At 43.8% G+C, this 130,568-nt stretch overlaps 2 protein-coding genes across 2 annotated transcripts; one reads left to right on the forward strand and one right to left on the reverse strand.

Moving 5' to 3' along the window:
- The first annotated feature begins 1,364 nt into the window (after positions 1 to 1,364).
- On the forward strand, positions 1,365 to 102,455 carry LOC124286548 (centrosomal protein of 290 kDa-like). The gene is given in 63 exon segments (XM_046722917.1): positions 1,365 to 1,434; positions 3,608 to 3,730; positions 14,513 to 14,654; positions 16,459 to 16,514; positions 17,794 to 17,952; positions 18,208 to 18,261; positions 19,269 to 19,421; positions 20,180 to 20,293; positions 20,667 to 20,735; positions 21,262 to 21,351; positions 29,297 to 29,419; positions 29,703 to 29,820; positions 30,642 to 30,748; positions 37,389 to 37,460; positions 44,275 to 44,342; positions 45,186 to 45,378; positions 45,858 to 45,931; positions 46,291 to 46,438; positions 46,792 to 46,957; positions 47,447 to 47,511; positions 47,945 to 48,259; positions 49,017 to 49,142; positions 49,341 to 49,433; positions 49,682 to 49,831; positions 50,345 to 50,425; positions 52,434 to 52,607; positions 53,522 to 53,633; positions 53,998 to 54,194; positions 54,471 to 54,531; positions 59,931 to 60,028; positions 60,505 to 60,637; positions 61,788 to 61,921; positions 61,962 to 61,997; positions 61,999 to 62,070; positions 62,072 to 62,173; positions 68,741 to 68,935; positions 69,630 to 69,710; positions 69,853 to 69,881; positions 69,883 to 69,958; positions 71,707 to 71,841; positions 72,549 to 72,779; positions 73,743 to 73,964; positions 81,033 to 81,203; positions 81,353 to 81,431; positions 81,434 to 81,475; positions 81,478 to 81,557; positions 82,085 to 82,222; positions 84,926 to 85,045; positions 85,716 to 85,820; positions 87,116 to 87,244; positions 87,417 to 87,556; positions 94,840 to 94,984; positions 95,544 to 95,669; positions 96,194 to 96,337; positions 96,584 to 96,694; positions 96,840 to 97,004; positions 97,370 to 97,492; positions 97,777 to 97,998; positions 98,923 to 99,015; positions 99,347 to 99,429; positions 100,467 to 100,554; positions 101,100 to 101,225; positions 101,484 to 102,455. Coding segments are annotated over 62 exon segments (7,509 nt in total). The 5' UTR covers positions 1,365 to 1,434; positions 3,608 to 3,637; the 3' UTR covers positions 101,646 to 102,455.
- A 558-nt stretch (positions 102,456 to 103,013) lies between these two features.
- On the reverse strand, positions 103,014 to 114,345 carry LOC124286547 (T-complex protein 1 subunit beta-like). The gene is made up of 15 exons (XM_046722916.1): positions 114,191 to 114,345; positions 112,764 to 112,832; positions 112,084 to 112,252; positions 111,289 to 111,365; positions 110,680 to 110,792; positions 109,779 to 109,905; positions 109,398 to 109,473; positions 108,717 to 108,817; positions 107,735 to 107,862; positions 106,478 to 106,581; positions 106,067 to 106,174; positions 105,473 to 105,613; positions 104,543 to 104,646; positions 103,965 to 104,064; positions 103,014 to 103,509 (listed from the first exon to the last, which is right to left on the reverse strand). Exons 1-15 carry the CDS (start codon positions 114,191 to 114,193, stop codon positions 103,337 to 103,339), a joined length of 1,593 nt encoding a protein of 530 aa, XP_046578872.1. The 5' UTR covers positions 114,194 to 114,345; the 3' UTR covers positions 103,014 to 103,336.
- Positions 114,346 to 130,568: the final 16,223 nt, after the last annotated feature.

A 130,568-nucleotide genomic window follows, 5' to 3' on the forward strand; every position in this document is an offset into this window, starting at 1 on the left:
CAAGTCTATTTAAACGAATCGATAAACCAGTCTAAACCAAATAAAAGATAACAAGTACCTAGACAAAAAGTAATGAAAAGTAACTGCAAGCGGATTATTAATTACAATTTTCAATGCACATACGATGCTACGATTTTATTTTACTTCATTTTGTCTATTTCATTCTGTCTCTTTTGTCTAGTTCCTGCGTGTTCTAGGGTGTTATATGTGTACTGGTGAAGTATTCACAAAAGCAAAGCTTTGCTTGTTTACCAAACCAGATTCTTTCATGAATAAAAATATGTTTCAACCACATAAGGTTAAATTGTTTCTTTTATATAAAACGTCATGATATTGAAACCATGTTTGGAAATACAACTCTCTCATGAAGCAAATATTAGACTAATGTAATCGGTTCATCCATACTTTACGCTAACAAAGGGGCGGTGGGGTAGCCCCACATGGGTACAATTTGTGAAGCCCATTCTGGTATCCCCCGCCGTGATATTGCTGGAATATTACTAAAAACGGCGTAAAACCATAATCAGTCACTTACGCTAACAAAACGCTTTGAAAGCCTTTAGCCTTCAAGTTGTTGAAATATGCTAGACATTTTTAGGACATATTTGATGTTGACTGCCTGACTGGGTTTGGTTTTACGCCGCTTTTAGCAATATTCCAGCAATATCACGGCGGGGGACACCAGAAATGGGCTTCACACATTGTACCCATGTGGGGATTCGAACCTGGGTCTTCGGCGTGACGAGCCAACGCTTTAACCACTAGGCTACCCCACCGCCCCTATTTGATGTTGAACCTTTTATCACCCACTTTGTGTTGAGATATACTAAATATTCCTGCATTTGAGAGATCTTCATTTAGCCATTGCGCCTGTTGATCAATCCATTTTGAAGAAAATAACACTGTTTAAACCACATTTTAAAAGTTGTCAAGCTGTTTACAACCCTTAAAGACAGAATCAACAGCCTGCCCATTGGCACTCAGCAATATGTAATGGTGACAGAAGCCAAATACTACATCTATCAAAGGGTTAATTATTTATTTGTTTAATTTGAATTAATAATCAGTTTCAGTAATAAAGGTGGAGGGTTTAATTTTATTCTTACTTATTTACGTTTCATTATTCTGTAAAACATCTGAGGCAATCATCCAGGTATAATAGGTTAGCCTGTACGTCTTTTGTTCTAATACGTCTCATTATCTGGGTTTTAATTATATTTGTTCAAACTACATCATGTATTGGTTATGGCATGTCAACTTTGAATTATAAGCATAAATAACTCTTTCTGACAGCGTTTTCGCTGGGTTAGCGTCCCGTTTCCATGGATGAGCGCGCTGCTAATTCTACTTCCTGTTTGAATATGCGCGCACCTAATTGTACTGTGGCAGAAATATGGCGGACATTCCAAAGTTGGTTATTATGTGATTCGTAATGTAAGTACTTATTGTTTATTCGTAACATCATTGTTTATCTTGGCATTTTCAGCGAAGTAAAGACTGTGTGTGTATGTGTTATTTTTCATTTCCACTTAAGTTGGAATACGACAGATAATCTCGATTGCGCTGATAGAAATTGAGCATTCGTGATTGGACATGTCAAACATTTGTTATTGTTTACACGCATCGATATTGCTGCTTGTTTTGTTTGTAGATGTATCAGTCGACACGTTTTAATTAACGGTATTAGGAAGGAGATTTTGCTGTTGTTTTGACAGATATTCTCTAATCGTTTATCATGGTCTGGTTATGTTGATAACGCTTCTCAAAACCGTATGATTCACAGTAAAAACTCATTTTATCGTCATTCAAAGAAATGTGGTCCAAACTTATCCATATCATCACGGAACATCAAGAGACTAAATATACTATTTCCTGGACTCGAACCCTAAACGCAATATAACATGTTTTTATTATCATTTGAAATCTGATTATAAAGCCGATTAAAACCTACTACATGTGTTGGCATAAAAAACACGGCAATTCCAACTGATTATTGGTAAATGTTTTGGTCAATTAACCACATGGACGATTGTCAATGAATGTACACTTTAACATGAATGTCACATGTCTATCTTTATTCAGACATCTACATTTCCACCAAGGTTTCTTGCTTATCGTTACTTGCCACATCCAGGTGCTTCCAAGTTACAGTTAATGTAGAAAAATTTAAAACTAACAATACCAGGTGTTTCACAGGTGGCTAGTTGGTGAAATTACCACAATTAGTCCTTTTGAATTTGCTGAAGTTAGATATCGTTATGAAGGTAAACTACAAATGATATACAGTTAGGTCACACTGTGAGGAAGTAAGAACATTGTAATTCATATTATATGCTGTATACATTTTTTTACCCATGAAGATCAGGGTTAGAACTGATCTTCAGCAACCCATGCTTGTCGTAAGAGATGACTAACGAGATCGGATGGTCAGGCTTGCTGACTTGGTTGACACATGTCATCGTATCCTAATTGGGTAGATCGATGCTCATGTTGTTGATCACTGGATTGTCTGGTCCAGACTCGATTATTTACAGATTGCCACCATATAGCTGGAATGTTGCTGAGTGTGGCGTAAAACCTAACTCACTCACTCACTTATACATTTTTGAAACCCCAACATCATCATAGTGTTGCATTGTGTGGTTTACAAAGCCAGCTGACCACCAGGCACCCTGATGATTAAACAAGTTTGTTTTGATTGTTGAGGTCTCATTAACATTATTCCTGTAAGTGTAATGAGGTTAAATGAGTCAATGCTGTATGTACTACCATGCTCACACAACTTATATATCTGTGGAGATCTGGGTTAGAATTGGTCATCAGGAACACATGCTTGACACAAGAAACAACTGACAGGATCGGGTGGTCAGGCTCGCTGCTTTGGTTGACACATGTCAGTATTGCTGGGTGTGGCTTAAAACAAGAAACAAACAATCACACAACTTATGTATCCTGCAGAAAGTTGTAATTGTCATCACTGATGCAGGACTGAGTATCAAATGTAACATCAACTCAGACTTTTTGGGAGCACTTAAGGAATCAATCCTGTGAAAATACTGAATGTTATATTTCAACTCACTTAAACAATCAGAGACGTAATGTGTACGCGAGACGGTCTATCGTATACTAACTGAAGAGCATTACTCTAATTAATTCAATCGCTGTGGAGCCAACTCGATTGGGTGCGAACACTACGCGAGGTGATTAAAGCGTCCCGTAAAATCCCCAAGCGTGGTGGTTACTTGACAGTCATGAATAAACAGGTTTCTCGAGAAAGCAGAAACACCACGCCCAGGGTCGGTTGTTTACATATGCAAATTACATAAAACAATTCGTCGCATTTGAAAAAGTGATTTATTTCAGTGGAATGTCATGGCTAATTTTAGAATGTTAAAGTATTCATCTTTGCAGTAAGTTCTGGAACATTCTGAAACCAATATGACCCTACCGCCATTGCAGCTTGCTAAAACATGTAAGCCATGGGTGGGGGAGGAATGTTTTGTTGTTAGTAAATATTTTTAATATTGTGCGTTCATTTAACACAGTTTGCACAGTTTACAAGAGTGCTAGGTACTTGAAATTGTTAAATTTACAATTTTGTTGCCAGATACCGTCTGAATAAGCATCAACAATCATCATGCCTCCCTTATCGTGGGATCGCATCATGGCGGCAGATGCCTCCAAGCTGTCAGAAGATGATGCTGATGCCTTCTACGAGATGTTAAGTGAGGTGAGTGGGACAAACATGCAGCACATTCAGGGGAAGTACGCAGCACATTCAGGGGAAGTACGCAGCACATTCAGGGGAAGTACGCAGCACATTCAGGGAAGTACGCAGCACATTCAGGGGAAGTACGCAGCACATTCAGGTGAAATACGCAGCACATTCAGGGGAAGTACGCAGCACATTCAGGTGAAATACGCAGCCAATTCAGGTGAAATACGCAGCACATTCAGGGGAAGTACACAACACATATAGGTGAAATACGCAGCACATTCAGGGGAAATATACAGCCTATTCATGGGAAATAAGCAGCACATTCAGGGGAAGTACGCAGCACATTCAGGTGAAATACACAGCACATTCAGGGGAAGTACGCAGCACATTCAGGTGAAATACGCAGCACCTTCAGGGGAAGTATGCAGCACATTCAGGGGAAGTACGCAGCACATTCAGGTGAAATACGCAGCACATTCAGGGGAAGTACGCAGCAAATTCAGGTGAAATACGCAGCACATTCAGGGGAAGTATGTAGCACATTCAGGGGAAGTATGCAGCACATTCAGGGGAAATATGCAGCACATTCAGGGAAAGTATGCAGCTTATTCAGGGGAAGTATGCAGTACATTCAGGGGAAGTATGCAGCACATTCAGGGGAAGTATGCAGCATTCAGGGGAATTCAGCACATTCAGGGGAAGTATGCAGCACATTCAGGGAAATATGCAGCACATTCAGGGAAAGTATGCAGCACATTCAGGGGAAATAATATTCAGGGCAGCACATTCAGGGAAGTATACAGCACATTCAGAAGTATGCAGCATTCAGGGGAAGCATGCAGCATTCAGGGGAAGTATGCAGCACATTCAGGGAAAGTATGCAGCACATTCAGGGGGGCACATTCAGTATATGCAGCACATTCAGGGGAAAGTATACAGCACATTCAGGGAAGTATGCAGCTTATTCAGGGGAAGTATGCAGCTTATTCAGGGGAAGTATGCAGCACATTCAGGGGAAGTATGCAGCACATTCAGGGAAGTATGCAGCACATTCAGGGGAAGTATGCAGCACATTCAGGGAAGTATGCAGCACATTCAGGGGAAGTATGCAGCACATTCAGGGGAAGTATGCAGCACATTCAGGGGAAGTATGCAGCACATTCAGGGGAAGTATGCAGCACATTCAGGGGAAATATGCAGCACATATCAGGCAGCACATTCAGGGGAAGTATGCAGCTTATCCAGGGAAGTATGCAGCACATTCAGGGGAAGTAGCACATGCAGCACATTCAGGGGAAATATGCAGCACATTCAGGGGAAGTATGCAGCACATTCAGGGGAAGTATGCAGCACATTCAGGGAAATATGCAGCACATTCAGGGAAGTATGCAGCACATTCAGGGGAAGTATGCAGCACATTCAGGGGAAGTATGCAGCACATTCAGGGGAAGTATGCAGCACATTCAGGGGAAGTATGTATGCAGCACATTCATGGGAAGTATGCAGCACATTCAGGGAAGTATGCAGCACATTCATTCAGGGGAAGTATGCAGCAAATCAGGTGAAATGGCACATTCAGGGGAAGTATGCAGCACATTCAGGAAGCATTGTAAGTATGCATATTCAGGGGTAATATGCAGCACATCCAGGGGAAGTATACAGAACATCCAGGGAAGTATGTAGCACATTCAGGGGAAGAAATGTAGCACATTTGGGGGAAATGTGCAGCACATTCAGGGGTAATATGCAGCACATTCAGGGGAAGTATGCAGCACATTCAGGGGAAGTATGCAGCACATTCAGGGAAAGTATACAGCACATTCAGGGGAAGTATGCAGCACATTCAGGGGAAGTATGCAGCACATTCAGGGAAAGTATACAGCACAATCAGGGGAAGTATGCAGCTTATTCAGGGGAAGTATGCAGCACATTCAGGGGAAGTATGCAGCACATTCAGGGGAAGTATGCAGCACATTCAGGGAAAGTATACAGCACATTCAGGGGAAGTATGCAGCACATTCAGGGGAAGTATGCAGCTTATTCAGGGGAAGTATGCAGCACATTCAGGGGAAGTATGCAGCTTATTCAGGGGAAGTATGCAGCACATTCAGGGGAAGTATGCAGCTCATTCAGGGGTAATATGCAGCACATCCAGGGGAAGTATACAGAACATCCAGGGAAGTATGTAGCACATTCAGGGGAAGAAATGTAGCACATTTGGGGGAAATACTGTATTTCCTCTAATAAGTGCCATGTCTCTAATAAGCGCCAGGGTCAAAGCAGCTCACTAACAATTACGGTAATTACACCCAGTAAACGCAAAAGCGCCGGTCCTCTAGTAAGAGTCGGGTTGGGAACTCTGTTGAAAAAATAAGTTCCTGGGCGCTTATTAGAGAAAATATGGTATGCAGGGCATTCAAAGGAGATATGCAGCCCATTTAGTGGAAATGTGCATTTATGATAATTTGATCTTTGATGAAAGTTAAGATGAAATGACATTTCTGTTGTCCTGCAATAATGTTCCCAGCCTGTAAAATATATGCTAGTCTCATGGCCTGAGACTAATAAATTGTGTTTAGGACAAGGAAAGCTTAAATGAAACAGTTCTCTTTGCTTAAATTTTGCTACATTTAGACTACACTGACTTTGAAAAATGGGAGTCATGGTGACTCACTGTATTTATTTTTAGCAGTCATTTTCAATATTTGGGAGTCATGAAAATTTATACAAACCTGTAGAGGTTATGAATTCTCTGAAGAAAGTCCTCCTTGGGATACATATAAGCATTAAAATGTCCATTTCAAATCCTACGACAGTTGTAACTATATTTTTCAATAAAATATTTACAAAACAAAAAACTCGTTTTGTCTTGTGAGACCACCCTTACAGGGCCCCACCGGACACCCTACAGCCAAGAGCAGGTAACTCTCGCCATCTACCTCATACCTCACTTTTCATGCTGAACGTTTCAGACAGAATGAGGGGAGGCGGGTGGCCGTACCCCAAGGAGGACTTTCCTCAAAGAATTCATAACCTCTACAGGTTTGTATAATTCTTTTTCAGAAGAAGTCCTCCTTGGGGTACATATAAGCATAAGACAGACTCCCAAAGACCCGATAAATCTACAACCGATACGGAAATAGAAAAAAACTTACCAAGCCACCTGACCGCTGATGTCAATCAGGCGGGGGCGTGGCCAGGGCAGGAAATAGAGAGCCCAAGCTAATACGTCAATTGGCTCAAATCAATTATGACATAAAACCCCACCCCCAACCATTACAATGGAAAGGAATGTATGGGGACATGCCGAAACCACCCCCAACCTGAATAGCCCAAACCAGAGAAGCGTGGCGAGAGGTATAAGGGAAGGAAAGCGTAAAAAACGCTTAAAAGCCAATAACCCAGGAGTCGAGCTAATAAGTACTGCAAACTAATGCTCGAATGCACCCCTCCGGTTTGGAAGAAGAAGTCTGAGTGAACGAGTACAAACGCCATGCATTGTACGAGTGAAAAGCAGGATAAAACACCCCCACCAAATGCTTTCGGCATGAGGAGGGTAAGTGTAAACCACCATCACCCAAAGTGCTGATTAACACAGACTCCCAAATACTGAAGTCTCAGGAAGAGGGAAAAAACTGTTAGCGTACAAAAATCCCCTGAATAGCAGAAAGCGTAGCCGAACATGTGTTGGCTCACTATTACACTAACCTGGTCACGTGACATGCGGCTCGAAGAGAGGCATACCAAACAATGACCCGTAGGGGTTTGTACCCAATTCTGTCGCAAGACGGGTTGATAGCATATGACTTGTTATAGCGTTCAAAACCAGCCCCGTCCTCTCTTGCCTTTAAGTGAAGAGGACGTAAGGGACGTATGTACACCCAAACCTGACCCAACCCGAAAGGGTGGTAAGGCTATACGATGTAGTGACATGAACCATATTGACATTGAACACAGAACCGATACCAATGACCAGTTACTAACTTGGTCAGGGTGGCAGGACACACTCCACTGGAGAGAACCGAAAGACCGAACAGAGCACATGATCCTCAGAATGTGTGTCAAGTCGGTAATGGAGAATGAAGGCGTTCTGTAGGCTCCAAAGAGCGACAGAACCGATCTCTTCATTGAGCAGTGCCGCTGTGTATTGCCAACAAAGCGGCATCTGCCCTACCCAGTCTGCCTTCAACCCCTCAGGGGAAGGTAAACCTTAGCATTGTAACTGAACAATTACGGAAACAAGCCAACGAGATAAAGTCCGCTTGCTAGCAGACTCCCCAGTCTTCCCGCCACCAAACAGAACACATGGGTACCCGTACGGATCCCTTTCATTTGTTCGTTTGTTATAGTCACTCCAACGGGTGAGCAATCGAAAGATCGGTCCCCGGTGTGGAAGGCTGAGTAAGGGGTGGAAGTTCGATATGAGCAGTCACGTGGAAGGCAATATCAAACTGAGAGTGGTAGGTATCCGGGAGGCGAATACGGACATGATCAGTATAAAATACTGTCAGTGTCGGGTCAGTGGGAATCGCATGGATGTACCCGACCCTTCTACCAGAGCTCACCACCACAAGTAAAGCCGTCTTCCATGTCAACAAGTGAAGTGAGAGAGACAATATAGTTGAAAAGTCAGGGCCAGACAGCCAATTGAGAATAATTGGCAATTTCAAGGTGGGCTGGTCGCCGCCGAGGCGATCAAACCCAGTTCATGCCAGCTACAAAGTGCTGTACGAGAGGGTGCTGCTTAAGCAGAGCACCATCGAACGAGGTGTGAAACGTGGAAATAGCCATGGAGTATCCGGGAATGGTGGAGGTCATAAGGCTCTCAACCAAAACGAGGTTATAGTAACTCCAATATCCAAATTAAATTTGCAGAATAGGGATTATGAAATCCCCCTATCTGCACACCAGCGTGCCCCACCTATCAACACACTGAACGGGTGTCGAATCCCGCATCGAAGCCAGAATTGTGTCTGCATCGGCTGCAGGAATTCCACGTATCTGGGGGTTAGACCTGACAGAGGCCAAGCCACCCAGTGAATCTGAGGATTCGGGTGTGGCGCCCCGTTCAGAGTGAGAATGTCTGGCAAAAAGGTAATTCGAATCCTGGCGTGTGGGATCGAACACCAACCTGACTGCTGTTAATTCCAGCACATTAATGTGCAGGTTGTGACTTCGTCGTCAAGAGACCGGGAGGGATGTATCTGGCTGGACTAAGAGCGACGGTGTTTCCAGGGGAGCCCCTCGGAGAGACGCCTGACGTCTGTCCAACTGACTGCGTGAGAAAAACTAAAGGTAAATCTTGAAATCAGGGTGCAACGGAACAATGAGGTACGCGACCTCGAGGTCGATTGATGCACGCCAATCCCCTGTCTCGACAGATGAGATCACCGAGACCGCGTTGTCTCCATCTTGAAGGACAGTACCTCTATTAACTTGTTCAGCTCTCAGATGAGCATGGGTCTGAACATTCCGTTCTTAATGGCAACAAGGAAATAAATGGAGTCAAACCCCACATTTTCCTGACCATTGGAAACCACCTCGATAGTTGCCTTGCCCAGCAGAGACTGGATCTCGGCATGGAGTATTTTCCCCGGAAGCCGACACTGGCGTGTGTCACACTTCTACCGGGGTTTGTGGCAGAATACAGTAAACCCCTGCAGTCGGCAACATAACGTTTGCCGGTGCTTGACAGACTTCAGTATTCCTCGAAACAGTCCCGGGGCACCATAGGCCCATAACCGCACTCATCATTTGGCTGGCACAGCTACAATGCAGTCCCTAGCCAGATGAGAGTTGACCTCCGTCAGATGCTGCCCAGAGTCGCCGATGAAAAATCACCGGCACTCTTTCCCCTTTCCACCAGCTCCCTCAGCAGAGCTGAGAGATGCGCCAAGTGGAGCATACAGGGTTGAGCTGTTAAGGGGAAAGAACGGCAGACTGACGGTAGAGTGTGAGGCCTTGTCCCAGATGCCCTGCTGAAAGCAGGCTTCCCTCTGGGAGGCGAACTCCAACGGTTCGGGTATTACGTGGACAATACCTGGGGCAACACAGCCGCGATTCTATCTTGCACTTGCCTCAGGGACGAACCTACTCAGTTGTTAAGTTCAAAGTATCGAAAAGAGCCGAAGCTCAAATCGACTTGTCCACAGTACGAGTCTGAACCCCGGTTCCGAGGCACATAGGAGAAGCCTGATAAATCAAGGTATCCCAAGCACTCAGATAGACCTCGGAGCGTCGAGGTGACCGACACACCAGGCACACTCGATAGGTTCTTGGTCAAGGCGTCGAAAGACATCAGCCCCGAGACCTGAACTACCGGCGCCAGGAATCTGCGCCCTACCAGTGCCGAAGTCTGGGTCGGTGCTACTCACGGGGTTCAGAGCTTCCGCAGAGCCGAAGCTCGGCGGTTCTAGACCAGAACCCGATCCCGAAACACCTGGGAGTAGCCTGACAATGCAGGGTTCTCCTGGTGTACGAGGGTAGACCTCGGTGCGTGAAGGTGATCGGTAACTCTGTCACACTCAACAAGACCTGAGCTACCGGCACCGGGGATCTGCTCTGTACCGGGGCCGAAGCCCAGGTCGGTGCTAGTCCAACCCCCGGTCCCGAGACACATGGGAGTAGCCTGGCAATGCAGGGTTCCCCTAGGGTACATGGGTAGACCTCGGAACATCGAGGTGATAAGCAGCTTGGTACCTCCGTCACACTCAACAGCCTCCTGATCTGGGCATCGATAGACATCAGGCGGACACCTGAGCTACCAGCGCCCAGGATCTGCGCCGTACCGGGGCCGAAGTCCGGGTCGGTGCTAGTCTCCAGGTTCAAAGAGTTATAACCCCGGTCCCGAGACACATGGGTGTAGCCTGGCAATGCAGGGTTCCCCTAGGGTACACGGGTAGACCTCGGAACATCGAGGTGATAAGCAGCTTGGTACCTCCGTCACACTCAACAGCCTCCTGATCTGGGCATCGATAGACATCAGGCCGAAACCTGAGCTACCAGCGCCCAGGATCTGCGCCGTACCGGGGCCGAAGTCCGGGTCGGTGCTAGTCCCCAGGTTCAAAGAGTCCGACCCCGGCCCGAGACACATGGGTGTAGCCTAGCAATGCAGGGTTACCCTGGTGTACATGAGTAGACCTTGGAGCGTCGAGGTGATCGGCAGCTCGGTAGCTCCGTCACAGTCGGCAGCCTGCTGGCCTGAGCGTTGATAGACATCAGGCGGACCTGAGCTACCGGCGCCAGGGATCTGCGCCGTACCGGGGCCAAAGCCCAGGTCGGTGCTAGTCCCCAGGTTCAGAGCATCCCCGGAGCTGAAGCTCGGGTCCGATCGTCCCCGGGAGGTCGGACCCTTACGGGAGCCGGAACTCAGGTCGGGACCTCCCCCAAATGATGGGCCTATGTAATCTCTACCCGTAGACCGGGTACCAATCTCCTCTTGGAGTCTGGAAACCACGTCTGAGATAAGAGCGTGCACCGACGATCTCCGCTGCTGCTAAAGTAAGAAATCAATCGTAGTGTAGCAACATTGTTTGTGGGGGAGGAGTAGGCGGGGGATGATAAAGGGATTTCCTTAGAAACCTTTCATCAAAAATTATCCCCGGCCTGAAGCAGAAACATAAAATCTGCGTGCCTGAAAGAATGCGCATGAGGCGCAGAAACCCAGGCAAAAAAAAACAACCTCGGCCACTATGAGCCACGTTTGTGTGTAAACGTATGAAATGTGTATATGTGTAGCATAACACAACATAACGTAACGGAAATATTGACGCAAGGGCGCTTATTATGAACATCCTCAATCGTCGTGAGCGTCCTCGGGTAAACACCAGAGGCACACCTTATGACCATCCTGTGGCGGTAGTGTGCACGGCACAATGCACAGGGCTTAAACTGCAACAAGCAGAACCACGCCAGTGTTACTAGCAGGAACTGTGAAGCAGCAAACATATAAACACAAGTAAATAGCAATAAATAAAACGCACAGGCGATATTTAAATGCTACAAGCTACAGCCATTCAAATACTAAACATACAATGCAAAGCAGAAAAAAGGCTAGCCACACCTGCATGTACATACCAGTGGGAAAATTTGAGTGATACGAAACGAACACTATCAAAATTACTCAACAACGACTTACCACAAATTCGCTGAAAAGAGAGAGAATTTAGGCAAGCCTACCATATAATATGCAAACATAATATATGAACTCCCTACTACAAGCTACCAAGAACATGTAGCAAAGAAAACACGATCGCGAGGTCCGCCATTTTGCCTGCCACAAGGCTGGAAAACAGAGAACCCACGGCAAAGTTACAACAAAAGATGAATGAGAATATCAAAATATGAAGTCCATCTAACGCCCGTGCGTAAAGAAAGGAACCATACATACAGATTGAGACTCTTTTACACTCATCGCATCTGTAGGAGAGCAAACTCGAAACGAACACCACGCACGTCTATTCAACAGAACGACAGCATGAAAAGTGAGGTACGAGGTAGACGGCGAGAGTTACCTGCTCTTGGCTGTAGGGTATCCGGTGGGGCCCTGTAGGGGTGGTCTCACAAGACAAAACAAGTTTTTTGTTTTGTAAATATTTTATTGAAAAATAGAGTTACAACCGTTGTAGGATTTGAAATGGACATTTTAATGCTTATATGTTACCCAAGGAGGACTTCTTCTGAAAAAGAATTTTGTGGTACTTTGTGTTATTCAAAAAGCAAGAGATTTGCAAAGATTTTGTTGTTTTGTGTTGTATTGTCATTTATATGATTAGTTATAAATAGTACCCTTGACTCTTAAAATCAGTATCAAAATGGTATGTTTCGTATATAAGCCGACCCCTCACGATGGGGTTGTTATCACGGCCAACTCAGACCACAGACAACTGGCAGTTACTGATAATTATAACTTTGGTTCGCATCACACACAAAAATCACAATCATATTGCGTTTACTCACGCCTCGAAATGAAGTGTAGTTGACAGAAAATGGGTTTATATATATATTTTGTTTCACTAAATATCATATTTATTGTAGCTGCACGATCACATGTCAACAAACTGGCACCTCATTCCATGCGTGTACAACTTCTGCTTACCATGTTCGTGAGGGTACCTTTTCGCTCCAACCGCGATAGCTCCAATTTCACATTATTCTTAACAATCACGAACTGCTTACTGCCTCGTCATCCATGGCCACTAGTTTACAGTAATATCAGTGAAAACATGTGTGAAATGGCGTGCTTATTTCACCTCATTCCATGCGCGTACAACTGCCCCTTATCATATTTGTGAGGGTCCATATAACCTTAGTGTTGATTATACATATGTTACATTTATAGAGTAAAACCTGTAATTAAAATTACACAATGCTAGGATATATTTCTGTCGGTAAAATAATAGTTTTAGATGTTATATTTTACCGATCACTGTGTCAGAATTCAACCCGTTATTTTATTGGATATGTTTTAACAAGATCGCCAGGAAGCATGTTGACAGCTGATTGCTATTTCCGGCTCTATATACGAGACAAATACAGTCAGTAATCTTAATCCCTGCATATAATACAATGCCTAGCAAAAACAAATTAGAACTTAAAAGGTAAATAATCTTGTCTGGTGATGTTTAATTGCAAATTTGAGGTCGATACGATGTCATTTTCTTACTGGTCACCCCCCAAAAATTGACAAAAGTGTTACCCGTACATAAGCCGACCCCCTTCTACAGGTTGCTTTTCGGTCTTCAAAATTCAGCTTATCTACGGCAATATATATGGTATAATTTTCACTGTTTAATTCAATCATGAAAAAAATCCAGTATAAATGTAAATGGGTTCGTTTTATTTTTTGCCCGAATGCACATATCACAGGTCTTGATTTTATTGACGCTGTTTTACAGTTGGTTTTAGTGCTCGATTTATTTGCATCATCATTAGAAACGTAATGAGATTTGGTTCTTTCGCTTTCATTAATGAAAAACGAGTCAAGCGACCTCTGTTACTGAGCAGGACTGGCCATGCTTACATGACCAAAACATGGTCTAAACATAGCGAATGACGTATCTCAACTGCTATTGGCTGTTTAAATAAAGCAACCACGTACTCAAATGCTATTGGCTGGTATCTTTACCGCATTGCAACATAGCTCTATTTTAAACCTCTCGGCGTTCCTGTACTTTCTGTTAATAACACGAGCATTATCAACAGTTTGCAATAACTATTTTTGTTAACTTATTAAATCGATTTCATTGAACTGAATTCTGAGGGTCACTCATAAAACTTGCGTCAAACTTGACTCGTATGATAATATTTTGAGAGTCTTTCAGAAAATTGTTGCTTCACATACGCAGGAATCACGCATCATGTAAAAACCTTGTACAATGTGTGAAGCCCATTTCTGGTGTCCCCTCTGTGATATTGCTGGAATATTGCTAAAAGAGTTGTAAAACCAAACTCACTCACTCACCCACTCACTCATGCTGTTAATCACCAGATTGTCTGGTACAGACTTGATTATTTACAGACTGACTCCATATATCTGGAATATTGCTGAGTGTGAGTTAAACAACAACAAATCAGTTATATCATGTAGGTCTGGGTTAGTTTAGTCTTCAGAATTATAAATATGAGGATTGTTGGTGTATTTAGTCTTTGCCTCTTATTACCTAGCATCACAAAAGGGTCAGTTCTTTCCCTTTCATCATACGCCAGTTGTGTTGCAATGGTCAGTTTCCCCAGAAGTTGTGTCAACAAGGCTGTATGTGATGATGATGATGATGATGATGATGTTGTTACCAGGGGGATGCTGGTGGGGAGACGGATGGGGGGAAGCTGCAGCAGCTGTTCAAGGTGACGAAGGCGGTGATGGTTAACCGCAACCAGCAGTGTGAGGAGATGATCGAGGAGATGGAGAAGGACACGAAATCTGCCAAGAAGAAAGGTGAATACTCAAATAGACTCTCTTGCAGATCCAGGTCAGAATAGTTGCCCTGGGCCTAGATTTTCGAAGCTCTCTTATCGCTAAGATAGTCGTAAGTGCCATACATTAACATTAACTTACGAGTATCTTAGAAAATCTAGGCCCAGAAACTCAAGCTTGTCGTAAAGGGCAACTGATCGGGTGGTCAGTCCCACTGACTTTGTTATACATGCATTGTGTAGAGAAATGCTCATAATGTCGATCCCTGGGTAGCCAGGTCCAGACAAATATTTACCTACCACCTTCACATAGTGGTAATAATGCTGATTGTAGTGTTAAACAACAAATAAACACTGAATAGTGCTGGAAAGTGACCAATGAATGTCAAACTGATTATCTTTCTGCTGTCATGTCTAATTGATAACAATGAATCAGTCAGTTTGATCTTGAATATCAAAATGATTATCTTTCTGCTGTCATCTCTAATTGATAAAAAAACAGAAGTTTGTTGATTTTGTTATTGTGTAAATGTGAGAGTTTTATTCTTTTAGGCATAGTGGCAATAGATTTCACCAGCTAGTTTTCATTATGAAGTTGATGTTCTTAATGCACACAAATTATCTCAGTACACTGGGCTCTGTCTCTTTGTATAGGTGGGTTATAGTGTCTTGATTAATTTTGGCTTGATGTGGACAGAACAGGCCCCGATTTCTCGAAACAAACTTAAGTCTGAGTTTTGACTAAAGTTACAGTTTTCACTCAAATTTGCGAAAAAGCAGGAAAATGCGTTTCTCACAATAAACTGAAATGGATAAAAAACTGAAACTTAGTACTAAGTTAGTAGACAATTTGAGTTAGATAGATAGGTTACATGAGTTGTTGTGGTTTTAGAATTGCGACTGAGTTAGAAACTCAGCTGTTTCAAATAGTCAACTCAATTTGAAATTTGAGTAAAATCCTAAATTAAAGACACAATATCACACCACACTTTTCTAAAAATAGATAATGCATTTCTCTCAATATTACTAACTATCCGCCCTCAGGGAAGCTGCCATTTAATTTATTCCAAACAAAATTTTGTATTTAGATTACAATATTAAATTAAAAAGTTCAAATGAATTAATGCAACATTGCATTAAATCGACTCTTGCGCCCTCTACCAGCCTAACATTATTTCAAGCAAACCCCATAGAGTTATGTCCCTTGGAGAGCTCTTTATGAATATCCTACGCACAAATTGTGAATGAAACCAGTTCTGCAAACGAGAACACCACATGCGACAGTTTTCGATGTACGGAGCAATTGTTTACATTTTTGTCAAGCTCTGTGAACCAAAACGAATTCCTTTTAAGGTAATAAAGTATTGTCTATGTCTATGTCTATGTCTATGTCTATGTCTATGTCTATGTCTATGTCTATATGGCAAGTGTTGTTTTAATTATCAATTTCAGGCAAGTCGTAAGGGATAATAAGTTTTTTATTGCATCAATAGGAAGCTAAAGTGAGTGCTTATGCCCCAATATAAATAATATAGGCCAAAATACTGTCGAAAATGTGTGACATTGTGCCTTTAAGGTATTGGAGTTAGCATTAAGTGATGGTATTGGAGTTAGCAATCACCTTAGCATTAAGATGTCTTTGTACAACAGCACCCTGGTTGATAATAAGCATCATACCCCAACAGCATGGATCATTGCTAATGATAGTGACTACTAGATCAGTCAGTTGGTCAAAATTTGTTGTGTAACTGGAGTATTGATGGATGTGGTGCTGGACAACAACAAAGAAACAAGACTAATATTGCTTCTAAATGTTTCCTTTCCAGAGCAAGAGCTGGCCAACGAACAGGACAAATTGAAGAAGGAGATCAATGACTTGAAGGTTTGCTGTTATTGTCAGTGATGTAGGGCTGTCCCAACAGGGGTCTCATTTATAAATAGACATAACCTTGTTACAGTAGGTGTTCAGCAACCTATACTGGCCTTCAGAGGCGTTGGTGGATTGGGTGGTTAGGGTCAGTGACTTGTAATTATTCAGTTGCTGGGGACCAACCTATACTGGCCTTCAGAGGCGTTGGTGGATTGGGTGGTTAGGGTCAGTGACTTGTAATTATTCAGTTGCTGGGGACCAACCTATACTGGCCTTCAGAGGCAGTCAGGATCAGGTGGATTGGTTGTCAGGTTCAGTGACTTGTCATTATTCAGTTGCTGGGGACCAACCTATACTGGCCTTCAGAGGCAGTCAGGTGGATTGGTTGTCAGGTTCAGTGACTTGTCATTATTCAGTTGCTGGGTTCAGGTGGATTGGTTGTGACTTGTCATTATTCAGTTGCTGGGGACCAACCTATACTGGCCTTCAGAGGCAGTCAGGTGGATTGGTTGTCAGGTTCAGTGACTTGTCATTATTCAGTTGCTGGGGACCAACCTATACTGGCCTTCAGAGGCAGTCAGGTGGATTGGTTGTCAGGTTCAGTGACTTGTCATTATTCAGTTGCTGGGGACCAACCTATACTGGCCTTCAGAGGCAGTCAGGTGGATTGGGTGGTTAGGGTCAGTGACTTGTCAAGAGGCATGATTTTCTGCACTGGCTGGATCTGTTCAGTATTGTATTCCAGTGGTGATGTTTGATCAGAGTAGGTCGTCAGTAACCTCTGCTTGATGCTAGAACCATCTTACCTCAGGGAGCCATGATGGTTGACTAGCTGGTTGTGGGTCACTATATCCTGATGGTGTGAATCGGTGCTCATGCTTTCAGTCACTGGTTTGAGTGATCGAGACCTTATTATCTATATCGTGCTACTATATGGCTGCACAAAGATACCCATGAAGGTCCGGGTTAGAGTGAACCTTCAGTAACCCATGCTTGTCATAAGAGGCGACTAACGGGATCAGGTGGTCAGGCTCGCTGGCTTGGTTGACACATTTCATCGGTTCCCAATTGCGCAGATCGATGCTCATGCTGTTGATCACTGGATTGTCTGGTCCAGACTCGATTATTTACAGACTGCCACCATATAGCTGGAATATTGCTGAGTGTGGCGTAAAACTAAACTCACTCACTCACTCACTGCACAAGGATGAATCTAGCATCAAGCACACTTGCTCTCTCATTAACACACTCACTCACTCTCACTCACTCACACACTACATTTTTGTTGTAGAAATTTGGTGGGGATGGTGGCGGCGGTGGAGGGACGACCCGTGACACACGGTACCTACGTGATGAGATCCGTGAGCTGGAGGAACACAACCAGCAGATGAAGGAGGAGCTCAAGGATCTCCAGAGAGATCTCACCAATGAAAAACGTGCAGCAGAGAAGGTTTGTCTCATCGTCTTACTCAAAGTAAAGTCAGTAGTTTCAGAATTCTAATGTAACTGAATATTATTGATATTCTGTCATAAAATTGTAGCTTACTTCTTGTAACAAGCCAAATTTTGAGGAAGAAGATCCAAATGATAGCATTCTCCACAGCAGCAGCAGGATCATTTGTAAACGTTTATACCAGTAAACGATTACCGTGTTCCTTTGTTGAACTTGAAGATGTATGTTACGATTGCTGTTGTTTCTCCACAGTATAGTGAACGGATCAGCGAGGTGGAGAAGGAACTCAAGGAACTGCGAGATGAGGTAGGTTATCATTAGGGCATCGAAGGAAGATTCAGAGATAAGCTTGTCATGAGGGCATCGAAGGAAGATTCTGGGATAAGCTTGTTGTCATGAGGGCATCGAAGGAAGATTCTGTGATAAGCTTGTTGTCACGAGGGCATCGAAGGAAGATTCAGAGATAAGCTTGTCATGAGGGCATCGAAGGAAGATTCTGGGATAAGCTTGTTTTCACGAGGGCATCCAGGGAAGATTCTGGGATAAGCTTGTTGTCACGAGGGTATGCAAGGAAGATTCTGGGATAAGCTTCTTGTCATGAGGGCATCGAAGGAAGATATAGGATAAGTTGTTGTCACAAGGGCATCAAAGGAAGATTTAGGATAATCTTGTAGTCTTATCAGTTAAATGGTGTCATGAAAACAAGACAATGGTGTATGTGTTCTATTTTGGCGTTGACCACCCCCTTACACTACACAAAATTACACTGCCACAGGAACTCATCCCGTTGCATATGTTCAACATGGTAACATCACAATTTGTCTGCTACATCAACTGGACATGAGGTGCTCCAGTCGTCTGACACCACAATTAGATATGCAGAGTCGTGTCCCTTAGACTGTCCAGAATCTTGTGATCACTGGTGCAAGTCTTATATTGATGTTGATCTTGATTATTGGATGGTCAGCACTGTAAACATGCTTGTGGATTTCACCCAAGTGGTAGATCCTGAAGACCTCCATGGTGGTTGTGTCATCAATGTGATAAAAGTGGCATTTGGAAAGCTGTAGTCCTGGTGAAGACAGAGTTGACTAAATAATAACATCTGTATTCTTTCCATGCAACGTTTCTGTAAGGTGCTTGGACATTTATCAAGCATGGGTTGAAAAGTCAAATGGGCCCGAGTAGAAGTTAATGTCAATGGTGTTCAATACGACCTGATTAGGTCTTCTCTCATTACATGATGATCAAAAAGCAGAGTGTAAGTACAAAACTGTGTGTACCTGTACTCACTGAGATTGTTCGCTCTACAGAATGACCAGATGCGGCAGGACATCAGCGACTACAAGATGCAGATGCAGTCCCAGAGAGAGAACCTGGTGTCTCGGCGCGTGGACGACCTGGAGTTCCGAGAGAAGCTCCAGAGAAAGAACCACGAACTGGCTGAGGCAATGGAGGAGCTCCAGGTAATCGCAAAAACTTCATAAGGCATGCATAGATACTGACAATGTCAATCACCGGATGATCTGGTTGGGACTTGAAGATTTAATTTAATTAATATTGTAGTGTGATTTGTTATTTGTGATATTAGTACTGTGCTAAAGAACTAAGAAAAATTACCATGTTGTATTATTGTCCCCCGCCGCAACGCGGAACAGGGGCCTATGTATTCAGCGGCATCCATACGTACATCCCGATTCTTGTTAACAGCGATATCTCATGAACTGTTGTACCCAATGTCTTCAAATTTGGTGACAGTCTACATTGAGGGATTACCCAGACACCAGTCGTTTTAGTGTTACCTTGATCTTATTTTCACTTTGACCACTTTTCAAACTTATGTAAGCGCGATATCTCATTAAACATTGCACCCAATGTCTTCAATTATGTCTACAGCCTACATTGGGTGATAATGCAGATACCAGTCATTTCAGGCATCTTGTATGTGACCAAAAAATAAAAAGTAGTAAATATAGATATTCCATTCTTTATTGGCGTGGGACATTGCCATATCAGTGGCAAACACTTGTTCAAAGATGGGTTGTCACCATACGAGAGATATAGTGTCTGTCATTGAAATAAGGTCCTAGGTGTCCTTGAAGTTGCAACTTGATTCTAAGGGCTTCGCAGTCTGAAAGCTTTGATCATCACCATTTCTATCCTGTGTTTCAATTCAAGACAAATAATTATCATCATCATCATCATCATTGTATTTGTGCTGCAGAATCTGACAGATGCCAATGACGCCCTGGAGAAGCGATGCGGGGACCTTCAGCACCAGATGGAGGATGCCATCACACAGATGGACAGGACCACGGAGGACTACCTCAAACTCAAGGTCAGTCTGTAGTTTGTGTTCACATTTCATCTGGAACAAGTGCACTAGTCATTAAGGAAAACATATGTATAAAAAATATATAGCAAGTCCTCTGTCATAGAAACTAAAGAAAAAACTATTTAAAAAAAGAATAAAAAGCATAATGAAATGAACTTTCCTTTCTATGAATTACAAGTGTTATGTCTAGCACTCTCTAGCACTTAAAAAGCAGTTGGTTGTATTTAAGAGAGCCTAAACCCATATTTAACACAAGCATGTTCTTTGCTAAGAGGAGCCTCAATGGTGAGTCCATCAAGTACAACAACTCCTCCATTATAACACAAGCATGTTCTTTGTTCTTCTCCATTATAACACATGCATGTTCTGTCTCCAGGCTGTCCTGCAGGAGACGGACAATGTCACAGATAAACTCCGACAGGAGAACGAGATTCTGAAAGCTCAGGTGAAGTATAACCTTATATCAACATCTCTTACCAATTCAATGCCTGGAATTCTGTTCATATAAATTATCTATGAAAATCAAGACATTTTACATCTGAGAAAGAATTCTGCCAAAGCAAGGGGTGAAAGATTCTTGCTTCCAGGCTGTTATCAATGCCAAGCACATAGATGTATAGCTCCTGCTGAATGCAGCATAAGGAGCTGCATAGAGATGAGGAAAATGGTGTAGACAATAAAGTGTCTATCAAAATCTGTTTTCATGGTGAAGAAACTGTTAAAGGTGTAGACTCTCTTTTTTTTGTGCATATAGGTACATGATGTAAGTCTGTAGATATGACTATAGCTTGTAGGAAAGATATGCTCAACAATGTCAACTGGCAGTAAATTGTCCTTCATCAAAGCAGTAACATTGCCCGATCTATTGTTTAACATAGTCATGCAAATAACCAGCCATAAGTGTCCTTGTTCAACGTGTGTTCCTACACTGCCACTGTGTCTTATATTTGACACTGTTGCTCCTGCTGCAGGTGTCTGATCTCACCGAGCAGGTACAGTCACGAGGAGAGTCGGATGATGCCATCATGGTTGCCGTCAACAACAAGATCGAGGAATGGAAGGTAGGAGATAAGTTCAGGAAGATCATACTCTGGTATTCTGTTCAGTTCAGTCAGTATCTCTTTTCTTACGAATACATGCAGTGGTCTCTGTACTTGACAGAATTAGCATTTGACTGAAGTGCAGTTCATGCTGTACATTGTTCTAATGGTGCTGCCAGTTTGTTCTAATAATTGCTACAAATTGGAGGATCAGCACGTTGGTGTGTTGGTAATATACATGATGTGTGTTGGTAGATCCTGATGGGGAGAAGGATCAACAGGTTTGTGTGTTGTAGTATACATGATGTGTGTTGGTAGATCCTGATGGGGAGAAGAAGGATCAGCGGGTTTGTGTGCTGTAGTATACATGATGTGTGTTGGCAGATCCTGATGGGGGAGAAGAAGGATCAGCGGGTTTGTGTGCTGTAGTATACATGGTGTGTGTTGGCAGATCCTGATGGGGAGAAGGATCAGCGGGTTTGTGTGTTGTAGTATACATGGTGTGTGTTGGCAGATCCTGATGGGGGAGAAGAAGGATCAGCGGGTTTGTGTGTTGTAGTATACATGATGTGTGTTGGCAGATCCTGATGGGGGAGAAGAAGGATCAGCGGGTTTGTGTGCTGTAGTATACATGGTGTGTGTTGGCAGATCCTGATGGGAGAGAAGGATCAGCGGGGTTTGTGTGTTGTAGTATACATGATGTGTGTTGGCAGATCCTGATGGGGGAGAAGAAGGATCAGCGGGTTTGTGTGTTGTAGTATACATGGTGTGTGTTGGCAGATCCTGATGGGGAGAATGATCAACAGGTTGGTGTGTTGTAGTATACATGGTGTGTGTTGGCAGATCCTGATGGGGAGAATGATCAACAGGTTGGTGTGTTGTAGTATACATGGTGTGTGTTGGCAGATCCTGATGGGGAGAATGATCAACAGGTTGGTGTGTTGTAGTATACATGGTGTGTGTTGGCAGATTCTGATGGGGGAGAAGGATCAACAGGTTGGTGTGTTGTAGTATACATGGTGTGTGTTGGCAGATCCTGATGGGGAGAATGATCAACAGGTTGGTGTGTTGTAGTATACATGGTGTGTGTTGGCAGATCCTGATGGGGAGAAGGATCAGCAGGTTGGTGTGCTGTAGTATACATGATGTGTGTTGGCAGATCCTGATGGGGGAGAATGATCAACAGGTTTGTGTGTTGTAGTATACATGGTGTGTGTTGGCAGATTCTGATGGGGGAGAATGATCAACAGGTTGGTGTGTTGTAGTATACATGGTGTGTGTTGGCAGATCCTGATGGGGGAGAATGATCAACAGGTTGGTGTGTTGTAGTATACATGATGTGTGTTGGCAGATTCTGATGGGGGAGAATGATCAACAGGTTGGTGTGTTGTAGTATACATGGTGTGTGTTGGCAGATTCTGATGGGGGAGAATGATCAGCAGGTTGGTGTGTTGTAGTATACATGATGTGTGTTGGCAGATCCTGATGGGGGAGAAGAAGGATCAACAGGTTTGTGTGCTGTAGTATACATGATGTGTGTTGGTAGATCCTGATGGGGGAGAATGATCAACAGGTTTGTGTGTTGTAGTATACATGATGTGTGTTGGCAGATCCTGATGGGGGAGAAGAAGGATCAACAGGTTTGTGTGCTGTTGTATACATGATGTGTGTTGGTAGATCCTGATGGGGGAGAATGATCAACAGGTTGGTGTGTTGTAGTATACATGGTGTGTGTTGGCAGATCCTGATGGGGGAGAATGATCAGCAGGTTGGTGTGTTGTAGTATACATGATGTGTGTTGGCAGATTCTGATGGGGGAGAATGATCAGCAGGTTGGTGTGTTGTAGTATACATGGTGTGTGTTGGCAGATTCTGATGGGGGAGAATGATCAACAGGTTGGTGTGTTGTAGTATACATGGTGTGTGTTGGCAGATCCTGATGGGGGAGAATGATCAGCAGGTTGGTGTGTTGTAGTATACATGGTGTGTGTTGGCAGATTCTGATGGGGGAGAATGATCAACAGGTTGGTGTGTTGTAGTATACATGATGTGTGTTGGCAGATCCTGATGGGGGAGAAGAAGGATCAACAGGTTGGTGTGTTGTAGTATACATGGTGTGTGTTGGCAGATCCTGATGGGGGAGAATGATCAGCAGGTTTGTGTGCTGTAGTATACATGGTGTGTGTTGGCAGATTCTGATGGGGGAGAATGATCAACAGGTTGGTGTGTTGTAGTATACATGATGTGTGTTGGCAGATCCTGATGGGGGAGAAGAAGGATCAACAGGTTGGGTGTGTTGTAGTATACATGATGTGTGTTGGCAGATTCTGATGGGGGAGAATGATCAACAGGTTGGTGTGTTGTAGTATACATGATGTGTGTTGGCAGATCCTGATGGGGGAGAAGAAGGATCAACAGGTTGGTGTGTTGTAGTATACATGATGTGTGTTGGCAGATTCTGATGGGGGAGAATGATCAACAGGTTGGTGTGTTGTAGTATACATGGTGTGTGTTGGTAGATCCTGATGGGGGAGAATGATCAACAGGTTTGTGTGTTGTAGTATACATGGTGTGTGTTGGCAGATCCTGATGGGGAGAAGGATCAACAGGTTGGTGTGTTGTAGTATACATGGTGTGTGTTGGCAGATCCTGATGGGGGAGAATGATCAGCAGGTTGGTGTGTTGTAGTATACATGGTGTGTGTTGGCAGATCCTGATGGGGGAGAAGGATCAACAGGTTGGTGTGCTGTAGTATACATGGTGTGTGTTGGTAGATCCTGATTGGGGAGAATGATCAACAGGTTTGTGTGCTGTAGTATACATGGTGTGTGTTGGCAGATCCTGATGGGGGAGAATGATCAACAGGTTTGTGTGCTGTAGTATACATGGTGTGTGTTGGCAGATCCTGATGGGGGAGAATGATCAACAGGTTGGTGTGTTGTAGTATACATGGTGTGTGTTGGCAGATCCTGATGGGGGAGAATGATCAACAGGTTTGTGTGCTGTAGTATACATGGTGTGTGTTGGCAGATCCTGATGGGGGAGAAGAAGGATCAACAGGTTGGTGTGTTGTAGTATACATGATGTGTGTTGGCAGATCCTGATGGGGGAGAATGATCAACAGGTTGGTGTGTTGTAGTATACATGGTGTGTGTTGGCAGATCCTGATGGGGGAGAATGATCAACAGGTTGGTGTGTTGTAGTATACATGATGTGTGTTGGTAGATCCTGATGGGGGAGAATGATCAACAGGTTGGTGTGTTGTAGTATACATGGTGTGTGTTGGCAGATCCTGATGGGGCAGAATGATCAACAGGTTGGTGTGTTGTAGTATACATGGTGTGTGTTGGTAGATCCTGATGGGGGAGAATGATCAGCAGGTTGGTGTGTTGTAGTATACATGGTGTGTGTTGGCAGATCCTGATGGGGGAGAATGATCAACAGGTTGGTGTGTTGTAGTATACATGATGTGTGTTGGTAGATCCTGATGGGGGAGAAGAAGGATCAGCGGGTTTGTGTGTTGTAATATACATGATGTGTGTTGGCAGATCCTGATGGGGGAGAAGGATCAGCAGGTTGGTGTGTTGTAGTATACATGATGTGTGTTGGCAGATTCTGATGGGGGAGAAGGATCAACAGGTTGGTGTGTTGTAGTATACATGATGTGTGTTGGCAGATCCTGATGGGGGAGAATGATCAACAGGTTGGTGTGTTGTAGTATACATGATGTGTGTTGGCAGATTCTGATGGGGGAGAAGGATCAACAGGTTGGTGTGTTGTAGTATACATGGTGTGTGTTGGCAGATTCTGATGGGGGAGAATGATCAACAGGTTGGTGTGTTGTAGTATACATGATGTGTGTTGGTAGATCCTGATGGGGGAGAATGATCAACAGGTTGGTGTGTTGTAGTATACATGGTGTGTGTTGGCAGATCCTGATGGGGGAGAATGATCAACAGGTTGGTGTGTTGTAGTATACATGGTGTGTGTTGGTAGATCCTGATGGGGGAGAATGATCAGCAGGTTGGTGTGTTGAAGTATACATGGTGTGTGTTGGCAGATCCTGATGGGGGAGAATGATCAACAGGTTGGTGTGTTGTAGTATACATGATGTGTGTTGGTAGATCCTGATGGGGGGAAGAAGAAGGATCAAGCGGGTTTGTGTGTTGTAATATACATGATGTGTGTTGGCAGATCCTGATGGGGAGAAGGATCAGCAGGTTCAGTGTGTTGTAGTATACATGATGTGTGTTGGCAGATTCTGATGGGGGAGAAGGATCAACAGGTTGGTGTGTTGTAGTATACATGGTGTGTGTTGGCAGATCCTGATGGGGGAGAATGATCAACAGGTTGGTGTGTTGTAGTATACATGATGTGTGTTGGCAGATTCTGATGGGGGAGAAGGATCAACAGGTTGGTGTGTTGTAGTATACATGGTGTGTGTTGGCAGGTCCTGATCGGGGAGAATGATCAGCAGGTTGGTGTGTTCTAGTATACATGGTGTGTGTTGGTAGATCCTGATGGGGGAGAATGATCAGCAGGTTGGTGTGTTGTAGTATACATGGTGTGTGTTGGCAGATCCTGATGGGGGAGAATGATCAACAGGTTGGTGTGTTGTAGTATACATGATGTGTGTTGGCAGATTCTGATGGGGGAGAATGATCAGCGGGTTGGTGTGTTGTAGTATACATGATGTGTGTTGGCAGATCCTGATGGGGGAGAAGAAGGATCAACAGGTTTGTGTGCTGTAGTATACATGATGTGTGTTGGTAGATCCTGATGGGGAGAAGGATCAGCAGGATTGTGTGCTGTAGTATACATGGTGTGTGTTGGCAGATCCTGATGGGGGAGAATGATCAACAGGTTTCTGTGCTGTAGTATACATGGTGTGTGTTGGTAGATCCTGATGGGGAGAAGGATCAGCGGGTTTGTGTGTTGTAGTATACATGGTGTGTGTTGGCAGATCCTGATGGGGGAGAAGAAGGATCAGCGGGTTTGTGTGTTGTAGTATACATGATGTGTGTTGGTAGATCCTGATGGGGAGAAGGATCAACAGGTTGGTGTGTTGTAGTATACATGATGTGTGTTGGTAGATCCTGATGGGGAGAACGATCAACAGGTTGGTGTGTTGTAGTATACATGGTGTGTGTTGGCAGATCCTGATGGGGGAGAAGAAGGATCAGCGGGTTTGTGTGTTGTAATATACATGATGTATGTTGGCAGATCCTGATGGGGAGAAGGATCAACAGGTTTGTGTGCTGTAGTATACATGATGTGTGTTGGCAGATCCTGATGGGGAGAAGGATCAGCAGGATTGTGTGCTGTAGTATACATGGTGTGTGTTGGCAGATCCTGATGGGGGAGAAGGATCAACAGGTTGGTGTGTTGTAGTATACATGGTGTGTGTTGGCAGATCCTGATGGGGAGAAGGATCAACAGGTTGGTGTGTTGTAGTATACATGATGTGTGTTGGCAGATCCTGATGGGGGAGAAGGATCAACAGGTTGGTGTGTTGTAGTATACATGGTGTGTGTTGGCAGAATTCTGATGGGGAGAATGATCAACAGGTTGGTGTGTTATGTAGTATACATGATGTGTGTTGCAGATCCTGATGGGGGAGAAGGATCAACAGGTTGGTGTGTTGTAGTATACATGGTGTGTGTTGGCAGATTCTGATGGGGGAGAATGATCAACAGGTTGGTGTGTTGTAGTATACATGGTGTGTGTTGGCAGATCCTGATGGGGGAGAATGATCAACAGGTTGGTGTGTTGTAATATACAGGATGTGTGTTGGCAGATTCTGATGGGGGAGAATGATCAGCAGGTTGGTGTGTTGTAGTATACATGATGTGTGTTGGCAGATCCTGATGGGGGAGAATGATCAACAGGTTGGTGTGTTGTAGTATACATGATGTGTGTTGGCAGATCCTGATGGGGAGAAGGATCAGCAGGTTTGTGTGCTGTAATATACATGGTGTGTGTTGGCAGATCCTGATGGGGGAGAATGATCAACAGGTTGGTGTGTTGTAGTATACATGGTGTGTGTTGGTAGATCCTGATGGGGGAGAATGATCAGCAGGTTGGTGTGTTGTAGTATACATGGTGTGTGTTGGCAGATCCTGATGGGGGAGAATGATCAGCGGGTTGGTGTGTTGTAGTATACATGGTGTGTGTTGGTAGATCCTGATGGGGGAGAAGAAGGATCAGCGGGTTTGTGTGTTGTAATATACAGGATGTGTGTTGGTAGATCCTGATGGGGAGAAGGATCAGCAGGTTGGGATGTTGTAATATACAGGATGTGTGTTGGTAGATCCTGATGGGGGGAAAGGAAGGATCAGCACGTTGGGATGTTGTAATATACAGGATGTGTGTTGGTAGATCCTGATGGGGAGAAGGATCAGCAGGTTGGGATGTTGTAATATACATGATGTGTGTTGGCAGATCCTGATGGGGGAGAAGGATCAGCAGGTTGGTGTGTTGTATACATGATGTGTGTTGGTAGATCCTGATGGGGGAGAAGAAGGATCAGCACGTTGGGATGTTGTAATATACAGGATGTGTGTTGGTAGATCCTGATGGGGAGAAGGATCAGCAGGTTGGGATGTTGTAATATACAGGATGTGTGTTGGTAGATCCTGATGGGGGAGAAGGATTAGCAGGTTGGTGTGTTGTAATATACATGGTGTGTGTTGGTAGACCCTGATGGGGGAGAAGGATCAGCAGGTTGGTGTGTTGTAGTATACATGATGTGTTGGTAGATCCTGATGGGGGAGAAGGATCAGCACGTTGGGATGTTGTAATATGCATGATGTGTGTTGGTAGATCCTGATGGGGGAGAAGGATCAGCAGGTTGGTGTGTTGTAATATACATGATGTGTTGCTTAGATCTGATGGGGAGAAAGGATCAGCCGTTGGGATGTTGTAATATACATGATGTGTTGGCAGATCCTGATGGGGGAGAAGGATCAGCAGGTTGGGATGTTGTAATATACATGATGTGTTGGCAGATCCTGATGGGGGAGAAGGATCAGCAGGTTGGGATGTTGTAGTCTACATGATGTGTTGGTAGATCCTGATGGGGGAGAAGGATCAACAGGTTGGGATGTTGTAGTCTACATGGTGTGTTGGTAGATCCTGATGGGGGAGAAGGATCAACAGGTTGGGATGTTGTAGTCTACATGGTGTGTTGGTAGATCCTGATGGGGGAGAAGAAGGATCAGCAGGTTGGGATGTTGTAATATACATGATGTGTGTTGGTAGATCCTGATGGGGGAGAAGAAGGATCAGTAGGTTGGTGTGTTGTAGTATACATTATGTGTGTTGGTAGATCCTGATGGGGGAGAAGAAGGATCAGCACGTTTGTGTGTTGTAATATACAGGATGTGTGTTGGTAGATCCTGATGGGGGAGAAGAAAGATCAGCACGTTGGGATGTTGTAATATACATGATGTGTGTTGGTAGATCCTGGTTGTAATATACATGATGTGTTGGTAGATCCTGATGGGGGAGAAGAAGGATCAGCACGTTGGGATGTTGTAATATACATGATGTGTGTTGGTAGATCCTGGTTGTAATATACATGATGTGTTGGTAGATCCTGATGGGGGAGAAGGATCAGCAGGTTGGGATGTTGTAGTATACATGATGTGTTGGTAGATCCTGATGGGGGAGAAGGATCAGCACGTTGGGATGTTGTAGTATACATGATGTGTTGGCAGATCCTGATGGGGGAGAAGGATCAGCACGTTGGGATGTTGTAGTATACATGATGTGTTGGTAGATCCTGATGGGGGAGAAGGATCAGCACGTTGGGATGTTGTAATATACAGGATGTGTTGGTAGATCCTGATGGGGGAGAATGATCAGCACGTTGGGATGTTGTAATATACAGGATGTGTTGGTAGATCCTGATGGGGGAGAAGGATCAGCACGTTGGGATGTTGTAATATACAGGATGTGTTGGTAGATCCTGATGGGGGAGAAGGATCAACAGATTGGGGAGCTGCAGGACCAGGTGTTTAAACTGCGAGATCAGCTGATTGCTGCCAACATGGACACTGACAAGGCTTCAGTGGCAGCTCTTGGACAGGTGAGTTGTACAGGTGGAACTGGTTATGGCTGATCTGGCATATTTCATATCCTTGTGTGTTTATCGGTAGCTGATCAACTGCTAAAGATTTCATTTGTCTGCTAATTTTAATAATTGGATATGTTACATTCTGCAGAAAGGCTTAATGAGCTACCTGCATGTCATCATGAACCAACAGTGTTAGGAAAGGTTCATTTGCATTATATACTATTCCTTAATTGTTCATATATTGTGGTCTGTGGACTGGAATGTTTGTAAAGGAGTACCATATTTTGTGCTGTAGGTTCTGAAAGAGAAAGACAAGCAGATTGAGGAACTGACAGAGAAAGTGAACCAGTACATCTATGAGATGGATAAGAACACCGCCATTATTGACGACCTGCGTGAGGAGCTGCATAGAGGTGAGGGAAACAGTTGTAGACGCACATTTCTCTCTCCAACAGGATCCTGTGAATGTTAAATAAACAGTCTCGAAGGGATTGGATTGGGACTCAAAAGTATATCTTGAACACTTTTGGGGGTGAGGTAGACTAGAGTCAATCAGTCACAAGTGTTCGCTCACCTTGATGCTGCTAGAACAGTGCTGACTTGAGCTGTTGAGATTTTGCCAAAACCCATAGATACCAAAGCTGAAGTTTAGCAGAAAGCATGTTTTAGCTTACATTCAGTCGTTCAAATGCTTATACCTAAATGTATAGCTACTTACCATTAGTCGAGTGGAAATGAAGTGTAAAAAGTGTGGCATGTAGTCCGGTGCATAGAGTTCAGGTCACAATCAGTTGAAGTTAAGCAACATTGGGTGCAGAGTCATTGGATGGGTGACCATGTGTGACAGCTTGATCCCTGAGCGTTTCTAGGACTACAGTGCTGCCCCACACCGAAGCACATGTGGTCTCACCTTAGGCAAGTGAGTTTGTCTCTGTTCACCCAGCAGGAAATGGGTACCCAGTGAAATAAGTCGTGAGACTATTAACCTTCTAGCACCTAACAGGCAGCTTGGGCTGTCCGTGGTAATAATGATCAGATTGTGCGCCTTAAGCAGGATATCTACCCTGGAAAAGGTGCGTTATAAATATTCACATTATTATTATTATATCATCACGGGTAAAGGTCCCATGCTTATTGAAGCCTTTGTTTTTTGTGAAAATCAAAACTGCAGACTCATTAAAATATCAGCCTGGCCCTGTTGTATCGTTTTGTATCATGACATTTTCCTAATCAGCTGGGAGTGGTCCAGGAGATCGGATGCAGACCAAGGTCCGAGAGCTCCAGAGCACACTCAAGAGTCAGAAGGAGCAGCAGAGAGATGTTGAGAGGGAAGCCAAGAAGGTACACCTGTGGTTTATATTCATTATGTTAAATACCCATGAAGATCCAGTTTAGAATTGGTCTTTAGTAACCCATGCTTGTTGTAACAGATGACTAGCGGGATCGGGTGGTCAGGCTCACTGACTGGGTTGACACATGTCATCATATCCCAATTGCGTAGGTTGATGCACAGACTGTTGATCACTGGATGGTCTGGTCCAGACTCAATTATCTACAGTCTCGCCTCCATATAGCTGGAACATTGCTGATAAATATATGGAATATTGCATAAAACTCAAATCACTCACTCACTCACTCATTATGTTAGATTACATTTACAATACGGCAACTAATTTTTCCTTATCCTGACTCATGCTCTTTTTGCTTGTCTTCTTCTTCTTGCGAACATAGTGGAACACTTGTATCTCCCTAATTGAAGCTCCCTTCAATTTAAAATCACTAATTAGTATTCACCACGAGTTACCTCCTTTCCACAAGCGCGGGAACGAGGGCGCCACCTCTACCCATGTGCCTCACTCTCTCCTTCTTCGCCCAGTGAGCTGGACGTGAGAGCGCCTGTGTCTCCCGACACACTATATCCTTTGATTATATTTAGTTAGTTACCTCGTATAGACATCTATAGAGGTTTAGCTAGTATCCTTCAACGATTATATATTGATATTTAGTCGTTTTTCTACAGTTATTCACGGGACGCCGTGTTTGTTTCAGTGGATTACGTTGATAAAAATTCTGTACTATTGCAGATTACGTTTTATGCTGCTGCTGATCCACCTTTAATATGATGTAGCCATGTTTATTATATTCACATTGCAGTTGCGGTACTAATTTATCAATTCTACCTCTTTATTAATATTTACTTTGCGTTTGTACGCTACAGCAGATAGGTCGGCGTATGCAGAGTCTAGTATGACTGATACGGAACCTAAGCCAGTCTACTGCTGTTGGCCGACTCCCCTCCGTGTGGTGTTCGCTAGAGTGGTGGAGAGGTGTGGGGCGTAGATCGCCATCTCCAAGAAGCATTCTGCTTCCCCAGACATCCCATCGTCGCAGCAGAAGACTAGAGGGTTTTTCTACTACATCTCAACAACGAGACCGTTCCCATCGAAGTTTGGGCCTGTATGATGATCAGCCGGTCATCATGCGGATGTACATCAAAGATTGACCCGATGTCGGCACAGATCAGCATGCAGCCTGATGTACCGCGCAGATATCGATGGTCGTCCTGAGGTCCCATCATTACCAACACTCAAGCGCCAGGCGTGCACCACCCAGGGCAGCGTCGACCTCTGAGGAAAATCAGCGAAGTCTACTAGGACTTTCTCAGCGAGATTGTTCAGCCGATGACCTGGACCTCTCGATGATCAGCTGATCATCATACCCGGCGTCATACAAGAAACGACCGGGGACAGCTACAGCGACATCAGCAGAGATCACCATGCAGCCTGATGCCTCTACGCACTGATGTCGGACGATTTTCGGTGGACCCCTCCATTAACACCGCAGATAAAGCACCGGCGACCGCAAATTAGCGCAGACCATCCAGAAGACATGATGCGACAAATTATGAACATCATGGAGGACCAATATCTGCGGTAGCAGGGGTCGAACCTTCCGAAGGCTCCAACGTGAACAGCACCCCAGAGGCACCCCCGTCCAGCGTGGCAGCCAGGGCGATGTCACCTCCAGCGAAGGAAGTCGCGGACCACCTTGACGAAAGGACCTAGATGTACAGCCTTCGCGAAGGCCTTGAAGCGGAAAGGACCTAGATGTACAGCCTTCGCGGAAAAGAACCTAAATGTACAGCCTTCGGCGAAGGAGGACTCGCAGAAGGCAGGATAGATCATCACCTTATGCGGTTTCATCCCTAGATGTGGACTCGGACCATCAGACATCACGGAAGCCTTAGCGAAGGTCATATCGTCGTTCCCCGGACGGACGCAGAGGAAGCTTCGAAGGCATGCTGAAAGGACACCTGAATCCAGATCATCATCATCTAGAAGGACATCGGGGACTATACAAGAGCCCAGTGAAACTATCAACGTTCCCCTCACAAGTCTCGAGAAGATCAACCCATAGACAAGTTGATCATCGATATCAAGTATAAGAACTACAATCATTATATTGGTTCTGTTGAATCCATGGCGACGAGGCGTATGTTAAGCTGGCCTAAATAGATCTAGAAGCGATCAATTAGACACTTATCACCAGACTTCGTAACCCGACTTCTAGAATATGATAAGATGATCCATCTTTGACCATACTTAGGCAAGCTTTCGCCGACCCACATCCTGTTAAACACAGAGGCTGTTCCACGAAACAAGCTCATATATATATTTATATATATATATATATATACTAATCGGGCTTTGACTTCGACACCTTAGCGATGGTCGCGAAGGCTAAGTGGCTCAAGTCTACTTCACCCAGAAGATCTAGAAGGGATACCGAGAACTTAGCGAAGTCTCCGGCGTTCACGAGGAAGTCTCCTCCAAGGTTTCCATATACTAGCCACTTCGTCATATATAGCTACTTTCGTCAGTCCGTTCAAGGCGTCGCATAAGTTGATTATCAACTGTATGCCAGATGCGATCTATAAGCCTCTGCGAAGATAATTGCTCAGGCTATTTACAACACAGAGCGTCGCTGTATTATTAGTCAGCGACATTTCATAGATCTTCACAGAAATCAACTATTCGTATAAATTGCTAATATACAATCCCGGACGACGATCACGATTATCTACATGCGTGACCATTACATATCTGCAGACAATTCAATATCGAAATTGAACAGCAGCCTTGTTACAGCAGTATAACTCTTAATCGTCAAAGTTCTGAGAAGAAATATGTACAACAAGTTCAACGTTAATTCTACAATTATGGACGATACATTCATGTATACAGTCTACAAGCTCACAGCTTGCAAGTTGTTTATACCCTTATATATAAGGAAGTCGAATTATATTCAAAACTGAAATTACTTTCCGACAACCAGGAAAATAACCTACCCAGCATAAAATTACAGGCGAGATATTTGGCGGAGGGTTCAGCGGTTACCATTAACCCTCGAAACGCGTGGTCACTCCGGATAACCGAGGGAAGCTACGGTGAAGACCGGCGTTTATGCTAATATCAGCGGCGACAAGAATTTATTCAAGGTGGGTTTTTTCCGCTACACGGTGACATCACAGCGGGTATTATACAGAATCAAAATGCCTTGTTCTGATTGGACGCGCGAGGGACAGCGACCTACACAGAGGTCGATCTCTATTCACAGTTCAAGACTTACGTCACAAGTGACAACTATATATCAGTGAGCGAGCAAGCCTCATTACAGTCCAGTTAACCTGAACATTCATGATTAGACTGCCTTTCTTCAAGATGAGACCTCCCTGTCAAGTTAAGAGGCGAGGGATCGGCAGTCAGGCGATTTTACATAAAGTTCAGCGAGGACAGACACACCTGGTTGTGCACCTACATCGTCAAGGACTTAGCGGTGAATTACCTAGAGCGAAGATACAAGTGGATCTAAATCCACAGCGTTTCAGACTACAGCTGAATTTCATCAAGCGACTAACACAACTAGATGGTTAGTAAACCTACTAAACTTCTGTTTGGAGAATAAGCGGAAATTTCGCGTAACCTGGGGATATGAATATAGTGCTCAACACCTCACAAGTGAGGTTTATGAACACGCCTGGATGACATACTTGGACCCCATGATCGATGATTCTATCAAGATGGCCAGCAAGAGCACTGTAAATTTATCTCCACCAAACCAAACAGGAGAAAAAATGCAACAGATTATTTCCTCTATCATCAACTTACATGAGAGAAGTCTCATGTACTATATCTCCATTTGGATCAGAACTGTCATACTCGTGCATATCTTGGATGGACCTATTCCGACCCTCCATGAGCTTAATACTCATGATATTATAAGCTAACTTCTACAATTGTTCCACACAAATGTGATTGAAATATTGGAGGGTTTATTTCTGGAGATCGATATGGTGGTTGCAAACCATTATCTGAGAGATATCACCACCGAGGGCGTCTCAGGTATACACCAATTCGATCCCATGGTCCTCGCACAACAGCTGACAGTTCCTCGGAGAAGATAAGTCAATCTAACAGATTTTTACTTATCTTATAACAATACTAAATAGCTTCATGCTATATATAATTTACTTAAGTTCCTTTTATCATCACAGTACTATGATTATTACATCATACAATATATAAGTTAACAACTCTACAGAGTTTGTTATTATATATATTTACCTTAAGTTATTCATATCTTAAGAGTAATATTATGGTTACATGATAAATGCATCAGCTAACAAACTCTACAGAGTTTTTGGCTATTTTATACATAGCTTAAGTTAATTAAGCTAACAAACTCTGAGGAGTTTTACTATTATATAGGTAACTTAAGCTAATTATGCCTTAAGCATGGTACTATACTCATATTATTAAAATATATTGGCTAACAAACTCTAAGGAGTTTTGCTATTATATAGGTAGCTTAAGCTTATTCATATCTTAAGCTTAGTACTATGTTTATATCATATAAGTAGATTAGCTAACAAACTCTAAAGAGTTTTTTTGCTATTTGGCTTAAGTATCATCATATTTCTAAGCAATATGGTTATATTATAACATGTATTAGCTAACAAACTCTACAGAGTTTTAGCTATTATATATGTAACTTAAGCTTATTCATATCTTAAGAGCAGTACTATGTTTATATCATATAGGTATATTAGCTATCAAAACTCTAAAAGAGGGTTTTGCTATTATATATTTCGCTTAAGTTTCATCATATTTTAAGCTTTATAGTTACATTATAACATGTATTAGCTAACAAACTCTACGGAGTTCTTGCTATTATATATGTAGCTTAAGTTTTCCTTCATAAGCTCAATACTAGGTTTATATCATAGCTAACAAACTCTAAAGGGTTGTTTTAAGCTATTATACAATTAGCTTAAGTTTTCATCATATCTTAAGCAGTATGGTTACATTATAAAGGTATTAGCTAACAAAACTAAATGGGAGTTTTGTTATTATATATATATAGCTTAAGTTTCATCATAACTTAAGCTCAGTATATAAGCTTAGTACTATGGTTACACTATAAACATATTAGCTAATAAACTCTACAGAGTTTTTGGCTATTATATATGTAGCTTAAGTTAATAATATCTTAAGCACAATACTATACTCATATTGTAAAATATATTAGCTAACAAACTCTCTGAGTTCTGCTATTATATATGTTGCTTAAGTTCATTATATCTTAAGCACACTACTATACTCATATTGTAAAATATATTAGCTAACAAACTCTCACGGAGTTTGCTATTATATATGTAGCTTAAGTTAATTATATCTTAAGCACACTACTATACTCATATTGTAAAATATATTAGCTAACAAAACCCTACAGAGTTTTTTTATATATATGTAGCTTAAGTTAATTATATCTTAAGCTCAGTACTATACTAATATTATAAATATATATTAGCTAACAAACTCTACAGAGTTTGGCTATTATATATGTAGCTTAAGTTAATTATAAGCTTAAGCACAGTACTATACTCATATTATAAAAATATATTAGCTAACAAACTCTACAGAGTTTGGCTATTATATATGTAGCTTAAGTTAATTATAGCTTAAGCACAGTACTATACTCATATTATAAAATATATTAGCTAACAAACTCTACAGAGTTTTGCTATTATATATGTAGCTAAAGCTTATTCATATCTTAAGCTCAGCATTATATCTATATCATATAAGTATATTAACTAACAAACTCTAAAGAGTTTGCTATTATATAATTAGCTTAAGTTTAATCATATCTTAAGCTTAGTACTATGTTATATCTTAAAGTATTTTAGCTAACAAACTCTAAGGAGTTTATACTAGCATATTAACAAGCTTAAGTCTATTAGTCTTAAGCATTGTATTAATGTTATATATACTTTATCATAATAAGGTACATGGTAATAACCTTTATATGGCAGCTGATAAGTTAGCAGCAGGGAATTCATCAATTCAGTGCCTTTATGAAGTTCCCATAGGGTTATTACAATCATCACAGTTCAAATCACTAATTATTAAAAATCAAAGTATTAGATATTCCCACCTCCGTTTCGTGGGATGCTACAAACAAAGAGCATGAGTCAGGATAAGGAAAATATGTAATTTTTGGAGTAAAATTGATATTTTATACTTATCCTGACTCATGAGGTCAGCCCTCCCATCCTCCCCAAATAACACTTTGGATTTCCCTGTAAATTCAAATGTTGGGCTCAGTATATGAGGAGAGAGTGAGGCACATGGGTAGAGGTGGCGCCCTCGTTCCCGAGCTTGTGGAAAGGAGGTAACTCGTGGTGAATACTAATTAGTGATTTTAAATTGAAGGGAGCTTCAATTAGGGAGATACAAGTGTTCCACTATGTTCGCAAGAAGAAGAAGACAAGCAAAAAGAGCATGAGTCAGGATAAGTATAAAATATCAATTTTACTCCAAAAATTACATTTTCTTTTCAATTCATTTTTGATGATTCCTGGTGTCTATTATATTGCCATGTTTTTAAGGCATGAACTTCAGATGATTTGTATATCCAGGCAGAAGAAGATGCTCGTAACAAAGACAAGGAACTGAATGAGGCTCTGGAAAGAATGAAGGAGTACGAGGCGGTAAGTTGAAGACAAATGGTACCACATCAGCAGCCATGTTGCCTGACTTCAACTACATTGTCAGTTAGGTCACTTAATGCTATATTTAGGGTTCATGGTTAGATGGTTACACTTTGGGGGGAAATGAAAATTGACTGAATTCGAGACCTGGAACATTGTATTTGAACTATGAGAGCAGCCTTGTTAATGTTGTGTTCCCAAAGTGATATGTGTACCATTCAGAATTTGCTAAGGATCGCCTCAGTGAGAGGTAATGCATCAAACTGTGTGCATCTGTTGAAGATATTGTTGCATTAAGGCAGGTCAAGCCCAATGTCTTGTGCCACACAGTGCCACACAGTGCCAACAGGTGATCAATAATTAGTTCCATCTTCTGTCAAAATGAGAGTCTCAACAACAACTTAATCATAAAAAAATCACAAATTCTCAAAATCAAAATCATTATGCCTACAACTCTCATTAACAAGAGGAGCTGGAATAGTGCTAAAAGTGGCATAAAACAAATCTGACTCACTCACTTATTAACAAGTATATATTTAAACTTATCCTATCTCACAACTTGCACCTCTCTCTCTTGCTTCGACTTTTAGTGGAACGACTGTAAACTTTTCCATAGGCCTCCTTGTCCATTCACCCGTGCACTCCATGCTGCTCCTTAATAGCTTCCTAGTACCTAATAAAGCTTGCAGCATGCTCCACTAATTACTTGCGTGACTACCTTGAATGATCATTCTCTTTCTTGTCATGCGACTGTGTGGGACGTGCTGTATATTAGGGACATTATTTCACCCCTAACATCATGGGAAAACTGATAATCAGTCAAAGGAAAAGGAAAGTTTGTGCTCAATGCAAGACGAATTATTCGTCCCTCGACCCTGACTCGTCTTGCAGTGACTGTATTGGACAATGCAACTGGAACAAACGATGTGGCAAGTGTAATTCACTAAAAGATGAGGATTTTAAGGCCTACCTTCGTGTTTGCTCCCGGAGAATCGCCGATAGGGACAGGAAATTAACAGAATCTGATCCCGATCCCGCAAGAGAGCGACGTCTGTGGATCAAGAGGATTTTATGGACGCTTCATCAGATTCTTACTTATCTGAGGACGTTCGGCACCTATTAGGTACGCACCAATCACCTCCTTCCATAGCGTCAGATCACTCGCGGGTGGTTGTGATCGACAATTTTTCATTGCCTGTCCCATCTACACTACCAGGGGACCTTAGATCGACACTATCATCATCCAGATCATCGGTACATATCCCCTTGACTGTCTCAGTTTGTTTGGAGCCTGGCCAACCGCGTTCAACCAGCCAACTGTCTCCCCACAGTTCATTGAACCGGACGGAGCTGGCTACAACAGCGTCGCAGGGGGACATTCATCATGAATCAACACTTCAGGTTTCGTCACCTAATCGCCGATCCGGATCGCCACATCATTCTAGATCACCACAACGATCTAGATCACCTTCACGATCCAGATCACCATCACAAGCCCGATCTAGATCACCGTGCCGATCAAGATCACAGGATCGAATCCAGATCACTGCCATGATCCAGAGCATAACTACGATCCATATCACCTGATCAATCCAGATCACCTAACCAATCCAGATCACCAAACGGGTCCACATCACAACTCCGAATCAGATCACCGGACAGATCCAGATCACCGAACCAATCCAGATCACAACATCGAAGTAGATCATTGGACTGATCCAGATCACCTAATCGATCCAGATCACTGAATAGATCCAGTCACCTAACCAATCCAGATCACAACATCGAAGTAGATTGCCAGACCGATCCAGATCACCGAACCGATCCAGATCACAACATCAAAGTAGATCACCTAACCAATCCAGATCACCAAATCAAGCCAGATCGCAACTGCAAACCAGATCACCTTATAGATCCAGATCACGATCACAGTTTCCAGTTAGTGCATCGAATCGATCCAGATCACTTTACAAATCCAGATCATCTTACCAACCCAGGTCACCTAAACGATCTAGATCACCTTACAGAGCCATTGACCAATCGGGATCACAGTACAGATCCACATCTCATGGCCGATCCTATTCAGATGGTCGAACCAGAGCTCCAATCAGAACCAGATTACCAACTACAGCGACCTGGACTAGTTCTTCTTATCATACCGGATCACCTAGCCATACTAGGGAATCCAGATCACCGGCTTACCAACCTACTCCGGTACTTACCACGTCGAGATCTCGATATACAGTTCCTCTGACCGATGTTCGGGTGATCATTGCTCTGATACCACTAATAGGCCTACAGTCTCTTACGATGTTCCGTCTACAGGCTCTGAGAATCCTTCGACTCACTTTAGGATCATCGCTGAGTCATGGGAACCTGATAACAATTCCACTCCTACAGCGACTCATTCTACCTCTCATGTCCACGGCCTAACAAAAATCTCTACGGCTCCAACAGTTGATGAGGATATTGGAACCCTGTGTGGCAAACGAGCTGCTTTGCCCAACCTTATTGAGGACTGAGAGTTGGCTCACATGGATTCACCCGTGAGAAAGACGTTGTCATCTATTAGCTGCGTGATTGCAGCAGTCAACACTGTTAACACTGTTCTGGAGCATACTTACTCTGATCAAGAGGCTTACATCCGAGGATACATGACTTTAGCTCTGGACCAGTTCCAAATTATCCTGGATCAGTTGTCTCATTTTTTGGGCAAACATCTCTTCATGGTTGGAGCGATTTAAAACAGAACTGTTTCGCCAGCCTTGGTTTACTGACTCCCACTTCAATGGTAGCATCCAAGAAGTATCTAATAAAGTTGATAAAGAAACCCACTTTCAAGTCTCGATTGAACTGTTAAAGATACAGAAGTCACAGCTCCAGGACTCATTAAAACAGCGTCGAACTGCACCGTTCACCCCTACCAATCCGGAGTTACGCAATCTTTTTCCCGATTGCTGCTTCCACCGCCTCACTTCAGGATGGTGCCGATCAACCTTTTACAGACCATCCTGAAGAAGGGAGACTTCCTCATCAGTCTAGATCTTCAGGATGCTTATCTTCACGTTCCGATACATCCAGAACACACTGGAAGTACCTTCGCCTCGTGTTCAACGGGAATCACTACCAATGGAAAATCCTACCATTTGGAATTTCCATGGCCCCATGGCTTTTTACCCGAATTACCAAGCCCATAACGAGCTTCCTCCACTTTCAAGGGATCACCTTCGAAAGCTACATAGACGATTGCATCCAGGCTCAACAGGATCCGATCGTATTGCTTCGCCAGCTACAGTTCACCACCACGCTGCTCAGACAGTTAGGGTGGCTGTTGAACATCGCGAAATCAGAACTAATACCGACTCAGAAACTCCAATCCATAGGAGCACTGTTCGACACTCGTCAGGGGATGATGTTGTACCTCACGACAGGTTGATAAAGATTCAGCAATGCATTCCTCCAGGACTGTCTCAGGCAAGAACCTCACGACAGTGGCAGGAGCTACTGGGCCTTCTGACGTCAGCTCAAGCCTTAACGTACAGAGGCCAGCTCCAACTTCGGCCGATACAGTGAGTTCTACGCCCATACCTTCAGGCTGTTAACCCCAAAGAACTAATTTGCATTCCAGAACCGCTCCGTCCAGTCCTTCAATGGTGGCTCGACGAACGGAATGTTTGTGCCGGAGTCTCTATGATGCGTTGTGCACCGACTCATCACCTATTCGTCGATGCATCCCTCATGGGTTGGGGAGCTCACTTCCTCAACCACCAAGTGGCCGGGCTGTGGTCATCTGACGACAGGTACTTCATATAAACGAGCTGGAATTCAAGGCGGTAATTCAAGCCATCTCACATTGGGCAACCGAGCTTCAATCAGCAAGTCTGTTGATCCAATCGGACAATTCGACAGTGGTTTGGTATATAAATCATCTAGGCTCGACAGGCTCGGCGAATCTGCTACAATGGGCGATCAGGTTCTTCCATCTCATCGACTCACTCAACATCGTAGCCAGAGCCAGACACATTCCCGGGGTAAAAAAATGTGATCGTCGATGCCTTGTCCTGATCCAACCGACCGTCCCTGACAGAGTGGAAGTTACTGACCCAGATCTTTCAGTCGATGATCTACCCGTTATCATGGCCTCAAATTGATCTGTTCGCCACAAGGTTCAACAACCAACTTCCCAAGTTCGTATCACCAATCCCAGACTCCTTGGTGTGGGACCTCGACGCGTTGGCAATATCATGGGAGGGTCTCAATGCCTACGCGTTCCCCCCTCCAGCTCTGCTAACAAAAGTAATACAGAAACTATTGGCCACCAGCAACATACTACTGCTTTTGGCCCTTCTGGCCAGCAAGAAGTTAGTTCGTCAACCTTAGAAAGAAGCCTGGCAGAGCCAAACCCAGTACAACTTCCTAACCTGGACGACCTACATCTTCACCCTCACTTGGAACTGCGCCATGGGTCACCCCAGACCCTCAATCTACACGTTTGGCGCATCTTCAGAGGTCTCTCATAGCTAAGGGCTACTCTCGCCGAGTAGCCACAGCTATCACTTCAGCGCATCGTACTTTGTACGACCGTCCTTGTACGACAAGTGGAAGAAGTTTGAAGACTATTGCAAGCTTAGGGGAACTGCATCTTCCACTTCCACCTCGGCTCAGGTCGTTGCTGAGTTTCTCCAGCATCTCCGCACTACTAAGAAACTCAAGGGTACTACGTTAGCTACCAACTTTGCCGCCATCAACTCGGTTTTGGCTACCACCACGGGCACGAAGATTTCCACTGTTCTCGAGTTGCAGAGTCTACTACGCTCCTATAGACTCTCTGACCAGTCCAGGAAGTTCAGACTTCCGGCCTGAGATCTGTCCGTCGTCCTTCGTCATATGAATTCTACAGATTATGAACCTTCAGAAGACAAGGACTTCAAACATGTGACATTCAAGACATTCTTCCTGGTAGCTTTGGCTACTGCTGCTCGTATATCTGAACTGCATGTGCTTGATGTCAATCCAGTGCGGTTCGAGCGGAAGAATCATGGCTTTCCTGGGTCTCCGCTGGGACTTCATTGCGAAAAACCAACTGCCAGGGCAACCGGACCGGATGTTTACCATTCCCCCGTTGTCTACCATTCTTGGGCCTGATGATAATGAAGATTTGAGACTCTGCCCTGTTAGGGCTCTACAAGGATCCTCCAAGGATCGGCGGCGGCTACGGAAGCGCCTTTTCATACCCTTGTCAAACGCTTCAAGAACTGAGGTTTCCCGGACCACATTGGCCTTCTGGATGCGTGCCACGATCCTGCGAGCCTACACCTTTGCAGGGTTGCCTCCTCCAGCCGCTTCCAATCCTCATGAGACTGGTGCACTAGCCTCAACGATGGCCCTCCATAGCAACTGCTCCTTGACCGCTATCATGGAAGGTTTCTTCTGGCGTTCTGATACAGTCTTCTCTTCACATTACCTGCGAGACGTGTCTGTCACTGATGTCCAGGGACTACACCAGTTCGGACCTCTTGTACTGGCTCAGCAGCTTACATCGGCCCAACAACGCAGATGAGGGATGGTTCCACATTCGTGTTACTACTTTCTTGTATATACTGAATAAAAGTTGAACTGGATCTCAACCTTTTGTTCTCATTATATGGGTTTAAGAACTACTTCACTTGGCTTCCATACCAAGGCATCGGAATACGGCCACCTAGCGTGGCCCTACGGACCTGAGGCACAATCAGTATGACGATGCAGAGGTGTTCGACATTCACGCTTACTGATCTCTACTGATCTCTACTGATCTCTACTCCACGTTGCAATTACATGCTGCCCGGAACTGAACGTTAAACCTTGGAGATGCCAAGTTGTGTTTCTCTTTCACCCGCCTCGGTCGGTGTCTGGGGGGCCTTCTTGAAGCAGGGGCTGGCCCGATTCTAGTCGCAAGACTTTAATTACGGGGGTACCTTGTAAATCGTGGCGAGGCGAGGCTTACTTGCCTTGTCTTGTACAAGGTTGCGGCCGGACACCACATCACTCGGGTGCACCCATCTCCCTGGGAGTCGTTGTGCTTAGTAAGCCAAGGGGTTCCGGAGAACCCACTACAAGCATAGGAGTTGCGTGCATGCGTAACAGGCCTCCCTTGTAAATCGCTATCTACGGTTGTCATCAGTCCACACAGCTCCAAGACCAGCTGTTCGCACTGTCCAGACAGACATCCAACTGTGGGATAAGTGCAAGTCGTGAGATAGGATAAGTTTAAGAATTTGGAAATTTTAATATAAATTGTATATTTATATACTTATCCTATCTCACGCGATGGATAAACGCACGGCCTCCCCACAACTCAGATTACAACGTTGGCTCCAAGATGAGAATGATCATTCAAGGTAGTCACGTGGGCAATTAGTGGAGCATGCTGCAAGCTTTATTAGGAACTAGGAAGCTAATTAAGGAGAGCAGCATGGAGTGCATGGGCGAAAGGACAAGGAGGCCCATTGAAAAAAGTTTACAGTCGTTCCACTAAAAGTCGAAGCAAGAGAGGGAGTTGCAAGTCGTGAGATAGGATAAGTATATAAATATACAATTTATGTTAAAATTTCCAAATTTCAATCTTTACTTGCTGGATGAATTTCTGATCCCGTCAAAATCAAAACACTAAGTATTATGTCATATAGGTAGCGTCATCACTCTGTTTCTTCCATCTTCCATTGGAGTAACGATGCCTGTGATTAAAATCTTTTATGATTTAAATCTTGTTTATATTGTTACTTTTATTGTATCTTGTTGACTTATCATGAAATCTGGGATGATTTTTGTACAGGGATATGGATTAGTGGAGGCTGTTGCAGAGATCAAGGAATTCAAGAACCAGGTCAAGGTTAGAGACAGGTCAGTAGAGGTTATATACCTTCTTATAAAGTTTAGGCCACAGTTCAGTCAAAAAAGACTGTTAATGAAATAGATTTGAACACGTTATTAAGTTTGTGTATTGGTTCCGTAAGTAACATAATGCTTCACAAGTGTCTTACATTAGTCATACAATTTAGTAGGGCTGCAACGAATACACTATGTGGTTAATATGATACGTATCATGAAGTTTGGGTAACGAATACGAATGATTATTCACGAATATAATATTGTAGTTAAGTGATTGATGCACTTTATGGAACGTCCATGTTGACAGTTTTGATTTGTCACAGCAATAATAAGTGATCTCATGACACTCAAATTTGGTATGTAATAAGTTATAGTCGACAGTACCATGTGCAGTCTTGGCAAACTAACATGACTTGCACTACTGCAATGCTAGTACATGTTCCATTCTTGCATATCTCACTTTGGAAAGGACATAAGGGTTCAAGTAAAACATGCTCCCTTAACAAAATCGTAAATATTCCTTAATATTCGGTTCTGGTGACCACGAATAACGAATTGAATTCATGAAGGGCTACGGTTCGATTCAGCGAATATGCGAGTGAATCGTTACAGCCTTACAATTTAGGCATATCTAAGCTTCCCAAAAATCTTTACCTTTCAGACAGGCAGTGGGGTAGCCTTGTGGTTAAAGCTATCACTTGTCACGCCAAGGACCTGGGTTCGATTCCCCTCATGGGTACAATGTGTGAAGCCCATTTCTGGTGTCCTCCGCGGTGATATCGCTGGAATATTGCTTAAAGTGGCATAAAAGTAAACTCACTCACTTACTTACTCACTCATTCTCTTACCTTTCAGACAAATTGAGGAGTTGACTCAGCACATCAACAAAGCTGAAATGAAGATTAATGACATGTTGGACGAGAATGAGGAGCTTCGTTATCGACTGAAGCTGGATCCAAAGGAGCCACTGGATCTCACTGAGTTTCGCAAGAACAAGGCCATCAGGCAGGAGGAAGCCAAGGCCCTTAACTTCCAGCTCCAGAATGAGGTAGGGTAGAGTTGTGTCCCCTTTGAGGCCCACATGGGTACAATGTGTGAAACCCATTTCTGGTGTCCCTCGCCGTGTTATTGGTGGAATATTGCTAAAAGTGGCGTAAAACCATACTCACTCACTCACTCACTGATTGGTCATGTCAGTATTTGGCAACTGTTCCCAACAGAAATATCTGTGTGAGTGTTGTGGGTGTGGGTTCAAATCCCAGATGGGATTCAACCCAAAAAATTACTAGAATTTGTGTGTTACTAAGAAAGTGTAATCCTAAATATAACATATGTTACATTTGACTACTTTCTAAAATGGCATTGTGTAATCATTGTAGGTGTCATAAAGGTATTCCTTGTTTGTTAATGTATTCATTCACTTTGTATCACAAGCTAGACTGGTTTAGGAGGACTGATTAGCTGATAAGTTTGAATGGCCCCATTGACCCTAATTTGTCCTAATCTATAGTATATTGGTCTGTCTAGATCGAAGTTCTGGAAGAAGAGAGACGAGTCCTAAAGAACAGACTGAGGAAGATGGCTCAGCAAACAGGACAAAGGTTAGAGACTTGTCAATGTACTTGCGTGTCAAACATGTAAGAATTTGTTGAACACTACTTATTGCATTGACCATTAAGGACATACCATTATCTTAGGCAGCACATTTTCGTTTGATTCTGTTCACTTTGTACCAATTACGCTTGTAAAATATACTCTTGGGCCCAGGTGCACGAAACAGTCTTAGCACTGAGACTGTTGAAAGTTGAAGAATGGGAGCTATGATGGTCTTGGTGCTAAGGTCACCAGGTGTAAATGTCTAGGAGCTGTATGTGTTCTTGTGGAGAACATGGTAATTATCTTGTGCGACAATTCCGACTTCAAAGAGATAGTGACACTGACATCCATGTCTGTCTTTTAGAGCTGTGGCACTAGGTCTGACAGCTGAGGACATGTTGGCAGTTCAGGACTATCAGGAGGAGCTGAAGGTCCGCAAGACACAAGGTCAAGCAGTTTCTACAGCAGCAGCCATCTTGAAAGAGGTGGAAAGAAAGGAAAGCTATATAAGGGTATGTAACTCTGTATGACATTGAATTAGGATAGATAACTCTGTCTAGTCTTGTTCAGGGTAGATGACTCACTTTGTGTTTTTAGATTGGTTTCCTGAAGCTATATTAAAGGGAAGTTAACTTAATAGCAATCTTAAGTAAGTCATCTATCCTCATTGATAGTATTTTATGAATAAATACTTGGGACATAATAGTTCAGAATAGTAATTATTATAATCAAAGTTGTCTAGGATACAGAATCTTATGTCCAAGCTGTTATCAAAGGTTTTATGTGTCTATATATACGTGTGTGTATATGTGTGTGTGTATCTGTATGTGTGAGTGTGTGTCTATATGTGTGTTTGTGTGTTCAGGATGAGGAGCTGGGCAAGGAGTACAAGCAGAATGTGCGTGAGATAAACAACATGGAGGATGAAGTAGCTCGACTCCGTGCACAGAACAAAGAGATGGCTCAGCACAACAGGGTTCAGGAGGAGGCTCTCAAGGAGCTGATGGAGGCCGTCAGGCAGCAGCCTCCAGGTGGGTCAATCACAGAGGAACTAGATTATCTCCCCATAATGAATAAAGTTATGTTGGACCACAATCAATAATTTTGAGCTTTGACTTGATTGCTCTATGCATTACTCATTGTTATTTAAAGAAATATAATTAATAAATACTTCAACCTTCTGAAGAAGTATCATGTCAGCAGTAATCAAATGGCATAATACCCGTGAAGGTCCGGGTTAGAATGAGCCTTCAGTAACCCATGCTTGTCGTAAGAAGAGGCGACTAATGGGATCGGGGTGGTCAGGCTTGCTGGCTTGATTGACACATGTCATCGGTTCCCAGTTGCGCAGATCGATGCTCATGCTGTTGATCCTTGAATTGTCTGGTCCAGACTCGATTATTTGCAGACCACCGCCATATAGCTGGAAAATTGCTGAGTGCGGCATAAAACTAAAACTCACTCAAATGGCATCAATCCATCACATATGGTGCTTTATCTTTGATTATTGGGAATTTCAGGTTCGGCTCGTGATGGGGTACAGCCTCAGCTTGGACAGTTCCCCAGTATAGACAGGATGCTGGCAGTAAGTGCACCGCAGTGATGCTCTGCTACAGTGTGTATTGTCCAGATGTTATAACAGGGATAGAGTTGGTCAGAAGTAACCAACACTTTCGTAACACTTAATAAAAATTATCAGAGGTCTCTATGACTTGGCTGCTTGAATATGATGCTGGTTCTGATCCAGCTGTTTACATGCTGTCATGATATGGAACATAGTTGACTGTGGCATTAAACAACATTCATTCACTTCATTGGGTGAATGGGTAAGAAGTAGCCTTCACCTTGCCTTCATGTGAAGACGGACCAGGAAGTAGACATGAAACATCATTCCAAGAAAGTTGTTGTCTATAAATATTCATGTCTTCATGTTCCTCCAGCATATAAATGCCCATCAAAGACTTTCAAACTATAATTGCTCAAACCTGTTTTTAAGAGGTTTTTATTGTTTTGTTCAGGCTATCGAGGCTAAGAAGGTGATTGGCTCCTATGACACCTCGCTGTTCCTCAAAGAACAAGTGGATGTGTTGCGAGGGCGTAACGACGAGCTCCGCAATGAACTCCGAGAAGCACGCGTGGAAGGGAACAAGAACCGGATGGAGCGAGACAAGGCATTTTACAAGATAGAACAGATGGAGAAGGACCATCAGGCCTTCCAGGAGTCCGGCATCGCTCCTGGGGCGTTCAAGGCCCTCCCACTCCCTGAAGGCATGGCTGTGACCAGCACTGAGATCATCGCTAATCTCAACGAACATCTTGTGGTGGTGCTGCAGGTTAGTGTCTGTAGTTGTATCACTCGTTGGTTTTGGGGAGGTGGGGTAGGTTAGTGGTTAAAACTTTCGCCCATCACGCGGGTTCAGTTCCTTGCAATGGTACAATGTGTGAAGCTCATTTCTGGTGTCCCATGCTGTGATATTGCTGGAATATTGCTAAAAGCGGTGTAAAACCATACTCACATAATATAGATCCATGAAGTAGCACATGGCCTCCATGTTATTCATTGAGCCATGGTTGGTGGAGTCTATGACAGAGTGGAGTCATGAGGATCTATACCTGTATGTTGATAGCTGTACTCCAGCAGGGGCGGATACAGCTTTTTGAGAAAGGAGGTGTGCACAATATTGAGGAAAGAAGGGGGGGAATCTTCATTTCCACACGCGTTTCAATGGTCATTTAACAAATTTTCTGGACCAAAGGTTGTGTGCACACCCCTGCACCACCAGCCCCCACCCCCACCCTCTGGAGCCGCCTGTGCTCCAGTGGCAGCTTAATATTGGTCACATTTACCCCACCTACAACACTCCCCTTTAAAAATGTTATTGAACACATGAACCCAAAATAAAACCTTTGTATTATTGAAATCCAGAGGAATATATCAATGACCCGAGCATCATTAAATCTGACACAAACACAGACACCAGATGTGGAAATACAGCCCACCCTCTTTGTTGATCTTTCATTGAACCTCGCCAGTTCTGACCATGTTGTGTGACTGGAACAATGATGTGGAAATGATGTTGATTCCTGCAGGAGATGTCGCTGAAGGAGGAGAGCATGAAAAAGATGGATATCTCGCTGGAGAACTACAAGCGCAAGTTTGCCGTGATGAGACACCAGCAGGGACTTGTGTACCAGGAATTCCTGGCATCAAAGAAGGTAGGGAGCTGTACAGTAAATCTTAATGTGGCTATTATAAGCATAAGTTTTACACAGTTAATCCTCTTTGTGTATTGCAAGATCACTTCAATACAGTTGTAATTATTGAGTATTCAAGTAAAGAAATATGAGACAGGGATCATTAAATGCTCTAGTATTGAAAAATAAGTATTGAAAAGAACCATGCTGTGTTTACAGGAGTGGGAGGCAGAATGTGACAAGCTGAAAGATCAGCTGAAGAAAGTCCATGGAGATAGAGAGGAAGATTCTGTCCGCATCCAGGAATTTGATGTGAGTTGTCTCCCCTTTATAATGAATTACCTGAAGTGTTTGTGATATTTCAAACAAAGAATGCATCATTTTTCTCTTTGTCTGAAAGACCTTCAGATTAGTTACTAGGTTTGCAGATATGATACTGTTATCATTTACAATTCTGCACTGATATGATGGTGTATTGAATAATATTGACTAGGTCTGAGAGAGAGAATGATAGTACATTGTACCCTACAACAAGTTAATAGTGCATGCTCCCCCTACAGAGGCTGATAGACACACTTGGCAAGGATGACGTAGAGGTGAGGCGCCGTCTGGCTGACATGACCAGGAAGATCACAACGCTCCGTGTCAATGAAAAGGCACTGACAAGGCGCTACCAGATCATGGAGGAGATTGACACCAGGCTTAGAAAGGTCAGTCACACGTTGGACTTGTACATGTGAGCAGACCCTTGAAGATCTGTGCTAGAATTGATCTTCATCAACCCATGCTTGTTGTAAACAGTGACTAAAATGGCTTGCTGACTTGGTGCATTTCATCAAATCCCAAACTGATATCAGGCACAGGATTGCCTCATCCATGCTTGAGATTACAGATCGCGGTCGAAAAGCTTGAATATACCTGAGTGTGGCATTAAAGCACAATGTGAGCACAGGGGAATATTAGCTGCCCATAGACTGTCATACTGTATACTTTTTGTATTAACCTTGTTTTCAGCATGTTGAATACTTTTACTTGGATGGATATTGCATGTATTATGGAGAGATATGACAAGCATTTGCTTTCTTTCTGTAGGCTTTAAGAAACTGTACAACCATGATGATTTACAGTTGTTTCAAGAAATATTTGAATATGATTTTTCTTCCAAAGTGAATTGACTGTCAGGTCAAAAAGGTTTTATCAATTATATTTTGTGTCACTCTCAGGAATTGCATCAACAGAGGAATGAAATCACACAGATACAATCTGCCATCTCTGAGAGGATGGGCTACCTCTCCAGATTCAAGGTCAGTGTGTGAAAAACCCTTAGAATGGACACTACTGTTCCCAGAAGAGTCCTCAGTACAACCAGAACCATTTGAATGGTTTGAATTAAGCCAGCATTGTTCAGGGGTAAACAGATAGTAGTCTGAAAACAACTTCATTGTGCTGCCAGTTTCATCCCTTGGCTGCCATATGATAATAATTCCACTCACCTGATGGATCATAGTACTTAGACACACACAGGGTACGTGATACCAGATTCCACTCACCTGATGGATCATAGTACTTAGACTCACACACACGGTACGTGATACCATATTCCACTCATCTGATGGATCATAGTACTTAGACTCACATACAGAGTACGTGATACCATATTCCACTCACCTGATGGATCATAGTACTTAGACTCACACACAGGGTACGTGATACCATATTCCACTTACCTGATGGATCATAGTACTTAGACACACACACAGGGTACGTGATACCATATTCCACTCACCTGATGGATCATAGTACTTAGACTCACACAATGGGTACGTGATACCATATTCCACTCACCTGATGGATCATAGTACTTAGACTCACACACAGGGTACGTGATACCATATTCCACTCACCTGATGGATCATAGTACTTAGACTCACACACACAGGGTACGTGATACCATATTCCACTCACCTGATGGATCATAGTACTTAGACTCACACACAGGGTACGTGATACCATATTCCACTCACCTGATGGATCATAGTACTTAGACTCACACACAGGGTACGTGATACCATATTCCACTCACCTGATTGATCATGGTACTTAGACTCACACACAGGGTACGTGATACCATATTCCACTCACCTGATGGTTCAGGGTACTTGACTCACACACAGGGTACGTGATACCATATTCCACTCACCTGATGGATCATAGTACTTAGACTCACACACAGGGTACGTGATACCATATTCCACTCACCTGATTGATCATAGTACTTAGACTCACACACAGGGTACGTGATACCATATTCCACTCACCTGATGGATCATAGTACTTAGACTCACACACAGGGTACGTGATACCACATTCCACTCACCTGAGGGATCATAGTACTTACACTCACACACAGAGTGCATTGATACCATATTCCACTCACCTGATGGTTCAGGGTACTTGACTCACACACAGGGTACGTGATACCATATTCAACTCACCTGATTGATCATAGTACTTAGACTCACACACAGGGTATGTGATACCATATTCCACTCACCTGATTGATCATAGTACTTAGACTCACACACAAGTGCGATGATACCATATTCCACTCACCTGATTGATCATAGTACTTAGACTCACACACAGAGTGCACGTGATACCATATTCCACTCACCTGATTGATCATAGTACTTAGACTCACACACAGGGTACGTGATACCATATTCCACTCACCTGATTGATCATAGTACTTAGACTCACACACAGGGCATTGATACCATATTCCACTCACCTGATTGATCATAGTACTTAGACTCACACACAGGGTACGTGATACCATATTCCACTCACCTGATTGATCATAGTACTTAGACTCACACACAGGGTACGTGATACCATATTCCACTCACCTGATTGATCATAGTACTTAGACTCACACACAGGGTATGTGATACCATATTCCACTCACCTGATTGATCATAGTACTTAGACTCACACACAGAGTACGTGATACCAATTTTCCACTCACCTGATGGATCATAGTACTTAGACTCACAAACAGGGTACGTGATACCATATTCCACTCACCTGATGGTTCAGGGTACTTGACTCTCACACAGATTACAGGACACTATATGCCTCTCACCTGATGGTTCAGGGCACTTAGACACACACAGATTACAGGACACTATATGCCTCTCACCTGATGGTTCAGGGCACTTAGACACACACAGATTACAGGACACTATATGCCTCTTGGGATTGGTTGACAACTTATATAATGTCACCAGGACATGAATGTTGTGTGTCCAGGACATGTCAACCTTCAAGATCAACCAGCTGCAGAAGACTCTGGAAGACTCAGTGCCACAGAGTGACATGGATAAGATGAACCGGCGCTACCATGAACTGACGGAGAAGTACCGCGACCTCCTTGAGAAAGGCAATAACCTGGTGTCTAAAGCTGAGGCCCTCACTGGACTTGAGGTGAGGCAACATTAATGTATACCCCCTTTCACCACCAATGGTTAGAAGAGACTCATGGAACCAGAACATGGCCTTTTTTCTTTGAAGTGAAGTCTCCTCGAGTCGATTTTGAATAATACACAATATATTATGTGGTTTTACATATTTGTTCACCAAATACTGCATCGTACTGTTGGTACTGTCTTGAGCCAGATTTTCTTTCAGATCGGTATGGGCATAAGTAGAACTAGGGTAGCCTAGTGGTTAAAGCATTCACTCCTCACGCAAGAAGACCTGGCTTCGATTGCTCAGTGATTGTGATCTGCTGTGATTCATGGATTACACTCTCACTCACTCACTCACTCACTCACTCACTCACTCACTCACTCACTCACTCACTCACTCACTCACTCACTCACTCACTCACTCACTCACTCAGATTGTTGGTTCAAATCCCATTTTGCTCTAAATATGTTTCAGCATCATACACATACTCTTCTTCTCAGCTCATCTGTTAAGGTCCTACATAACTTTTGTGGGTTTTAGCCCACATTAAGCTGATACACCATAAGTGGAACACTGTTATAAGCATTAAACTCATTTTAATCACTCATGCATTGTGTATAGTTTCCAGGATCCTCATACAACATTCTTGGCATTCATAAACCTATGGTAAACTGTGGAGGTATGACAGGTTGTAATGTTACAAATGCTTTATGGATCCGGACCCAGCATGTTTTTGAAGCAATAACCATTTCTTCAAAATAATGAGATTGATAGGAACAAGCGATGTTACGTATTTCTCAACTGCTTGGTTGATGATATCACTGATGATTTGATTACTTGAATTTTTACTTTTTATTTATTTTTTTGTTTTTTCATTTGTACATTTTACTTTTTCTATGGTGTGATATGATTGACATTCTGCTCAACAGGCAGAAGTGAAGCGATTAACCAATGACAGTGAGGAGTTAAAGACAACACTGAGTCTGGAGAAAGAGAAACTACATGCCTTAGAGGCAGCCATGGAAGAACTACACAGAAGAGGTAGGTCATTGAGTATTAAATACTTCTCACCACTTGTCACCCACCACTCATCTCCTCTTCTCATCACCCACCACTCATCACCCCAACTCATCACCACCACTCATCACCCACCACTCATCTTCCCAACTCATCACCCACCACTCATCACCCACCACTCATCTCCCCAACTCATCACCCACCACTCATCTCCCTAACACATCACCCCAACTTATCACCCACCACTCATCGCCCGAACAGATCACTCCAGTCACCCTCAATCACAACCAATCTCATCCTATCATCTGCCCATCATCCCCCTAAATCCCCAGGTTTACCCTCTTTTTCCCTGATCAAGTGAATCTTTTCTATTGTTCTGCATCACTAGGTGTGACAGAGGGTGTGGATGTGAAGGTGACAGATGGTGACATCATCTCCATCTCCAAGAAGATCACGATGCTGGAGATGAAGGAGCTGAACGAGAGGCAGCGGGCGGAGCATGCAGTTCGGATGTACGAGCAGCAGCGAGACATCCTTCGGGAACTAGAGACTCGCAACAAGGACCTGGAAGAAAAGTTCTCTGAGGTTAGCGGAGGCACACACCAGTCTTCTTTCATCTGGGGGTTTAAGATTCAATAAGGGGCTCACACTGGGGGTCAGGTGAAGCTAACTCCAGTCTACTGGCATCTGGAGGTCACAGGTTCAATAGGGGGCACCTACTGGGGATCAGTCTGAGCTGACATCAAACTACAGACATCTTGGAAATACATCTTCTTTGTATAAAATCTATCACAAGACATTTGTTAAATGATATAAAATTGTTGGATTTTTTTATCATTGATGACTTATTATTTAACACAGGTTACTAAGCTGAACCTTGAGATGCAGAAAACCGAGAGAGATCTGCGAGATGAACTTTCAGGTGAGTTTCTAGAACAGATGAGCAACACCTCAGGTATTTGTGTCTCTTGGACACATATTTTTCAGGTTATTAAATCATGACTGTTATATTCATCCTTTAATGTTTGGAAAGAAGTTGCAAGTGATATGCCATCACATCAGTATATTGTCATAAACATTAGAAGCTTATGATAGGGGTACTATACCGCTCCAGTGACTTTGGTTTTGTGTCTCTATGTGCTCAGCAATGGCATTCAGTTATAGAGAATGAGCTGGAAATTCTAGGCATCTTCCTCAGGTGAATTAACCTTCAGTCCCTCATCTTGACTTTGTGCTTGCAAAATTAATTCACTCATAGGTCATTCTCTAAATATATAACAGATGTTGAAGTGACCAAGAGAGATTCTTATGCCTCTGTTAAGAATCTTGCAATTCCATTGGTTAATCAATATCATATGACAAAATGCTGAACTTTGCATCATATATCATCGCATGACAATTATTGTTCCCCCCGTGTATAATTTCACCCTTACCTTGGATCCTATCCCTTGACCACCTCAAGGGTACTTGTTTTCACATAATTACCTTGTGAGCATCAGTTATTGGATTCTTTCTCAGAAGAAGTCCTTCTTGGGGTACATATAAGCATTAAAATGTCCATTTTAAATCCTACGACAGTTGTAACTATATTTTTCAATAAAATATTTACAAAACAAAAAACTTGTTTTGTCTTGTGAGACCCCCCCTACAGGGCCCCACCAGACCCCCTACAGCCAAGAGCAGGTAACTCTCGCCGTCTACCTATTACCTCACTTTTCATACTGTCAGTCTGTTGAATTGACGTGTGTGGTGTTTGTTTCGAGTTTGGTTCTCTGTTTTCCAGCCTTGTGGCAGGCAAAATGGCGGACCTTGCGATCGTGTTTTCCTTGCTACATGTTCTTGGTAGCTTGTAGTAGGGAGTGCGGCTAGCCTTTTTTCTGCTTTGCATTGTATGTTTAGTATTTAAATGGCTGTAGCTTGTAGCATTTAAATATCGCCCATGCATTTTATTTATTGCTATTTACTTGTGTTTATATGTTTGCTGCTTCACGGTTCCTGCTAGTAACACTGGCGTGGTTCTGTTTGTTGCATTTTAAGCCCTGTGCGTTGTGCCGTGCACACTACCACCACAGATGTTCATAAGGTGTGCCTCTGGTGTTTACCCGAGGAGGCTCACGACGATCAAGGATGTTCATAATAAGAGCCCTTGCGTCAATATTCCTGTTACGTTATGTTGTGTTATGTTACACATACACATTTCATACGTTACACACAACGTGGCTCATAGTTGCCGAGGTTGTGTTTTTTGTCTGGGTTTCTGCGCCTCACGTGCATTCTTTCAGGCACGCAGATTTTATGTTTTTCACTAATCTGCTTCAAGCGGGGGATAATTTTTGATGAAAGGTTTCTAAGGAAATCCCTTTATCGTCCCCCCGCCTACTCCTCCCCCACAAACAATGCTGCTACACTAACGACTGATGTCTTAGTTATAGCAGCAGCGGAAATCGTCAGTGAACACTTTTATCTCAGACGTGGTTTCCAGACTCCGAGATTGGTACCCGGTCTACGGGTAGAGATTACACTGGTGCATCATTTGGAGGAGGTCCCGACCCAAGGTCTGGCTCCAGGAAGGGTCTGACCTCCCGGGGACGGTAGGGCGCAGAACCCCGGCGCCGGTAGCTCAGGTCTCGGCCTGATGTCTATCGACGCCCAGGACAGGAGACTGTTGAGTGTGACAGAGCTACCGAGATGCCGATCACCTCAATGCTCCAAGGTCTACCCGTGTACACCAGGGGAACCGTGCATTGACATGCTACCCCCATGTGTTTCCTGACCGGGGTTCGGACTCTCTGAACCTGGAGACTAGCACCGACCCGGGCTTCGGCCCTGGTAGGGCGCAGAACCCCGGCGCCGGTAGCTCAGGTCTCGGCCTGATGTCTATCGACGCCCAGGCCAATAGGCTGTTGAGTGTAACGGAGCTACCGATCACCTTGACGCACAGAGGTCTACACGTGTACACCAGGGGAACCCTGCATTGTCAGGCTACTCCAAGGTGTTTCGGGATCAGGCTTCGAATTCGAACCGCCGACCCAAGCACTTATATATATATATGTATATGTATGGGTATTTATATAGCGCTATAGGCTATGTTTGACTTGTTGCCGACTGCAGGGGTTTACTGTATTCTGCCACAAACCCCGGTAGAAGTGTGACACATGCCAGTGTCGGCTTCCCGGGAGACGGCGAAAATACTCTGTGTCGAGATCCAGTCTCTGCTGGGCAAGGCAACCATCGAGGTGGTTTCCAACGGTCAGGAAAAGGTAGAGTTTGACTCCATTTATTTCCTTGTTGCCATTAAGAACGGAATGTTAAGACCCATTCTCATCCGAGAGCTGAACAAGTTAATAGAGGTACTGTCCTTCAAGATGGAGACACCACGCTCGGTGATCTCATCACGCCAATCGACCTCGAGGTCACGTGCCTTCTTGTTCCATTGCACCCTGCAAGATTTACCTTCGGTTCTTCTCCGACGGGACGTGCTACCAGTTTCGTGTGCTCCCCTTAGGCTACATTGCGGCGCCAAGGGTGTTCACCAAATTGAGGTTTATTACAGCCCAGATAGCCAGATCGCAGCTAGTGCAGGTGTTGTCACCCGTACCTAGGTGACTTTCTCATTGGGGTTTTAGAATAACAGTTGAGTCTGGGAACCTCACGATCAGTGTTGGTCACTTAAGAAACTGTGCCGAATTGTCAACCTCACGCAGTCAGATGGATAGACATCAGGCGTCTCTCCGAGGCACTCCCCCTGGAGACACCGTCTCTCTCAGTCCAGCCTGATACATCCCTCCGGGGTTGGGGCGATGTTCTGGTCAACCTGCGGTCTCTTGATGACGAAGTCACAACCTGCACATCAATGTGCTGGATTGACAGCAGTCAGGTTGGTGTTCGATCCCCGACGCCGGGATTCGAATTACCTTTTCAGCCAGACACATTCTCACTCTGAACGGGGCACCACACCCAAATCCTCGGATTCTCTGGGTGGCTTGGCCTCTGTCGGGTCTAACCCCCAGACACACGGAATTCCTGCAGCCGTTGCAGACACAATTCTGACTTCGAGGTGGAATTCGACACCCGTTCAGTGTGTCGATAGGTGGGGCTCGCTGGTGTGCAGATAGGGAGATTTCAGAATCCCTATTCTGCGGACTTAGTTCGGATATTGGAGTTACTATAACCTCGTTTTGTTTGAGAGCCTTATGACCTCAACCATTCCCAGGTACTCCATGGCTATTTCCACGTTTCACACCTCGTTCGATGGTGCTCTTGTACAGCGCTTCGTAGCTGGCATGAACAGGGTTCGACCACCTCGGCGGCGACCGAGCCCACCTTGAAATTGCCAATTATTCTCAATTGGCTATTTGGCCCTGACTTTTCAAGTATATCGTCTCTCTCACTTCACTTGTTGACGTGGAAGACGGCTTTACTTGTGGTGGTGAGCTCTGGTAGAAGGGTCGGGTACATCCATGCAATACCCACTGACCCGACACTGACAGTATTTTATACTGATCATGTCCGTATTCGCCTCCCGGGTACCTACCACTCTCAGTTCGATATTGCTTTCCACGTGACTGCTCATATCGAACTTCCACCCCTTACCCAGCCTTTCACACCGGGGACCGATCTTTCGATTGCTCACCTGTTGGAGTGACTATACAAACGAACGAAAGGGATCCGTATGGGTACCCATGTGTTCTGTTTGGTGGCGGGAAGACTGGTGAGTCTGCTAGCAAGCGGACTTTATCTCGTTGGCTTGTTTCCGTAATTGTTCAGTTACAATGCTAAGGTTTACCTTCCCCTGAGGGGTTGAAGGCAGACTGGGTAGGGCAGATGCCGCTTTGTTGACAATACACAGTGGATAGTGTCCTGCCACCCGGACCAAGTTATTAACTGGTCATTGGTATCGGTTCTGTTCAATGTCGATATGGTTCATATCACTACATCGTATAAGCCTTACCACCCTTTCGGGTTGGGTCGGGTTTAGGTGTACATACGTCCCTTACATCCTCTTCACTTAAAGGTAAGAGAGGACGGGGCTGGTTTAAATGCTATAACCAGTCATATGCTATTAACCCGTCTTGCGACGGAATTGGGTACAAACCCCCCACGGGTTTGGTATGCCACTGTTTGGTATGCCTCTCTTCGAGCAGCATGTCACGTGACCAGGTTAGTGTAATAGTGAGCCAACACATGTTCAACTATGCTTTTCACTATTCATGGGATTTTTGTTCACTAACAGTTTTTCCCTCTTCCCGAGACTCCGGTATTTGGGAGTCTGTGTTAATCATCACTTTGGGTGATGGTGATTTACACTTACCCTTTTCACTCGTACAATGCATGGGGTTTGTACTCGTTCGTCAGAAAGTTTTTAGCGAGGCTAATAATTTCTCTTGGTTTTATCGAGGTCCCGGCAAGCCCTCTTCCAAACAGGAGGGGTGCATTCGAGCATTAGTTTGCAGTACTTATTAGCTCGACACCTGGGTTATTGGCGATTAAGCGTTTTTTACGCTTTCCTTCCCTTATACCTTTCGCCACGCTTCTCTGGTTCGGGCTATTAAGGTTGGGAGTTGTTTCGGCATGTCCCCATACATTCCTTTCCATTGTAATGGTTGGGGGTGGGGTTTTATGTCATAACTGATTTGAGCCAATTGATGTATAAGCTTGGGCTCTCTATTTCCTGTCCTAGCCACGCCCCCGCTTGATTGACATCAGCGGTCAGGTGGCTTGGTAAGTGTGTATTTTCTATTTCCATATCGGTTGTAGATTCATCGGGTTTAGTTGTTGCCAGACAGAATGCCACTCCCGTCTCAAATATCTTTGGGAGTCTGTCTTATGCTTATATGTACCCCAAAGAGGACTTCTTCTGAAAAAGAATTATACAAACCTGTAGAGGTTATGAATTCTTTGAAGAAAGTCCTCCTTGGGGTATGGCCACCCGCCTCCCCTCATTCTGTCTGAAACGTTCAGCATGAAAAGTGAGGTACGAGGTAGATGGCGAGAGTTACCTGCTCTTGGCTGTAGGGGGTCCGGTGGAGCCCTGTAAGGGTGGTCTCACAAGACAAAACGAGTTTTTTGTTTTGTAAATATTTTATTGAAAAGTATAGTTACAACTGTCGTAGGATTTAAAATGGACACTTTAATGCTTATATGTACCCCAAGGAGGACTTTCTTCAAAGAATTCATAACCTCTACAGGTTAGTATATGTATCTTGTCTATTTTGTTTGTGTGAACTGATGCTTTCATTACTTTTCAGCAAATCCTAGTTCCTTTCATATTTTGAACCTACGTGTAAGATCGTATTTTCTATATGATGTTTACTTTACTAGATTCCGTGACAAAGTCTGTGAGTGATGCAGACAGGAAGAAGATATCCCAACTGGAGGAGGGCGAGCTGACTCTCAAGCATGAGATTTCCAAACTGAAGGTAGGCAGTTACCATTACAGGCAGTAGCAGTTATAATGGTAATAATCATTCCACAAACCAGGGCCCCGTTCCTCAAAGCGATCGTAGCGCTACGACAGTCGTAAGTGTATGTTAAAGTATGGGAGTTAAGAAAGGCGCCCAGGTCACAATATGACTGATTTACAAACTGTGATATTATAGCGTGGTATAAGAATTACGTCTGTCTTTCAGTAGTTGGTTAGTTTGTTGTTTAAGGCCGCACTCAGCAATATTACAGCTATATGGCGGCAGTCTGTAAACAATCGAGTCTGGACCAGACAATTCAGTGATCCTGTTTCCAGTAGATAGCTTGATATATTGTTGATACATATATAGATACTTGGCCTTGCAGAAGTCAAAGATTTACTCTTGCTCATGTCAATGCCTCAAACATCTCATTTAACTGGAACGCTGATTGGTTATAGAGTCTTACGATGTTTGTTTGTCTCTGGTTACAGGAAGTGGCAGAGGTTGCGACATCCCAGCTGAAGATCTACGAGACACAACAGGTGTCACATGACAAGGAACTTCAGTCGCTACGGCAACAGCTCCTTGACTTCCAGATGCAGAGTGATGAGAAGACCATCATAGGTCAGTGCTGTCTGTGTGTTTAGACTGACTGATTGACTGAGTTTGGTTTTAAATCGCTTTTAGCAATATTCCAGCAACATCACGGCGGGGGACACCAGAAATGGGCTTCACACATTGTACCCATGTGGGGATACGAACCCGGGTCTTCGGCGTGACGAGCCAACGCTTTAACCATTAGGCAACCCCACCGCCCCCTGTGTGTTTAGAACGCCTGGAACACTGTTGTTCCTGTAGTCATGACACCACCTGTCACAATTTCAGAAATTAGTTGTTTTGTGTATATTCAGGGATACATAGAATTCTGGGGAGATAAAAAACCCAAAATAATTTTAGTTAATTATATTAAATCCTAGAAATGGCCTCGGTCAATATTTTGCTTCAGACATGAAGAGGTCAAATAGGATTACATTTTCTAACTATAAGGAACAGTTTAAAAGTTCAGTGTTGGCTGAAAACCTGAATTGCTTAAGATTTTGAAGATGACAATTACAGTGTTATTTCTTTACATAAAACCCGTGAAGATCCGGGTTAGAATTGATCTTCAGTAACCCATGCTTGTCGTAAGAGATGACTAACGGTAGGATAGCCTAGTGGTTAAAGCGTTCGCTCGTCACGCTGAAGACCCGGGTTCGATTCCCACATGGGTACAATGTTTGAAGCCCATTTCTGGTGTCCCCCACTGTGATATTGCTGGAATATTGCTAAAAGCAGCGTAAAACCAAACTCACTCACTAATGAGATCAGGTGGTCAGGCTCACTGACTTGGTTGACATATTTCATCGTATCCCAATTGTGTAGATCGATGCTCATGCTGTTGATCACTGGATTGTCTGGTCTAGACTTCGATTACTTACAGACCACTGCCATATAGTTAGAATATTGCTGAGTGTGGCGTAAAACTAAACTCACTCACTCATTCTTCACTTAAAATGTAAATATCCTGAAAAAGTGATTTTTGGCAGAGAAGTGATATCCATTTCTTACTTAACTTAGAGATTACAAATTTAGAATCAAACATTGGATTTCTTACCTTAGAATGTGAGAGTTGTTTATTACAGAGTTATGACACAAGAGACCTTCAGATGCATGTAATATGGCATGTGCAATAATAATCATCCCAGGCTTTAATCAGGTTTGTTTACTGCCACAGGTAAGCTGCACCGCACCATCGTGCAGCTGCAGGTGAGTGAGGGCACAGCAGGGAGGAAGTGGGGGGAGGCCAGGAAGAAAGTAACGAAGCTGGAGGCCCAGGTGTTGCGAGGAGAACACAGGCTGGAGGCCCAGGTGTTGCGCAGAGGAGAACAGGCCAGGGATCGATGACAAGAACCAGACTATACAACACAACCGGGCAGAGGCACAAGAACAAGGCCAGGTACCTCAAGAAGGAGTCTCAACGAACTGTTGTAACTTAACAGTTTGCAGGAGCTGTGAGCAGGGCTGTCCAAACAGGAGAAGTTCTCAAAGAATATGATGCAGTTGAGGCAGGAGTTTGCTCTCCCTACGAAGCTGGAAGAAGAGCTCCGAGATGGGCGTCAAGTAGTCACAGCCGTGGGTTCTCTGTCAGCCATGTGGCAGGCAAAATGCGATGACAGCTAGCGATCGTGGTTTCCTTGCTATATGTTCTTGGTAGCTTGTAGTAGGGAGTTCATATATTATGTTTGCATATTATATGGTAGGCTTGCCTAAATTCTCTTTCTTTCAGCGAATTTGTGGTAAGTCGTTGTTGAGTAATTTTGATAGTGTTAGTTTTCGGTATCACTCAACTTTACTCTATCACTAGTACGCAGGGGTGGCTAGCCTTTTCTGCTTTGCATTGTATGTTTAGTATTTAAATGGCTGTAGCTTGTAGCATTTATATATCGCCCGTCGTGGGGATTATTCTTGCTATTACTTGTGTTTATGTGTTTGCTGCTTCACAGTTCCTGCTAGTAACACTGGCGTGGTTCTGTTTGTTGCAGTTTAAGCCCTGTGCGTTGCTGCCATGCACACTACCGCCACAGGATGGTTATAAAGTGTGCCTCGGTGTTTAGCCGAGGCGGCTCCGACGATCAAGGATGCTCATAATAAACGCCCTTGCATCAATATTCCTGTTAAATTATGTTGTATTATGATACATATTTCATACGTTTACACACAGCGTGGCTCATAGGGCGAGGTTGTGTGTTTTGTCTGGGTTTCATAAGCCTCCGCATTTCTTTTCCTCGACACAGATTTTATGTTTTTCACTAATCTGCTTCCAGATGGGATAATATTTGATAAAAGGTTTCTAAGGAAATCCCTTTATCGTTTCCCCGCAAAACAATGTTGCTGACTTAAATATGACTCAATTTGCTTCACTATTGCAGCAACATATTCTTCAACATAATGTCAATTCGATGATTGATAGCTGCATGTCGGGCTCCGTAAGGAGCTCGACACCGCAAAGATGTTGATCTCGAAGGTAAGTTCACCAGGTGTCGTCTGTGGTGAAATTCCCGCCCGATTGACACGGTGCTGTCTGGGTTCGCAAGGAGCCCAACGCACGCCTGTTGTAGGGGGTGGATCGGGGCGCATCTGGGGGGTTGGCTGCGCCCGAGCTCTGGCTCGAACAGCGCCCTCCCAGGCAGCTTGATCCTGGCCGGCTCAGGTGATGGTGTGCTCTTCGGCACCTTGTGGCGACCTAACTTCGGGCTCAGGTTCGATCACGCGCCTGGCGCCGGCGATGCAGGTTTTGCCCTGTCTTCGCCTGGTGCCCTGACTGGCGGTCGCCTAGGGCATGAACCAGCTCGGGACACCTCGGCCTTCGGCACCTTGTGGCGACCCTAGCTTCGGCTCAGGTTCGATCCGCGGCGCTGAAAGCCGGGCGATGCAGGTTTCGCCCTGCAGGTTTTGCCCTGGTGCCCTGACTGGCGGTTAAGCCAGGCGCCGACCAGCTTCGAGGACACCTCGGGCCACGTGGTCAGTCGGGGTTGCCGGGGAAACCTGTATATCGGCAGGTTCCTCTCGGCGCCCGGTCTGGATTCCACTGAGCTGCCGATCACCCGGCGGCCCTAGGTCTACCTGTGTCCACCAGGGGCAACCTGCATTGCCAGGCTACTCCCTTGTGTCACCGAGGACTGCAGATCGGACTAGCACCGACCTGGCCGCCCCGCACGGAGCAGATCCCCGGCGCTGTTAGCTCAGGTCTCGGCCTGATGTCTATCGATGCCCTGGCCAAGCGGCCGTTGAGTGTGACTGAGCTGCCGATCACCTCGGCGCCGAGGTCTCACCCGCACTTACACCAGGGGAGCCTGCATTGTCAGGCCACTCCCATGTGTTGGGGATCGAGGGGTTCGAACTCAACCGCCGACCGAGCACTGGCGATACATACATGTGTATGTATGGGTATTTATATAGCTATAGGCTATGTTTGACTATACGCTCAGTGCTTTTTTGAGTACTTGGGGAAACCTGATTTATCAGGCTACTCCCTCGTGTCTAGGGATCGGGTTCGGGTCTAGAACAGCTGAGCTTCGCTCTCGCGGATTCTCTGAACCCGTGGGTAGCCGACCCAGGCCGGCACTGGTAGGCGCAGATTCCCGACTCGGTAGTTCAGGTCTCGCCTGATGTCTATCGGACGTATTGACCTAGATGCCATCGAGTGTGCCGGTGTGACTGTCACCTCGCCGGCTCCGAGGTCTGTCTGAGGTGTTGTGAAACCTTGATTGTCAGGCTTCTCACATGTGCCCGGAATCGGGGTTCAGGCTCGTACAGTGGACAAGTCGATTTGAGCTTCGGCTCATTTCGCTACTTTGAACTTACCACTAAGTAGGTTCGTCCCTGAGGCAAAGTGCGCAGATAAAATCGCTGACTGTGTTGCCTCAGGTGTTGTCCATGTCGACTACCGAACGTTGGGTTAAGGGTCCGGAGGTAAGCCTGCTTCCAGCACGGCATCGGGACAAGGCCTCACACTCTCCCTTAAGTCTGCGTTCTTTCCCTTCACAGCTCAACGCTGTATGCTCCACTTCGGCATCTCGGGCTGCTGAGGGAGCTGGTGGAAAGGGACCTGAGAGCCGGTGGAATTTTTCGTCGGCTGACTCTGGGCGGCATCTGTGTCGGGGGCAACTCTCATCTGGCTAGGGACTGCATTGTAGCTGTGCCAGTCAAATGATGAGGCGGTTGCCGGGCATATCGCCGGGACAGTTTTCGAGAATACGGAAGTCTGTTGAGCTTCGTTACTTCCTCAGGGTGCCCAGGCATCGATAAACGTTAAGTTACCCGACTGCTGGAATTACTATATTCTGCGCAAACACCGGCGGAGCGACACACTCCTGTGTCGGCTTCCCGGAGACGGCGACAATAATCCGTGCCCAGATCCAGTCTTTGCTGGGCTAGGCAACCAGTGTTATGGTTTCAATGGTCAGGAATATGTGGGGTTTGACTCCACTTATTTCATAGTTGCCATTACTTAAGCGAATGTTCAGACCCATTCTCATCTGAGAGTGAACAAGTTTATAGAGGTACTGTCCTTCAAGATGGAGACACCGCTCGGTGATCTCATCTGCCGAGACAGGGGATTGGCGCCGCGTCAATGCGACCTCGGTCAGCGATACCTCCTTGTTCCATTGCACCCTGATTTCAAGATTTACCTTGGTTTCTTGTTTGACCGGACGTGCTACCAGTTTCGTGTGCTCTCCTTAGGCTACATTCACGGTGCCAAGCGGTGTTCACCAAATTGAGAGTTTATTACAGCTCAGATAGCCAGATCGAAATGCGGTGTTGTCACCCGTACATAGGCGACTGACTCATCGTGGTTTCAGATAACTGTTGAGTCTGGGGACCTCTCACGATCAGTTACTGAAACTGGGTGGAATTGTCAACCTCACGCCGCAGTCAGATGGACAGGCGTCAGGGCGTCTCTCCGAGGGTCCCCACCCTGGAGACACCGTCAAGCTCTCAGTCCAGCCAGATACATCCCTACCGGGTTAGAGGCGATGTTCTGGGTGACCTGCAGCCTCTTGAGACGAAGTCACAACCTGCACATCAATGTGCTGGAATTGACAGCAGTCAGGTTGGTGTTCGATCCGCGCGCCCGGATTAGAATTACCTCTTCGCCAGACATTCTCACATCTGCGGAGCCACACCGAATCCTCGGATTCACTGGGTGGCTTTGGCCTCTGTCGGGCATAACACACGGAATTCCTGCAACCGTTGCAGACACAATTCTGCCTGGGATTGACACCGTTCAGTGTGTTGATAGGTGAAGGGCTGGTGTGCAGATAGGGGATTTCATAATCCCTATTCTGGCGGACTTAGTTCGATATTGGAGTTACTATAACCTCGTTTTGGTTGAGAGCCTTATGACCTCCACCATTGCGGGTACTCCATGGCTATTTCCACGTTCACACCTCGCTCGATGGTGCTCTGCCTAGGCAGCATCCTCTCGCACATCGCCGTTAGCTGGCATGAACAGGGTTCGACCGCTTCGCCGTGACCCAGCCCACCTTAAAATTGCCACTTATTCACAATTGGCTGTCTGGCCCTAATTTTTCAAGTATATCGCCTCTCTCACTTCACTTGTTGACGTGGAAGACGACTTTACTTGTTGTGGTGAACTCTGGTAGAAGGGTCGGGTACATCCATGCGATTCCCACTGACCCGACACTGACAGTATTTTATACTGATCATGTCCCGATTCGACTCCCACCCGGATACCTACCACTCTCAGTGCGATATTGCTTTCCACGTGACTGCTCATATCGCACTTCCATCCCTTACCCAGTTTTCCGCACCGGGACCAATCTTCGATTGCTCACCGTTCGTCACTTAACGAACGAACAAAAGGGATCCGTACGGGTACCCATGTGCTGTTTGGTGGTGGAAGACTGGGGAGTCTGCTAGCGTGCTTGACTTTATCTCGCTGGCTTGTTTCCGTAATTGTATGGTTACAATGATACGGTTTACCTCCCCGAGGGGTTGAAGGCAGACTGGGTAGGGCAGATGCCGCTTTGTTGACAATACACAGCGGCACTGCTCAATGAAGAGATCGGTTCTGTCGCTCTTTTGGAGCCAGCAGAACGCCTTCATCTCGCCATTACCAACTTGACACGCATTCTAAGGATCGTGCTCGGTTCGGTCTTTCGGTTCTCTCCAGTGGAGAGTGACCTGCCACCCTGACCAAGTTAGTAACTGGTCATTGGTATCGGTTCTGTGTTCAATGTCCATATATTTCATATCACTACATCGTGATTAGCCTTACCATCCTTCGGTTGGGTCGGGTTTGGGTGTACATATCGTCCCTTACGCCCCTTCAAGAGGGCGGGTCCGCTTTTGAACGCTTTAACCAGTCATATGCTATTAACCTGTCTTCGCGGACGGAATTAGGTCTTGAAACCCCACGGGCATTGTTTGGTATGCCTCTCTCGAGCCGCATGTCACGTGACCAGGTTAGTGTAATGGTGAGCCAACATATGTTCGGCTACGCTTTTCGCTATTCAGGGGATTTTTGTACGCTTACAGTTTTTCCCTCTTCCCGAGCCTTCGGTATTTGGGAGTCTGTGTTGATCAGCTTTGTGGGATGGTGGCCTACACTTACCCTCCTCACGCCGAGAGTGTTTGGTGGGGGTGTTTTTCACTCGCACAATGCATGGCGCTTGTAGTCGCTCGATTTCAGAAAGTTTTAGCGAGGCTAATAATTTCTCTGGGTTTTATCGAGGTCCCGCAAGCCCTCTTCCAAACAGGGGCTGCATTCGAGCATTAGTTTGCAGTACTTATTAGCTCGAGCCTCAACTGGGTTATTGGCTTTGTAGCGCTTAAATTTTTACGCTTTCCCTACCCTTATACCTCTCGCACGCATTGATCTGGCTGGGGCTATATTAGGGTTGGGAGTTGTTTCGCATGTCCCCATACATTCCTTCCATTGTAAATGGTTGGGGCGGGTTTTATGTCATTGATATTGAGCCAATTGACATATAAGCTTGGGCTCTCTAGTTCCTCACCGCCTGATTGACATCAGCGTCAGGTGGCTCGGTGTTTTCTATTTCGTGATCGGTTGTAGATTTCACTCCACCACGGGTTTAGTTGTTGCCAGACAGAATGCCACCCGCCTCAAATATCTTTGGGAGTCTGTCATATGCTTATATGTACCCCAAGGAGGACTTCTTTCTGAAAAGAATTCATACAAACCTGTAGAGGTTATGAATTCCTTTGAAGAAAGTCCTCCTTGGGGTAAGGCCACTCCCCCTCATTCTGTCTGACACGCTCAGCATGAAAAGTGAGGTAACGCAGGTAGACGGCGGAGAGTTACCTGCTCTTGGCTGTGTTGGTCCGGTGGGGCCCTGTAGGGGTGGTCTCACAAGACAAAACGAGTTTTTTGTTTTGTAAATATTTTATTACAAATATAGTTACAACTGTCGTAGGATTTAAAATGGACATTTTAATGCTTATATGTACCCCAAGGAGGACTTTCTTCAAAGAATTCATAACCTCTACAGGTTTGTATAAATTAGCTTCATTCTTATGGTGGATGGTGTTAGAGAGTTGAGATAGGAGGTAGTCACAGCTCTAATTAACTTGATTGTATTGAAGGAAAAACTGAAGAAGGTCAGATTGTCACAGTACTGCCATAGCTTCATTGTTGTAGGGGTCCGGTGGCCTAGTAGCCAAGTGGTTAAAGCGTTCACTCATCATGCCGAATTCCCGGGTTCGATTCCACACATGGGCATGATGTGTGAAGCACATTTCTGGTGTCCCTGTTGTGATATTGCTGGAATGTTGCTAAAAGTTTTGTAAACCCAACTCACTGACTCACTGTTGTGGAGGAAGAGCATGGTGAGGTGGGGCAGTGAAAATACTGCCTTAGTTTGCCTTGAATGGATTTGATTGAATGGTCAGACTCGCTGATTTGCTTGATTGCACTTCATAGGAGGATGCTCATCATTTCAACCATTGGATTGTTTGGCCTGAGTATTTACATGCAGTTTAACAGCATAACACAATATGCACTCACTGTTTTAATGTAAAGGTCAGTTAAGTAATTTAAATGATTGCTTAGTTATTTTGATCTGCTGTGATCCCTGGATTAGTGTTCACAGTGCCATTACACTCACTCACTCACTCACTCACACATTCTCTCACTCACTCAAGGTCCGGGACCATCGCGAGGGTATGCGGGACAAGGTGGCGGAGCTGGAACTGCAGAAGGAGAGCCTACAGGAGCTGATCTCCACTCTGAAGGACGGGCGTGGAGCTGCTAAGGTGGTGGAGTGGCACTCCAAGATTGAGACAGTTCGTCTTGAGGAGCTGAAACAGAAGAGACTCAACACTAAACTGCATAAACAGGTGGGTATCAGGGAGGCAGCGTTCAATGGTCAGAGGAGGAAACTGGTGTTTAGTTTAGTTGCCGTACATGTTCAGTTCATGAGATCATGGTTGAGGAAATTGCCCTGTATTAATCCTTGAAGTTGCATTTTAAATAGATATACTGATAAAAACCTGCAAATGACAACCATATGCATGTATATGTATGCATATGTAACAATGAACAACTTATCAGGGCTGGCCTCCAGTTGTCAGTGTATTGTCAACTGCTTGACGCCAGCAAGCTGTAAGTAGGATGTTTGTTTAGCTGGAGACTGACACGTGCCCCTCATGTCGGATTGCGTGGTGATCGCTAATTTAGATATCTGGTCTCCTTTGGTAAGTAATTTACTTCCAGGGACCATGAGAAGACGTTTAGTTAAGCTGTATTGTTTACTTATCCGAGTTTAGTTAACAGGACTCTAATAGTGATGATTAATGAAGAAATTTGCCGGGACCAAAGAAAAGTGTTTACTTATCCGGTCTGTTTAGTTAAGCGGTCTTTTCAAATATGGAACTTAGAACAGAATTCAGACTAATTTTAAACTATATTTGCCTCCGCCACACCAGGACATCATGAGAATAACTCTTCTGACAGTTTCTTGGCAGTCTTGTCATTATTGTTGGTGTTGGTCCATGTCTTCCTAACATGTATGATCACCTTGGGTTGTTGCAGATCAAGTACCTGGAAGGAATCATCCAATCCCATGAACTGACAATAGCCGACTTCGAGGCTGACAACGTCAGAGTCATCAAGGCAAGTTGTCTGCACTGTAATACATTGCTGAGATATGTTGGTGTATGTTTTGTTGTGCAAAGTAAGCCAGAATGTCAGTATTTGTGAGACAATAATGTTCCAGTGAGATGTGATTGTATAGATGTTATCTGTCTGTTTTCAGGACTACGAGGAGAGACAGTTGAGATGGGAGCAGAGAGGTGGAGCTGGAGAGGACCGTCATCAGTCTGGAGAGACAAGTGGAGGAGATAGTTGGGGCTGCATCCAGGGTAGGTGGATAGTCAGGGTAGTGGGAGGTTAGTCTGTGACTTGCAGATTTTTGGAACATGTTTCTGCAGACACAAGATGTTAATGATTGCAGCACACAGGTTTCCCAAGGTTAACAACACAAATCCAAGATAGATTAATCAAAAGCCTGGCTTTAAGAATTCTAACCAAGACAGCCAATGAAATCTCTGTTCATTTGTGCCTGGTCACCATCTCCAAGCAGCTAATCTACAAGGTTGTAAATAGTTTATCATTGTAATCATCTAGCCAGACACCAATGAGGTTTAGAAGATGGAAACTGCGGAGTTATCTACTATCAGTGCTTACGAAAGTGGAAACAAACTATTTCAGCTGAGAACAAAATGGATTCATTCCTTGATGTAACCCTTCTTGGGACACGTGATGATCTGGGTTAGAATTGGTCTTCAGTAAGCTATGCTTGTCATAAGAGGCGACTAACGGGATCAGGTGGTCAGGCTTGCTGATTTGGTTGACACACGTCATTGTATCTCACCCTGCGTAGATTGGTGCTCATGCTGTTCATCACTGGATTGTCTGGTCCAGACTTGACTATTTACAGACTGCTGACATAAAGCTGGAATATTGCTGAGTGCGGCAATTAACAACAAACCAACCAACTTGTTGGAAAACAAACAAAAAAACCTTCTCGTACCAACTACTGTAAACGTACTTATTTTCGCGTGGTGCAATTTTCGTGGAATTGACAGTTTAGACTACATCGCACGCAGTCAATTATTCGCGCAATCAGTAATTGCCGGAACTGCCAGCTGTCTCTTTGGCCGCCACTAATAGCAGTGAAAACAAACAGAGTGGCTTAACCTGTCAGGGCGTTTATTGCATACTCACAGGAAATCCCTATCTGTGCGATATACTAGTACACAGTAATCCGTTTACTCACGGAAGAGATGAAAAACACATCAGTCTTATGTTCCGAATTCTGACGATCTGACGAATTAACTTCTACTGTATATGAAGCTCTTTGTGATTTCAAACAAGCCGGGTTGTTGTGAATGAGATGATTGAGTGTTAAGTGACTATTCGCTTCATGATGTACTGGTAAATAAAATCTTAATGAATAAATAAAATACTGCTGTATTATTTCTTTCCGAGTCGTTTCATGGTAATCTGTTTTGTATCAAACCATCTGTCATGTGACCAATTTCCATGGCGGCCACAACACACATTGCTGTTTTCACTAATTCGGCGATGGTATTTGGCTCATTATTTAATTATGTTTTGGGAAATACATTACAGCGACAGTTAAGTATGATTCTTTATGCTACTATCAGTCATTTTAAGATTCCCGTAGATTTCTGTCTTCAAACTTGATGTGTTATGGTAACAACTCAGGGGCGAGCATGGCTAGACTGAATGAATGACAGGTTTTTAGCATGTGTATAAATTTTCGCACTAAAATGTTTTGTGCCGAAAATAAAAATAAAACCTGCGCGAAATATAATACGTTTACAGTATGTAAAAATCAAATTAAGATAATTAGTAATTTACTTGATGAACTAAACAAAATACCCGCTTGACAAATCAGTAGGTAGTGCTTTCCGGTGACATGGTGATGCCTCCTGACATGATTTTGCTGGAATATGGTAAGGATACATAAAACTTTGCTAACAGACCTATTCCCCAGTCGTTTTACATATTGGAGCATTTTTCATCTGGAATAGCAGGATTGTATCAGCTATTACATTTCTGTTATGTATGTACTACCCAACAGTTTGAGCAGGCAGTGGGCAGCCTTCCTGATTCCAATCTACCTGTGGCCAGTCAGCTGGATCAGGCCATCTCCACAATCAAGGGCAACGTCAAGACCATCCTGGACACCAAGGCTGAGTCCAAGACACTGAGACAGGTACGTGCAGAATAAACGGGAAACACCAGTATCTCTCCACCTCCACAGCTCAAATGACCAGGGCTTCAAAGAACTTTGGGCAAAGAGAATTAGTCTGTCTACATTTTCACCTGTGCCAGTCAGACAAACACTCACCTGTGGACCCTAATATTCAGTCAGCATGTGTTAGAATAACACTGGTTTATTTCAACAATATGAAGTATTATTTGTTACATTCTCATGGAACAAATTACAGTCAGAGGGAATTATGTATATTGTACACAATTATATTATGATATATCAAAAACTAATGTCCATATGAGTGTATTTTGTTATGGATGTAATGGGCTCAGCTTGAAACTATGAGTTGTCATAATTCCTTGTTGACTGTAGCACAAAAATATTATCATGTAATGCAAGCAGTGGGAATGTTGTCAGTAACGTTTAGGTCTAAAATCATGGACATACAACATTAATGTAACCTTAAATGAACTGCAAAAACAGATCTGATCATTAAACCCTAAAATGTACCAGACAATGTGAGGGATGGTGGCTCGACACGCCGAAGACACGGGTTCAATTCAACACATGGGTACAATGTGTAAAGCCCATTTCTGGTGTCTCCAGCTGTGACAATGCTGGAATATTGCTAAAAGCAGCATAACACTATACCCACTCACATAAAATGTGAAGGAAGGTGAGCTACATGATCTTTGTAATTGTTCCAGAGGAATAGTGACCTGGAGAAGCAGCTGCGTGATGCGGAGCGAGCCATCATTGAGCGGGAGAAACTGATCTCAGAGCTAAGACTTAGGATGCCAGCTACTGCCGACCGGGATGAGATAATCCTCAGAGCCACGTCAAAGGTCACAACGGCCATGAAGAAAAAACCAGAGGATCATGACTTTGAGAGTCAACAGGCGCTGAAGATTGCCCAGTCCACCATGTCCAGTTTGCAGGTAATGTTTGTTACCATGGTTACAAGACATATTCTTCAATACTTGACGTGTTTATGATGTTTCATGCTTCAGATTTGGGGACAAAACTGATCAAGCAGCTTATGATGGGTGTAGAGTTGCTTACCTTTCAGTATTTACTGTTCATTTTATCTTTTAACCCAGAAAACGACCCTTGTTATGTCAGCACAACACCTGTGCTGACTTGTATACCATACACTGTGCCCCCTCCTGTGACCATCCAGTCTCGGCATGGGATCCACACTGTGCCCCTTTTGACCCCATTCAGTATTTACACCATGCTCCACTGTGCCCTCTGTGGTCCTACAGTCTTTGTGCAGGTCTATGCTGTGCTTGTCCTATCTGACTATACAGTGGTGTGCCCCTTCTGTGCCCCTTCAGTCTTTACACCATGCTCCACTGTGCCCTCTGTGGGCCTACAGTCTTTGTGCAGGTCTATGCTGTGCTTGTCCTATCTGACTATACAGTGGTGTGCCCCTTCTGTGCCCCTCCAGTCTTTACACCATGCTCCACTGTGCCCTCTGTGGGCCTACAGTCTGTGTGCAGGTCTATGCTGTGCTTGTCCTATCTGACAGTGGTGTGCCCCTTCTGTGCCCCTTCAGTCTTTACACCATGCTCCACTGTGCCCTCTGTGGGCCTACAGTCTGTGTGCAGGTCTATGCTGTGCTTGTCCTGTCTGACTATACAGTGGTGTGCCCCTTCTGTGCCCTCCCCTCCAGTCTTTACACCATGCTCCACTGTGCCCTCTGTGGGCCTACAGTCTGTGTGCAGGTCTATGCTGTGCTTGTCCTGTCTGACTATACAGTGGTGTGCCCCTTCTGTGCCCCTTTAGTCTTTACACCATGCTCCACTGTGCCCTCTGTGGGCCTACAGTCTGTGTGCAGGTCTATGCTGTGCTTGTCCTGTCTGACTATACAGTGGTGTGCCCCTTCTGTGCCCCTCCAGGCCCGCATCCAGCAGAAGGAGGAGACGATACACAAGTACCAGGAGCTGCTGAACCAGGCCCGGGAGGACATGCAGGACATGAACCGACGCCACGAGCAGGAGCTGAAGGCCATGCAGCAGAAGATACACCTCAACACTGACGCCACCTTCCTCAAGTTCAAGGAGGCAGCTCAGCAGCTCATGAGCAGACAGACCACAGCCAAGGGACCGACCAGCAAACAGGTCAGCCTCCATGTTTCACCTCAACTTGATGAGTCACTGTGTGTTGACATCAGTTGAATCAGTTCAATGCATGTTATTCAACCTTGGCAAAGTTGTTTTGTATGTATGTTACCTTTGGAATTAACATTCTGAAATATGTAAACATTCATGTTAAAATATATGTTATTCTTTTTCAGAAGAAGTCCTCCTTGGGGTACATATAAGCATTAAAATGTCCATTTTAAAAGCCTACGACAGTTGTAACAATATTTCAATAAAATATTTTACCAAACAAAAAACTCGTTATGTGTGGTGAGACCACCCCTACAGGGCCCCGTAGAGGGCCCCCTACAGCCAAGAGCAGGTAACTCTGGCTGTGTACCTCGTACCTCACTTTTCATGCTGTCGTCGGCCGTGTAGGTCGTTTGCATGGTCCAAGATACGAATAAGGATGAGTGAGATAGAGTCAAATCCTGTATGTATGGTTCCTTTTTTTCGCTCGGGCGCTAGCTGGAATCTTTGTATGACTTTTTTCATTCATGATTTGTTGTAACTTTACCGGCGTGTTCGCTGTCTCCAGCCACGTGGCAGGCAAGATGGCGGACCGCGGGTTCCGTTTGCTTTCCTTCTCCTGGCTTTAGAAAAAGCCTTGTAGTCGGGTTGTGAAAGGGCTGATATTTCATTTTGTAGATTATACTTGCCTAAATTCCTCTTTTTTCAGGCTTTAGGTAAGTTTTGCTTGAGTGTTTTCGTGACGCGTTTACGTGTCGCTCACACATGTTGCTCTTTGTCACCTATGTACGCAATTACGCTTCGCTATTTTGGCTTTACGCTAGTAATTAATAGCTTTGCTGTAGCAGTTAAAATATCGCCCGGGCGTTGTATTTTGTTCTGTTTTGTTGTGTGCATATTATATTATGTATATCGTACAGTCCTTGCTATTATCATAGCGTGGTTCTGTTTTTTGCAGCCCAAGGGGTGTGTCACCTGTAGCGGCAGTTTGTCGCCTCAGGATCGCCACCTGGTTTGCTTACGTTGTTTAGCGGAGGAAGCCCATGACGAACAAGGTTGTTCTATGTGTCAGGCTTTCTCCCCCCGCACCATCAAGTCCAGACGTGCTGATTACATGTTCTACACGTCCTTACTTCAGGCGGGGGGGGACATTTGGGGTCAGGAGCCGCCTAAAGACAAAGATAAAAAAACAAAGAAAAAGAAGGCTTCGGCTTCCTCTCTTTCGGGGGATGCTCCTAAACGGGCGAAGGGTACGGGGCCTCCGGCTCCTTCACCTGCCATCCCCTCAACATCACAGGCACCTTCCCCCCCCCTCCTGTCCCTGTTTCTAACCAGCTAACAATTGATTTACTTTCTGATATATTGCAGAAGCAGATGGATTCGGTCCACACTCTCGTGGCTGACGCGATGGCTGGCCTCCGACAGGAGATTGGTGTCCGACCAGGTACGGGTGTGTGTGTCGGGTCTATGGCGGGCAGTGCTCCCAACCTCAGCTTAGGCTCTGGTGTGGGGGTTTCTGTCGGGGGTGCGTCGGCTCCGAGTTTCGTCTCGGTTGCTGGCCACCCCTCCGCTGTAGTAACTACTACCGGCCCGAGCCTTGGCTCGGGGTCTGGTCCAGTAGTTAGTAGTTTGGCAGTCCCTGTAGTTGCCGCTACTTCGCAATTGGTCCCACCGCTTGCGCCGGCTTGGCCGGGCCATTCGGTGTCTGGATCATTTTGTCTACCATTGAGGAATCCCAGCACGGGCTCTTCCTCATCACGGCACCGCGACTCAGTCTCGCAGTCTTGGGTCGGGTGTGCCGGGCAACCCGGCTCTGCTCGAGCCTTTGTCCCTCTCTGTAGACCCCTCGGATGATCCCTCAGAGCTCTCTCTGGAAACAGAGACCTCACTCATTGAGGATCGATTCGAGGAGGCTATGGAGGAGGATGAGGGTCGGGAGGAGTTGGGTACGCCTTTGGTTTCGCTCGGTGCGTCCCTGAGGCAGGTACGGGAGCGTAATGCTTCTGTCCTGCCCCAGGTAGTGGTCAGTACTGGCGCACCCGACCCTCAGGAGTTTCGCCTCCCAGGGGAGGCTTTTGCTCCCACCAAGGTGGGGACACAAGGCGCGCGATATTACCCTCAGTCTTGTCTGAAGTAATCAACCCCCTCCTCTGTGGTACCAGGTCCAGGTTCGATTTGCCAGAACTTGACCGTCGGTACCTCATGGGGGAGGCTTGCCTCTACAATCCCCCAGTGGTTGACGATTGTGTTTACGCATCCGTCGCCCTGGGGGGTTCGTCCTGGTAATTCTATGGCCAGCCAAGCAAGGTCGCCGGGCTTCCGCCGCTCACGAGCTAACGCTACAGCTTAAATCCGGGCCATCGATCCTTTGAAGAGCAATACCGCATAATGCGGTTCAATGCCTCAAAGTGACGATCCATTCGCCTACATCTCACGGTGTTGCAGAGGCAACTACTGGATGTGGGTGGGGTGGAGGAAGATGCGTCTCCCTCCACCTTGGCTAAGCAATTAACGGAGGTACAGTCACATCTGGCGCGATTCTATCAGGTCGCCGGCTTGCCAAATGATGTCGGCGGTGATGGGCCTCCATTAAGCCTGGCTTTCTCGTGGCGAGGTATTGCAAGCCTGCCACGCAACAGGCTCTGCTGCGCTGCCATTCCGGATGGGTTCTACCCTGTTCCCGGGGCAGCTACAGTAGTCGGGGGGCATGGAGGCTGTCTCAACCTTCAAGGACTCTAAGCCCTTGCTGGAACAGCCTCACACGTCTAAGCTCGCTGACCCCGGTTGTCTCCTCGCGATATCCTTCTGCGGCGGCGAAGGAATCTGTTAAATGGGCTCAGCCCTTGCAGTCGCTGAGGAGGGTAAGGGCAGAGAGGCAGGGCAAGGGCAAGGCCACGGCCCCAGGAGCCTTTTCAGAGGAAGGGGAAGTCAGCCCGGCTTCCCAGCTATAATTCCTCCGAGGCCCTTGTTGGTACCAGACCAAGCAGTCAGAGTACTGCCAAAGTCCGGTATTCAATGTCTCCTGCCACATATCCCTGTGGGTGGTCGACTTTCCTCTTCCTGTCGGAATGGGAAAAAGTCCGCGTCAATCCCTGGGTCCTGTCCACACTCAGGAAGGCCACTTGCCACAGTGGGCGAGACCCCCCTCTTCTCCGGGATCCGTTGCACTCCAGTGCCGGCTGCCCTAGAGAAGGCGGAAGTGCTCGATGCCCGAGGTCCAGTCGTTTGCTGGACAAGGCAGCCATAGAGATGGTTCCTGTGGGACAAGAAATGTTGGGTTTTACTCAACTTATTTCCTTTGTCACCAAAAGGACGGAGGGTTCAGGCCTATTCTAAACCTCAAAGGTCTGAAGCGACATGTTAGAAGGTACCGTCATTCAAGATGGAAACACTGCGCTTACGGTGATTTCGGTCTGTGGAGAAGGAGATTGGCTCACGATCAATCGATGCCACCCTCAAAGACGCGAGACTTCCATGTCCCTATGCACCCGAGTTCGGAAATACCTCAAGGTTTTCCTTCGACGGAGGTGCTATCAGTTTCGAATTACCCTTCGGCATTTCCACAGCGCCAGGGTGTTCACCAAACTCATGCTAATTCCAGCTCAGGTAGCCAGGTCACAGGGCAGGTGCTGTCACCCCGCACCTAGGCGATTGGCTCCTTAGATGCGCTTGCCACTCACTTGAGTCGAAGGCGACACTTGCTGTGATGAGTATTCTCACCAAGTTGGGCTGGATTATCAACCTCAAGAAATCAGAACTGGTTCCCACCCAGGATCTGGTGTTCTTGGGGCCGAGTTCGAGACAGCGCGAGGATATTGTCTCCCCTGTCTCGGACCGTCACCAAAGTCCAGAGAGTTGTGTTACAATTTCTCGAGAGTTCCCAGGGCCTCAGCTGGACTTGGCTCCAGTTGTTAGAGCAACATGGCGGCAGCGGTGGACATCGTTTAGCGGCCAGCTGTTGAGGATGCGACCCATTCAGCAGGCTCTAGTTCGAATGTGGGTGCAGGAGTTACTGAGTTGATTCTCCACACTCCAGGGTGGCTAATTCCTCATTTACGGTGGTGGACACTGGCAGGGAATTTATCAAGGGGCTCCCTTTGGACATCCCATCGCCAGATCTCTCAATTCAGGCGGACGCTTCCCTCACAGGGTGGGGCGTGCTGGCGCCCTGTCGGTCTCAGGCCTGTGGTCACAGAAGCGAGCGCAACTGCACATCAATGTGCTAGAATTGAGAGCAGTCAGGTTGGTGTTCAAGCGACTTGGGAGCAGGTTCAAGGCCGTGTGGTCCGTCTCGAGATGGACAACCAGGCGGCAATGACCTGCATCCTGAAGCAGGGCGATGCGGTTTCCGTCTCTTCTGCAGGAGGCATGGCAGTTTCTGCTCTGGTGCGCACCAGTTCGGACATACGGGTAATGCCTGTTTATCTCCCAGGGGCGGACAGCGTTGAGCAGATGCACTCTCTGCGAGGTATCCTGGCCCCTGCAGTGGATGCTCCATCGGGGATATTCGGGGCTATCTCCCAGTTGTTCGGGTCGTTCCAGGTGGATCTGCATTTGCATCTGGGGGACGAACCAGATTCCGGTGTTTGCTCTGCCGGATACGGATCCGAGAGCCATCGCCCAAGACGCTTCCAGCTTCGATTGGACCGGACAGGGTTCTGTGGGCATTCCCGCCGCTACCCTGATTCCCAAAGTTCCTCTTGCAGCTTGCCACCCCAACCAGCTCGACTTCTTGTGCTCCTTGCACCCCTTTGGTCGGCTCAAAGCTGGTTTCCGGTACTACTCAGGTTTCTGGCTCAGCCTCCTGTACTATTACCCTTCGGCCGGACTTACTATCCCAGAACGGGCGCCGCACTCTCAATCCAGGATTCAGTGGGTGGCCTGGCCTTCTGTCCGAATGCGCCTCCACGCTGGCGGAATTTCCTGCACCAGTTGCAGAGCACAATTCTGGCTTCAGCGGAGGGATTCGACAAACGTTCAGTATGAGGATAGATGGGCCTGTTATGCGCCACTGGTGTCGGCAGAGGGATTCTTGATCCCTTTTTCTTCTAGCTGTAATTGAAGTACTGGAGTTCTTGCAGTCTCGGTTAGAAGCCCGGTTTAGCCGCTCATTTACTATCCGGGCTACTCCACGGCAATCTCTGCCTTCCATATCCCTGCCGACGGTGCTCTCTTGGGGGCAGCACCCCTCGTACCAAAGCGCAGCTTTTAGTATGCGTGGACGTGAGAATCCGTCCGACTGTCCGGGCGGATTAGTCCCCCGTGGGACTTGGTCAATCGTTCTTGATTGGATGTCCGGTCCTCTCTTTCCGCGATCTGTCGTCTCTTTCCTCCAGCTGTTAAGTTGGAAGGCTGCCCTTCTTGTGGCGTAACGTCTGGCATGGCGGGTGGGTGGATATCCATCGCGATGTCAGGATCCTGCTCTGACTGTCTTTCACAAAGACAGAGTCAGTATTCGTTGCCAGACTCCTACCCGCCCTAAGGTATCGCAGAGAGGCCTTTCATATATCTTGGCGGCCCATCGAACTGCCAGCTTTCACTCAGCCTCCATCGTCCGTACCTCTCTTGGCGTGCTCACGCCTTAGATGTCCCGTAAGACTCTCAAGGCTTATATCAAGCGAGCGGCTGCTATCAGGAAAGATAGCAGCTGTTCTGTTGTTATAAGCGGTGGCAAGGCTGGTCTTCGGCCAACAAGCAGACCATATCTAGGTGGCTTGTCTCTGCCATTTGTTCGAAAGTTACTCTTACAAAGGATTAACCATCCCTCAGGGTTTAAAAGCTCATTCTATTAGGGCAGTGGCGACATCATCAAAGCATGCGCACTGCCCATTGAAGAGATCTGCTCAGCGGCTATCTGGAGCCGACCCGAGCACGTTCATCCGCCACTATCAGCTGGACAAACACCTCACGGGAGCGTGCTCGGTTTGGCCAGACAGTTTCACCAGTGGGCAGTGTCGTGATTCTCTAGCGAATGAGCCTTAGAAATCACGCTTTGCTTTTCTCATGGTGTAGGTGTTAATAAATTCCCCAATTTTTATCGGTGGTGGTATCACATTGGTGGTGGTTTTACTGTATGTAGCGACATTATCACCGCTACAGTCACTGTGTTCATCCCTGCACCACGCTGGTTTGGGTTGCTGAGGGATATATATTGGACTCGCCCCATACTTTCCCTCCCATTTTGATGGTTGGGGGTGGGACTTGGCGTCCGCCTTTATAAATTCCACCAATAGCCCATCGGGTTGTGGCTCCTTTCCCCGCCTTGCCAGCCCCGCCTGATTGACATCAGCGGTCAGGTGACTAGGTGAGTGTACTTTCTCTCTGTCGGCTTCGCTGTGCCTTCGACTGAACTAGGAAGGGTATGTTAGGCAGACAGAATACCACTCCCGACTCAACATCGCTGGGGAGTCTGTCTTATGCTTATATGTACCCCAAGGAGGACTTCTTCTGAAAAGAATTTTACAAACCTGGAGAGGTTATGAATTCTTTGAAGAAAAGTCCTCCTTGGGTACGCCGCCCACCTCCCCTCATTCTGTCTGACACGCTCAGCATGAAAAGTGAGGTCACGAGGTACACAGCCAGAGTTACCTGCTCTTGGCTGTAGGGGGCCCTCTACGGGGCCCTGTAGGGGTGGTCTCACCACACATAACGAGATTTTTGTTTGGTAAAATATTTTATTGAAATATTGTTACAACTGTCGTAGGCTTTTAAAATGGACATTTTAATGCTTATATGTACCCCAAGGAGGACTTTTCTTCAAAGAATTCATAACCTCTCCAGGTTTGTAAAAATTATGTTTCTGTAGTAACTACAGCTGTGCACAAGACTGGACTGTACTTCCTCTCAGTAATTCTGGGTTCAGTTCAAGAAATTGACTGTGTTAATGCATGTTAATATCATCCTTGTGGGATTCAAGGATGGAATACGTCCCCAGTACACATGCTTGTCACAAGAGAGGATAACAGCATCTGCTTGTATCAGATGGTAAGCTTGGTATTAATCGTGTTTGTGAGGTTTATATGTGCTGCAGGCTTCACTTTGTGTGTTGCCTGATACTGATGTTGGTATCTGCTTCAGCTGGCCCGCCTGACGGAGCTGGAGGACATGGTTGCCGAGCAGGAGAACTCCATCGCAGCTCTCAGTGAGAAGATGCACTTCAAGGAGGAGGAGATCATCACACTGCGAGCCAAACTGCAGCAGACGGACAGAATGCACAGCACAGACAAAGAGAGGTACACACCACAACCAGTCAACAAATTATACAAATCTTCAGATGCTTTTCATGAGGGAGTTTTTGTCAGTTTGTGGTGCTCCAAGAACTGGTAGCCCAAAAGATGTTTCAGTGTTTAGGGCCCACTCAATTATGTCTCTCCTCCATGTTTTGTCTCCAGATACAGTGAGAGATCAAAGCTGAGCTGGCCAAGAGGGACTCGAGGATCGATGACTACCGCCGCCAGCTCTGGGAACAGAAGAAGAGATGGACATCCTGAATGATGAGATTGCAGCACTGAAGGACTCCAACTCAAGGCTCCAACACAGACCATGAAGAACCTGGTAGAGAGGCTGAAGAACCAGCTGGCTCTCAAGGAGAAACAGCATCAGGTGAGTAGACCACAGACCAGCTTCTGCTATCAGCTGTCAGATGGACAATGCTGAATGGTAAACCCAATGGATACATGGAAAAACATTTAACAATAGGATAATGGACATTAGTAGCAGGCCTACCAAAGAAAACTTTCCCACTGTGCAGAAAAATGCAGAAAAGCTTCCACATTAATCGCGTGATAATGGTATTCAAGTTCTACAAAACACACTGATCCATCCTTCTGACTGTCTACTCAGGCCTACCAAAGAAAACTTTCCCACTGTGCAGAAAAACGCAGAAAAGCCCACATTAATCGTGGAAATAGCAACATAAACATAATACCTTGCTACTGAAGCAAGTAGTAGACTTCTTCTGATCTGAAATTCACGTGACTTAGACCATATAAATGTGTTATGTTTGGTGATAGGTGAAAAAGATTTTTGTTGCATTTGGAACATAAACTGGTGACTGATTCAGATTGCAGTGGCAGTGATTAAAATACTTGAACTTCTCATTTAGTTCCATAATTGTCTTCTGTTTGTAGTCGCTCAGCAAGGCCCTGACAGATTTGAGAGCAGACATGGTGACCCAGGCACAGGATAATGTCCGAGCACATGCTGAAGATGCCAGTCAGGAGAAGAACATACAGAGACTTATAGACCAGCACACCAAACAGATGGGGGTAGGTGACATACAGAGACATACAGAGACTTATAGACCAGCACACCAAGCAGATGGGGGTAGGTGACATACAGAGACATACAGAGACTTATAGACCAGCACACCAAACAGATGGGGGTAGGTGACATACAGAGACATACAGAGACTTATAGACCAGCACACCAAGCAGATGGGGGTAGGTGACATACACAGACTTATAGACCAGTACACCAAGCAGATGGGGGTAGGTGACATACAGAGACGTATAGACCAGTACACCAAGCAGATGGGGGTAGGTGACATACAGAGACTTATAGACCAGCACACCAAGCAGATGGGGGTAGGTGACATACAGAGACTTTATAGACCAGCACACCAAGCAGATGGGGTAGGTGACATACAGAGACTTATAGACCAGCACACCAAGCAGATGGGGGTAGGTGACATATAGAGACTTATAGACCAGCACACCAAGCAGATGGGGGTGGGTGACATACAGAGACTTATAGACCAGCACACCAAGCAGATGGGGGTAGGTGACATACAGAGACTTATAGACCAGTACACCAAGCAGATATAGACCAGTACACCAAGCAGATGGGGGTAGGTGACATACAGAGGCGTATAGACCAGCACACCAAGCAGATGGGGGTGGGTGACATACAGAGACTTATAGACCAGCACACCAAGTAGATGGGGGTAGGTGACATACAGAGACTTATAGACCAGCACACCAAGCAGATGGGGTAGGTGACATACAGAGACTTATAGACCAGCACACCAAGCAGATGGGGTAGGTGACATACAGAGACTTATAGACCAGCACACCAAGCAGATGGGGGTAGGTGACATACAGAGACTTATAGACCAGCACACCAAGCAGATGGGGTAGGTGACATACAGAGACTTATAGACCAGCACACCAAGCAGATGGGGGTAGGTGACATACAGAGACTTATAGACCAGCACACCAAGCAGATGGGGGTGGGTGACATACAAGAGACTTATAGACCAGCACACCAAGCAGATGGGGGTAGGTGACATACAGAGACTTATAGACCAGCACACCAAGCAGATGGGGTAGGTGACATACAGAGACTTATAGACCAGCACACCAAGCAGATGGGGGTAGGTGACATACAGAGACTTATAGACCAGCACACCAAGCAGATGGGGGTAGGTGACATACAGAGACTTATAGACCAGCACACCAAGCAGATGGGGGGTAGGTGACATACAGAGACTTATAGACCAGCACAGCAAGCAGATGGGGTAGGTGACATACAGAGACTTATAGACCAGTACACCAAGCAGATGGGGGTAGGTGACATACAGAGACTTATAGACCAGCACACCAAGTAGATGGGGTAGGTGACATACAGAGACTTATAGACCAGCACACCAAGCAGATGGGGTAGGTGACATACAGAGACTTATAGACCAGCACACCAAGTAGATGGGGGTAGGTGACATACAGAGACTTATAGACCAGCACACCAAGCAGATGGGGTAGGTGACATACAGAGACTTATAGACCAGCACACCAAGTAGATGGGGGTAGGTGACATACAGAGACTTATAGACCAGCACACCAAGCAGATGGGGGTAGGTGACATACAGGAGACTTATAGACCAGCACACCAAGCAGATGGGGGTAGGTGACATACAGAGACTTATAGACCAGCACACCAAGCAGATGGGGGTAGGTGACATACAGAGACTTATAGACCAGCACACCAAGCAGATGGGGGTAGGTGACATACAGAGACTTATAGACCAGCACACCAAGCAGATGGGGGTAGGTGACATACAGAGACTTATAGACCAGCACACCAAGTAGATGGGGGTAGGTGACATACAGAGACTTATAGACCAGCACACCAAGCAGATGGGGGTAGGTGACATACAGAGACTTATAGACCAGCACACCAAGCAGATGGGGGTAGGTGACATACAGAGACTTATAGACCAGCACACCAAGCAGATGGGGGTAGGTGACATACAGAGACTTATAGACCAGCACACCAAGCAGATGGGGGTAGGTGACATACAGAGACTTATAGACCAGCACACCAAGCAGATGGGGGTAGGTGACATACAGAGACTTATAGACCAGCACACCAAGCAGATGGGGGTAGGTGACATACAGAGACTTATAGACCAGCACACCAAGCAGATGGGGGTAGGTGACATATAGAGACATACAGAGACTTATAGACCAGCACACCAAGTAGATGGAGGTAGGTGACAGGGGCGGAGATACTTTTTAGAAAGGGGGTACACACATTGAGAAAGGAGGTGCACACTTCATTACACCAGTATCAATTGTATTTAACAAACACACACAAAAGCAGAGTGTGTAGGTGACATACCCTGACCCTGCAGACCCTCCCTCTGTATCCGCCTATGGGTGACAAACTGACCAGCCCTACCCTACATAGGTCATAATCCAAATACTCACTACAGCCTCATACATCTTGCAATGTGTAACAATCAAGGTAGAAGCTAATACTGGGAAACAATCCCTTGCAAGCCCATTACAGACTGAAAAGATCACGATGAGTAGTGGGAAATAGCTTCACTCTCAGATTGTGGTACATTTGTTTTAGTGTGACCTATTTACCCTACAGGCTGTTGAGGTATGTAGACGAATCTATGACAGTGTCATGGCACCCCACATTGTCCCTCTGTGTGAGGTACAGTGTGGATTGATTGTGTGTTACAGGAGCAGATCGAGGACCTCCAGCTGCAGATGGAGAGACAGAAGAAGGAGATCAAGAAGAGGAAGGAGAACGAGCACACGCTGCACACAGACCTGGAGGACGTGCGGAAGAGTTCTGTGAGTGTCTTCACTCTAACTCATCTTTATATGCTACATAGTCATTAATCTGACTCATAAGACAATAAAACCTAACAATAGTCTCTGATAGTGAGGTGGTCCATACACATCACATCCTCCCTCTCTCTCTCTCTCTCTCTCTCTCTCTCTCTCTCTCCTCCTACAATCATAAACATTGACAATGGACGCAACGGAATTTAGTAGCGTGTCCACAGGGGTGCAGAAAAAGTCCAAATACTTTTTGTATAAATTCCAATCAAGTAACAATAAGTTATCACTGAGTTATGGTATCATTTGCAATTTGATTACTGTAACAATTTAAGTGATAATATGATAACAGTATTAACAATAATATGTAAGTGTCTGGGACCCCCATTTTGTTGTCCCGGACCCCTGAAAATTAAGAGTATGAGTCCAAGGGACCCTGAAATACAGGACTCAAGGTATATCCCTACATCAATCACTCTAGTACATTCACTTGAGAGTTGGAATAGTATCCAGTCACTGGGGATACATGACATACATGGTGTTCCTAAAGTGCTGTAACTGTAAAGTGCTGTAACATGGTGTGTTCCGATGCCATGATAGCATGCTGTGTTTGTAAGTCTGTTGTGTTAAACCACTGTCCTGACATGGTGTGTTCTGACATTGCTGATGTTTTCTGTGCTCAGCCCAGAAAGAACGGAGCTGCAACAAATACAAGCGGGAGAAGGATAGGCTGGAACATGAGGTGGATGAGCTGGAGAAGAAGGTGGAGAGGATGAACACCATGAGAACACAGGTGGGTGGGATGGTGAGCTTGAACACCATGAGAACAGTGGGTGAGATGGTGAGCTTGAACACCAAGAGAACAGTGGGTGGGATGGTGAGCTTGAACACCATGAGAACACAGGTGGGTAGGATGGTGAGCTTGAACACCATGAGAACACAGGTGGGTGGGATGGTGAGCTTGAACACCATGAGAACACAGGTGGGTGAGAGATGGTGAGCAGGTGGGTGAGATGGTGAACAACACCATGAGAAACACAGTGGGTGGTGGGAGTGGGTGGGATGGTGAGAGAACACCATGAGAACACCATGAGCTTGAACACCCTGAGAACACAGGTGGGTGGGATGGTGAGCTTGAACACCATGAGAACAGTGGGTGAGATGGTGAGCTTGAACACCATCAGAACAGTGGGTGGGATGGTGAGCTTGAACACCATGAGAACACAGGTAGGTAGGATTGTGAGTTTGAACACCATGAGAACACATGGTGAGGAACACCATGATGAGAACAGTGGGTGGGATGGTGAGGCTTGAACACCATGAGAACACAGGTGGGTGGGGATGGTGAGCTTGAACACCATGAGAACACAGGTAGGTAGGATGGTGAGAACACCATGAGAACACAGGTGGGTGGGATGGTGAGCTTGAACACCATGAGAACACAGGTGGGTGGGATGGTGAGCTTGAACACCATGAGAACACAGGTGGGTGGGATGGTGAGCTTGAACACCATGAGAACACAGGTGGGTGGGATGGTGAGCTTGAACACCATGAGAACACAGGTGGGTAGGATGGTGAGTTTGAACACCATGAGAACACAGGTGGGTGGTATGGTGAGTTTGAACACCATGAGAACACAGGTGGGTGGGATGGTGAGTATAAACACCATGAGAACACAGGTGGGTGGGATGGTGAGCTTGAACACCCTGAGAACACAGGTTGATGGGATGGTGAGCTTGAACACCATGACAACTCAGGTGGAAGGCATGGTGAGCTTGAGCACCATGAGAACACAGGTGGGTGGCATGGTGAGCTTGCATTCCAAGAGAGCACAGGTGGGTGGCATGGTGAGCTTGCATGCCAAGAGAGCACAGGTGGATGGGATGAAGAACAGTAGGAACACACCTTGACCTTGGTTAGGGGAGCAGGTAAATCCTCTAACAAGTTGATGATACCACAAGATGATGTAGATTGTATGAATCAGTCAATCTTAGAGGCCTTTTTATAGGACAATCTGATGGGAGAGTTATCTGGTAGGATATGTCTGGTATGGTCACAATGCATTGAAATCCGGATGTTATCTTACAGAGAGCTGGAGAGTTTGAGAAGCAACAAGAACTGGATGAACATCGTCGCCGAGTACGTCTGCTAGAGGATGAATTGAAGAAGCGCCAGACAGCTGAAAAGCCATATGAACAAAAAGAAGATCGTGCCAAGGTAAAACTTTTTCTAGACTACATGACTCAAGGTGTAATGCTGAGTGAGCTTTAGGACATGACTGGCAAAGTATTTAGCAGTAGAGGTATGAATATGCTTTTGAGCTATAAAGTAAGAACTATAGTGTTTAGTCTCATTGTTCTAAAATGGTTTTGATTCTTCCTCCTTGCAGACAGAGGAAGTTTCTCGGTGGGAGGAGAGCAAGAAGTGGCAGAGGACAGTGGAGAAGATGAAAGTGAAGATTAGGGAGAAGGATGCAGAGCTCGACAAGATAAAGAAGGCCAATGACCTGTCAAAGGTGGCGCTAGAAAGGTAGGACATTACACAAGGCTTTTCTGTAGGACATTTGATGAGTACTTTTATTTTACATGACTTAGATTGGTGCTGGACAACAGTGGACAGGGTGGTACTCTGGCACATTACCTAGGGTGATGCTGGACTGACTGACTGACTGTGATTGGTTTTACGCCGCTTTAAGCAATATTCCAGCAACATCACGGCGGGGGACACCAGAAATGGGCTTCACACATTTTACCCATATGGGGATTCGAACCCGGGTCTTCGGCATGACGAGCCAACGCTTTAACCACTAGGCTAGGGTGATGCTGGAAGACTTTGGACATTAGACAGGTTGGTGCAGTAGTACATAAAACAGGGTGGTGGTGCAGGCCAGTAAACAGGATGGTGCTGTCGGACATTACACAGGATGATGATGTAGGACATTACACAGGATGATGATGTAGGACATTACACAGGGTGGTGATGTAGGACATTACACAGGATGGTGATGTAGGACATTACACAGGGTGGTGATGTAGGACATTACACAGGGTGGTGATGTAGGACATTACACACAGGGTATGTGATGTGGGACATGTACACAGGGTGTGTAGGACATTACACAGGGTGGTGTAGGACATGTGGTGACATTATTACACAGGGACATTACACAGAGTGGTGTGTGTAGGACATTACACAGGTGGTGTAGGATGTAGTGACATTACACAGTAGGGTGGTGGTGTAGGACATTACACAGGGTGGTGGTGTGGTGGTGGTGGTAGGACATTACACAGGGGTGGTGGTGTAGGACATGTACACAGGTGGTGGTGTAGGACATTACACACAGGGTGGTGGTGTAGGACATTACACAGGATGGTGGTGTAGGACATTACACAGGACATTACACAGGGTGGTGGTGTAGGACATTACACAGGGTGTGGTGGTGTAGGACATTACACAGGTGGTGGTGGTGTAGGACATTACACACAGTAGGACATGGTGGTGTGTAGGACATTACACAGGTGGTGGTGGTGTAGGACATTACACAGTGGTGTGGGTGGTGGTGTAGGACATTACACAGAGGTGGTGGTGGGACATTACACAGGGTGGTGGTGTAGGACATTGTAGGACACAGGGTGGTGGTGTAGGACATTACAGGGTGGTGGTGGTGGTAGGACATTGTGGTGGAGGACATTACACAGGGTGGTGATGTAGGACATTACACAGGGTGGTGGTGTAGGACATTACACAGGGTGGTGGTGTAGGACATTACACAGGGTGGTGGTGTAGGACATTACACAGGGTGGTGGTGTAGGACATTACACAGGGTGGTGGTGTAGGACATTACACAGGTGGTGGTGTAGGACATTACACAGTGGTGGTGGGTGGTGTGTATGTAGGACATTACACAGGGTGGTGGTGTAGGACATTACACAGAGTGGTGGTGTAGGACATTACACAGGGTGGTGGTGTAGGACATTACACAGGATGGTGGTGTAGGACATTACACAGGTGGTGGTGTAGGACATTACACAGAGGTGGTGGTGTAGGACATTACACAGGTGGTGGACATTACACAGGGTGGTGGTGTAGGACATTACACAGGTGGTGGTGGTGTGGGACATTACACAGAGTGGTGGTGTGGGACATTACACAGGAGTGGTGGTGTAGGACATTTAGGATGGTGGTGTAGGACATTACACAGACAGAGGGTGGTGGTGTAGGACATTACACAGGGTGGTGGTGTAGGACATTACACACAGGACATTACACACAGAGTGGTGGGTAGGTAGGATGGTGGTGGTGGTGTAAAGTGTAGGACATTACACAGAGTGGTGGTGTAGGACATCACACAGAGTGGTGGTGTAGGACATTACAGGGTGGTGGTTTAGGACATTACATGGTGGTGGTGTAGGACATTACAGGATGGTGGTGGGTGGTAGTTTAGGACATTACACAGGATGGTGGTGTAGGACATTACACAGGGCAGTGTTCATTTTAGCCTTTCTGAAAACATGGAAAGTATTGTGCTTAATGACAAGCATGCTGTAAATAGTGTACTGTATATCGTTCATGGTTAAGTTCAGAACTTTTCTGTTATCACGTGTATTATTGCCTTTTGGTTTATTTGTGAAACGATTGTATACACTTCTTAACCTTGCTTTTATATATTGGCATCCATTTTTATGGGGAAAAGATAGTTATTTTAGAAAATTGGTTTAGCCAGATTGCTGGTATGGCATTGTGCAAAGTGTATGACAAATTGACAATAGCCTATATTCTAGTCTGCACACCTCTTGATTCATATTTTCTGTGTCATAACCAGTTGGTGATCAGGGTGATGTCATTGACTGAGATATTACCATTATACAACGGAGGATGTAGACAAAGGATCGTTATGCAAATCGAAATAGTGTTACACATTTAAGGCTATTTTCTCAGTGAAACTAAACCACTCTATCAAAGATGTTTAATTAAATGTGTAGACTTGTCAAAAATAAAAGAGCTAAAAAATATGTATAATATATTGAATGGACTGTGCAAGATGTGACGAATCGTCAAGATGTGACAGATAGTCACATCTCTCTGGCCTGTGGCAGAGGTACTATGCTGGTCACATGGAACTCTGGGTAGGAGAGTGCCACTCAACTGCTACAAGCCATTTTGTCCTTTGTCACATGATCAGCAAGTGGTGAAGGAAATCCAACATTACCTGGGTCATTTGTGCATTGTTACATCAGGAGCTATATGCAGGTATGAATGAAGACAAGAGGATTATATGTGAAGGAACAAAACCTCCTCCTCGGTTTTGATCCAACTTATGAACCAACCGAATACATACTTTAGATATAATTTTGATATTTGGTATTTACTCTTGAAATCAACTGGGATCCGACTGGCAGCCGATACCTTGCCTTGCACGGTCAATGCTCATGCTCTGCACATGCTACCTGTGTCCTGCACGTGTGCTGCCCAGCCTACCTAGTCAGGGAGCTAGAGGCATGTTGAAGGCATTTGGACCCATGACATTCTTTGCAATATTCAGAGTATGCATTCTGCACAGAGGTCAGCGATATGAAGGAAACCTGGTGGGCATACTAATTCGATTGATGTAGATGCTCATTGAACCAAGCTATATTTTTCTTGCATTTTCTTCATAAATCAATTGACTATAAAAAAACATGTTCTTAGAAAAGAAAGAGGATATTTTTTGTATGACAATTTATGATGTTTTGGTCCAATTTACTTCTAATATCATTCACACAAATTTCATATATATATCATTGTAAAGCTCTTTATTGTTGTCTTTCATTTGTATACAACATGATTATGTACAATTTATGACAATTTATGAGGCTAAACCATTTCTTTGGGTGGCGCCATTAGAAATCAATTTTAGTATGTCTTAAGCTACCTCTGTGCCAAATTTGGTGCTTTTGGAAGAATCTGAACCAAAATATCCCTATGCCCCCTGACTATACCCATCTTGTGAGGAACACATGGTTCATACTGACAAACAATCTCACTCATCACAGCGATCCTTGGTAACCTAGTAAAACTGCCAAGCTAATAATCGAAGGGTTGCAGGTTCAAAACCTGGCATCAGCAATGTATTGGAAGTTTTCAATAATGTGATATTTTACAATCTTATTCAGTAATAGCAAGACAAAGTTACATCAATCTTCAAAACGAGTAAAAATCATTCAAAGTCAAGGGCTATTCCTCAGAAAATCCACAGACTGGGGGCAGTTCTGTGATAGAAATTCCCAGGAGTTTCTTGGAGAATAAACCCATATGAAACTGGCTGTAGAGGTTTACTTGTTTGCCCAAAAGGAGAACCTGGTGAGACAGTAGAGTGAGTGGCGTCACTGGAAGTTTCTAAGTGTTACAGTACCTGGCTTGTCAGTTTATGGGACTTTAACAGAAGCAATTGTTATCATAAACTATATGCTGTGTTTTGAGATTAAGGACCTATGCTACAAATCGGATTCATTAATCTGTATAAGTGTGTAATGATAGATTCACATATAGTTGAGTAGAAACTCCAGTATTTACTTGAAGGAAGTAATTAAAACTAAACATTCCCATTGCAATCATGAGCACAGAGATGACACAGGTTTTAATTTCAAGATCTTAAGGAAGAAAATCTAAAGAAGTATATGTGATATGGTTTCAAGTTCTAAACTCTGGACATGTTTCCAATCAGAGACAAACACTTGACTCCAACTACCACAACAAACTTAATTGATATATCTTTTGAAGATGGGCTTTCAATGATCAATACTTTCACAAGCCAAATACCAATTAATATTCTTTAAATCCTGTTCTTTGTCTCTATCTGTAACAAAAATTCTTTAGTGATATTGTCACTATTGTGTTGTGCTGTTCAACAAAAGCTAGCCCTGCGCTGACTTTTCTGAAATTGACTATAGTGTATGAGGTTGTTGTGACATGTCCAGACATGTGAGTGAGTTGTACATAGCTGTCAGTCACTCACAGACAGGTGCTTGTTGTGTCAACAATGCTACACACTGCTCAGTGATCAGTTGATAGGCATAGGGACATGGACTGGACTGGGGACTAGCTGTGAAAACAGGGCACCGGCTGATTTGTATGTATATGCCTTGACATGTCAGTCTGTATGTAGTAAACGTCCATATGACATAGGCAGCCAGTACATGTATGCATTGACAGAATTTAAGTGTATGACTGAAAGAAATATCATTGACAGTTACAATTACTCCTAATTCAAACATGGACTGACAGTGAAATTGACTTTGTTTGTGTCTGCATTTCAATACTCTTTAATGCTTTAGGTCTTTGATATGTTTGTAGACATTGCAAAAACATGAAGATATATCACTTTAATTGATAACAACTTCTTAATTGTTTGTGTGGAGGTTAAGGTTACGTCTTGCCCAGTCATGGTTTCCTTTGATCTGTTTGTTGTTGCAACTTGAGACACCTATGTGATGTTATTGATTTATGAGAAACAGTCTGATTGGAAATGAAATATTGATTAGTGGGTGCATTAGGTAGTGACATGTGTTGACTCTGTTTCTGTAATACAGTACATCTTGGACTGACTGTAATGGAAATCTGTACATAGAATGAAGGAGGTTGAGAAATGGTGTTAAATGGAATTGGACACTCCAGAAATATCTCCACTTTTCACCATTACTATTGGTTACATGGCTTTACACCTGGCAACATGAATGTCATGTTCATGTTAGATTTAGTTTGATTACTGTTTATCAGAACTGCCTCCTCAGTGGGTGTTTCTCTGCATTCTCCTAACCAGGCAATGTGCATTCTTTATTAGTCATGAAAGCATTCAGTGTCATCCATAATCCTAAGAGGTATTGTTTAATTAGTAATATCTTATACCAGTTGAATGTCTGTACAAATGGAGAGTTTTAATTTATCTGTCTTTTGTTCCAAGGTCTGTTAAGTTTCTAAATTTTAATTTTGTAAAGAAGATGATACTCCAATGTTCTAAAATCGTCTACAGTCCTGCTCTAGGTGGGGATTCAAACCTGTGATTTGATTAAACTCTTCACTGACAAGGAAAAGGATTTGGTACAGATTTTCACAAACTGTTGTCCAGTCTAAGATCCATTGGAAACTAAAATGTTGCTGTAGATTACATTTTTCCTGACATACAGTAGACTATAGTTATAATGAAGTGACAGTTTTAGTTATAACTGTAGTTTTTTACTCATTTTTACTGAGGTATAAAGCAAATGATGGGTACAAAAAAAGTTTGTTAAATCCATCAGTTGGTAACAAGCATGTTTGGTATAAATGTAGTTTACTGCACGTGCACTGAACACTTCCTGTCTATTGTACATCTGTTTGTATGTATGCAGCGTTCGAAATACCGGCCTGCCCGACCGCCCGGGACGGGTTATTTTCAACACGGACTGCCAGATTCTCAGACTCACTTGACCGACGGTTGGGTTGAAATTTAGACATGTATATGACGATATTCATGATATTTCAGGATAATAAATCATTATCAATTCACTTGTAAAAATAAATGATGAATTTCAATTGGATGATAAACTACATCGCTTGTCAAACCTAAATAATATGCGGACCGGTAAGTTTTGGTCAGGATTTACAGTTTTACATCTAACCAGCCCTGTGGTCTGGCTGGAATGTTGGGGAAATTCATACCCTGATATATGAACTGATGGTTCAGGATATGTTGAAATGTTTTAACTGATCCTGTCATTGTGAAGAACATGCCATCTGTTTGAATGATGTGATGCTCACAATCCACAACTCACAATTACATAGCGACAGTTCAGACTAGTGGTGTTCCGATTAATTGAAATAATCGAAGATTGGTCGCAATGACCAAACAACCAAGCAATCGATCACATTTTCTCATAATCGAACATAAACTACTTTTTTAGTTTTGAAATACTTGACAATGGAACATATCATTGAAGTTGTCAGTGCCTGAAAATGTGTTTAATTCATAGAGAAATCACTTCACTAACTGAAAAGCTATGACTGAATATTTCTTGAAGACTCCAGAAAGTTTATGTTCATGATATATAAGTCATCACTTTAAAGTAGCAAGTTGCATCATGTTATACATATCTGCAATAACAACCTGGATAGGAAAATCTGAAAAATGACGGTAACCAATTTTTTTCGATGATTGTTTGTTGGTAATGAAGCAATCATCAATTGTGAGATTTCAACCAATTCCCAACACTAGTTCAGACTTGGGTCGATGGTTTATTCTCATAAAGTCACCAACTTGGTAAAACGCTAATCCCTACTGGGTGACTTCGTGCGAATTTCGCTAAATAGTCACGGTCACGGTCATATGGCAATCCTTGGTCGTACACTTCCATACTAAGGTTTCATCATGTTTCCTTTTGTTGACTCTGTACATGAAACCACCCGAACAAAGATATCTGCCGCCTCTCGAAGATGGGATGAACTTTTGCATTTGCCATGGTAGGACTTAATGACGAAAGTGGTCCGGACCATCTATTTATATTTGTCATAAAATTGTTGAACAGAGTTCACTAATAAATGTCATGTTATTTACAGTTAACCGTTCAGCTCATTAGCGCCTCTAGCTCGAGTGCCCAACTGACTAATCCGTTAATCCCTAATCCGTTAATCCTGATTGGATTAGAAACTTCAAAGCAAAATCGCCAGTGACTTAGTGCGAATAGTGTTCCCCCTACTGGTGACTTCATGAGAAGACACCGGGTCGATATGAGTAGATTGAGTCTAACAGATTGTCTCCAGCACACATTCATGATTGACCATGTTTCTGTCTCCCACAGAGCTAACCGCGAGAAAGAGAGCATAGAGGCCAGGTCCCGTGCCATTGCCCGCACCACCGTGTCACATGTGAGTGCAGCGCCCCCTGGAAAGGCCGGACATGACTCAGAGGAGTTGAAGAACAAAAACTACATGCTGCAGGAGGAGGTAACTCTTGTAACACTCAAATTACATAGCAGTGATAAGAGTGAATGTGGGAAGACCATATTGGATAAGAGAAACAGATATTGAATCTTTAAGGATTGCATTTGACAGTGTTTGAACATTGTGCTCCGGTTGTCCTCCTTATGATGCTAGATGTTGAATGTCGTATGTGTCCAACAGATAGCTGGTATGTGTTGAATGTTGTACGTGTCCAACAGATCGCTGCTAGATTTGAACAGATAGCTCAGGGGTGGAAATAACTTTAACATTGATAGTGTACTCCGGTACAGTGGCACATGTAAAATCACTTGCCCTGATAATTTTTCCACTATACCGGCCGTTTTCTTGTTGATTTTTTAAATAAACAACATAATTAATATTGGAAAGTCAACTGGACACCGGTACAGTATGATATACAAATTTGCTTGCCCAACAGAAAAAAACACTGGACTCGGGCATCGGGCAATGGGTTATTTCCACCCCTGTAGCTGCCATGTTGAATTGTTTTATCCGTCCACCAGATAGCCACAGGGTGTTGAATGTTGTTGCATATGTCCACCAGGTGGCCAACCTCCGGCGCCAGCTGGTGATGGACCGGGACACATCCTACAAGGAGACTCAGCTCCGCAACCAGCAGCTCAGTGAGCAGGTGGATCAGCTGGAGAGAGCCCTGGCTCATTGTTCCACAGTATGTCCAGCCTCAGAAAAACAATAAACTATTTGGTTAACAGTTAAGGCAGGGTTTTTTATGTAGAAAGTGGTTAAATTAGGATGCTTCATGAAGTCAGATGGCTCAAAAACATCCAGGTTAATAAGATATCCATGTGTATAAAAAGTCATTCTAGCAAAAACATCTCACTCCCTCTGGTACCCTACACCATCAGGGTGGTGGGGTAGCCTAGTGGTTAAAGTGTTTGCTCGTCACGCTGAAGACCCGGGTTCGATTCCCCACATGGGTACAATGTGTGAAGCCCATTTCTGGTGTCCCTGTGGTGATAAAGCTGGAATATTGCTAAAAGCAGTGTAAAACTAAACTCACTCACTCACTCTCACTCACTCACTCTCACTCACTCACTCACTCAACTATACCTTCATTAAGCTGTAATACTACATGTACTCTAAGCAAGTTAATAGAACATAGTCTAGTGAACAACCTAAGGATGAACAACCTACACCTTGCATAATTTGTCAAACCTGTGTCTCTGCCTCCAGAGTGGCGGAGTGACAACCATCGAGTACCAAAAGTTGTTTGAGAAGAACCAGGACCTCCAGCGCCAGGTCCTGAAGCTGTCGGAGGAGAATATCGAACTCCGCTTCGAAGCAGAACAGGCTCGGAAAGACCTGCCCAGGATGAAGGTAGTTTGAAATATCTGTGTAATCTGTTGTGGGGAATCCTGTCGGGAATCTCTTGTCATACATTATCTCAATAATAGGGATCAGGTGAACATGCTGTCATGTACTTGGTTATGATCTAATTTCAATTTTTTGCTTGGATTGCGGATTTCCTTTCCCAGCTATGAGTGAGATTTTCATTCTAATTTTTTCGAAAATCTTCCTCAGTTAATACTTGTTTTTAATCCCTATATTGTGTGGCATCTGCAGGATCGTATCAAGGACCTGCAGCGATATGCAGATGCCCTGAAGATGGAGAATGCCCAGCTGAGTGGCGACACCGCCAGATCCCTTGGGTCCTCCAACACCAGCATCAGGAGGGTGAGCATTGGAAATCTGAAATGTTTTGTTGATGTTGGGTGTAAAGTTGGTTATGCTGATGCGAGGGTGTAAAGTTGGTTATGGTTATATTGATTGTAAAAATGGTTATATTGATGTTGATATTAAGTTGGTTATGCTAATGTAGATTGGTGAGAGTGGCAAGAGTAACCGGGAACTTGAGAAGACGATTGCTCTGCTGAAGAGAGTAGTTGAGAGACTACAGATGGAGAACGAGCAGCTGAAGAGGGCTCCAGGCTACAGCGCCACAGACCAGGCGGCCATGTTTAAACTGGAGAATGAGGCACTCAAGGTGAAGGACATGACTGTGTTGAATACAGCCGACTAGCAGTCAATAGTTAGTCATGTTGAGCCTTAAGTTTTATGTCATAAGGGAATTAATTATAGGTAAGAGTGATTTGGGTGCATGCAGTTTGCCAGCCTCATCCTTTCATTATGGAAGACATGAGTGTCTATTATGTAACTTAAATGTATTGTAAATATAAGGTTTGGGGAGATATTTTTCTTATGCAAGAACTGTGTGAATTAAAAGATTTTTTGTGCATAATGATTTTTGATTAAAATTTTTAATGACTTTTAGGAATCATAGTATGAATTGTCAGTGGTTCTGGTCAAATTAAGGATTATAGTATAGAATCTGTGTGATTGATGCTACAGAAACAACTGGATGAGCTGCGTGAGACAATGGGAGCCACGCTGAGCGACCGCTACACCACCCAGCAGAAGGGCACTGCCAGGCTGATGAATGACTATGAGAAGATGAGGAAGGAGCTGATGAAGGTGAGCTACAGTAGCTACACAACCTGTGTGGAGATTCTAGTTTGTCAAAGAACTCATTCTGGAACTGTAGCCAAATGCATGTTGTGAAGAACACAATTTATGTTAATACAGTTGTCCACTGGCGGGATGGCTTTCTTGAAGTGACTTAAATTTCACTCATAACAAGATTAATTAGATGAAAAGTTAGAAATTGAGCAAAAATAGACCTAAAGAACATTTCAACTTTTGAAAATTTGGGAATCCAGAATACACCCCACCCAATCTTCTTGTAAATATTGTTGTAGGAGAAGGAGACATCAGAGAAGCTGCGTGTACAGCTGCGGTCGACAGAGTTACAGTCTGACCACCACCACAAGGAGCTGACCGACACTCGAACCAAGCTGGAGATCGAGGAGGCCAAACGCCCCAATGCCATGTCCAGCGACACCAAGGGCTGGAAGTCAGCCGTTGTCACTCGCATGTATGAGGAGAAGATCAAGGGTCTGGAGCAGGACCTGGAGAAGAAGGTGTGTTGGTGGAGGAAGAGCGTTAGGAGAAATGTGTGGTTGAAATAATGGATGGTGGCATGAAAGGGTGATGAGAAGTGGGGTATAGAGAATACAGATGGTTTGTAGAAATTGACTTGGGGAGGAATGGTTTGTGGACGAAAGGTTTTATAGGAGGAAGAATGGAAGGGGTAACATGAAGAAGAGGAGAAATGTTCAGAAAGGAGTGATGAAAAGATGTGTTGTGGGAGGAAGGTTCATGGAAGAAGTGGATGGAGGAAAGACAGATGGTGAGGTGAATTTGGGTTTAATGTCGTTCTCGAGAATATTTCGCTCATATGACGAACGTGCATGCGTGTGTATGTGTATGTGCGGCTGCTTGTACTAGCCCAGACTTAAGCTGGTTTTATAGTGCTAGCCCACTGAGATACCATGCCGCAGTGAAGAATGAATACCCCTCTCAGACACATTATACTGACTCGAGCCGACCAGTCCTTGTTGTACCCATTAATGCCGAGCGCCAGGCAGGGACCAACAAGTACCATATTTTAACGTCTTTTGGTATGACGCGGTCGGGGATCGAACCCGCGACCTTCCGCTCTCCGGGCGGACGCTCTAACCACTACACCACGGAGGCAGTCAAAGACAGATGGTGATGGGAAGACATGATGGACTGGAGATGATGGTACAGACTGTAAGGGTGTGAAGAAGAATGGTTGAGAGAAGAACAATAGTATGGAAGAATGTGTGGTTATGAGTTAAAAGATGTTGTATAGAATAGTTGTTGAAAGTGATGGAATATTTGGGATGTGGGAGTGGCAAGAAGATGAATGGTGGGGAGAAGGGACTGAGACAGACAGGATTTGCATATAGGATAATTTTCATACTATGTTTTAGTGAAGTGTTACTAGCACTTCTCACACTTGTTATGTTATTTCAATTCAGAACAAGATAGTGTCAGACACAAAGAAGCTGTTGAAGGATGCAGCTGAACGGGAACAGGAGCTGATCAGGCACCAGGACGAGCTGCAGAAAAAGGTAAGCTGCAGAACAGTAGCAACATTCACAGATTCTATTGTGTAAAACATACCTTAATACCATCTGTAGCAGAATGTAAACTGACCCTGATAGTAGCGTCTTACAGACTACAATGTACAGTTTAACAGTATTGCTGAGAGAGAAAGTTGTTGGTTTTACATTTTGAATTATCACAGCCAACATGCCTGAAGTAATCTGTATATAGATGTGAATCCGAAGAGGTTTGTCCTATCAAATTAACCAGTTTACAGAGTTCTGGGTCAATCATGAGGCACAATGTTTTACATAAGTAGTAGACTGTAGTTGAGAGAGGTTGTTTCTATTGCTGTAGATCATGGTTCTGGAGAGGTTTCCGGCCGGCAGCCAGGCTCACACCAGTGATGCCAACCTGATGAGGGAGTACCAGCAGGCCAGGTCAGTAGACAGACCTCAGTCGGGGCACCTAGTGGGAAGATTGTTTTGTTTCTTTATGAACAGTCAAAGGTTGATTTTGGATTCCAAATTGAGTGTCCCTGACAGACAGATTGTTAAAAAGGGATAGTTTGGTTAAAAATGTAAAAGTTTATTTCAAGGTTTATTTGAAAGTTGTAATTTGCTTAGGTACAATAAACTATGGTTATAACAAACCTAGAGGAACTACTATTTTGGTTTGTTATAATCATGATTATATGTGTTTCGACTGAAATATACAGCAAAATAACAAACCCTTTTGTTATAGACATCAGTCCGTAATAAGTGTGTTCATTCTATACATAGACTACTATACTTAAATACTGTTCCATGGCAGTGGTGTAGAAGAATCAGAACTTTCCATGTTTTATCCCCTTTAATGGCCATATTATGAACATGCATCACGTGTGATTTCTATTTTATACTTTGGCAAGTTTGGTCTAAACTTGGGGCTAAAGATCAACTTGCCTCTGCCCCGACAAGTGAAAGTGTTTAACACCTATCCCTCTGGCACGTTCATTACATTATTTAAGTTATAAAGAGATGTGTCCTTGACATCATCCAGGTAAATTTTTTTGAGGATTTCATGTTTCGATATTCTGTCTGCTATGTACTTTAAAAAATTATTTATGGTGCGGAAAAATGACAAAAGATGAAGTATTGATCGCTTGATATTTAGATCATACCAAGGCTGCAGGCTGTACAACTTGTACACTACTACATGTATTTAGATCATACCAAGGCTGCAGGCTGTACAACTTGTACACTACTACATGTATTTAGATCATACCATGACTGCAGGCTGTACAACTTGTACACTACTACATGTATTTAGATCATACCATGACTGCAGGCTGTACAACTTGTACACTACTACATGTATTTAGATCATACCAAGACTGCAGGCTGTACAAGTTGTACCCTACTACATGTATTTAGATCATACCAAGACTGCAGGCTGTACAACTTGTACACTACTACATGTATTTCATGTCTGTCAGGTTGACCATTGAGCAGCTGGAAGAGCAGAAACAGGAGCTTCTGAGTGAGTTGCGACGTAGACGACCTGCAGGTGGCAGCTCCACACAGGTAAAACACTGATGAATTTCTGTTACATCAAACTTACATGACACACAGTGCTCACATTGTACTAAGAAATTTGTTTTGGACAGCAGAACTCTGGTTATTGAGACCCTCAGCGTACACATGAGTCTCATGTGCAAGAGAGAACTGGTGCTCAAGAATATAAGTTAGACAAAGTACATTTGAATCTCGTGAATGAGCACCCACTGTCCCCTTAAGACTGACTGACTGAGTATGGTTTTACGCCGCTTTTAGCAATATTCCAGCAACATCACGGCTGGGGACACCAGAAAATGGGCTTCACACATTGTACCCATGTGGGGATTCGAACCCGGGTCTTCGGCGTGACGAGCCAACGCTTTAACCACTAGGCTGCCCCACCGCCCCGTTGCCCTAAGAAGGTAGTCATTGCTGGCTGCGTGTCTGATGTCTGAAATCTGTCAATAGCAATTCTTTCATTACTTGGGTAAGAGGCAGAAGTTGGGACAGACAAATGGAGGTTAATGAGAGTGAACTTCAGCTTAGTGAAAATGTGGTTACTATGTTGACAGCTTGATGACGACATCCTGACAAAGGCTGGTAACTATGACCGTGTTCTGAGAGAGAATGTGGAGGTGACAATGGATCTCAAAGGAGTCAGGCTGGAGCGGGATAAGTTGCGACTGGAAGTCGATAAGGTGAGTGTCGGTATAACACTGCTAATTGGGTTGAAACGGCCATTGCATTATAATGCAATGCTGTGAGCAAGATTGGTTCTGCTACATTCAGTATTACAACTGCAGGACCTGTTGGTGCAGCTGCAGCAAACTAGTCACTGATAGTGCTGCAGACACAGTCACCATTATGGCCATACAATCCCCTTCATGTTATCTAAATATGTCTATGTCCATTTCTCCTCATCTTTAATGTCATTGCATATTCAATATTACTTTCAGTTGAAGAAAGAACTTGAAAGCTTTGGTCCTGAATTCTTCGAAGAGGTTGAAGATCTTAAGTACAATTATAAACAAGCCGTCCAGAAAAATGTGCTATATGAAGAGAAGTTGCAACAAATATCTACACAATTTGGAATCTCTGTCAAAGTGCCTGGCATATAGACTAGTGATCTGCCACTTTCGTCATAACTACATACCTCAGTATAATACAAGCTTGAAGAAGTACCATCACAGTGTCTCCTACTAGTGATTAGCAACCTCCACATTAGTCAACACTGCCAACAGGTGCCCCTTTCCATTAGCTGTGTCATAGATTGAGAGAACCTTTGACAACATATAGCCATCTCACATCTGTATGGTTATCAACAAGGAGAGCTGTAACTTAGTCATTTCATTCTGAAAGAGACGTCCATACATACTTAAATAAAATGCAAGCTGTATTTACATATAACTGAAAAAGATCAAGTGCTACATGTGTGAAAGAGAGCAGAAATCAGACCAGTTTTCACTGTTGTTAGAGAGAAAAGTCAATATTTTTTACCATTACTGAAGTGAATGAAGGCTGCAGGAAAAATGTCTGTGCCTTAAGCTTGTCCAGTGAAAATGCACAAACAAGTCTGTGCATTAACATGTCCAGTTGTATACACCGTAACATTAGTGTATTTTGTATATGGTGAGCATCCAGACTGGCTCCATACCCAGCTGAGGGTGTGATGTGCCTGACCAATTTCAAGATGTTAAAAATTACCCTGTTATATACAGTGACAGTAGTGTATTGTCTGTGTTGTGATCATCTCGATTGGCCAAGCATATATATATATATATATATGTGTCTCTATCCAGTTTCATTCAACTACCTGTGATATTGTGAATGTTGCGTTAAGATGTCATATTGCCGTCCTCTTGTACTGTAGAAAACATTTACATATTTATTCGTCAAGCTAATTTTGTATTAAATATTTATGAATTGTGCATTGTCTGTTCCTTGTTTTGTGTAAACCACCTTGCAGGAACTATAATCAATCACCTGGCCACTTGCTGTATGTTCTAGTTGAAAAAAGGTATAATATACTTAAACTTGTAGTCCCTTGAGTGCCACAATGTTCATCACATAGTAATTGACATTCCAGTAAAAAATAATGATAAAGGTCAAAGTGCAATAACATCAACGCTTAAAGTTGTGATTTTATGCCATTACTGCATTGATGAGCAACTGGCATCCAGCAAAATAGACTGACTGAGTTTGGTTTTACGCCGCTTTTAGCAATATTCCAGCAATATCACGGCAGGGGACACCAGAAATGGGCTTCACTCATTGTACCCATGTGGGGATTCGAACCCGGGTCTTCGGCGTGACGAGCCAACGCTTTAACCATTAGGCTACCCCACCGCCCTCCAGCAAAATAGAAATACAAGTAGACAGGTACTGACAGAACAAGGAAAAAATGACTGGGCCCACTTGGTCTTGGGTGTCTTCCCAACATATCCTAGTGAATAATGTTAGACCAGTGAGAGATTCAGACAAGCAGGTTTGTTATAGGTGTATTTCGTTTATTACACAGAATATGAAAACTGATGACAGATCATAATTTATATAGCACATGATAAAGCAGACAAATAGCACTTTCCATACAATCTGGGCTTCTAGGTAGTGGTGTCCATCTCAGGTGAACAGGTGTATCACAGTGTCGTTTCCTCATAGAGACGATCCAGTTTTGACACTGGTGCAGCACTGAAGTGTTAATTCTGATTCTTCAGTATCCACTCTTAGCCCATTCACCATGAAGCTCATAACAATGAGACATGAGAGACACAGTGAAATAATGTCACAGATGTGATAATATCCACGTCAGTTAATGACACCGGTCATCTGGGTCCCGCCTCCTGGGAGCAGCCTTGATGATGTTGTCTACTCGTAGAATCATCTCAGCAGCTTCAGCTGCACTCAACAACACCTGCCGCTTCACCTGGAACGACTCGGTGATTCCGTTCTTCTCCATGTCATCAATTTTACCTTGGTCCATATCTGAAGATAATATTCACAATCTTAGATATATTGTCTCAAAAGCTAGGTATTACTAAGTTCATCTTGGACCTTCTGAAATTCTCTGAGCTATCATCTTCAAAATTTGTCTCTGCTTTTTTTGGGTTTTTAGGTCAAAATTCTGACACCAGACCTTTTCCCACCTACATAAAAGCCATATAGGAATGCTACAAACTTCACACCAACTAGGGACTGGATAGATTAGGGAGACAGAATTCAAACATGCTTCATTATCAAGCAGTATTATTTGTCTACTTCATTACACAGAACTGATAGACAACACAAAACTGATAGAAAACACTGAACTGTAGAAACTGCAAGTTACGTTTGTTTTGTTTTTGTTTAAGGTTTACTTTCTTATGAATACTGGTCAAATTCTTCACACAAAATATCAGATGTTTGCTGGTACTATCTGAGATGTAACTGCAGCAACTTACTGAGGCCGTATGTGTGCTTCCCTTCTGTATGGACTGCTCTCAGTTTGGCGATAAGGTCGGCACTGTCGTAACCTGCATTATCAGCTATGGTTGTGGGCAGCTATAAACACAAGACGTAAAACATGAGCAAACAAGATCGCATTGATAATCTGAACAGGGCACATTGTCACCAAGCCTCCAAGATCAATGATTAGAACTATGAAGGTATGAACGAACTTATGACATTTAGCAAAAAGTCAGAACTTTGTCTTCAGTATCAACTCCTAGCCATACTTCGCAATAATCTAGCTGTATGGCAGTGGTACTACTTCAGACTGGTACTAACTCAATTCACTGTGATGTAGATAGATATACTATCCACAAGGACGACAGCAATGATGATTTGGGTGAACAGAGCTTGTCTTTTGTGTAAATCAGTCAGCAGCATACAAACAGCAGCACTGTAATACATCTGGACCAGATAAACTCAATGCTGTACCCAGACCTAACTGACAACTCTGCACATTCAATATGGTAGTTTGCACAACTGGGCCACACATAGCCCTCAACAGGAGACAATACACTGTCAGTAACCTTACCATCCTGAGTGCCTTGGCGAAGGCTTCCATTGCCACTGCCTCTTTGCCTGGGGTCTTGGCAGCCAGCTTGTTCACTGCATCAGCCATCAGCATCTCGGAGCTTCCTGTGATAGAGAGAGTCAGAACTTAAACCACAAACTCAGCAAATATTGTAGTCTGATCAATATTCAAAAGAAGAACTAGAACTGCATTACACCTAGCTTAACAATAGCCCTGAATAAGTGTCAGGATTTGCATTAACATGGCATAATCTTTACAAGATTGTCTTTTAATATACCTGCTGTGGCGAGTTGAGACTAGTGTATAACTTCCATGAGCTGCTGCATAGTCTACCGCAGGCAGTGTTTTACATTGGAGATAGTTATGTCATGGCATAGTCACATGTATTCCTGTCAGGAACAGTGAGTTAGCAAGTTCTACACCTCCTAACAATGTTTTAATTATATCATGATGCACCACCCTTTGTGAGCCAGAAGGGAGAGTAAGGTTATTATAAGCTGCTTTTAACAATATTCCAGCAATAGCACGACCGGGCACACCAGAAATGAGTTCCACATATTGTATGGATGAGGAGAATCGAACCCTGGGTCTTCACTGTGATGCTAGTAGTAAATCCAGAGTATGGGTGAACTGCTGACGATCCTAGATACAACAGTACAAAACTAACTGACCCACAATATAAGATTGTTGTGCCTTGGATGACCTCGGACACTTATCAACTTGTCAGGTATATTAAACTGATTGCACTCATTCCAACATACCCACTTGATACCAAGCTAGTAATGTGGAAAACAGAGTGACATATTAGAACATACTTAAATCCCAATGATCACCTAACAGTCAAATGAAGGGATCTTCAATTACACAACCAGCTACAAACATTTTAGTTTCCAAATTCTGGTTCAAGTGAGACAAAGTGCACAAACATACCTCCTCCAAACACTGTACGTGTTTCCTTCACAGTCTGAGACAGCACACAGAGGGCATCATGGAGGGAGCGTTCTGCCTCAGCCAGAATCTGTTGTGTTGCTCCTCGGAGTACGATGGAACATGCCTCACCCAGCTTCACGCCTGCACAACAACATAAATATTTACAAAAGAATAACAGATATATTATGAAATATTACATCCTGTTGGCAGGTCAGTATACAGCATGTTCTGATCTTATCATAAAATATGACCTTAAAAACATCTGTCACAAATAACTGAGTGATGACACTGTAATCCACAAAAATAGCATCTAAATAGGGCCTGCATCTACAATATGACTGAGTTTAGGCCTCCAGCAATATCATGCGGGGAACACCAGAAATGACTGAGAATACAAGTAATTCATATATTGATAAACACACTGCAAAATTAACTATCTTTCAAAGTCTTTGTAGCTCTCTGAAACAGTATAGGGTTATATTTTTTAATTATGGTAATAGGGAACATTTTGTTTACAAGTCCCAATTTTGTCAAATGGGGTACTATTTAAACATCTTTAGACCATCAATGAGAACATCTTAACCGCTGATTTACCTGAGAACTTCAAGAGCTTATCTTCACCAATCATGACTTCCTCAATAAGATCACATCTACCAAGCTTTTCAGGGTTAGGGTTGTCAAATGTGGAGAAGATCTCACCACCTGGAAGACAAGCAAACCTCACTAAATCTTGGACAGCCTAATACAGCCTTAAAGATTGGTACTCTTCTGGAACTGGCATTTACACAAAACCACACATGTATGATAACAGAGCAATTCACTAAAAAAAACTTTTGTTCAATTAGTCAGCTTTTTGTTTTTCAATTTGTAAATAAGCACGCAAAAACCCATCATAATAATAATTGAAAGTCAGGGTACTAGGCTGGTCCTTAATGACAAACATTTTAATGGTAACATGGGAAAGACTACGAAGTTCGAGTGACATCAATGAGTATCTCTACTAACCTGTGACAAGGCCCAGTCTCTCTACACCCTCGAAGTCGGCGTGCTCGATGGCCATGACTCCAACATCAGCAAACAACTGCTCTGGGTAGTTGTAGATAAGTTGTCTGCAAAACATCACATATACATCAGTAAGATATGAATAGATGTAAAAACATGAACATTATCCACACCAGTATTCATCTCAATACTACATCACTTATTGAGGATCGCACAAAGCCTCAGCTGTTCAGGTTCCCCACGGCATCTACCCTGAACAATCACACCACCAAGCCTAACCTGAACAATTGCACCACCAAGCTTAACCTGAACAATTACACCACCAAGCCTAACCTGAACAATTGCACCACCAAGCCTAACCTGAACAATTACACCACCAAGCCTAAGCTGAACAATTACACCACTAAGCCTCACCTGAACAATTGCACCACCAAGCTTCACCTGAACAATTACACCACCAAGCTTCACCTGAACAATTACACCACTAAGCCTCACCTGAACAATTGCACCACCAAGCCTAACCTGAACAATTACACCACCAAGCCTAACCTGAACAATTGCACCACCAAGCCTAACCTGAACACAATTGCACCACCAAGCCTAACCTGAACACAATTGCACCACTAAGCCTAACCTGAACAATTGCACCACCAAGCCTAACCTGAACACAATTGCACCACCAAGCCTAACCTGAACACAATTGCACCACTAAGCCTAACCTGAACAATTACACTACCAAGCCTAACCTGAACAATTGCACTACCAAGCCTAACCTGAACAATTACACCACTAAGTCTCACCTGAACAATTACACCACTAAGTCTCACCTGAACAATTACACCACTAAGCCTCACCTGAACAATTACACCACCAAGCTTCACCTGAACAATTACACCACTAAGCCTCACCTGAACAATTACACCACCAAGCCTAAGCTGAACAATTACACCACCAAGCCTAACCTGAACAATTGCACCACCAAGCCTCACCTGAACAATTGCACCACCAAGCCTAACCTGAACAATTGCACCACCAAGCCTCACCTAAACAATTACACCACCAAGGCCTCACCTGAACAATTACACCACCAAGCCTCACCTGAACAATTACACCACCAAGCCTCACCTGAACAATTACACCACTAAGCCTCACTTGATCAATTACATCACTAAACCTTACCTGAACAATTACACTACAAAGCCTCACCTGAAATACTATGACACTAAGCACTACCTGTTCAGGTACATCACTAAGTCTCACCTGTTGATGAAGACATTGCAGCCTGAGCTGACAATTCTGTTGACTTTCTCCTTCATCTTCTCCTTCTCTGCTATCTCCAAATCTGCCACCTTTGACACAGCATCAACACGCACTCTTGTTCCAAACACCTAAAAGAAGACAACATACAAGTTGGGTTGTCAAAATCATGACACAGACAAAGTACACAACATCTCAGTGATTTTGGTGTGGTCAGGTGACATTCCTCTCATAACAGTATTCCGTCAACCTTCCACTGGTCTTGAGTGACTGAGTGAGTGAGTTTAGTTTTACGCCGCACTCAGCAATATTCCAGCTATATTGCAACGGTCTGTAAATAATCGAGTCTGGACCAGACAATCCGGTGATCAACAGCATGAGCATTGATCTGCGCAATTGGGAACCGATGACATGTGTCAACCAAGTCAGCGGGCCTGACCACCCGATCCCGTTAGTCGCCTCTTACGACAAGCATGGGTTACTGAAGATCAATATTCTAACCCGGACCTTCACAGGTTTTAACTAGTCTTAAGACATGCCCTAGTATTGATGAATGTAGACTATAAACATGCAAAGAGTACTTCACAGAGATATTCAGTCTTGATTGTGCATAGCTTTCACATGAAGACATCAGTAATAAATACATCACACAAGCTTCAGCTGTTTGGGTTTACCTCTTATTTTAAATCCACTAATCATAAACCGTATCCTGCCCTGCTACAGCATTAACAGAATACATAACACATACGTAAAAGTGGTTTGAATGTGAATATTCTTACAAACACAATGCTCTTGTCAAACATTCTTCTGACAAGCATGGGTACTCCAAGCTAGCAGTAAGTTGATCAGACTGAGCGACTCACTTCCCTAATTCTTGTTATGTTTAGTAATCCTGTGCGTACCAGCTAGACTTGACACAGTGTCTTAACCCTCCACTGAATCACAACAGACAGGGATGAAAAACAACCCAGATTTCTACACTCACCTTGATCTTGTCTGTATCCATAGGTGTGTTTGCAATCAGGATCTTGGCATTCTCAATTCTCTTTGGCTGATTTACACCTATTTTCTTGTCAAGCAAAAACCCTGTAATTTCAAATCATGCTGTCAGTTTATAGAAATCATTTAAAATTTGCAGAGTTAATACAAACAATTTGTGAAAATACTTACATAAATATCTTTAAAGAGAAAGTCAAACCAAAGATGACTTAGTAGTGCAGTCAACAGGTTTGGTATTCTAGTTACACAGAGGATTATTTCTTCGTGCAAACAGTTTTAACTGAACACAACACAATTCATTTAATTCTTGGTCTTCCCTATATTAGCCAGCTATGGTCTGTATACTGTTATAATGATGTGTAACACGTAATAATTACAAGTACTACCTTTGCAGAAGAGATATTCATATTCAGATGAGACAATAACAGGTGCTCAAAAAGTCTGTCAACATTTTAAACAGGACAAGTGTGTATATACTTAGAGTGAGTGAGTTTAGTTTTACGCCGCTTTCAGCAATATTCCAGCAATATCACGGCAGGGAGACACCAGAAATGGGCTTCACACATTGTACCCATGTGGGGAATCGACCCAGGTCTTTGGCGTGACGAGGCGAACCCTTTAACCACTAGGCTACCCCACCGCCCTATATACTTAGAGAGATATGTACCTTCTTCTAGGTAGGAGTCTTGGAGTTGACCACCGAGCTTCTTTATGATCTGGATAGCATCGAGATTGCCACTTCCCTGCACACAAACAAAACATTACATTCAATGTAGTAACAACAAGTGCTACCTTTGGAGGACATCATCAGCAGCAGCAGCATACACAGTGGTGGATTACTTGATGAATAGGATGCTAGTGAGATTACTCGAATTATAGGAATTACAAAACTGAAAAACAAAGCATTCAGTAACACATTGCCTTTACAAACTGATAACTACATAAACTAATACTTACTTTCTTATTAGAAAGTGTATGACTTACTAAAGTACTTACTGATAAAACTTGGTGTAGAGACTTCCTATAAGTACTGTGTTGTGAGGCCTACCTTTAATCGGAGAACAGCATCTACTGCTAGGTTGGAGAAGTAGTCTTTGTGTTGTGTGAGGATCTTGGAGCTCAGTGTGGTTCTGGCAATGTTCATCAGGTCTGCTCGGAACTTGGCAGGATCTTTGCTGAAAGGAAAGACTTAATTTAGAAAAATGGTGAAAACATTTTTTTATAGCAATAGTTGGTGCATTTTCATAATTACTACAACTGTGAGTCAATATCCGAAGCATCAAAGGAAACTTCTATGAGATCATGAGAATATGTTGACGCTAATTCAAAAATCAACATACTCAAGGAATTTTTCTGAGTGAGTAAGTATGGTTTTAAGCTTCTTTTAGCAATATTCCAGCAATATCATGGCAGAGGAGACCAGAAATGGACTTCACACATTGCAACCATTTGGGGAATCAAACCCATGTCTTCAAGCGTGACATGTGGATGCTTTAACCATTAGGCTACCACACCACCTCTGGTTTCTCTGACATAAACCAGGTTGTTGTCTAAACATAATCTCTCTGTAATTTTGAATATAGCCCTCTAGTTTTACTTGTATTTATACACATCTGCAACAACAGTAAGCAGCAGTAGAAATGTTTCTCAGGTCTATGCCAGTAAAAACTGACCAAAACGCTTCAATTCAACTCTTACTGTCCATATTTAGCATCTGGCAAACCTATTGTTGTCTATCACTTGCAAATGTTCATCCCAAAACTTTTCCCCCATTGCTAAATGTTGGGATTTTCAATATTTGTAAAACACATACAAACTAAACCATCTCTTTTCAACACAATTAGCACCGTCTAACAATATATTTTAGTCTTCTCCTTCAAACCAGCAGTGAACTGCAGAATGTTTAAACCATGGAAACCAAACCCTGTCAGTGTTAAAACTGTCATTACCCATGATCCCTGGCCACTTTCTTGAGTGCATCCCTGGCCTCGTCCACAGCCTTCCTCCAGCCAGCAATGATAGTCTGTGGGTGGATCTTCTGACTGACCAGCCCTTCAGCTTCCTGCAATAACAATATATGTCACGGCATCACAACATGATTTATCTGCTGTATTACACTAAACTCGATTTTCTAGCTAAGACAGCAGCTTGTATATATCTGGTCCATGTAGGACAAAAGCATGGTATGTCAAACTGGGCATGAGTGTAAAACACATCCTGATCCATAACCAGACATGTATAGGTTGTTTCTCAACCTCAACTCTCTTAGAAAACATTCCTACTTCAGCTTGGACAGACACTTAATGTTGAACATAAAATGGGGTTGGGAATTTTGTGGTTTAAAGTAATTTAGTGGACAACTGGCATGACTGAGGTTTGTTCCTGTAGTATTTGAATCCAGGGAGCCAAGATTTACTGTATGGATAATCACAATTAAATTGATTTTGAACGTCAAACAAAACAAAGATATTATCACTCCATACACCAAACTGACAACTGAATGAGGTCTGAGTGTCAATACAACAGCTTGACTCTGGTGTTTATGTTAAAGGACATACCCTGAGCAGTTCACACGCCAGCACTACAACCGATGTGGTTCCATCTCCAACCTCATCATCCTGAACCTTGGAAATATCTGAAAACACACACACACACACACATATATCACTGATGAACAGAGATTAACATATTACAAATGTATACATCTGGTGGAAACAGAATTTTTGTTTTTATTCACTGAAATTAGCAATTAAATCGCTATAACTCATAACATGTAACCAATTCTCCAACGAGTGAGCGAGTGAGTTTAGTTTTACGCCACACTCAGCAATATTCCAGCTATATGGCGGCGGTCTGTAAATAATCTAGTCTGGACCAGACAATCCGATGATCAGCAGCATGAGCATCGATCTGCGCAATTGGGAACTGATGACATGTTTCAACGAAGTCAGCGAGTCTGACCACCCGATCCCGTTAGTCTGCCTCTTACAACAAGCATGGGTTACTGAAGATCAATATTCTAACCCAGGCCTTCACAGGTGACCAATTCTCCAATACACAGGTTAGCGAGTTCTGACATCTTTACAACTACTGTGGGCTAACAGCTTATCCTGCAAGGAACCTGTGCAGTCTGTGAGTGGGTGAGCATGGTTTTAGGCTCTTTCAGCATTTGCTTGGCATTATTCCACCAATATCGCTGTGGGAGGGGGCACCAGAAATTGGTTTCAACATGATTATTTTCACAATGAGACTTTCATTCATCTTCAAATTCAAACAGCTATTATGTCTAACTATGTCTCTGATGTATTAGATCTTGTTCTCCGAGTGTGACATGTGAGATGACATCCACTGACCTACAAGAACCTTGGCTGCTGGGTTGTCAACACCAATACTTCTAAGGATGGTCGCTCCATCATTTGTGACTTCCACTGAGTTGGAACCCTGTAAGATCTTGTCCATACCCTTGGGACCCAGGGTGCTCTTCACCAGGTCACCAATAGCAATGGCTCCAACAAATGAAGACTACAAACAAAGACAACTCATTCAGCACAGTTACGTCCAAAATTTATTCACAAATTTGTTTAACACAAAGGAATAAAACTAACAAACGATTCTTGCAATTGTTTAGACTGAAACATTTCAGATATATTTTTGGTCATGCAAGCAAGTGATACACTGCAACAATGCCGCTTACTGCCCAACTTTTGGTTCACATTACCGTAAAGGGCCTTGGCCAACTGACACAAGTTATGCTATGTGCAAATTTGCTGATAATTTCAATCATGTCCATAGACGTCTCACACATTGTAAAGTATTAGTTGATATTGTTTCATTGATTATTTTTTACATCGTGTTAGTTTGGACATAGTGAGGATATTTTGCTCTCAGATTAAACCACTTGTGATTAGATACAATCCAACAAGTAATACTGAAAATCACTGCCCTGCCAAATAGTTCATCATGACGCACTGACATGGACACAATACAGACAACTAAATGTATCTAATAATAACTAAATACAATGACCACTCACCAGACGAGCTGTTTCTGATTTTTCTTCCTCTGCCCCAGCACTGAGGATCTGTACAGGATTCAGGGACAGCTTCAAAGAAATTGTGATAAACATATTTAATATATATGGTATCATAGGTATTGTATAGTTCATATTAAATTCACATACTGGTAGTCTGTGATCACGACAGAAAAAATATATAGAATTATAGCTAAAATACATGGAATTATCATGAAACGGCCCTCACATTATCAGAAATTTGCGGGTCGCTGCAAATGATATTGGACCGCTCAACCTTAACGACGGGCCACTATCAGTTCTGTTGTCAAGTGACGTCATAGTGGGTGCGTGGGCTTACGGTTTATTCAACATTAATTGGCTTTCGACTGGCAGATATTCTGGGGCAAACAAGTCAAAGCAACCCGAACTCCCGCTTTAAATAGCGGTAATATTGGCTTTCTTGTTGGTGCTAACCTTAACAATTGCACTATTAAGGCTGTTGATGGACCAAAACACTGACATAGTTTGACATGTTACAGGCTATGGTCTTGTCAAAGGCCAAGTTCGAATATCATCACTTTCTGTTGTGACGTCACTTGAATTGTTCGATGACGTAATTGCATTCGCGCAGTCAACCCCGTCAGAAGTTTCCTTTTTCTTTTCAACACAAATTCCATGTATTTTAGCAATAATAGCGGTAATGCTATTTTTGAGGGCATTATCATTTGCAGAAGCTCTCGGTCTTTTTCAACTGCTCTCCGCGGGCAGTTAATGGAAGACCTCAGACTTCTGCAAATGATAATGCCCTCAAAAATTTAGCATTGCCCTTATATTAATGACTTCTGAAATATTGGGTTCATTCCCTCAATCCTCGACATTGTTTTCTTTATAAGCATGATAAGAATATCAAACGCCTCAACTTCGCACAACAAAGAGTCACTTACGCTGTGAACTAGGCCTAAAAAATCTATTCAGTCGAGAACAAATGAGCTTATAAGAAATTGCACCAAACCACCATGTTCTAAAAACTGCAGTACAAACGAATTAATAAACGGCAAGTAATTTCTGTGCACAGAAATTTCTTTATGATTTGAGGGTGTACATTTGTATGCCGACGACACAAATAGCAACGCTACTGGGTTATTTAGAATGATCTGAATCAGAAAGATTTGAAAATAAAAGATCTCATCCTTCTTTCTGACAAAGACAGAACTGGGCAATTATCGATTGCGATATGATATCCTGGTAGAATCATAAACCTAAATTAAATGAGATCTACATTTGCCCTACTACATTTCATGTGAATTCGCATGACAAACTCTGTGTCAGATTTTGCCGGTGCACGTGGATTTATAGACAAATATGCTTCATTCACTGAATTGTACAATGAATATTAGCTCGACACAAACATCGACCAAACTGAAGTATTGTAAATATATATCACATACCATGTTGAAACCTGGAGACTACGATTTTCAAGAAATGGTCACAAATTCTTCCCGAATGTTCGTCTTGCTCAGGCTAAAACATGCGGTTTCTAAGTCTCGTTTGGTCTCGTTTTCCGATAAACTGGTTCTCGTTGCCGAATAACTATAGGAAAGATACACTCTTGCGGAATCGCATTTGAACAGAAAATCTAGTTGCGATGTATTCTCGTTGGGGAGTTCTAAAGTATCGAACAAGAAATAAACGGAAAATGCATATAAATGACATGCGAAAAGTTACCGCACACTTAATATAAGTTCAAAGTAAATGCAAATGTTGTCACTGTTTCATATCGTTATTATAACAACAATCTTATTTATGGACGTATGTATTCCATTCTGAAGCTGCCAGTCAAACATTCTTTCTCGCACATCGTTAATGTTATAAAACGTAAAATCACAAATTAGTCGTATTGCTTGCGGAACCTTTTGGTCAAACATGACAAAGATTTCATTGAAATGCCCAAGTATACATGTGTACAATTGGTTCAGGTTGTGTTGACATATTAGGCATTATTTGGAGAGGAGTTATTTATGATCTGTAATAACTGCAAGATACATTCTTGGGGCGGATACAGCTTTTTGAGAAGGGTGCACACTACTGTGAAAAGGAGGGTGCACATTTCATTTTCACCCGAGTTTCAATGGTCATTTAACAAACCTTCAGCACGAAAAGGGGGGTGCGCACCCCAGCACCACCACCCCCACCCCTGGATCCGCCTATGCATTCTTCGCCTTACCACAGAAACTGCTCTTATAAATTATATATCAATAACGTGTATTAGCTGCAATTCAGAATAGTTCATGGTTAAAGTGCTGTTCGTGTAAATTATTTTGAATTTCTTGTTAGTGAGAGTGGGCGCTGTGACTCCCTTTCCAAGACCACTGATATTGTTTTTAATTGTATGTTTAAAACATAAATTGCTTAATTTATTACACAATCGAAAACCGACTTAGGGTCTCTCACGTAATAATAGGTCCCCTACGAAAAGGGGGAAAGATTAATCAAGATTTCAACCCAGCGACATAAAATCATCGGTTTGTCTTATCCAGATTCGACCATTTACAGCCCATGGTATGTCATTTCACTTTATATTGCTGAAATATTATTTACTCATTCACTTAATCACGAATTTATTTTACATACTTTTCCTGATTAGTTGACATTAGCAGGGATAATCTACAACAGGGCGTTATATAGTCTCCCTGACATTAGACAGATATTTATAACCAAAATTAACAGTGAAGAAGTGAGCTGGATTTGAGATCGTTTTGGACATGAGAAGATCCGGGTTAGAACTGATCTTCAGTAACCAATGATTGTCGTAAAGGCAACTAACAGGATCGGGTGGTCAGGCTCGCTGACTTGGTTGACACATGTCATCGTATCCCAATTGCGTAGATCGATGCTCATGCTGCTGATCACCGGATTGTCTGGTCCAGACTATTTACAGACCGCTGCCATATAGTTGGAATATTGCTGTGCGGCGAAAAACTAAACTCATTCACACTCACTGAGCTCGCTTTGACCAATATTTCAGTCATGTCACGGCGTGTCAACTTACGGGAGAGCCCCAAGTAATGCAGGACTGTGGTGAAACTCGCGAGGATGTATAACGAGCTGAAAAACCTATAGAAGCATAGCCTGAGTAATCCAAGATTCGAACCCACGATCATGGATTTCTGGCGAGCACAATGAAGCTCCACACAGCGAATTACGGCGTCTCAGATGCATTGGACGCCATGCCCCCAAACCAGTTATCAAGTGCTGGCATCTAAGGAGCCAAGTCTAAGTCAAATGTCATAAACAATTGCAAACAAATGACGTTAATGTTTAACTTTTGCTTATCCTGAATACATTCCAAACCACCACCCCACATATCAGGTAACTAACAGCCTGTACCGAGTATTACAGTGTTACTAGTCATGTATCACCTGGTTCGAGTCTCCACAAACCACCACCCCACATATCAGGTAACTAACAGCCTGTACCGTGTATTACAGTGTTACTAGTCATGTATCACCTGGTTCGAGTCTCCACAAACCACCACCCCACATATCAGGTAACTAACAGCCTGTACCGAGTATTACAGTGTTACTAGTCATGTATCACCTGGTTCGAGTCTCCACAAACCACCACCCACATATCAGGTAACTAACAGCCTGTACCGTGTATTACAGTGTTACTAGTCATGTATCACCTGGCTCGAGTCTCCACAAACCACCACCCCACATATCAGGTAACTAACAGCCTGTACCGTGTATTACAGTGTTACTAGTCATGTATCACCTGGTTCGAGTCTCCACAAACCACCACCCACATATCAGGTAACTAACAGCCTGTACCGTGTATTACAGTGTTACTAGTCATGTATCACCTAGTTCGAGTCTCCACAAACCACCACCCACATATCAGGTAACTAACAGCCTGTACCGTGTATTACAGTGTTACTAGTCATGTATCACCTAGTTCGAGTCTCCACAAACCACCACCCACATATCAGGTAACTAACAGCCTGTACCGTGTATTACAGTGTTACTAGTCATGTATCACCTGGTTCGAGTCTCCACAAACCACCACCCCACATATCAGGTAACTAACAGCCTGTACCGTGTATTACAGTGTTACTAGTCATGTATCACCTGGCTCGAGTCTCCACAAACCACCACCCCACATATCAGGTAACTAACAGCCTGTACCGAGTATTACAGTGTTACTAGTCATGTATCACCTGGTTCGAGTCTCCACAAACCACCACCCCACATATCAGGTAACTAACAGCCTGTACCGTGTATTACAGTGTTACTAGTCATGTATCACCTGGTTCGAGTCTCCACAAACCACCACCCACATATCAGGTAACTAACAGCCTGTACCGTGTATTACAGTGTTACTAGTCATGTATCACCTGGTTCGAGTCTCCACACCACCACCCCACCACCACCCACATATCAGGTAACTAACAGCCTGTACCGTGTATTACAGTGTTACTAGTCATGTATCACCTGGCTCGAGTCTCCACAAACCACCACCCACATATCAGGTAACTAACAGCCTGTACCGTGTATTACAGTGTTACTAGTCATGTATCACCTGGCTCGAGTCTCCACAAACCACCACCCACATATCAGGTAACTAACAGCCTGTACCGTGTATTACAGTGTTACTAGTCATGTATCACCTGGCTCGAGTCTCCACAAACCACCACCCCACATATCAGGTAACTAACAGCCTGTACCGTGTATTACAGTGTTACTAGTCATGTATCACCTGGCTCGAGTCTCCACAAACCACCACCCCACATATCAGGTAACTAACAGCCTGTACCGTGTATTACAGTGTTACTAGTCATGTATCACCTGGTTCGAGTCTCCACAAACCACCACCCCACATATCAGGTAACTAACAGCCTGTACCGAGTATTACAGTGTTACTAGTCATGTATCACCTGGTTCGAGTCTCCACAAACCACCACCCCACATATGAGGTAACTAACAGCCTGTACCGTGTATTACAGTGTTACTCGTCATGTATCACTTATATAATTCGAGTCTCCACAAGCCAAATGGGTTTCTTTCCAAGTATTGCTAAACGAACCATATAACTCATTCAGTTTCAGCATTGTGCAAATCTCACTTCAGTTTTATTCAGTCTAAGATCAATCTCACTGAATAGTTTTCCCTTGAAGCTGCAGTAAAATATACCCACTTGAAACCTTGACTACTTTGTGTTGTGTGTGAGCGAGTAAGTTTTGTCAGCGCCTGGCTGACTGTCTGACTGAGTTTTAGTTTTACGCCGCTTTTAGCAATATTCCAGCAATATCCAGCTGGGGGACACCAGAAATGGGCTTCACACATTGTGCCCATGTGGGGAATCGAACCCGGGTCTTCGGCGTGACGAGCCAACGCTTTTACCACTAGGCTACCACACCGCCCCGTCAGCGCTTGGACTGAGGGGAAAGGCCGAAGTGATGGCCCACAGATAAGGCATGGTGCTGACGAACTTATAAACATAGTCAGGGCGAATTGGGATTCAAACACACGATCTCGATTTCCAACCAGACACAGCCAGGTAATTGTTGCTTCTTTCTCCTTTTAGCCTCTTTGTTGCGGCACAAAACTATTCAGGCGCGTAGCAAGCCATTTTTATCGTGTAAGCCCGATAGGTTGCAAAGCTTTTTATTTTATTAGTATTGAGGACTTGCCCAACCTTTTTAATAACAATCATGCGTAAGCCCGGGCTTTTTTGTATAATGGTAGCTACGCCCCTGCTATTCCGATCCCAGTACAAAGTGTGACGTGACACACGATAACACAATTGGAACGTAGTTATGGTATATACGCACTTAAACTTCATGGGACACTGACTTCAGTTTCTCAGTTTCAGGATGTTTCCAGTATGGAGGTGAACTATTCTATCCTATTTATATGTGTAAATGAGTCAAAACTGAAACAGATGAAAAACATATGCATTATCTTTGAAGGACAACGTTGGTTTCGTTTGTTGTTTAATGCCGCACACAAGCACTATTCCAGCGATATGACTGCGGTCTGATGGACCAGACAATCCCGTAAGATGTGACGAATCGTCACATAGCAGCTACCTGTGGCACAGGTACTATGCTGGCCGCTTGTAGCTGTAGGTAGGAGAGTTCATGAGTCACTGGCACGTCACTTAGTAACATAGAACATGGACAACGTGTGACGTCTCATTTACACACTAAAACACCATGGACACGTTGTGACGTCATTCACACTCTCAAATTTCATGGAGATACTGTGACATATTTTTTTACAGTACATCATGGACACGTTGTCCTATTCCCACAACAATGTTGGTGGGTCTCTGTTATTTCGTCTAGGTAAGTACATTCGGGTTCAGAACTAAAATAACGGTCAAAAACCACAAAGAAGAAGTTAAGTAATGTCAGAGTTTCTGTGAACGTCTTAATAACACCCCCTGACAGAACTTCCCTCTCACTGACAGCAAGTGTAAATGTTCGCATTCCTCACAACTTGTAGGTCCAGGAAGGGTTAAACTCAACACAGTTCAAACGCATACACAACAACATGCGAAAATAACGTAGACATGCTGAGAGTTTGCACAGAAAAAGAAGTTTCACTTTCTTTGTTGATTGTTCTTTGATTGTTGTAACCTGTACCTTGAGCAACAAACAATTACCTCGACACGCTGTTGTCGTCACCAGTCGCCGTGTTTACAGAACATGTCAGCTAACAGCATGCACTATAGATAGAGTCACGTTCTGTATAAGACCCTGTATGTATACCTATATTTTACACCTACATGCTGTCCGTTTATCAATAGCCATATAGTACACGCCTACACTAATAAACCCATGCGCACAGTCTGTGTCAGAGCTGCCTCCATTCACAGGCAAATTGTAGCGCAAATAGGGTTGTGCAACAAAGAGAAAATGACCAGTTGTCCCATATGCGAGTATAGTCTACAGCTACTATCTACACGTTAAAATGTTCTATGTAGCCTACAGCTACTATCTACACGTTAAAACGTTCTATATAGTCTACACATACTATCTACACTAGAAAACGTTGCATGTTGTGTACAGCTACTATCCACAGGGTAAAACGTTCTATGTAGCCTACAGCTACTATCTACAAGTTAAAACGTTGTATGTAGTCTACAGCAACTATCTATACGTTAAAACGTTGTATATAGCCTACAGCTACTATCTACGCGTTAAAACGTTCTATATAGTCTACAGCTACTATACACACGTTAAAACGTTCTGTATAGTCTACAGCTACTATCTACGCGTTAAAACGTTCTATATAGTCTGCAGCTACTATCCACAGGTTAAAACGTTCTATGTAGCCTACAGCTACTATCCACAGGTTAAAACGTTCTATGTAGCCTACATCTACTATCTACACGTTAAAACGTTGTATATAGTCTGCAGCTACTATCTACACGTTAAAACGTTGTATATAGCCTACAGCTACTATCCACACGTTAAAACGTTGTATATAGTCTGCAGCTACTATCTACACGTTAAAACGTTGTATATAACCTACAGCTACTATCCACAGGTTAAAACGTTCTATGTAGCCTACAACTACTATCTACACGTTAAAACGTATATAGTCTGCAGCTACTATCTACACGTTAAAACGTTGCATATAGCCTACAGCTACTATCCACACGTTAAAACGTTCTATGTAGCCTACAGCTACTATCTATACGTTAAAACGTTCTGTATAGCCTACAGCTAATATCTACGCGTTAAAACGCTCTATATAGTCTAAAGCTAATATCGACACGTTAAAACGTTGTATGTATGATCTGTAACTATAATCGCTCACTATAATATCACAATAAGTTTCATACCTGAACAATGCAAATACAAAACAAAAGCGCACACTTACAAACAAACAAATAGATAAAACGTCGAGGTCAGTTTAGTAGCTGTTTGAATTTGTTTGTGCTTATCATCTTGGATGGTTTTTACTGAATACTTTGCATATATTTCGCACTTAAGGTAAATGCCTTACACACCTTCTCCCCGTAATTGCTCAGTGAGGCAAGCTATCTGAAGGCTTGTTGTTGTTTATTGTGCATTGGACAAACAGGTAGTTGTACTCCTAACAGTGTCCCTTGTTCGACGTGGTGTGTGTCTTCACCCCTGCCGTGACTTGGCCTACAACATTAATGACTTACGTAAGGAAGCTGAACGAAGATCTCCGCTAAGATTCATCACAGAAGGATTGGCTATCTATAAAAGCTTACGTTATACACGTATCTGGAATCACAGCCAGCGTCATCTCGACATTCAAGCGTCAATTTAAATCTTTGTCTAATACTAGTATCTAAGATTAAGACAAACGAGTTACATTGTGTTCTTCTCAGCAAAACCAAGCATATCAAAGTAAATACTTATACACCGTCTTCAAGTCAACTATAATAGACTTCTCACTGGACCCATTTTCGGTGAGAAATGATGGATGAGTCATTATGTGAATGAGAACTTGCCTCTGACATCTGTACATTGACTGCGTGTTCTTGAGCACCAGGTCTTGCTAGTACATCAGACACATCTGTACATTGACTGAGTGTTCTTGAACACCAGGTATTGCTAGTACATCAGGCACATCTGTACACTGAATCAGTGTTCTAGAGCACCAGATCTTGCTAGTACATCAGACACATCTGTACATTGACTGAGTGTTCTAGAGCACCAGAACTAGTTAGTACATCAGGCACTTCTGTGCATTGACTGAGTGTTCTTGAGCACCAGGTATTGCTAGTACATTAGGCACATCTGTACACTGAATCAATGTTCTAGAGCACCAGATCTTGCCAGTACATCAGACACATCTGTACATTGACTGAGTGTTCTAGAGCACCAGGACCTGCTGGTACATCAGGCACATCTGTACATTGACTGAGTGTTCTTGAGCACCAGGTATTGCTAGTACATCAGGCACATCTGTACATTGACTGAGTGTTCTTGAGCACCAGGACCTGCTGGTACGTGGCAAGCAGTGTCCGTTACACCTTTTCCTAGGACGATACTGTTTGTTATGGTTCAAGTTTCCTGCAGTTGCATTTGCTGTTAAAGATGGATAAGTTCCTTATATACTAGGCACATAAAGAAACTGTGCATACAAAAATTTTAAATCTAAATTCATCAAACCTGTGTAGACACATAAGGATTTAAACTCAGAGATTAGTGACATGTATCCAACATGCATGCACGTGCCACGTTCCGTGACGTCAGTGGGTTCGTCCTTGAGACGTGCAATACGTTGTTGCACGTGCATTCCGGGAAAGAGAAACAGAGCAAATGAATGCCACACAATACTGTCACTTTGGAAAGCTCAACCCCTGCCCTTGCGATCGTTCAAAAAATTAAACGGCTATTGAAACGCATAGCATGCCAAGGCTCACGTATGCAAACACACTTACAAACAAACAAATAGATAAAACGTCGAGGTCAGTTTAGTAGCTGTTTGAATTTGTTTGTGCTTATCATCTTGGATGGTTTTTACTGAATACTTTGCATATATTTCGCACTTAAGGTAAATGCCTTACACACCTTCTCCCCGTAATTGCTCAGTGAGGCAAGCTATCTGAAGGCTTGTTGTTGTTTATTGTGCATTGGACAAACAGGTAGTTGTACTCCTAACAGTGTCCCTTGTTCGACGTGGTGTGTGTCTTCACCCCTGCCGTGACTTGGCCTACAACATTAATGACTTACGTAAGGAAGCTGAACGAAGATCTCCGCTGAATGCCACACAATACTGTCACTTTGGAAAGCTCAACCCCTGCCCTTGCGATCGTTCAAAAAATTAAACGGCTATTGAAACGCATAGCATGCCAAGGCTCACGTATGCACAACGTCATGAGGCCATTGGGATGGTCCGTGGGGGAATGTCTCAACGACAAGTGGCTGCACATTTCCACTGCCACCGGAACACCATTTCTGCACTGGTGAGACGCTACCAGAACACAAATGACGTCATCGATCGGCCACGTTCTGGACGTCTACGTGTAACAACGCCAAGACAGGACATATAGATAAGGGTGACCCATCTTCGCCACAGGTTTCAGACTGCAGTGATGACTGCCATAACCATCCCAGGACCTCGCCGTATCCACCCCAACACAGTTCGACAACGTTTACGTCATCACGGGATCAGACCACGGCGTCCCGCCATACGGCCTATCCTGACACAACGTCATCGACAAGCTCGCCGAATGTGGTGCCGAAATCATGTCCGCAGACCCTTGTTTTAGTGGAGAAAGGTTGTTTTTACAGATGAGTGCAGGTTTAACATTTCCCATAGTGATGGACGTCAACGTGCCTATAGACGCGTGGGAGAACGTTATGCACAGGCCTGTGTCTTGGAGAAGAATCGCTTTGGTGGTGGTTCCGTGATGATTTGGGGTGGCATAACAGCACGCCAAAGAACTCCTTTGGTGATTGTTCAGGGCAGCTTAACTGGTGTGGGCTACAGGGATCAGATTCTTCGACCTGTGGCAATTCCTTTTCTGCAACGTCATGGCCCTGGGTTAACATTCCAACAGGACAATGCCCGCCCTCATACGGCAAGGGTTGCTATGGATTTCTTGCAACACCACAACGTTGACTTACTGCCTTGACCTGCAAATTCACCGGATCTCTCCCCGATAGAGCATGTTTGGGACAAGATGGATCGACGTCTACGCCGTCTTCTTCATCCGCCAGATAACGCCTTGACCTTGCAACAGAACTTGAGAGAATCTGGCGTGACATACCACAAGCCTTCCTTGCACGTTTGATAGGCTCTATGCGTCGTCGATGCACTGCTGTTCTCAATGCCGATGGTGGACATACCCGTTATTGAGCTTGTTTCACCCCTGTCCCGCTTGTGGACTCGTGACGTCATTGTGATTGACTTTTCAATTGTAATTCTCCCGACTTGTTATGGTCTCATGATCCCTCCATTAAAGTTTATATGTACCTTTGACATTGTTATCGTACTTATCAACTGGGATAATATTTTGACAATGCAGAGTTTTTTTATTTGGCTAGTGTATTTATTCAGTTTAGCCACTCCTTCTACCTGAAGATTCCAGAAGTCAAAACATTGCATCCCAGAAAAATGGCTGGTCGCCAACCCTTTATAGATGTGGGATAATTTTCAGACTAGAATTACAAAATCCTCTGTCACTGTAACATTTATGGTTTCAAATTGGACTACAAGGCCCGCCCCCATCCTCATACTTTCTGGACGAACTATTCAATTGGTACACTTTCTCAACAATATTTGCTCAGACAAAGTTATGTATCGCTCGGATCTGTTTTTCGTCTTCACTTATGTACAACGTTTTACAAGCACTGAAACATCATTACACGTTAACCTTGCTCAATCGCCAAGTACTTGCCCAGATAGATTGAACGTTATCTAGCCAATGATCTTAACTCAGCTTCATCTCCCTGCAGTCTCAGAGGTCATTTGGTCATTATTTTCCACACTGAGAAGACGGGAGTAATAGAGATGTTACGAAGACGTTATGGCGTTCAGGAACGTCTTCAAAAAATACCACAGTTCAGATTAAAGATCTAACACCTTCTAGACGTTTACATGCTGTATAGTCCATTATGTTCAGAGTGTGTGCTTTAATACAAGATACAGATTTACGAGGCTATACACACAGTAAATGGCAATAAATCTAACACTAAATCAAGGCTGACGGTTTACATGGACATGTGATAATTTACATGATTCACATGTCTGTTGTAAGAATTTAGTACCGTGTTTATCGTTAAGTCCCATAGCCGTGTCTGGGAATGGTAAATCCTGCAATATATTCTCAGTAATGGGCAGCCATTGAGAGATATGGGTAGTTTAATTCTTACTCCATTGAAGCGATGATTAACGTGAACTGATATGGATAACTTACTTTTGCAAATGACTCATTTGGAAAAGCCGTTATGGATATGATCGAACCATATCCAGAACTCTACTATATCATGTATGACGTTCCGAAAAGAGTCGAGTGCTCATTCCGAAAAGCGCCGAGCGGCACCGGACCTCATGGAGAGGAGAAAGGCTTGTGTGATGAATTCATTCACGTCCTCTGATAACAAGCTGCATGGATTTGGAATAGGTCCTAGTGCGAACATCTTCATCATGATAATTATGGTTGCAAAATAAATGAAAGCATACATTTTTGTAACCTATCAAAAGGTTACACCGTTTGATTGAAAAGCTGTGCAGTTGTACATTCCTCTAGAAGTGACTATTTCGTCTTCCTGATAGCCCTGCCATGCTAAGGCAATGGCTGTTTTTCATTTAAAAAAAAGACAAAATATCTCCCAGTTTAAATCATTGATCATAAAACTTTATCACGTGCGTCACGCTGTTTTTAACTACTTATTGATTCCTTTTCAGAGTTTCCAGGAATGTTATGTGAATTCCTTCAATCTCATTCCCGTCTGGCTCCAGTCGTCTGCTCGTCGATACGATACGAGCCAGAACCCTGACCAGAATACAAAGGCCGATAACTCTCACTGCCAGAGGCCAACAGCTCACTACAGCGCTTTTAACAACAGTTCGGCTATAAAATACCGGTTTATGAGAACGAACACTAACTTCTATAGTTTTTGACAGACGAACCATTCAGAGATGCTGTTTGAATCAATTATTGTGGAGATTAAGATCGCCAATCACTCCTTAAACCATCCATTGGACGCGGCGGTAAATGACCGATCAGCCTCCCATCTAAACATAGATTCAATGTGGTTATTTTTGCAGCAAGTCACGTGCAACGATGATATGATGCAGCTCTGTTTGTGCGGACTCTCAGAATCATCTGTTTTATAGGAAAATGGTAAAGATCTTGGAATAAAACGTCCAAAAAGGTTGTTCTGAATCCGAAGCCCAAGGATGTATTATAGTAATTCTATCCTTAAGAATGAATTTGGTGTTCGCTGAAGACTAACCAAAAGTCTTTCATAATTTTTTATGTAATGGTTAAAAGTGTACAAAAAACAAACTTTATTCGTTCTTTAAAGAGGAAAGTCTAATACATAAGCGGACAGTACATTCTAAGGAAGCCTGTTATTTATATTTTGTTATTTTTTATTACCTCAGAGACTTTTGCAAGTCTACCTCCTATGGTACACATTGCTCTTTAACTCTGTAATTCTGAATAAAGGGGACTAAGCCAGATCCCCATTACAACACCCCAACCCTCCTAAGTACAATAGGTTTGTTTCTGTCGTGCACTGAATGGACACGTGGGTATGCTTCCATCATTATCCCTTGTTCGACATGGTGAGCTTCGTAATCCTTTATACCTATCCATCTTAGCAGGAGGCACGTTGCATCACTTTCTGTCCGTGTCTAATGTTTTAGACCATTGAGTTTCACAGCGTTCTTCTTAACATGGCAAAGCATGTCAAAGTAATTATTCCGTCTTCAGCCCATCTGTACTCTGCCCATTGCACACAGATTCACGAGTAAGAGGATCCAGGTTTAGCCTACATCCCTGTTTCACGCATGGTTCTTACAATAACTGCAAACTGGCATCTTGTCTTGAGAATGTATCCTAACAGACAGCAGTTATTCGATTACTGCGCAAACTTCCAATCTAAAAATAATCTAAATATAGATTTTATGGGGTTATTCTTGCACGCTGCCAGTCGGACAGGACGTCACTTGTCAGTGAGCTACTGAGCAATGTCAGATGTGGGCATTTGTTTCTGAAACAATATTTCTATGTATGGTAGTTTCCAAATAATTTTTCGAATAAACTTAATAATTCTAATTTTAGACTGATCAAATAGACGCACGGAACATCATGCCAGTTAATATCACACAGACTAACGTTGAAAGAAGCTCTTGGAGGGTACTGATAGGCCAAGGATTATTATCAGGATGTAACTTCGGAGAAACTCGATAATTGGTTTTATACAAAAAATCCATACTGGCATGAATCTATCAAAACAACACATTTAGCACGGATTTCCAGAAAGAATCAATGGTTTTGTAACTGTAAAAAGATCACATTTAAATATAGAATCATAAACTTCCAACTTTCCCGTTTTTACAAGAGTACGGAAAGGTTCAATATATTTCTGTAACCCATAAACGTGGAACTGATAATTGTGTGCAGCTGATACACGATGTAGAAGGGTTAATGACGTGCCCCGAAATGGTCGATAGGCTGTGTTACTGCTGATGCGGTGATCCAACGCTGCTGATGTTCATGATGTCAGTGGGAGCATACGGTTGCACAGATGGAGAATGCTCAGGTGATGGTCATCTAGCGGGACTGTCAGGCGTCTGGCAAGTCTGCTTGACGCGTTTCATTAGTCTGATGATGGTCTGCCACGTTCACCGAACATTCTGGCATTATGGTTGTTCGAAACACCTTCAACATTCAAATGACCCGTTCTCGCTCCCAAATCACCAGGTGTGTACTTTCTTTTGCACGTCAGTTTATGTTGATATACTGAGAGAAACAAATAAAGGAACACAGGAAAATTCAAACGTTCCAGGGGGCGGTGGAGTAGCGTTGGCTCGTCACGCCGAAGACCCGGGTTCGAATCCCAACATGGGCACAATGTGTGAAGCCCATTTCTGGTGTCCCCGATGTGATGTTGCTGGAATATTGCTAAAAGCGGCGTAAAACCAAACTCAGTCAGTCAAACGTTCCAGTTTTCATCACCAGCTTTGAATAGCGCTGTGGGACGAAATCTGAGAATAAGATAATACTGCGATGAAGTGATGTTACCTTATTTGTTTCCCTCAGTATATATTATTGATATACGCGTGCTACTGACATGTATGTAAGTGTAAGTGATATATTTGTGTATCTGATATATGTTATTAGCACGTGTGTACTCGATATAGGTGTTACGCTGGTAAATTTTAATAGCTGTAATATGGGTGTAGCTGATACATGTGCACAGCTCGTCAATGGTGCTCCATATGAATAGGGGTCGAAGGGGTAGCCAGGTGGTTAAAGCGTTCGCTCGTCACGCTGAAAACACGGGTTCGATTCCCCACATGGGTACAATGTGTGAAGCCCATTTCTGGTGTCCCATGCCGTGATATTGCTGGAATATTAAAACGGCATGAAACCCAACTCACTCGCTCACCCATATGCAATCAGTGAAGTTGCTGGAATACTACGTTTACTACACAGACATGTACTCAGTGTCTCCCTATCCTGACGTACGACATACGCCGGTGACCTATTCAACCAGCAGGTGACACGTGCTCGTCGCTGTATTCCTGACGATGTTTTGGAGGTTTAGCTAGTGGGACAAGTGTACTTCTGTACAACTTACAACTCAAAAAGCCTTGACCTTTTCTTCCGGACTCTTTCATTTTCATCATGTCACACAGAATGTCGTCTGCTCCTTGAGCGCCACGAGTACAGCTTGACATTTTGCTGTCAGAGGTCCAAAGTCAGTGTAGCTTTTGATGTGAAATACGCGCACGATCAATGTGTGTATAATCGCGCCTTTATTTGGACTGCGGTGACTTATGAACCGTAAATCTCGATAAAAAGTGAACCATTACTTCCAACTGTAACCTCTTTCCAAACACCTGTTGGTGTCAGGAAACTTCTCAACATGCACCTGCATACAGATGTTGAACACGTAGCCATGGTAACTGTGCCATTGATGATTTTAGCTGCATGTTCAAAATCGGACATTGTCCTACGATCTGTTTCTTGACAGATGGCGTATTGCGGTGAAGAAGTGTCTCTCCTCGCCGTCCGATGATCGAATCACATATTAATTTCGAGTGAGATCCTTGGCCTATCAGCATAATATTCGTTATGTTATGTTTGAACTTGCGGTTTTGCTTAAAGATAAAGTTAATAGTTTTTAAAGACTAAAAAGATGATTTCAAAGCAGCGTTCAACTCTTTCACTGAACATTTTCTCATATTCTGGGTAGTTTCAATTTGGATATGGCTATTGTACTAGGAGCACTAGGGGTGATCCTGAAGCCGTTGGACTGTGACGGCATCGTTGACAACAACGTGAACTCTACAATATCCAATATATTGCGTCCCATGTATAACGTCTAAAGTATCAGCATTGCTTGAACGACACAACATGCATTCCTTCATCTTGTTAATTTAAAGTCGTGGCGCCCCATTTAAAGGTCACACGCAACGTAAAACACAACTTTGCAGATTCTGATACCATTCGGTATGGACGTACCGAAACAAATCATCAAAAATGCAAATTCAACTTATAAAGTTGAAAAATAACGCGATGAAAAAAACCGCGCGAAATCGGAGTTCAAACGATTCATCCATACACACACAATGAGCCGTGGGAGGTTCTGCAAATGAACCAGCTGTTACACTTGAGTGCACACCCACCCGCGCTGACTGGGTTCGGTATCCCGGCTGCTTCGTTTCTTTGGAAGTAAACCAAAGTACAAAATATTACACTTTTGATTTGCGATTGTACGCTTATAATTTTGTTTATATGGTTTTTTATAATCAGCAATGTATATTATATGTCATGAATAAGTGATAATTGTGTTTTAAGTATGTTTGATTTTTTGGTTGCATTTGACCTTTAAGATCGCAATATCCACTGATAATATGATTGAAAAACGGGCTGGAACGACACTGCATACTTTCTGTTCACTGATTTAAGGCACACTGGCCGATGTAAAATCGGAGAACCCTTAAAGGACTATGTGTACAACATAGCGACACGAACCCCCTTTCTGCCTACTAATTAAGGCATAATAACCGACGGAAAATATGGAAATCCGTGGCTCGAGTGACACAACCCCTTTACTGACCACTGGTTTAACGCACACTGGCCGATGTAATATCGGAGAATCGTTAAAGGGATAAGTTTACAGTATGGCTGGACCGACTCACACCCCCTATGTGCCTACTGGTTTAAGGTACAATGACCGACGGAAGATCGGAGAATCCGTGGCTGGAGTGACACAAACCCCTTTCTGTCCACTGGTTTAAGTCACAATGCCCCTTGTACACATCCGTGTTATTTCTGTTTTGTTGTGTCAAGTATTTCATGGTTTATTTCCGACACTCCAGAGACATGGATCAATCGAACCGGCGGAAAGTAGCAAGTTAATTATGAAACGCTGCACACTAGCTTGCTATGCGACCTCCACGCATTACATTACACATTGTTAAGTCATATTGCCGCACAGTGTCCAGACAAGACGCCCCAGACAGCGCTTCATGTGAACAGTTCGGATATTGCCGATATGAAATCATTTATGTGCTAAATTAGGTATTAAGTCTGGTTTCTGTTATTCTTGGAACACTCCCAACCAAAACTTATTCCAAGACGTTATATGCCTTGGGCATTAAATATTTCTATAATGACACCATGTTAAGGTCCACTCTTGTGCACCAACAGGGGCTTTGCTGTAAGTCTAAAAATTACGACGCATACCTCAAATCATCGTCATTATGGTCGTTATCATCATTTGTGTCCCTTTGCACCCTTATAACACCTCTGGCACTCTTGAATAAAAACACGAGTCGTACAAGGAAATGTTCTCGTAGTACAACTATTGTTGGTTGTGTATTGTTGGTGTTTGAGGCAGGGTAGAATAGCTTAAACAGAGTCTGACAAACAATACCAGGAGGCAGTGAAGTCACTCTGACACTTAGGCACTAGATGGGCCAGATTGGCTGGTCAGTGTTCGTCCTTCCTTTACCCTGGCTTTCCTTCTGCTGGTCTGTCCACACTCTTCCCGCTGTCTGGCGGCTCCCATCGTGTCTCCTCTTAGAGGCAGTTCAACGACTAACAATCTGCTTAGATAGGCAATTCTCATAATATCCTTATCTGGTCATA

The sequence above is a fragment of the Haliotis rubra genome, unplaced genomic scaffold (assembly GCF_003918875.1).
Source record: "Haliotis rubra isolate DU_JTF1 unplaced genomic scaffold, ASM391887v1 Scf386, whole genome shotgun sequence".
In the NCBI taxonomy this organism is placed as follows: domain Eukaryota; kingdom Metazoa; phylum Mollusca; class Gastropoda; order Lepetellida; family Haliotidae; genus Haliotis; species Haliotis rubra.

What these genes read in the sequence shown, in the direction of transcription:
- LOC124286547 (XM_046722916.1), bottom strand. An exon ending in TGGATACAGACAAGATCAAG is followed by an intron (nt 107,863 to 108,716) that starts GTGAGTGTAGAA and finishes GTCTTCTTTTAG; the next exon opens with GTGTTTGGAACAAGAGTGCG. An exon ending in GAGACTGGGCCTTGTCACAG is followed by an intron (nt 106,175 to 106,477) that starts GTTAGTAGAGAT and finishes CTTGTCTTCCAG; the next exon opens with GTGGTGAGATCTTCTCCACA.